The sequence below is a fragment of the Dromiciops gliroides genome, chromosome 6 (genome assembly GCF_019393635.1).
Source record: "Dromiciops gliroides isolate mDroGli1 chromosome 6, mDroGli1.pri, whole genome shotgun sequence".
In the NCBI taxonomy this organism is placed as follows: Eukaryota; Metazoa; Chordata; class Mammalia; order Microbiotheria; family Microbiotheriidae; genus Dromiciops; species Dromiciops gliroides.
The window spans coordinates 234,937,606-235,081,784 of NC_057866.1; the positions used below are offsets into that span (position 1 = coordinate 234,937,606).

General features: G+C 38.7%; 1 protein-coding gene across 1 annotated transcript; it reads left to right on the forward strand.

Moving 5' to 3' along the window:
- The first annotated feature begins 2,756 nt into the window (after positions 1-2,756).
- Positions 2,757-120,458, forward strand: MANBA (mannosidase beta). The gene is made up of 17 exons (XM_043972921.1): positions 2,757-3,122; positions 14,637-14,731; positions 16,475-16,580; positions 19,423-19,593; positions 21,254-21,377; positions 36,038-36,213; positions 37,649-37,759; positions 58,205-58,356; positions 62,913-63,030; positions 72,134-72,220; positions 78,124-78,291; positions 91,226-91,444; positions 95,506-95,670; positions 109,568-109,712; positions 116,619-116,761; positions 119,095-119,352; positions 120,085-120,458. Exons 1-17 carry the CDS (start codon positions 2,907-2,909, stop codon positions 120,307-120,309), a joined length of 2,679 nt encoding a protein of 892 aa, XP_043828856.1. The 5' UTR covers positions 2,757-2,906; the 3' UTR covers positions 120,310-120,458.
- Positions 120,459-144,179: the final 23,721 nt, after the last annotated feature.

Below are 144,179 nucleotides of genomic sequence, written 5' to 3' on the forward strand. Positions count from 1 at the left end.
TTTGATCAATTATACTTAAAGTCATATTACAGTTTTAAAGCTTAAAAAAATTTTGAACTCTAAGTTCATCTAATTGACAGTACTTAGGTCCATTTGGCAAAACTTATAAATGCATATTGCCTTTCCCCCTTATCTCCAATATTATTGTCATATTTTCTTTAAATGCTGAAATACATTTTGGAAACAGTCAAAAGTGTGCTTTTTATAAAATTTCAGATCTTTTTAAAAAAAAAACAACTTTTTTAAAAAGCCCATTTGTTTTTCTGTTTTCTCTGTATCTTTGAGAGGGCCAGTTAGTTTTGAGGTTTCACTTTAAACCCAGTAAATGGGCAAATGTAGCAAATGATGGAAATGATCAATACTGTAAGGATATTAAATACAAGGACACTACTACACTGTTGACGGAGCTATGAATTCATCCAGTATTCTGGAAGGCAATTTGGAATTTACAATAAAGAGACTAAAATGGCCATACCTTTTGAGAGCTGACTGCTAATGCATGCTATATACCCCAAGGGGCTCAGTGATTAAAAGGAAGGTCTTATATACACCAAAATGTTTATTTCCGAATTTTTTGTATTAGTAAAGAATTAGAAACAAAGTAGATGCCCTTTGACTGGGTAATGATTAAACAAATTGCCGTATGTGCTGTAATAAATGATGACAGAAGAATATGATTGAATTTGAAGAATATTGAAAAGCATGGAAAGAATTGTGACTTTTTGCACAGTGAAGTAAGCAGAACCAGGAAAATAATATTTTGCCTACAACAATGTAAATGTAAAGATCAACAACAAAAAAAATTGAAACTGAATGCTATGTAACTATTAATGATCAAACTTGGCCCCTAAGAGATGAGAATGCACCTCTCTTCGTAGTCAGGAGGGTTCAGAACACTATTTATAATGTCAATCTTGATTAATGTACTGGTTAGTTTGGTGAACTTCCCCCCCCACACACACACTTATTTTTTGTTATGAGGGCTCTTTGATTGGAGGAAAAAGGAAGGAAAATACTGGAAATGTAGTTAATATCAAAACAAAAGCTATCAATAAATTTTTTTTATTTATAAAAAAGTTGATAGTTCATTTAAAAGAAACTATCTGGTAGCATTTTAAGTTTACGTTTCCCCTATGGCTCTGCCCTTGAACTGAAAAATAAATATATTCAATGGAAAGAGTCCTTAGAACCGAGATTTTTTTTTAAATATGCCACATTGTCCCTATACTGAGTGCAGTTCTGTGTTGGTAAATGTTCAATAGTTGGTGGGGGTGGGGGAATATACCTCTCACACTTTTATGTTTAAAAGCACTATTTAGATTTTCTCTATTGCTTTCTCAGATCTACACTGTCAACAAAATGATAAAATCAAACCCTCATTTATAGGGTTTGCCAGTTTCCCATGTGTAAATAAATGTTCAGACAAAATTTAAGAATCGGCTCTGGTGAAACTGCTGGCTCCAACACTCCTGATTGTATAAAACAAAACTACTGTACAGGATGTAATTGAGCAAAAGCAAACAAAAAACTCGTGTCTCCTGTCTCCTCTCCTTTCAGAAAGGCTGGGTGTACCCTGTTTTATGTGGACATTTGAAAAGGGGGACTGGGAAGGGAGAAGAAGCAGGTTGGGGAAGACATCGTTGGGAAGCAGTTTAAGTACATTTTCTCTAGGAAGCCTTTTTTGCTCTTTCCAATTCCTATTGCCTTTACTCCCAAACTACTTTGGATCTAACTACCTTTAATTTATTCTCTTCCTTTTCATCCGGCATATACTTATATATGTTCACTCGTCATCTTCCTGACTTCAAATTTGGCCTCAGACACTTAATAGCTGTGTTACCCCACTGGACAAGCCCCTCATCTGTCAAATGAGCTGGAGAAGGATATAGCAAACACTTAAGTATCCTTGCCAAGAAAATCTTAAAAGGGCGAGGAAGAGGCAGACACGACTGAAAACGACTGACCGACAACAATACATGCTCGTACATTGATTGGCTGGAGTAACCAGATGCCCCTCACTGCTAGTCCCCCACCCCTGATTCTGTTATCTTTCTATTTTCCTGGATTTTTTTTTCTTGTTTCAGTCACTTTCCTCCGTGCCATCTTCCCCCCGCCCCATTTACCTCTACACCCCCTCCCCCTAAGAACAAACCCATTCCTTCAAATTGTCCACACTACCCCTGCCAGGATATTTCTAGCATTAGAAAGACAAAACTGCATCAACCAACACAGTTCTTTTTTTTTTTTTTAAATCCATAAAGGCAATAGACAGTGGAAACGTTTTTCCTCAATCGACACTCCTGGCACTTGTAGTGTTAGCCAAGCAGTCTTCAGGGGTTCTGTATTTTTACGTAAGGTCACAGTGCCAGGTCTGGAAGTCAGGAACACTCATTTTCCTGAGTTCAGATCTGGCCTCAGACACTAGTCGTGCGACCCTGGGCAAGTCACTTGACTCTGTTTGCCTCGGTTTCCTCATGGTAAAATGAGTTGGAGAAGTAAATGGCAAACCACTCCAGTATCATTGGCACAACTGAACTGATTTCAACATAAGTATTTTCCTTTGTCATCCTTTCTATTTTATTTTTGTGCATTTAAAAGCATAATTATGGAATAGAAGCCATAGACTTCTGCTTATTGGCGAAGAAGTCCAGGCCACAAAGGAGGTGCAGAACTCCCAGGCTGCTGTAGCGTGCAAAGTCTCCCGAGAATCGGCCCAGCAAAGCGCATGCGCCCTGCGCTCAAATGTGCCCCAGGCTTCCCTCTGCAGTGGGGCAAAAAAACTTTGAAAAGCGGTTATGTGGCCTCGGCTCAGCTGACCTCCGGGGGCGGGTCAGGAGGGTCCGTGGGGTTCACTTTCGCTCCAAACTGCCCAGCCGACTCTCTAATCTGCTGCAGGAGTGCACGGGATGCTGCTTGGGCCGCGGGCGATCTGCCAATGCCGCCTCCTTCTCCTTCTGCTGCTGCCGCTGGTGGCGGCCGCGCCGGGGCAGAGCCGACCGCAGTTCGCCGACTTCAGCTTGGCCGGTAGCTGGCTTCTTCGGAGCCAGGACGGTTCCGTGGCTCTGGAGGGGCAGGTCCCAGGCTGCGTGCACAGCGCCTTATTCGAGCACGGCCTGATCCAGGTACGGGGCGTTGCGCGCGTCCTGGGGGCTGCACCCAGGCAGGGGCCACGCCCGGGCTTCCCGCTCCTCGCCCCTTCTTCTTTTCCCCAGCTCTACGGAGAAAATACGGCCAGAACGGTGGCTTTAGCATCGGGTGGGCGTCCGAGTCGGTTCAGACCCACTTCCTGGCATTACACGGGGAGCTGAGGGAGGAGGGGGACTGAGGGGGAGGATCTGAAATTGACCGTGTCAATTTCTGACACCGCTGAGTGAAATTAGCAGATATTGACCACTGTAGCCCAGTGGGGGTGATTGGAGGAAAAGACAGGTATGGGGAGGGGGGGGGGGCTGGGCAAAGTGGATAATTAATTATTTGTGTAAATAATTACTCGTGTGTGTGTGTGTGTGTGTGTGTGTGTGTGTGTGTGTGTGTGTGTGTACCACCATCGCCAAACCTGCACTTGACTCTCTCCCTCCCAAAACGTGGATAACCCAGGTGAAAATAGTTTTGTTTTAAAATTAACTCAGTATAATTTATATTCTAGGCTCTTGTGGGTGATGATGATGGTTTAATAGGAACAGAAATAATATTACCAAGGAAATGATTGTAAAAACATTTTGTTAGTTTTTTTCCCCTCCACTTTGGGAATTTAAAGTGGTAAAGGATAGGTAGAAAAAAAACCCCAACAAACTTTTTTACCTGCTTCCCTGGGATTTAGGTGACTTTTCTTTTTCTTTAAAATGTTTATTTTTGATATCAAACTTAAAGTGAACGTTTCGGTATATAATGAAGAACAGAAAACGGTGTTAGCGTGAGAAAAAGAATGAAAGCAATGAATGGTGGGAATGATACAGAGCTGAGGTTTGGCTGGGCAAACTCTACAACAGGATAAAAGCACCCTAGAGAAAAGGACAGCGTAAAATGGAGCTGTTTCACCAGGGTATCAAGATAGGGAAGAGAGGAAAGTATAGCAAATGCAGGGACAATGGCTTGGGAAACCACAGAGGGGTGATGACAAAGAACAGGGTTTGAGGTTAACTGACATGTTTCAAAGTTACACCAAGATAGAAAATAATTGAGCAGAAATTTGAACCCTGATCCTTTTCTTTTCTTTTCTTTTTTTGGTGAGGCAATCAGGGTTAAGTGACTTGCCCAAGGTCACACAGCTAGTAAGTGTTCAATGTCTGAGGTCTGATTTGAACTCAGGTCCTCCTGAATCCAGGGCCAGTGCTCTACCCACTGAACCACCTAGCTGCCCCAAACCCAGGTCCTTTGAATCCAGATGCAGCACCCTCCACTCTCATATCACACTGCCTCTCCTTTATCAGGAAAGGCCTCAACCCTTGTGTAGATTATTCTCTTAAAGATTTTGTTGAGTTTGGAAAGTAAGCAATATGGGTGATATTTAATTGATAGGTCACTTTTTTTAAGTTATGAAAAGTTTTGTGGTTTTTTTTCACAAATACTTGGTATCCTTTTTTCTTTTAGATATATTGGGAATCAAGTTTTCTAATTCGGTGTTGATTTTTAATTTCAATTTAACAAACCTCTGGTTTGGATATAAACAGTTGATTCAGAAATCAGTTACATCTTACAACTTACATCAGTTGCTTGTTAGTTCCTTTCTCTTAAAATATAACACATTTTTTTCTCTTTTTTTTTGGTGGTGACTTTTTGGTGTTTGAGTGAATATTCAGCATCTTCCAACTTTTTCCTTGAAGAAGTTATTTCTGATATATAGGTGTGTAAGGCTTTTTAAGGCCTCTCTTGTCTTACTCCTGAATAATTTTTGTACAATGTACTAATATTTTTTTCTGTATTCTCTTTTGCATTTAAAGTCATCAAAAATTTAAGTACACAGTGAAGTTGTAATATATGTCCTTAGGAAAGTCAAGTATATGGACTTGGAGGATGGGGGAGAGGGGGAGAGAGAGAGAGAGAATTTTAAATCGTCTACTACCATTGTCTCCTATTCCACTCAGTGATCATCTGTTCTTGTTAGCTTTCCCAGTAACCTCAAAAGCCCCAGTTGTGCTCCCTTTGACCACCTTTGACCTTCTTTTCCCTCTTGGTGAATCAAGAAACAAGTGTTAGGTGGTGTAATCTTCCCCTACTGTAATCATACTCTGGTGTGAAGACTCTTCAGAGTTCATATAGGTGGTTGTTCAGTTATTTTCAGTCATATCTGACTCTTCATGACCCCGTTTGAGGTTTTCTTGTCAAAGATACTGGAGTGGTTTGCTATTTTCTTCTCCAGCTCATTTGACAGATGAGGAAACAGATAAACAAGGTCAAGTGACTTGCCCAGGGTCACACAGCTAGTGTCTGAGGCCAGATTTGAACTCAGAAAGATGACTTCAGGCCCAGTATTCTATCCACTGAGCCACTAGCTCCACAAGCTGCATATCTGTCTGTCTAGTAGCTATTCCATAATTCAGGTTTCTCTTTTAAAAAAAAAAGTTTAAATTTAAACATTATTAACTTAATTACACTAAACCCCCCCCAAACCCCCAACAACCCAGGAATTTAAAATAAAACCCCCCACAAAATTTGTTTAGAAAAATCTGTAAAACTATAAACTTCAAATTACTCCATAGTAGTAATACCACTACTAGTTCTGTATCCCTCAGAGATCATAAAAAAGGGATAAGGACCCACATGTACAAAAATATTTATAGCGGTTCTCTTTGTGGTGGCAAGGAATTAGAAATCGAGGGGATGCCCATTAGTTGGGGAATGGCTGAACAAGTTGTGGTATATGAATGTAATGGAATTCTATTGTGCTATAAGAAATGAGTAGGCAGATTTCAGAAAAACCTGGAAAGACTTAAGTGGATTGATGCTGAGTGAAGTGAGCAGAACCAGGAGAACATTGTACACAGTAACAGCAACACTGTGTGATGATCAGCAGTGATAGACTTAGCTCTTCTCAGCAAGATGGTTCCAAAGGACTCATGGTGCAAAAGGCTCTCCACATCCAGAAAAAAGAACTGTGGAATCTGAATGCAGATTGAACCATACTGTTTCTACTTTTTTTTTCTTTTTTGAGGGTTTTCCCTTTTCTTCTGATTCTTCTTTCACAACATGACTAGTGCAGAAATATGTTTAATGTGATTGTACGTATATAACCTATATCAGATTACTTTGTCTTGGGGAGGGGAGAGGGAAGGGAGGGAAGGAGGAAAATTTGGAATTCAAAATCTTATAAAAACAAATGCTGAGGGGCAGCTAGGTGGCACAGTGGATAAATCACTGGCCCTGGATTCAGGAGTACCTGAGTTCAAATCCGGCCTCAGACACTTGACACTTACTAGCTGTGTGACCCTGGGCAGGTCACTTAACCCCCATTGCCCTGCAAAAAAAAAAAAAAACAAAAAACAAATGCTGAAAATTATCTTTACGTGTAACTGGAAAATAATAAAATACTTTTATGATTCAAAAATTACTCCACAGTAACATTTTAAAAAAGATAAAGATGGTAGCTTTGACAAAACTATATTTTTTTGCTTCCATACCTCTGTGATTCTTTAAGTAATAGTGTCTGATAGTTACCTATCACTTAAAAGTATTATCCACATTCTATAGGCATAGAAACTGAGCCTCTGAGAATTTAGGTAAGTTGCTCATTATCAACATACAAATAATTTTTGTCAGGCAAGAATCACCTAGATCTTCTGACTACCCATTTTCTGCAACTAGGTAGTACTCTGGGTTGAGCCTGAGGCCTAGTGTCTAGAAGACCTGAGTTCAAATGCTGCCTCAGATTCTAGTGTGACCCTTTGTAAATCAGTTTATCTCTGTTTGATTCAGTTTCCTAATCTAGAAAATAGGGATAATAAAAACACCTACCTCCCAGGGTTATTGTGAGAATCAAATGAGATGCTGTTTATAAAGTGTTTACCACAGTGCCTGGCACATGGTATACTCTATATAAACATTAACTATTATTATTACTTATTCTGAGTATTTTTCTTTGAAATTTGTGACTTTTAATTAATTAATTAATTAATTTTTTTTTGCGGGGGCAATGGGGGTTAAGTGACTTGCCCAGGGTCACACAGCTAGTAAGTGTCAAGTGTTTGAGGCCGGATTTGAACTCAGGTCCTCCTGAATCCAGGGCTGGTGCTTTATCCACTGCGCCATCTAGCCGCCCCCTTTAATTAATTTTAATAACAGTCCATATATTCTATTCTGATTCTCCTTTTTTCATTATATATAACTTTATATAACTTTCTGTGTTTCTTAGTAATCTTTATATTTGTCATTTCTTGTTGTGTCTGAGATGAGGAAACTGAGGCAAATAGGGAAATAATTGACTTGCCCAGGTTCACAGAGCCAGTAAGTGTCGGAGGCCAGATTTAAACTCAGGAAGATGAGCCTTCCTCACTCCAGGCCTGACACTCTATCCACTGCAAGACCTGCCCCTGTCATTTTTTTGGGTGGGGGGCAGGACAGTGAGGATTAAGTGACTTGCCCCAGGGTCACACAGCTAGTAAGTGTCAAGTGTCTGAGGCCGGATTTGAACTCAAGTCCTCCTGAATCCAGATCTGGTGCTTTATCCACTGCGCCACCTAGCTGCCCATCCTGTCATTTCTTATAGTGTCATAATATTCTTTTACATTTTTGTACCACAATTTATTTAACCAATTCTTCATCATTGGTCAAAATGGGTTGCTTCCTTTTCTTTTTTTTTTTTTGGCCATTACAAATAATATCACTATTCCTGAACATCCAAGGCCTCCCTCTCTACTTAACCTCTTCTAGAACATCCTTAGGCAATAGTCCCAACAGATCACTGGCTCAAAGGTTATGAACAGTTCGGTGCCTGTAATCGTGTATTACTGCCGTGCTGCTTTCAAAAAAGATGGTACCGACTCAGTTACTCCAGCAGTGCTACGTGTCCCTGTTTCTCCACAGCCTAGGCAGCATTTATTTTATTGTGTTTTAACCATCCTTGCCAACATACTTAGCATGAGGTGGTACCTGAGAATTATTTTCATTTATATTTGTCTCCCATTAGAAAGTTGGAATAGTTTTTCAAGTGCTTATCAATGTGTATTGATAAGCCTTTTGAGGAGTGCCTGTTGATCTCTTTTGGCCATAAGAGAATGGATCTTACTCCATTATTTGTTCCAATTCCTTATAAATTTTGTACATCAGAGTATGATCAGAGATATTTATGGTAAATATTTTCCTCTCTTCTCAGAGTTTTGCTTTTGTTGTGTAAAAACTTTTATATCATCAAATCCATCTGTTTTGTCTCAGATAACTACATTTAATAGCTAAAAAGTTTCCTTTAAAGTTAACATATTCCACTAAATTTTTTATTTAGAAAGATTTAATTTATCATAATATATTTGATCCAATTTATCATAACATAAATACTATGTCCAATCCCATTTCTGTGTGACTATTCAATTTTCCCAGTGGTTCTCATCTAATAATGATTTCCTGCCTCTATCTGTTATGATTGCGGGTTCGTCAAATATTAGCCTGTTGTATGTAGTTGATTCAAAACCTTCATCATCTGTTTTGTTTCTTTGCTATATTTTTTAATCTTTTACCAGATCATTTTGATAATAACTACTTAAAAGTTTAATTTGAGAATGACTGTAAAGTTTTTTAATTGTTTCCCCCAATAATTCCCCTTTATATTCCTTCTCTATATGTTTTATCCCTTTATCTAATTTTTTGAAGTAGCCTATTGCATTTTTGTAGCAAATTTTTAATGCCACATTTTATATAAAATGTTACTACTCAAAATAAATCACAAAATAATGTGTGAAGTGCTTCTAGGAGGACAGATCCTGTAATTTATCATTTCGGCAATGTAGATTTTCACATGATGGCTTCTTACCAAACTCAGGAAGGATACCAGCCTCAACAATCAAGCAGTTAGACCATCAGAAAGTGTCCTTAGGTTCTGGTTGCCTTGTAGTCCATTGTTTTTGAATTGTATCAGCTATATCAGTTAATTTTTATACTATTGCTATCTTGACTGTTGACTGGCCCTTGTCATGAACATTGGGTAGAGCTCTGTCCAGTTATTTAATTATTCCTTTATTTTTGTTAAAATTGTTTCATAGTGTACCTAAACAGGTCTTGTGGAGTGTTTTAGTTGGCATGTCTGCCTACTGAATGTCTGACCATTTAATACAGTTTAGCATTATCATAAATGATGTTTCTCTTTCATTTTTCTCTTGGTTTCTGTGGTATACAGAAAGACCGATGGCTTTTGTGGGTTTATTTTACATTCTGGTATCTTGCTAAAGCAATTTATCATCTGATTTAAAAAAATAAATATAGCACAGTGGAACTAAATATGTAACATGAGACACATTTTCAAACATCCCCAAATGTGGGAATTTTTTTCCCCTCAACTATGCTTGTTGCAAATATTGCGTTTTTCTTTTCCTTTTTTATGTGAAGGAGGAGGAGGGGGGGTGGAGAGAGAGAGAGAGAGAGAGAGAATGCTTAATTTTTTAGAAATTTATTTAAAAATGAATATTGTATATCATTTTAGAGTGACATTTAACCCCTTATTTTTTAGTATTTATTCTTTCAATTCTTTTTCTTGTTTTATGTGAAATGGTAACAAATCAGAGTCTCATCAGTTGGTCCTTGAAGTAGGGAAGATCAAGAATTTCAAAAGGTAGTAGAAATAAGCAGGGAGTGCATTCCAGGTATGGGAAGACACCCTGTTCAAAGACATGCAGGATGGAATGCTGGATTTGCATCTAGAAAGTAGAGCTTGTGAAGGAGAGCTTTTTGAAATAAATCTGGATGGACAAACTGGAGCCAGATTGTGTAGCCCTTTAAATACCATGAGCTGAGTAGTTTGTATTTTTTATTTTTGTCATGTTTTAAAATTTTTTTCCATTTTTTTCATTTAATAAGCATTTCTTTTCTTTCCTTCCCACTATTGGTCCTTCCTTGTTTAAAAATCAGCCTCTTATACCCTTTGACCCAGCAATACCACTTTTGGGTCTTTTTCCCAAAGAAATCATGGAAAGGGGAAAGGGACCCACATGTACAAAAATATTTATAGCTGCTCTTTACGTGGTGGCAAGGAATTAGAAGTTATGGGGATGCCCATCAATTGGGGAATGGCTGGACAAGTTGTGGTATATGAATACAATGGAATACTATTGTGCTGTAAGAAATGATGAGCAGGAGGAGTTTAGAGAAACCTGGAGGGTCTTGTGTGAGCTGATGATGAGTGAGATGAGCAGAACCAGAAGAACATTGTACACAGTATCATCAACATTGAGTGTTGATCTACTGTGATGGACTATATTCTTCTCACCAATGCAATGGTACAGAAGAGTTCCAGGGAACTTGTGATGGAAGAGGATCTCCAAATCCAAGAAAAAAAAAACAACAAAAAACTGTGGAGTATAGATGCTGAATGAACCATACTATTTCTTTTGTTTTTGATGCTGTTGTTTTTTTCTATTTTGAAGTTTTTCATCATTGCTCTGATTTTTTCTCTTATAACATGACTAATGCAGAAATGTTTAATGTTATTATGTGTATATATTTATATATATAACCTACATCAGATTACCTGCTGTCTAGGGGAGGGGGGAGGGAGGGGAGGGAGGAAGAAAAATCTGAAATTGTAAAGCTTGTATAAACAAAAGTTGAGAACTATCTTTACATGTAATGGAAAAAAATAAGATACTTTATTAATTAAAAAAAATAAAAATCAGCCTCTTGTAACAAATGTGCATAAAAATCAAATTCCCACATCGCCCAGATCCACAAGTGTGTCTCTGTGTCTGGAGTGCATCCCCTCCCATCAAGAGGTGGTTAGGTAGCATGTAAGTCCCATGGAGACCTAATAAGAGTACTTATGTCTTTCAGAGTATTTTTTTCCCTTTAGAATGTTGTTATTTTGTAAATTGTTCTAGTTCAGCTTATGTCTAGAGCAGCATGGCTCATTGATCATTTAAAAAAATGCCTGGAGGGCTGTTAGTGTGAGCAAATCCAATAAGCCTTCCTGGGTGGTAGGGTCACATGATTTGAGGTTCCATAGGCTTCAAAATCTTGCTGGCTAGAGTGAATTATAGGACATTTAGGTGACACAGCAGACAGAGTGCTGGGCTCGGAGTCAGGAAGACTCATCTTCCTGAATTGAAATATGGCCTCACGGATTTCAGAGAAACCTGGAAGGACTTATGTGAACTGATGCTGAACGATATGAGCAGAACCAGGAGAACATTATACACAGTATCAATAACATTATGTGTTGATCAACTGTGATAGACTTGACTCTTCTCAGCAATACAATGGTCCAAGATAGTTCCAAAGGACTCATGATGGAAAATGCTCTCCAAATCCAGGAAAAAAAAAACAAACTATGGAATCTAGATGCAGATTGAAACATACTATTTCTATTTTTTGTTTTTTGTTTTGTTTTGTTTTTCCTTTTTGCTCTGATTCTTCTTTTACAGCATGACTAATGCAAAAATATGTTTAATGTGATTACATATATAACTTATATTGCTTCCTGTCTTGGGGAGGGAGGGAGAAAAATTTGAAACTAGAAATCTTATAAAAACAAATGTTGAAAACTGTTTCTACATGTAACTGGAAAATAATAAAATACTTTTATGAAAAAAAAGAAATATGGCCTCAGTCATTTACTTGCTTTATGACCCTGGGCAAGTCACTTAACCCTGTTTGTCTCAGTCCTTCATTTGTAAAATGATCTGGAGAAAACCCCAAATAGGATCACGAATAATCAGAAAGGACTGAACAGCAACAGACTGAATTATGCTCCTTGACCATACATCTTAAGATCACTGATTTCCTGTGAATGGATTATTCATCTTCACCTTTTTGTTGTTGGTCAATTGTCAGGGGTTCTGAACAATGATACCTGTGGACCTCTTTTCAATAGTTTTTAATTGCATAAAGTGCATAGAACCACAATGTCAGGTCAACAAGCATTTATTAAGCACCTATTATTAATGATAACTAGCAGTTATGTAGCACTTTCAGGTTTGCAAAGCACTTTACATTATTTCAACAACCCGGGGACACAAGGTTGTCTGAAGCTGGATTCAAACTTACTTTATTAACTCCAAGTTCAATGCTCTATCTACTAGGCTGTTTAGCTGCTTGCTATAAGCTGTGGGGGGTACAAAGAATGGCAAAAATAAAACAAACAAAAAAAACCCCTGTCCATGCTTTCAAGAAGCTCATGTTCAAATGGGGGAACAACAAGCAAACAATGATATATAAAGGAAATGAATTATACTGAAATATAGTTATAAAAATACTTTTTAAAAAAAAGGTTACTGCCTCCAGATTCAGAATATTAATCTGATTTTGATAATAGAATTGCTAGTCAGGTATGTCCAGGAAATGACAGTGAAAATAGACAAATAATACAAATACAAATAAAGAATTGTTATCAATTCTATTAAGTTTGAGTGCAAGTGAGATTTCTCCTACAGAATTAGTAGTAAAAAACTCATATCTAGTCAAGGATTCTACAGGTTAAGCAGGTCTAACTCAGCGCAAGTCAGGAGGGTGGAGTATGTTTTAAATGGAATCACTGAAGGGCTGCTGTAGTTATTGCTGTACCTTGTGTCATTTGGGTCCCAGCCTTTGACACAAAAGACCTCTATTTAATTGTTGTTTTTTTGGAGGGGGGCAGGGGGCAGTGACTCTCACAAAATGCATATTTATTGTGCTGCTTCTTTAAAGATTTCTTAATTTTTTTTAAAAATTGATTTTTTTTCTCCCTCCCATTTTACCCTTTCATTTGACAATTAAAAAAAAAGACAAAATCTTTACAAGAGATGTGCATAATGCAGAAAAACAAATTCCCATGTTGGCTGGGTCCAAAAAATATATCTCATTCTGCATTTGAAGCCTATCCCTTTCTGTCAGAAGGTGGGTGCTTTATCTCTTGTCTCCTGGACTTATGTCTTATTGCATTGTTCTGAATTCTTGAGTTTCTCAAAGTTGTTTTTCTTTATAATATCATATAAATTGTTCTTTTATTTTTTCTCATTTCACTCTATACTAATTCATAGAGGTCTTCCCATTTTCTTCTGAAACTGACAGGTTTTTGGGGGGGCCGTCATTTCTTGTGACACAACAATATTCCATTACATTTCTTTATCATAATTCCTTTAACTATGCCTCAACAGGACACTTTAGTTTCCAGTTTTTACCTACATCCCAAAGAGCCTTTTGTACATAGAGATCCTTTTCTTCTTTGATCTTTTTGGGGCATAGACCTCTCCCAATTGAACAAATATGTGTACCTTTCTGTATTTCTCTTGACTCCTTTGTTTTAATTTCAAAATGTCTATTTATTTCTGACCTTTTCATTAAGAATCTTTGGAAATATTTTATTTGATTAAAAGTCCATTTTTTTCCTGGTAGTTTTGCTTTCAAACTTTGTTTTTCCAAAGAGATTATTCTTGGTTGTAAACTTTTTTATTTTTTTAACCTTTTTAAATATTGTATTCCAAGATCTTCTTTCCTTTTAAAAGGTAGCTACCAAGTCTTTTTTGATTCTTACTGTGGCTTCTTGGTACTTGAACATTTTTTGGGGAGGGGGGAAGGGAGATGTTTCCTGTAGTATTATTTTTTTTTGCTTGAAAACTCGATTTTGATCATGACTTTCTTGGTAGTTTTAATTTTGGTGTTTATGAGATAAATGGTATATTCTTTCTATTTTCACTTTGGTTCTAGAGATCTGGACAGTTTTCACTTATGATTGCTTGAGACGTGGTAGTGAGGCTTTTTTTGGGGGTCATGATTTTCAGTAGTCCAATAATTTTTACATTATTTTTCCTTCACTTGTTTTCCAGGTTAAAAAAAATACTCTATTGCTAATACTCTATCCCCCCCGACCCAAATTTCTTTTCATTTTATTTATAATTTCTTTTTGTCTCATTGAATTGATTTCTGTCTGACCCACTCTAATTCTTTGGACATTTAGTTAGGTAAGGTTTTCCACCAACTGTTTTAAAGTAATAATTCTCCTCATTGTGCTTTCCTTCCTAGCTCTTCCATATTTTTTTTCCCTTCATTTCTTCCAGTCATTCTTATAATCCTTGTGGGGGCTTGTTGTGGGATGGCTCTCTTCTTCAGGGTTTACCCCAAGATATCTTTCAGTCCAAGGTATTTCCTTACAGTATTTGATGTTTTCCTTGGTTTGCTCATTTTGGTAGCTTCAGTGTGTGGGTTGGGGGTGGGGCATGTGCTTGGATCAAGTTCCTGAATTGACCACGGCAGACCATGCCTGGTCCTGAGTGTGGTAGTAGAGACTAGACCCTGCTTCTTTTTGTATCTCTCCAAACTAACTTCTGTGCATTTAAAAAAAAAGTTTCAATGGCCATTTTTGTTAGCTGTTTCCTTTTAAATATTTTGTTGGAGGGAGGGGTAAATAGTTTAAAATCTTTATCTCTAGGCTCTGTGTTCAGTTGTTAGAGATGACATAGCTTTTCCATTTTTTAAAAAAACAATGTCTATTAAGTAAATGCTATGACTTTTATTTGTACCTACAGGACCCTTACTATAGATTTAATGACCTGAATTACAGTTGGATCTCCTTGAATAACTGGACCTACAGCAAGGAATTTAGGATTCCCTTTGACTTCAAGTATGTAGTTTTCATTTCTTTAACTTCTAATAAAAATCTTTATAGGCTAACTATTGGAATAAAGTATGATTCAAAATTCATCTCTCATCAATCATTTTATAAAGTGTGCTGCTTGTCTTTCCCCATGTCCCCATGCCTGTTGAATCACATCATGAGACTTATGTGAAAACCAGGTTTATTACAAGAGAAATGAACATGCTTGTAGAACCCAAAGGGTTCCCAGTTCTTACAGGAGTTTACATTTTTATAATACCAGGAAAAAGGTAGGAGGGGATCCCAGGAATGGGTATGACACAACAAAGGTGGGGAAAAAAACACAACAATGCCCCCCCTCCCACCCGCAAGGGAGGAGGAAGATGATGGCAAAAGCCACATTCTTTTACCTTGGGAACTGCTAGACTATGAACACGGGAGGGTCTGCTTATTTGCAAAGGACTCCAGATGCATAAGCATTATCCCAGTCTTACAGTGTTGTCTCCAATGAACACAAAGAGAATACAGGTTGGGGTGCAACAACAAATTATGTCAGCTCAGGGGGAGTTTCATCTTTCAACACATTCAGGGTCTCCTGCATACTCTGGGTCCAGTGTTTCTGGAAAATATGGCAACATAAAAAGAAAGTTCAAGGGACTCTTTACTAGCTCAACACAGTTTATTTTGCATTTGGAAGTCTAGAAGTCAGATTTGTCTTCTGAAATATTGATTTTTATCATGTATTCCATGACCTGAGAATTGGAACAAGACTAGACTTTCCTATCTGGATTTTAAGATGCTTCTTAATGTTTTCCCTCTATATTATGATCTTTTCCATTATTCCTGAATATAAACCCTTCATTTCAGTTAACCCTGTCATTGACATAAATGCCATACTGGTTTCCATTTCCTTGACTTTCCTTTATATGACATTACTAGGCTTGAGGGCCAAGCTCACATCCAACCTTCTCATGAAGCCTCCCCAGCTGGTGCATGTTGACCGCTCTAGTCCATCTTCCTTTTATGAGCTTCTGTAGTACTTAGTCTGTACAATGCTGTGTAGCTCTTGATTGTTTTCTGCTTGATATTGTTCTTTCTTTGGTTCTTGTATATTCTTCTTAACATTTACTTTTTTTTGGATTAATAAGCATTTATCTTTTCTCCGTCATTGAGAGGGACAAAAAAAGAAAAACAAAGACCCTTATGGCAAATATATGAAGACAAGCAAAACAAATTCTCACCTTGGCCATGGCCAAAATTAAATGTTTCACCCCGAATTCCCTAATTAGATTGTAAATTCCTCTGGTATAGGGATTGTGTCCTCCATAGGGCTTACCAAAATTTTGAGCATGTAATGGTAACTCAAGAAAAACGTGATGGTTGAAGTTCATTAGTTTTCATAAAAATATTTATATTCTTCTTTATACCTTTGAAAGCTCACACATCTACTATCCCATTTATGTTTAGTCCTGTGAAGTAGGGAATTTCAAACACATAGAAATGATGTTCTTCTTTTTTATTTTATTTTATTCTTCTTAATGAAAATTAATATGTTCTACAAAATGGAAATTTCCATCAAAGAACTATGTATTAGAAATAAGCTGAAAAAACACATCAGAAATTCTCCTTGATTGCAACTTCCCAGTAATATCTGTCCTATAAAGTGATCATATACCTTTATTTCCATTAGCTAGTAAAGAAAGCTTTCTTGAAATATTACTATCAATGTTAAGATATATTATTTAAATTTTTTTTCTTTATTTTTCTTAGAAAATTGCAAAACGTAAATTTGATTTTTGAGGGAGTTGATACAGTTGCAGAGGTCTTGCTCAATAATGTCACTGTTGGGAAAACAGACAATATGTTCAACAGATATGTAAGTAAATAGTTTCCGGAAAACCTAACCCTTTTGCCTCTTTTCTTTTACATTGTATTTACTGATAAAGCACAGTAAAGTGACTTTAGAGATGTCAGAGCGTGAAATAAATTAATTAAAAAAGATATAAGTGCATTATTTGTGCTTTTAATTTACATTTTTAAACTTTAGGAGGGCAGATACCATCTTTTCTCTATTCTTGGATAAAGTCTGCCCCTAGTCTGTGCTATGGAAGCATGCACCTTTTTGGAGTCCAGTAAGTTTGAATTTTTGGTGCTGAATGTCTAAATGTTTTCAGAGTTTTCACATTCAAAAAGATTGGTTGATTTGGGTTTTGGATAAAGCTTGTAATTTAGATGTGTTTCTTTTCACACTTTCATTCTAGAATTGCATATAATCATAGTGGCGATATTTTTTGTTGACCCACCAGTAGCTTTTGCACAGAGCCTGGTGCGATGTAAGAACTGCTGATATGTTAGGAATATTAAAGACAGTCTTTTCTGAAGGACCAGGAAAGTTGATTTTTTTTTCTTTTTTGCGGGGCAGTTGGGGTTAAGTGACTTGCCCAGGGTCACACAGCTAGTAAGTGTTAAGTGTCTGAGGCCGAATTTGAACTCAGGTCCTCCTGAATCCAGGGCCGGTGCTCTATCCACTGCGGCACCTAGCTGCCCCTAGGAAAGTTGATTTTTATGGAAATTCTAGTAATTGTGGTAAGCAGTAGAAGTAGGATTGCTTCCTGTATCATACCTGGGGATGCCGTGAAGGAAATTTGCTCCTGAGGACACGGTAAACAGCAGCTTCTTGTAGAAAGGATTTTTAATGGTTCTATTGAAACCAAGGGTAGTGCTCCATGCATAGTGGAAATGATGGACAACAAGGAAAAGCCACTGGAGATCCCATGGCCAGAGCCCGTGACTCATATCAGCTGTCATGTGTCAATCACACACACATCATTTACAAGCATGGAGAAAAAAATGTTCAAGGAAAAGGCCAGGATTAAAAAGAAATTTTTAAAGCATTTCTAAATATGAAGTAGAACAAAAAGAAAACACATGAAACTGTAGATTTCTATTTCCTGTAGCTTGTTTTTCCTTTGAAGTATAGAATAAATTTGGCTGGTAACTTTCAAAGCTGTCCTGCTTGTTTGGGTTCTTTTCTCTACATTTACAAAAATGCTTGTAACGATTGGAATGATGCCACCTGCTGGAGACTTACTGTAGAAGAGTTCCGCCCATGAAGTGAAGGTCTTTGAGGGCAAGACCAGGAGTCTTTTCTTTGGCGTCAGGAAGTGACGTGGGCTAGTGGGAGGAAGAAGGAAGAGACTGGCGCTCACTCTCAGTCTCTTTCCTCTGGACTCTGGTGGAGAGCGGAGCTAGAAATGTGCTCTCCCTTTAATAGATAGGAATCTAGGCCTTTCTCTTTCTCTTTACCAAATTCTTATTCTCCTTAATAAATGCTTAAAAGTCTAACTCTTGCTAAAGCTTATAATTTATTGGCGACCACTCATAAGATATTTTAGACAGTTTAGCTGGAATTTTAGCCCTTAACATACTTCAGTGACATCCTTGATCCATTGCAAGAAAGAGGAACAAAGTACATTGCATCAGATGTGCTTAGTCAACCAAAACAAATTTCCACATCATCCATGTCCAAAAGATGGCTCATTCTGTACTTTGAATCAGTTACCCCTCTGCTGAGAGGTAGGTAACATGTTTCATTGCTCTTACCATTATCTCTGATGTTTTTCAGACTGAAAACATTGGTGTATAAATTATTCTCCTGGCTCTGCTCATTTCAGTATACATCACTTCATACAAGTCTTCAAGCTTTCTTTTGAGTCCATTCCTTTCATCACTTCTTATGCCACAATAGTATTCCATTACATTCATGCAATAATTTGTTCAGTCATTCCCCAATTGATGGCCACCCCCTTAATTTCCATTTTTTTGCCACTACAAAAAGTGTTGCTATAAATATTTTTCTTTGTAGGAATCCTTTTTCTTTTTCTTTGGTGTCTTTGAGGTCTAGACCTAGTAGTGGTATTGTTGAGTGAAAGGGTATGCACCGATTTAGTGTCTTTGGGAACATGGTTCCAAACTGCTTTCCAGAGTAGTTAAATCTATTGAATTAATGGGCCTCTCTTCCCATAGTCCTTCCAGTAGTTATAATTTTTCCTTTTTTGTCCTTCGCCAATCCTATGGGTACAAGATAGAATGTCAGTTGTTTTAATTTGAATTTTTCTAATTATTAGTGATTTTGAGTATTTTTTCATAAGTCTATTGATAGTTTGAATTTCTTTCTTTGGGAACTGAGTGTTCACATAAAAAGTAGAGTATCATAGAAAAAATACGTTGATTTTTTTTTTCCCTTCAATTTTGAGAATTAGATCTTTTTAAAAAATAGAAATTCATGTTTATATACCCATTCAAGACATTAGGATATGGAAACACATATGTATGGATTTTCTCTTCTGTCTTTTTTTTTTTTGGTAGAAGTTTCAAATTGTAGGGCTATTGACTGACTTTGAAAGATAAAGTCTTCAAACAGCAAATCTCAAACAGTCTTGTATCCCGTAAGTAGCCTGTCTTTGTGTGTGTGTGTATGTGTGTGTGTTAGTTACTATTTCTAGAACTATCATTCTAACAGGAGGACACAATTCATAAACCGTATTTGGGAAAAGAGTTAATTTAGGATAGAGGTATACAAGCAACTTGCATCATGGAGTAGATTTTTCTACAGAACACTTGAATAATTTTTCTTTTTCACAAATATCTGAATTTATTTAAATTTTGCAAACCAGTCTCAGTAGCACTGTGGTCACATATTTCTTTTTAATCCTCAGACCTTTGATATTACCAAGGAAATCAGGCAGCTCAACATCCTCGAGATTCATTTCCAATCAGCAGTTTTATACGCTGCTCAGCAAAGCCAGGCTCATATGGACTACCGGATACCACCCGAGTGCCCTGAACCTGTCCAGAAAGGAGAGTGCCACGTTAATTTTATTCGAAAGGTATAACCTCTTAGTCATTTGGGGTTTGGGCTTGGGGATAAAAATGAACATAATGGGGCAGCTATGTGGCGCAGTGGATAGAGCACCGGCCCTGGAGTCAGGAGGACCTGAGTTCAAATCTGGTCTCAAACACTTAACACTTACTAGCTGTGTGACCCTGGGCAAGTAACCTAACCCCAATTGCCTCACAAAAAAAAAAAAGAACATAAAACTGATTCTAAGAAATGAGTCCATTTCAGCTAATGCTCTTCTATTTTTCTCCCAGTTATGGAACACCAGACAATTTAAAGGAGAATAGAGTGGCCAAATTCCCAGGCCCATTGCTAAAAACTGTCAAATTTAGAGTGTTTTGTATGTTCTATATTATGATCTAAGACTGTGAAATTCATTTTTTTTAGGAAATAAGAAAAAGAAGGAAAATTTTTCTTTTCTTCTCTCTCCCCGCCTCCCACCTTTAAAATTTTTTTGCTAAACTGGAAGTACAGGGGCCACTCACAGGTCAGATCCCACAACTGATTGTCATGAAAGCTTTGATCTCCTATGTTTTTTTGTTTGTTTGTTTGTTTGTTTGTTTTTTAGTGAGGCAATTGGGGTTAAGTGACTTGCCCAGGGTCACACAGCTAGTAAGTGTTAAGTGTCTGAGGCCAGATTTGAACTCAGGTACTCCTGACTCCAGGGCTGGTGCTCTATCCACTGCACCACCTAGCTGTCCCTGATCTCCTATGTTTTTAACCTAGCCTGGGTCAGCTCTCTCTAGGCAATCAGACAGAAGTGAAGGACCTCACCATATTGATACCAGACTTAGCACAGACACCAGTTGATGTTAGCCCTACCATGCTCAAGTGAAAAGCCCTGATATTTTCTGTAGCAAGGACAATAGGTGTGCATCACCACGCCTGGCATGGAAAATCTCTTTTCTTATTATTCTTACAAGTACTGAGCTTTGTATTTGAACTTGAAATAGGAATCAGTATTGGTTCTGCTTGAACACTGAAAGGAAATTGATTTTGATAAAGGGAGGAATGGGGGAGTGAAACAGAATGAGCTTGGTCAAAATTGTTTTGTCACAGATATTGGTCTACCTACAATGTTAAAGGTCTTAGAATGCTTTAACTAGCACAATTCTATTGGGGTGGGGAGGGGCAAGTGGGAATGGGTAAGAACGTTTGACTTAATTCTGTTAAGAATTGTCCTATATGTTCATGCAGTTGTTTCCTTGTGATTATATTTAAACTGATAATTGGGAAGATTTGGTGGCTAATAGTTAACTAATATTTAGTAATGTAATGAGCTAAGAAAAAAAGAAATGCAAGATAGTCCAATGGGATTTGTATGTGATAGCATCTCTAGCAGTTTCCTATGGTGCTGCTGTATGTGGAAAGTAGATCTTTACAAAAAGGACCCTTTGGGGGCGGCTAGGTGGCGCAGTGGCTAAAGCACCGGCCCTGGATTCAGGAGGACCTGAGTTCAAATCCGGCCTCAGACACTTAACACTTACTAGCTGTGTGACCCTGGGCAAGTCACTTAACCCCCAATTGCCTCACTAAAAAAAAAAAAAGGTCCTCAAAAAAAAAAAAGGACCCTTTGGATGATTTTCATCAATTGAATTGTTTTTTGTTTCATCACTTAACATGTTTGTTGTTGTTTTTGGGGTTTATAGGAACAGTGTTCATTTAGCTGGGACTGGGGTCCTTCCTTTCCTACTCAAGGAATATGGAAAGATGTTAGAATTGTGACCTGTGATATTTGCCACTTGGATGACTTTACCTACACTCCTACTTATGGTAAGAGAGGATAACTTTTTGTTTAAAAGCAAATTTTTATGGATTTTTTGGCTTTTGCAAACTTCTCATGGTATCACTCTCCCACCCTAATCCCAGAGAGTTACTTCATATAACAATTTTTTTTTTAAAGAGGAAAAAATATCTGTAAAACTGATTAATAAATTGAAAATATATGCAGTGTTCTACACCTTCAAAGTCTGCAAAGGATTGTGTCTGGGATATCTTTTCATGTTTCTTCTTGGGGGCCATGCTTGTTCTTTGTAATTTTGTAGCTTCTACTTTTGATTGTTTTGTGGTTGATCTTTCCATGCTTCTTTGTATTCATCATAGTCTTCATTTCTTTCAACATAAGGTGATTCCCCCCCCCCCCTCCCCCGGGCAGTGAGGGTTAAGTGACTTGCCCAGGGTCACACAGCTAGTAAGTGTCAAGTGACTGAGGCCAGATTTCAACTCAGGTCCTCCTGAATCCAGGGCCAGTGCTTTATCCACTGCACTATCTAGCTGCCCCAAGGTGATTTCTTTTTGTTGCTGATGCTGGTTGAACTTCTGGCCTATAAAAAGTTTCTATGTTTATAGTTCTGGGAATTTGGAGTTTGTTTTTCTCTTTTAGAACTTATAACATAACTTTTTAAAATTGTGGAAACTATTCTTACATTGTATTTAAATGGAAAAAATTCTTAAGATCGAGCAGGAAAGAGACTACGACTAGCTATATAGGTCTGTGAGCCATCTACTTAGAGATGGTCATTTAACCCCTGGGAGCTGATGAGGTCACTGAGAGAATATTGAGAAAGAAGAGGGCTTGGGATTTATCTTAAGATACATTTGTATAGTTGGCTAGAGTTCTAACATTCATTTAACAAACACTGGCCATAATAATAGTCTGAGCAAAAACTTCTCCAATGTAGGCCTCCTTCTAAAGTGAGATATTTGGAAGAAAATCATATCTAGATATAGATTTATTCCATATATAGAATATTTTATATCTATATTTATTACATATAGATCTATAGGTACATACAGCTATATAACAAATCTATATATCTACATCTACATACATGTATAAGATTATATGTAGATATATAGGAATGGATTTCTTAGACGTAGATATCGCATACATCTTTATTATATAGATCTATAGATATATGCAGCTATGTGTATATAAGAAAATTTTTATCTACATGTATCTACATAGATTATATATTGATATGTAAGCACAGATTTATTCTATATATCTATATTTGGATTATATATAGATATATAAACAGATTTATTCTATAGATATAATCTATTATCTAGATGTACATTTATTATCTAGATCTATAGATACATAGATTTTCTTTTCTTTTCTTTTTTTTTTCTTTTGGTGAGGCAGTTGGGATTAAGTGACTTGCCCAGGGTCACACAGCTAGTAAGTGTCAAGTATTTGAGCCATATTTGAATTCAGGTCCTCCTGAATCCAGGGCCAGTGCTTTATCCACTGCACCACCTAGCTGCCCCCAATAGATTTTTCTTTTTGTAGATGTTTAGAATAAATCTATATATCTACAGCTATATACACATGTAGATATATAGATTTATTCTATAAATAGAATATATAGTGATCTAGATCTGTATGTATATTATAGATCTATACGATATATCTATACACATCAATATATCGATTATATGTAGCTGTATAGGTATGGATTTATATGTCTATAGATATATCTACATTTATTATATAGACCTATAGATATAGATATATAGAGCTCTGTATAATAAATCTATATCTATATATAATCTGTATGGCTTTATAAGTATATAGATGCGCATTGAAAAGTAACTATGAAAAATTATTATAAAAACAAATATAATAAACATTCATTAAGTTCCTGCAATGTGTGAGTCCTAAGCACTTGGGATACAATTAATAAATAAAAAGACAGCCCCTGCCTTCCAGGAGCTTATAATCTAAAGGGGGAGACAGTATATAAGGAGGTAGGAAAGGAGAGGAGCTCAGGGGGTACCTGAATACCCTAACCCCTGACCTTTTTGGGAAACACTAATTTTTTTATTATGCCTTTTTTCGGGGGGCGAAGCAATGAGGGTTAAGTGACTTGCCCAGTGTCACACAGCTAGTAAGTGTCAAGTGTCTGAGGTTGGATTTGAACTCAGGTCCTCCAGGGCTGGTGCTTTATCCAGTACACCACCTAGCTGCCCCTTATTATGCTTTTAATAACCAAGAAAAATGGACATTTGATATATAAGAAAAAATAGGAACGTTAATGAACTATAATATGCAATTATTTTGACACTTGGACATTAAATTTAATACATTAACCACGTCTTTCTGTCCTTTTCTGAACTTTGTTTTCTTATTTGTATTTAAAATGTTTTACTGTTGCTCTTATTTTTGCAGCTCCATCATTACCAAGTATTTCACATTTTTGCCCCTGTCTGCGTCCCTCTCCTGACATAGAAGCTCTTGCTTGTAACAAGCACAGTCAAGTCAAACAAAATAATACACTGGCTGTTCTTCTTCCCATTCTTTTTCTGGACCCTAATCTGTCATGTCTCCATGGGAGGCATGCTTCATAATTAGTCTTCTGGAACCATAATCATTCACTGCACTTATCAGAGTTCAGCAGTTTTTCAAATTGTTTTCCTTTAAATCATTGTGTAAAATTTCCCTCTGATTCTTCTCAACCCAGTCTGCATAAACTTAGACTTATCAGCTGAGGTTTCTTTGAATTGGTTGTAGTCATCATTTCTTATGGCACAATAATCTTTCATCACATCCATATGCCAGTTTGTTCAGTCATTTCCCAATTGATGAGCCTCACTTTGTTACCTGTTATTTTTCTCAAAGGTAAATGTAACAAAAAACGTCGGGAGATGCATAGCAGGGGATCTCTGGAAAGTGGGACAATTTGAGGATGGCAAACGACTGTGAGAAGTTGGAGTTTTCATGAATGACTAAAACAGATACAGCCTTTTCATTTCCCAGCCCCATCCCCCACTCTCCTGTTCACTTTACTCCTTGGACAACTAGGAGCAGTGAGCCCCTCCTTGGCCTCTAGGAACTTATGTTCTTTTGGGGAGACAGCATCTATACAAATGAGTGTATTTGAAATTTATACATGGCAATGGGGGTAGTACTAGTAACTTCGGGGGTTTGGAAAGGCTTCATGTAAGATGTCATTTGAGCTGAACTTTGTGGGAAACTAGGGATTCTTTTTTCTCTTTCTTTCTTTCTTTTTTTCTTCCTTCCTTTCACAATGAGGGTTAAGTGATTTGCCCAGGGTCACACAGCTAGTAAGTATCAAGTGTCTGAGGTTGGATTTGAACTCAGGTCCTCCTGAATTCAAAGCCAGTCCTTTATCCACTGTGCCACTTAGCTGCCCTTGAAACTAGGGATTCTAAAGGCAGTTAGGTGGCATAGTGGATAGAGTGCCAGGCCTAGAGCCAGGAAGACTTGAGTTCAAATCTAGTCTCAGACACTTACTAGCTGTGTTTCCCTGGCAAGTCACTTAACCTTGATAAGGCAATGGCAAACCACTCCAATATCTTTGCCAAGAAACCCCAACTGGGGTCACAAAGAGTTGGACACAAGTGAAATGACTGAACAACAACAACAACAACAACAACAGCAACAACAAAAGGGATTCTAAGAGGTAAGGAAGGAGTAGGGGATAGGCTGTGCAAGGCACATAGATGGGATATAAAATGTGTCATGTGAAGAGCAGCATGGAGGCCAGTGTGGCTGAACCATAGAGCTTGTGAGAAGATGTAAGAGAGGGCAAGATTGAAAAGGTGGGTTGGGATTCTGGAGAGCAGTTTGGAACCATGCCCAAAGGGCTATAAAACTGTGCATACCCTTTGGCCCAGCAGTGCCACTTTGGGGTTTGTGTCCCAAGGAGATCCTAGGAGGTGGGAGGACTCACATGTACAAAAATGTTTATAGCTGCTCTTTTTGTGGCAGCAGAGAGTTGGGGGTTGAGGGGATGCCCATTGATGGAGGAGTGGCCGGCCAAGTTGTGATGTATGAGTATGAATGTGGTGGAGTGCTGTTGTGCTATGGGAATTAATGAGCAGGTGGATTTTTGAAAAACCTGGAAAGACTTACATGAACTGATGCTGAAAAGTGAGCAGAACCAGGAGAACATTGTATACAGTAACAGCAACATTGAGTGATGATCAACTGTGAAAGCTCTTCTCAGCAGTGCAATGATCCATGGCAGTTCCAAAAGATTTATAATGGAAAATGCTCTCCACATCTAGAAAAAGAACTATGGAGTCTGAATGCAGAGATTATATATATATATATATATATATATATATATATATATATATATATATATATATATATATATACACACACACACACACACACACACACACACACACACACATACACACATACATACATATATATACAATTTTCACTTTGTTATTTTTTCTTTTTTATGGTTTCCCCTTTTGTTCTGATTCTTCTCTTACAATATGACTAATATGGAAATACATGATTGTGTGTATACAATATATCTATCTATATCTATATCATCTATACCTATAGCTGTCCATCTCTCTCTCTCTCTCTCTCTCTCTCTCTCTCTCTCTCTCTCTCTCTCAAACATATGTGATTGCTTGCCATCTTGGGGAGGAGGGGAAGGGAGAGAGGGAGAAAAATTTGGAACTCAAAAACTTACAGAAAGGAGAAGTTAGGGGGCAGCTAAGTGGCGCAGTGAATAAGCACTGGCCCTGGAGTCAGGAGAACCTGAGTTCAAATCCAGCCTCAGACACTTGACACTGTGTGAATCTGGGCAAGTCACTTAACCCTCATTGCCCTTCTAAAAAAAAAACCCAAACCAAAAAAAAAAATAATAAAAGGTTCCCTGTCTTGGGGGGCAGCTAGTTGGCGCAGTGGATAAAGTACTGGCCCTGGATTCAGGAGGACCTGAGTTCAAATATGGCCTCAGACACTTGGCACTTACTGGCTGTGTGACCCTGGGCAAATCATTTAACCTTCATTGCCCTGCCCCCCCAAAAAACCTTACAGAAATGTATGTTGAAAACAATCTTTACATGTAATTGAAAAATAAAATAAAATACTATTTCCTGCTCCCCCCCAAAAAAAAGAATAAAGAAGAGGTGGGTTGGAACCAAGGGCTTCATGAGGGCTTAAAATGCCAAACAGAAGGGTTTATATTACCTGGGGCAGGGGATACTTAGTACTTACGTGGAATAGTACTTAGCACAGCACCTATACACACTAAGTGCTTAATACATGTTTCCTGATTGATGGAGCCACTAGGGATTCATTGACCCCAGAGTTTGTTGAAGATGTTAGTTGCGGTAAGAACTTGTCTTTAGGGGCAGCTAGGTGGTACAGTGGATAGAGCACCAGCCCTGAATTCAGGAGCACCTGAGTTCAAATCCGGCCTCAGACACTTGACACTTGCTAGCTGTGTGACCCTGGGCAAGTCACTTGATCCCAATTACCTCACCCAAAAAAAAAGAACTTGTCTTTAGAAATGATACTTTGGCCTTTACGTGAAGGATGGATTTGAGAGGAGAAACCCTTTTGGTGACTTCCGCAATCTAGGCAGGAGGTGATAAGAGCCTCGGCTAGATTAGTGACTGTGTGAATGGAGTGAAAAAGGTGGATACAAGAGATGTAGAGTTGGAATCCAGACTCCAGGGTTGCAAAACTTGGTGACCGGAATGCTGGTGGTATTCTTTTTTTTTTGGTGGGGTCATGAGGGTTAAGTGACTTTCCCAGGGTCACACAGCTAGCAAGTGTCAAGTGTCTGAGGCCGGATTTGAACTCAGGTACTCCTGAATCCAGGGCTTTATCCACTGTACCACCTAGCTGCCCCCTGGTGGTGTTCTTGATAGTGGAATTAGGAAGAGGGTTGGGTCTGGGAGAAAAGATAATATGTTCTATTTTGGATCTGTGAGCATAAGGTGCTTATGGATTATTCAGTTTAACATGTCCAAGAGGCAGTTGGTGATAGGTTGGGGGCTAGAGTTCAGAAGAGACTGGGACTGGCTATGCATAGGTCTGGAAGCCATCTATTTAGAGATGATAATTGAATCCATAGGAACTAATGAGGTCACTGAGTATAAAGAGAGAAGAGAGCCCAGCATAGAGTCAAGGGGTATGTTAACAGGGTGAAAGATACAAGGGATGATCTACAAAAGAGTGAGGAGTAGTCAGAGAGGAAGGAGAACCAAGGGAGAAATTATGTCATGAAAACCTAGGAGGGAGACAGTAACTAGGAGGACAGGTAAGTCACTTGTGTGAAAGGCTGCAGAGAAGTCAAGGCCCAGCATTCTGTCTGCTGCACCATGCAGAGTGGTTTCAGTGGGAACGGAAGCCAGGTTTGCAAAGTGGTGAGGAATGAGTGAGTGGCTAGTGAAGAAATAGAAAGAGTGAGGATAATCTACTTTCTAGAAGATGGAGGATGAAGAGAGAGAGAGCTGGAATGATCACTTGAGGGCTGGTAAGGGCTGCAGGATTTGACTGTTCTAGCCTGGATGAAATGTTGAGTAGGTTTGTAGGCAGAGGTGAGGAAATCAATCAAGGCTGAGATTTGGAGATTCAGGAGAGGGTGAGGATGCTAAGTAGAAGAAGATGCTGAGGGGCAGCTAGGTGGCACAGTGGATAGAGTAGCGGCCCTGGATTCAGGAGTACCTGAGTTCAAATCCGATCTCAGACACTTGACAACTTACTAGCTGTGTGACCCTGGGCAAGTCACTTAACCCCAATTGCCTCAAAAAAAAAAAAAGAAGAAGAAGAAGATGCTGAAGGAAACACAAACACGGTTCTCACTTACAAGGAACTTTCGCTGTGAACCTTTCACGGACAAACATAAAGCAAATTGGAATAAGATGAGTGCCTAAGAGGAGGATCAGGTGCTATGAGATGAGATAGATGAAGGGGGAGAGGGCTTCATGGAGGAGGTGGCTGTTGAGTTGGGTCTTGAGAATGGAGGTATGGTGGGGGAAGGCATTGAAGGATGGAGGGAAAGGGGAAAGCAAGACAGAAGCATGGGTTGTGGGAAAGTGTAGATGTTTGCAGAGGGGGGTGAGTATTGCAGTTTGGACAGAACTTGTGTGACGAGGGGTTAGGAATGTGAGGGAAAACTGGAAAGAGGAACTTGAATGCCGCACTAAGGACTAGTTAGGACTTTCTCCATTAGATAATGAATTGAAGAGGTTTGAGTAAAGAAAATACAATGTTAATGAATGCAGTGTTATTCTGTTACATTCATTTGGGTTCATGTGGTGGCACAGTGTGGGATTCAAGTCAAGAAAACCCAAATTCAAATCCTGCCTCAGACATGTTGGCTGTATGAGCTTGGGCAAGTCACTTCTCTGCATCTGTTTTTCTTATCTGTTGTCGTGAGAATCAAATGAATTAACCATGTAAAGTGCTTTGCAAACCTTTGCACTACATAAATGTGAGCTATTGCATTAATTCCACAGTCACTGATGTTGCTCTATATTAAAAAAAATAGGCTTTAGGATCATCAGGGAATCCTGTGGTTGAAAGCAGAAGACATGCTCATTAAGTAGTGTGTGGGCTTACTCTTCTGGGTTCTTCAGGATCCTCAAGTATCACTACTTTGTGAAGGACAGGATTCACAGAATCTTGTTAGGGTGTTGGGGGTCACTCTTCTGGCCTTTGCAGTCTTCTTCCTGCTTCAGCTGCTACAGTAAGAGCCACTTCTGTGTTTTAGTCTTCAAATTCAAGTCTTCAGAAAGAAGCACGTTTAGACCATGAGATATACGTCCTTTACCATAATTATCTCCATTTTATAGATAATATTCAGCTGCTATACTCTTTCACAATGCTTTCTTGTTACTTGAAGTATTTGTTTTTTTAAGTGAGGCAATTGGGGTTAAGTGACTTGCCAAGGGTCACACAGCTAGTAAGTGTCAAATGTCTGAGGCTGGATTTGAACTCAGGTACTCCTGACTCCAGGGCCCGTGCTCTATCCACTGCGCCACCTAGCTGCCCCTACTTGAAGTATTAATCAGCAAAGAAAACACCTTGCTTCCCCACTGTCTTTAATAGAAATTCATGTATTTTGTAGTTGATATAACTCTGTAGTCTGTTGTTTTTCTGCATCTGTAAAACAAAACACACACACAAATTAGTGAAGGTTTATATCCCAAAGTTCATTATTTCTTCCCCCTATGTATTTGTTCATCTGTAAGCATCAGAAGTCAAAGTACTTCATTGATTTTTGAGGGCTCTGACCTAGGATGTCATTGGTATCATGAACTTGAAATGAGGAAACTCCCAGTAATTCAGATTGGCACATGCTTTGCAAGAGCCTGAGGCTCTTTGTGGTTGACTTGCCCAGGATCACACAACTTATATCAGAGGCAGGACTTGAATTCAGATCTCCCTGACTTTGAGGCCAACTCTCTATCTTTGATACCATACTGCTTCCCTACTTCATTTATTCTTTTTTAAAAATTAAATTTTTATCAGTATCCTCTGTATTTATATCACCTGCATCTCCCAATATATCTATTCCACTCCTTCCCTCTCTTCTGGAGAGCTGTATCTTGTAACAATGAATAAAAAGTTTAAAAAACAAACAAACCTAATACATTGGAAAAAGTCCAACATTATCTTGATTGTTCTATACTCTTAGTCATCTGTTTCTTCAAAAAAGGGAGGGAGTGGGAGGTACCCTTTCATATTCTTTGAGCCCACACTTGGTCATTTAGAATTTCACAGCATTGATTGATTGATTTATTTTTACTGTTGTTTCTATTTACAGTACAATTATTATTTGTCTTGTTTTCCTGGTCCTACTTTGTTTGCTTTGTATCAGTTTGTAGAAACCTTTCCATGTATCTTTGTGTTATATTTGTCATTTCTCATAGAACAATTACATTCATGTGCCACACCTTTTTTATCCATTCTCTAATCATTGGGTATCTACTTTGTTTCCAATTCTTTGTTGCTATAAAAAGTGTTGTTTGTATGTATGGATGTATGTCTATATCTATATATCTGTCTTTAGTGTGTGTGTGTGTGTGTGAGAGAGAGAGAGAGAGAGAGAGAGAGAGAGAGAGAGAGAGAGAGATTGAGATTTTTGGAGTATTTGTTTAGCAGTGAGTCAAAGAGCTATTTTCCAAAAGAGCTATGAAAGGCTGAATAGTTTTCATTTAAAAAACAAACATCATGACCTTTGCTATTCAAGTAACATATTTGAGTTTATTGTGGAAAATGGTATAAGATGTAGGTCTAAACCTAATTTCTGCCAGACTACTTTCTATTTTTCTCAGCAATTCTTGTCAAATAGGGTGTTCTTTCCTAGATAATTTATTTTTTTTGGAAGTTTGTTGTCCACTGAGTTATTGTGTTCAGCTGTTTTTGATTGTTTCTAGTCTAGTCTATTCTGTTAATCTTTCTTATAAATTTTTAAACAAGTGCAAAATAGTATTGATGAAAATTGCTTTAAAATATAGTTTTATATCTGGAAGCTCTATTCCCTTTTAATATTACCTTTTTTCATTGTTTCCCTTTAGACTTTTTGTTTCTCCAAATGAACTGTATCATTGTATCATTTCCTTTGAATTAATTGGCCTTATTTAATTAATTGTTTTTAACATAAAAAAGTCTGTCTCTCCCCTCTATTCAGGGTCCATTACCAAAGCTGAGGAAGGCTAGTGATCCAAATTTATTAGGCAGTTGCCCTGAATTTCTTAATAAATCAAAATACTCAGAAGCTCTAACCTTTATTTCCTTAGTCATTTCATCTTCCACATGCTTCCCCCTTTTCCCCCATTACTACAGGTGTGAGGTTGTACTTCAGAGTTATTTTAATTTTTATTTCTTTAATCATTAGTGATTTAGAGCATTTTTCATATGATTATAAATAATTTTGATTTTTTCTTCTGAAAACCACCTCTTCATGTAAATTTGATTCAATTCTGTGTATATTTGAGAAATGAAGCCTTTATCAGAGAAACTTGCTATAAACTTTTCCCTGTAGTATCCTGCTTTCTGTCTAATCTTGGCTGCATTGGTTTTGTTTGCGTAACCCCTTTTAAATTTAATGTAACCAAAATTATCAATTTTTCATCCTGTATTACTCGCTTGTTTGGTCATAAATTCTTCCCTTATCCATAAATCTGACCAGTAAATTATACCGTCTTTTATTTCTATATCATGTACCCATTTTGATCTTATCTTGGTATACAGTATGAGATATTGTTTCCGAAACATTTTAAATACAAGTCAACCCACTGGTCATGTCTAGTAATGTATTATCTCATCTTGCACCTGTTGTTTCTCATCTCTTTGCTGAGGAGTGAGAGGCCAGCATTATATTTCCACTTGTAATCATATCTGCTACTGAGAAAAAAGCAGAAAATGAGAACTCTGTGAAACTGTGATTCTCCATCACATACAGCTGTTTTAATATTTCAGCTTTATCACGGTAGTTCAATATTGCTTGTCTGTGTCCTCTTCTGCATTTTTGAGCTCTCTTCTGTTTAATGATTCCTTGATGTTCTTTTCTTACATGTCTTTGTCACTCACAATCCGCCTTCCTGCCCCCCCCCCCCAAAAAGCTCTTCCTTGTAACAACCAAGTATTGACAAAGCAGGACATTGACTGTCTGCCTCATTTTGTACTTGTAGCTCATCACCTTGGTGCCAAGAGGGAGAAGTATAGTTAAACAGTAGTTTTCTTGATTTACAATTGGTCATTGTGTTGACCATGGTTTTTAAGTTTGTCACCCATGTTTTTCTTTGCAATGTGATGGTCCTATTCTTGTATATAGTTTTCCTGGTTCTTCATGGTTTATTCTTTATTATTTGGTTCAAGTCCTTCCAGGTTTCTTTGAATCTTTCCCTTTTGGGGCAGCTAGGTGGCGCAGTAGATAAAGCACCAGCCCTGGATTCAGGAGTACCTGAGTTCAAATCCGCCCTCAGACACTTGACACTTACTAGCTGTGTGACCCTGGGCAAGTCACTTAACCCCCATTACAAAAAAAAAAAAATCTATCCCTTTTGTCATTTCTTAGAGTGCAATAATACTTTGTTATATTTATATACCATAATTTGTTTAGTCATTTTTCAATTGATCGGCACCACTTTTTTCTACAATAAAACATTCTCTCTTAAATATTTCATTCTGTTTTTTAAAAATCTCTTTGGAATATAAGTATTGTAATGATATTACTGGGTCAAAAGACACATCATGCACAATTTAGTGACTTTTTTGGTTATAATTCCCAGTTGTCCTCCATAAGGGCTGGACCAATTCACAGCTCCACTAACAGTGTGTTAATGTGCTTGTTTCCCTGTAAGTACCTCAAAAATTTGTCATGTGCCTATTTTGTTTTTGTTTTTGTTTTTTTGGTTGTCTTTGCCAATCCTATGGATCTGAGGTAGAACTTCAGAGAGGTTTTTATTCTATGCATTTTTCTAATAATTAGTAATTTGGGGCATTTTCATATGGTTATTGATAACCTGGATTTATTCCTTTGAGAATTATTCATGTCCTTTGACCATTTTATTATTGGAGAATGGCTATAATTAAATTATGTAATTATATAACTCAAGTACTTCTTTATAGATTTCAGAGAACTGTGTTAAATTTTCTGGGGGGATGCAATAACTTTCAGCTTTGTGTAATCATAGTTTTCCATTTTGTCTGATTCTCTTTATCCCTTTTTTTGGTCAGAAACACTTTCCCTAAACACAGTTGTGATGGGTATTTCCTTCTTAGTCCATTTAAATTGTTTATGATTTGGACATTTATATCTAAGACTACAATTTAGAACTTATCTCAGTAAATGTTGTGATATTTGGTATGACTAGTATCTTGAAGGTCTTTTCCAGTTCTGATATTTTGTAGTTGTTTCTCCTTTACCTTATTTCCCTCTAAAGCAAAAGTTAAAAAAAAAAAAACATTACTTGTGGTAGAACTTGGGTTTTCTTGAAACTGAGCATTGGATGAGTAAGTGATTTCCAGCATTAGTTGAATAAAAATGTCAGTCCAAGATCAAGTTGTGCAAAGAATATTGCCTCTGAGAAAGTACAATCTGAGTGAATTACTTGTTGAGGGGAAAAAAACAAGTGGGTTTTTTGTAGTTAGCAGACTAATAAATTAGTCGTCCCAGTTTGCTGTTTGAAGTCCCATTTCCCTTCCCCCTCCCAAAAGCTAAGAAGAAATTGTGGTGTGTTTGTTTTCCCCCCCTTTTTTCACCTCTCCAACTGAATAAATGCACTGTATAATGTTTTAAGGATAAAAATGGCAGCCAGCACCCTCTAGAGTATTCTGAAGTTTCCAAAAATAATCCCATGTCTGAGCTAAAGCTAACTTAACTGAAGTTTCCATGGAAAACCTTTGTAGGAGGAGGGCAGATTTGGTCATTCCAGGTTAATTGCTTTTTGGCTCCTTCTCCTTCTGAATCACTACCTGGCTGCAGGAACCTGGGTATGGATATCTGTGTCCTTTTTTTCAAGCCTCTTTGAGTCAGCTTGAGAAGAAATTAAGCATTTGACAATAAGCCAGAAACTAACCCTTGAGCCATATTTGATATTATAACCAGTATACTAAGTATCAGGTTTTGTTGGGGGTTTTTTTATACTGTACTTTGCATTGGGCTTCGTCATTTTCAAAGTACATTGTACCCTCTCAAGAACCTTGAAGAACCTAGGACTAGAACCCAGATTAGTGCTTTCCCCTCCATCCCAGGCTTAGCCTTTTTGTAGGGTGATCTGCCCTTTTCAGTTTACCCCAAACCTTTATTAGCCCCTGCTCTGTGCAAGATGCTCTGCTAAATGATGGGTATGCAAAGCTGAAAAATGAAAAAATTCTTCCTTGTGATCAGAACACCTTCACAATATACACTAGGTTGGTTTATCCTTAAAGAGGTAATAAAACTAGCCTAAAGATTAATTGGCGCAGGGGATTCAGTTTTAACCTTTTGACTTAACTTCCTGGCATGCGAAGGCATAGGTTGTGGGTCTTCCAATTTGATTAACCCAGTATGATCTGAGTCAACACTCCTTCCTGACTAGCATGTTACCATAAAAAATGTGGAGATAAGTAGAGCAGTTTCCAGCTGAACCAGTGCTACATCCCTGCTTTATAACCTTTCCATGCGGGTTTTTTTTGGGGGGTCGGGGCAATGAGGGTTAAGTGACTTGCCCAGGGTTACACAGCTAGTAAGTGTCAAGTGTCTGAGGCTGAATTTGAACTCAGGTCCTCCTGAATCCAGGGCTGGTGCTCTATCCACTGCGCCACCTAGCTGCCCCCATGCTGTTGTTAAATAAGCTTGTTTTCTTAAGTGTTATGGAATCTGCGAGTTTCCCATTTTGTTGCTGTAACCAGCCCAAGATACCAGACTGGTCTAAGGAAGGCCTGAGTGAGTAGATTTTTTTATCTGTACAGTTTATAGAATGTCAAGTGGTTCATTCTTATTTTCCATCTTTAGGTGGAAGTGAATGTGATATTTTCAGTGTTCCAGTTGTTAAACTTTTGAGGAAATTGAAATATGATGACAACCAGAATTGTGTTAAATATTTCCTTATGATTTAATGGTAAAGGTGTTCTTCTCTCTCCTCATGGAGTGGAATGTATGATGCTGTTTCTCTGAAGACTGGGGTAGCAGATTCCAAGTTCTGGAAGATAATAACGGAATAGCTCACATTCATGTAGGAACAGCTAGGTGGCCAGTGGATGGAATGCTGGGCTCGAGTCAGAAATCTGATTTCAACTAATTGTGTGACTCTGGGCAAATCACTTAACTTCTTTTTGCCTTGATTTCCTCATCTATAAAATGGTGATAAGAATAGTAACTACCTCCCAAAGTTGTTATGAGGAGCAAATAAAATAATCATTATAAAACCAAGATTCAGAGTTTTTTTTCCCTGCCTTCCAAGTTCACCAGTGTACTCACTATGCAACACTACCAAGTGATTAAGACTCCTAGATTTGAGGTCATGCTTAGTTAAATTGGGGGTTTGTTGCCAGTGTAGGTCGCCCTAACTATATAGATGGTCTGCTAAGGGGCTTCAGAGTCCATCAATCTGGGGAGTAAATGAATGGATGAAATTCTGTATCATTGAATTATGAAAGTATTTATGTGTACTATCATTTTTTTTTTTTTAGTGAGGCAGTTGAGGTTAAGTGACTTGCCCAGGGTCACACAGCTAGTAAGTGTTAAGTGTCTGAGGCTGGATTTGAACTCAGGTACTCCTGACTCCAGGGCCAGTGCTCTATACACTGCACCACCTAGCTGCCCCTGTGTACTATCATTTTAAAGTTATATTTTATTTTTTCAATCAAAAAAAATTATTTTTCTCTCTCCCATCCTTATTAAAAATGAAAGCAAATCTCTTTTAATAAATTGCATCGTCAGACATAAACAAATGCCCCTTACCAGGCATGTCTAAAATGTTGTGTGTCATTCTGTACCCTGAGCCCATCATATCTCTATCAGGAAGTAGGTATCATGCTCCATCATTAGTCCCCTGGAATTTCCCTTTGTCCTTGCACTGATCAGAGTTAACAAAATATTTATGGATATCTATGGGGTCCCAAACAGTTCTGCTTTCTCAGTGAGTCTAAATGAGCCTAGAGATAATACTAACTCTTTTCCACATTCTCATTTCTGTCTCTCTTTTTATTTCAGTGAGCAGTACCAGAGAGTGGAATCTTAATATAGAGGCTTATTTTGATGTAGTTAGCTCAAAACCATTTGGTGGCCAAGTAACAGTGAGCATTCCAGGTTTGCAAACCAACCAGATATTTGACATTGAACTTTATCCTGGGAAAAGCATGATCCCATTGCTTCTGAACATCAACAAGGTGAGAAGCTGATTCTTGCTAAGAAGCATATGGGATGAAAACTAACTCCTTTTCATTTTCAAAGGACAAGACACAAGAGGCTATATGAGTCACTCTGTCTCCCTTTCTTTACTCCTTTGCATTTTTAAAATTCACACTTATAAAATTAACCCACATTGTGTATGCTGGAGAACATTTTCTGCCCAAATCCATTTTGGTATGTTTCCTTTCCCCTTCATTTTTAGCTTCTGTATAAACTATATCTTTTCTGTAGCTATCAGAACTGGAGAATAGCTTAGGATCCCAACAGAATTTACTAGGACCTCAAAGGCTCATAAAACATGGAGAAAGTGTGACTCAGTATCTTTGGCCTTTAAGAAGACAAGAGAGAGGTATTGCATCTTTAGCATTTGGAAATCACTAGAGAATGTTTTAGGTATTATTAAAAATAAAGATTAGTTATTACTTTTTGTACCAATTAACATTTTCTGGCTCCAAGTGCAAACATTCTAAGCTTTTCATGGACTGAGTTAGAGTGGCCTGACCCCTTCCCCTGGATGCTGTTTGTATAGAATCAGCACAATCCTGTAACAAAAAAGAAGGGGCTATCACTGGAGGACCAAGAAACAGGTTAGAGCTACCTTGTAGCAGGGAGAAATCTGTCTGAATAGTCTTGGTGTCTGTTAGAAGGCAAGAGGAGACGGGAAGGCTACTTAGTTCATTATCTTCCATGTAGTAGGAGATGCCTGAAGAATGTTCAGGTCTGATTGAATCAAATTGAAAAAGCTAAGTATCAGACAATTTTGAGGCTCTAAATCCCTGGGAGTATGTGCCTCTATTAATTTACCAGTATGAACTAATTTGTCCTCTCACTCACTGGGGATGGTTAATACCTGTAAATTACATTCAGAATTTTTACCTTAGCCATAGGTTAATAATAAGTTCAGCTAAAATAGAAATTTTAGACAAAATTGATTGTACTATCTGATTAGAAAGATGAGTGCTAAAGGGGAAAGACTACGGAGGAGGGGAAAATGCATAGTATCAGAGACATGAAGCACCAATGTGGTTTTCTGAATTTCTGTACCAATGCTTTTTTTCTTTCCTTTTCTTTTCTTTGTTATTTAGCGTCCTGTACTCTCTTCTTTCCTACTGAAATTATAGCACATTGATTGAGGTGTTGTTTTTAGCTTAATTTCTGTTTTCCTGATCTTGTTAGCGAGATACAGTGCTCTCCAGACATGGTGTTTTTGTTATTCTACTTTTGTTTCTGGGACCCAAAGTTTCTAGACTCAAAATTTGAATTCGTGGTTCATTTTCTTTCCCTCTAACCTGGTGGTATGAGCTGTGATGTAGTGAATGAAGAAAGCTGGAAACATATTACAGTTGTTTTTAATTATTTGCTGGACATGTGCCATAGGTTACTTACTTAAGATGACTTTATCCATTTCTTAAGAACGTTACAGTGGAGACTTGGTGGCCTAATGGACACGGAAACCAAACTGGATATAATATGACAGTAACTTTTAAACTGGAAGGAGGCTATCTCATTGAAAAACTAACTAAGGTGAGTAAGCACTTTTGATTCATTTAGTCTTTTTTATTTTAATTTTTAAATTTACGAATCAATGAGATAACATGTTAAGTTATATACATATATATGCATATATATGTGTATGTATATATACACATATATTTGTGTATGTGTGTGTAGATAGATAGATAGGTGGGGCAACGGGGGTTAAGTGACTTGCCCAGGGTCACACAGCTAGTAAGTGTCAAGTGTCTGAGGCCGCATTTGAACTCAGGGCCCCCTGAATCCAGGGCTGGTGCTTTATCCACTGAACCACCTAACTGCCCCCGTGCTTATATTATATTGCTACAGCCACCATCATTATTATTGCTGCAGCTGCTGTTGTTATTATAGAGTCATTCTGAAAGCAGGCAAACGTTCCAGGTACAATATTTCTCTTGCTTGCTTAAATTTCAGCACTGCCAGAGAACTGGGCTCTGTTTTTTACTTGGAAGGAGCCCTTAAAACATTAATACCCCTTCTCCACCTCTTCCACTGCACCCCTCTCTCCCCCTTTGGCTAGTGGTATTTAAGAAAATAGTGGAATACTTTGTAAACAGTAAAAGCAGCATATAAACATTTTTGCTTTTGATGTAACAGTATATCACATTACAGAGTGCATGTTAAAAAGCCTGCTGGGAGTTTGGTAACATTTAGAAACACTATTGATGTAAAGCTCTATTTGGTTTAGTTTGCTAGTTCCTTCTTAGGTTTTCTTTTACATAAAAAAATTAAACCTGGAAAATGTTCTGGGTATACCTAAAGGAGCTTTTCATTCTTCCCACAAAGGTATTTTTGTCCAGGTCCCAGCACTCTGATATGGTGGCAGTGAGCCTCAGAAAAACATGGCTCATGACATCATTTCAGATAAATAACTTCCCTAAATCAGATACAGTGAAAGTCAGACTTAACAGAGTCAGGCCCTCACAAGTCCCTGGAACACTTTATTATTATGTCGAGAGATAGGGCTAATAATTGCAAATAATGCCTACATGTGGGGCAACTAGATGGCGCAATGGTAAAGTACCGGCCCTGGATTCAGGAGTACCTGAGTTCAAATCCGGCCTCAGACACTTAACACTTACTAGCTGTGTGACCCTGGGCAAGTCACTTAACCCCAATTGCCTCACTAAAAAAAAAAAATAAATAATGCCTACATGTTTCATGTGTTTTTTCAGCTATTGATGCATTTAAATCTAATAGTCATATTTAAACAATGTTTAAATATTGAGCTCTGCCCAAATTAAGGCTTGCTGTGCCATCAACTGTGTTTCCATTTGTTTTTCTTCTGTGGCCCCAGGTGTCTTGAATATACATTTCTCTAATCCCTAGTTTATTCATTTCCACATATAGGCATGTTGGTTAGGGAAAACTATATTACTCAATATTCACATATTCTCTTGCTGCTCTTCTTTTGTCACATTCCCATATTTCATGTGGCTCGTGGGAGAATCCCACACGAGCATTTTCTTCTCCGCTGGACTAACCAACAGGAATTCAGTTAGAGTCAGTAAACATCGAGTGCCTACTTATGTGCCAACCATTGTGCTAAGTGTTGGGGATACAAAGAAAAAATGGAATGGACAAAGACTAGACATAAAATGAAGTTGAAAAGGGGTTGGACGAAAGAGGGCTTGAGGGCGTGATGAAGTTTTGAAACCTGGGTGGGAAATGATCTGAAGAGGTATGAGTTACAGAGTTGATTTCATCTTTCAGGATAATGAGTTTCTGGAGATCATGAAGGGCAGGACAGCAGCTGGGTGGGAAATGATGAGGTGAATGACTTGGGCATCTTCCCCTGCCACAGGTAGGGGATCAGGGAGGAGCTCCCCACTATCCACCTTCCACCAGAGTGAAGGGAGTGGCCTCAGAGACCAGGGGTGCTGAGGAGGGGTGAGTTTCAGAGTTGATTTCATCTTGCAGAATGATGAGTTTCTGGAGATCATAAAGTCATGACCTTGAAGAGTAGCCAGGTGGGAACTGAAGCTGATTGACCTGTGTTGCCCTGAAGTAGATATTTCATAGGCATAGCATAGACTTGTCAAAAAAGATAATGAAACATGATGTTTGAAAAGACCCCTTGAGTGCTTGTCAGCCTCTGGGAAAACCATACGAATTCAACTCTTCAACAGTACAGAGAAACCTTTCATCTACCCCTGGTTAATGCCTAGCCTTCAACACCCAACCAGTGTAAAAGCTATCTTCCTCCAGAGACAATAAACTAGAATTTGAGAAGACCATACAGGGATTTTCAACTGAGGACTGTCTGAGAGAAAGACAATCAGCTTGGAAATAAAAAGTGCTTCTTAAGCAGCTTAGCATCTTTCCAACACTGCATGGATGGTGATTATCTTTTATGAAATTATAATCCCATCTTTGTAGTAATGATAACTTCCCCACATTAAGTTAGAACAACATTTTTGTTTTATTCTTACCGAAAGCTGACAAGTGAGTTCTCTCATTGCCTTATTTCTTTCTGTTGATCACTATCGATTTAAAACAAAAAAGACTTAAAAAATAATTCTGAGCTGAAATACCAAAAAAGAGCATTTCCACACACAACAGAATAAAAAGCAGATGCTCTATGAAGCTTCAGTTTCATACGACTTGCTTTTTTAATACGTGTGTAATCAATTGTGTCATTTTCAAAACTGTCCTGCTTGTCTCTGTGCTCATTTAAAAATATTTCAGTGAACCATCTTTTGGTTTTTGGTGTCACTATTGCTTCCACAATTAAAAATTAAGAGAAAGGGAGGAGAAAAAACACACCCTAGTAATAAGTACATTCAACCAAAATGAATCTATTCACTGGGCATGTCTAAAGATGGATATCTTTCTGCACCTTGTGACCATCACCTCTCTGTCAGGAGGTGGGTAACATTCTTCATCCTAGGGCCCCTGGAGTCTTTTAAAGTTCTTTCTCTCTATAATCGTTTTTATTGTATAAATTGTTCTGGTTCTTCTCATCTCTCTGTCAAGTCATACTATCCAAGAATCTGAAATTGTCTCCGTTTCTTATCATATAATAATACTCCTTTGCATTCATACCCCACAGCTTTTTGGACATTGCTTGTGTCTAAGATGCCATCTAAGGCGTCTCATAAAGCTTTTTTGCTTTTCTTTCTTCCCCTGCCCGCCCTCCTTTTTACTCTCTCCTTCAGGATCACAAAGTTTTTTTCCTTGTAAGTGACTCTCTCGGGTATTATCTTTCCTCTTTTGGGGGGTGGGGTGGGGCAATGAGGGCTAAGTTACTTACCCAGGGTCACACAGCTAGTAAGTGTCAAGTTCTGAGGCCGGATTTGAACTCAAGTCTTCCTGAATCCACCTAGCTGCCCCCTATCTTTCCTCTTAACCTTCCCACCTATCCTAGCCTTTGCTTTTTTCCCTGTTGGGCTTGATGTCTTTCTACATCAAATTGGGCATACTCATTTCATATGAGTAAGGTTCATCTGATGCCCATACCTCTCACTCCTTCTTCCATGTTGTATACTCTTGTTCTCACACACTCCAATTATGATAAATAACAAGTTCTCTACTCCTTTCTTCCTCCTGTCTGCTTTGGTGGATTTTTCTTCTTACCCTCTCTTATCTTTCCCTTCTTAAAACTCTCAGAAAGAGAACCAGTCCACTCCCAGGTCTTTTGTTTTTCTTATTTAACTCTTTCAATATCCTGAAGACATTATGTTCTTTCTTTTTGAGGCCCTAATAACTGCATTTGGGATTGATTTGAAGGCGAGGCCACAATTTGTGATAATTCATGTTAATGAAGTGAGATAATTTTGTTGTTGTTCAGTTGTTTCATCAAGTCTGACTCTTCATGACCCCATGGATAATAGCATGCCAAACCTTTCTGTCCTCTACTATCTCTTGAAGTCTGTCCGAGTTCATGTTCATCATTTCCATGACACTATCTATCCATTTCATCTTCTGCTCTCCCCCTTTCCTTTTGCCTTCAATCTTTTCCTGTCATCAGTGTGGTGTTTAAAATTATATGGGGTTGCCCTATTTCTGTTCCAAGTTTTAAGGAAACATAGCTGGGGTTTCTAATATATAGCTACTTAGAAATTGGAGGTTAGTGCACTAGTTTGGGGCATTAAGCATTTATTAAAGCATATTAAATATTAGTAAAGAGATAACACATTGCTTAGAAAGTTAAGAAGGCCTACCCTATGAAAGAGGGGAGAGAGAAAAATCTGTGTCCTGCCTCCTTGAACGTTAAAAGCCAAGAAAGTGTGTAAGAGACCATAAGCTTCCTGTGGTCAGGAGCAGAGGCGGCCCTTACACACACTTCTCAAAGCTAATTGGCTAGCATCATTCAAATATATTGTTTTTCTGGACTTGAGGATGGTTCAGTGCTGTACATGCTGATGTCAGAGCACAGAGGGCAGACCCTCTGAGGGGAAAAGCTTTCAGGTAAGTGTGGTTTTGAGTGAGGTAACTTCCTGTAGGTAGTCAGCAAGGTCATTCTGCATTTCCCTTGAAATTCTCCTGACTGTGGGCTGGCCTTTAGAAAGGTCAGACAAGGCTCTCTGGGTTAGGCTCTTGAGCGGGGGCCTCTGGGAGTTCCAAAACCCATTATTTTCTCACACCAGAGGCCTGTCTTCTCATTATGTGGCAAAAGTATTTAAGCTTCATCTTCAGTATTTGACCTTCCAGTGAACAGTCTGAATCAATTTCTTTAAGTATTGACTGATTTGATCTCCTTACTCTCCAAGGAACTCTCAAAAATCTTCTCCAGCTCCATAATTCAAAACCATCAATTCTGCAGCTCTTGGCTTTCCTTGTAGTTCAAATCTCACAGTCATACATTGCCACCAGAAAAACCATAGATTTGAATATATAGACCTTTGTTGGCAAGGTGATGTCGCTGATTTTTAGTATACTGTCCAGATAGGTTTTCTTCCAAGGAACAAGTCTTTTAATTTCATGGCTGTAGTTACTATCTGCATCTTTGAACCTAAGAATAGAAAATTTGACACTGCCTCCATTTCTTCTCTTTCTATTTGTGAGGAATTGATGCAACCAGGTGCTAAGCTTTTGTTTTGTTTTGTTTTTGATGTTAAGCTTCAGGCCAGGTTTTGCATTCTTTTACCCTCGTCAAGGCTTCACTTTCTCTTCACCTTTTCTGTCTTCAGTGGTACTGTCTGTATATCTGAGATTGTTGATATTTCTCCCAGCAACCTTAATTCTGGCTTTCAATTTGTGCAGCCTGGCATTTCCCATGATGTAATCTGCATATAAGTTAAATAAGGTGACAGCCTTGTCATACACCTTTTCCAATCAGTTGTTCCATGTTTAGTTATAACTTGCTTCTTGATCCATATACAGGTTCCTTAGGAGACAAGTAAGACTTGTCTGGTACTCCGATCTCTTTGAAGACTTGTCACATATTGTGATCCACACAAGTCAAAGGCCTTAGCATAGTCAGTAGTAAATGTTTTTCTCTCTTGCTTTTTCCATAATCCAGTGAATGTTGGCAATTTGGTTCTTTTGCCTCTGAAAACCAGTATCCTTTTCTGGTAATTCTTAATTCACATATTGCTGAAGCCTTGCTTGCAGAATCTTAAGCATGACCTTTCTGCCATGTGAACTGAATGCAGTTATTCTGGTAATTTGAACATTTTTTGGTAATGCCTTTCTTTAGGATTGGGACATAAGCTGATCTTTTCCAATCCAGTGGCCACTGTTGATTTTCCAAATTTGCTAGCATATCGAGTGCAGCACTTTAGCAGGATCATATTTTGGGGTTTAAAATAGCTCAGTTGGAATTCCCTCACCTCCACTAAGTCTTACTGTTAACAATAATTCCTATGGCCCACTTGACTTCATTCTCCAAGATGTTTGGCTCTAGATCAGTAAACATACCATTGTGATTATTGGTGATGTTAATATCTTTCTTGTATAGTTCTCTTGAGTATTTTTGCCACCTCTTTTGTTGTGTGTGTGGGGCAATGAGGGTTAAGTGACTTGCCCAGGGTCACACAGCTAGTAAGTGTGTCAAGTGTTTGAAGCCGGATTTGAACTCAGGTCCTCCTGACTCCAGGACCAGTGCTTTATCCACTGTGCCACCTAGCTGCCCTCTCTTGCCACCTGTTCTAAATCTCTTCTGCTTCTGTTAAATCCCTACCATTTTTGTTTTTTATCATGTCCATTTTTGAGATATCTCTAATTTTCCTGAAGAGGTCTCGTCTTTCCCATTCTGTTGTTCTCTTCTATTTTTTTGCATTGCTTATTTATCTCTCCCTGCTGTTCTCTGGAATTCTGCATTCAGCTGGGTATATCTTTCCCTTGCTTCTTTCCCTTTCCACTGAAAATGTCTTAATGCCTGATTCCTCCTGCAAACAGTAAAGTCTTATTAAATGTTTTTGACCCAGAATAGTATGTAATTTTGAAAAAGCTACAAGTAGTGCTGCCATCCTTTCCCTCCAAGCCTAGCCTAGGCTATTATTGTTTCTTTTCTATTCATCAAAGACTCTTAGAATACCAGAGCTGGAAGGAACCCGAGGGAGCACCTCCTCTAATGGCCTCATTATATAGATGAGGAAACAGACTGAAAGAGGCCCAGTCTTTAGGCTCAGGGCCTAAGAGGGAAACTTTCTGTGTGGTGGAGTGATGCAGTTTATCTCTTTTGTATTAGATGCTAAGGGAGCTGTTCTTCAGATGTGATCATCTTAAAATTTTGAAGATATAATAGGGGGAGGAAGGAATATCTTTTTATATGCATTAGAGTAAGATTTTCTTTATCTATTTTGTGGAAAGAAAAAACACAAATAATCCATTCTATTAGGTTTACCACAAATAACAAATTTTATTTTAGTGTAAGCAACACTGAGTTTGGAGTCCACGGGTTCAAATTCCAGCTTTGCCTGGATGGCCTTGGGCAAATCACCCAACTTCCTTTGGGCCCCAGTTTAGTCCACTGCAATTTGAGGAAGTTGGACTCTATCCTTTGCAGTTAACAAGTGTATTCAATGTCAGTTAAAATGATGGGAATATATAATACAACTATCCTAAGCCAGAAGTAGTAAAAAAAAAATTCTGTTTTTTCTTTGATGTGTGTGTGTGTGTGTGTGTGTGTGTGTGTGTGTTTACTTTAAGGTCATCTTGTGGTGCAGTAGATAGAGTACTGGATCTGGAATCAGGAAGACCTGAGTTCAAATCTAGACTCAGACACTGTGTTACCTTGGGCAAGTCAAATTAACTGCTGTTTGCCTCAGTTTACTCAGGTATAAAATGGGGATAATAATAGCACCTGCCTCCCAGGATTATTGTGAGGATCAAATGAGATAATATTTGTAAAAGTACTTAGTACTGTTCCTGGCACATATAAAGTATTATATTTTACTATATGTTATATATTATACATAACATATGTGTGTATATACATATATATGTATAATGTTTGTATATATATGTACACACACATGTAAATTGCTAACTAAATTCTCGTTCCCTCCTCTTTATCCCCATTGAAATCAATGCTTCCCGCATAGCAGAAATCAAAAAAAGGGAATACAATTTATATTGCTTTCTTCTTCTATTCTGAGCCTTTCCTGTGTTCATCTGAATACCCTAAAAAAAACTTCAGAGTCAGGGAAAATGGGAATAAAATATCCTGGTGTATTTCTGCCTTTCTGTTCTAATAATGGATCTTGAGAATAGGTCAGAGATTAAAGAAATTCTCTAAATGCTTAATTTAGCATCTACACAGTGCTTTCATGAAGGTGAGCAAGCAGGAACAGGAATTCTGGTTTAAATGGGAGCTCAGTGGTGGTGGGGCCTTGGATAAAGCCAGTGGTGAATAAGTGAGTCACATTACCTTATATGTTTCCCCAATAAAGTATTTTTTTTTGTAGTGACATAGTTTGATTTTTGAGTCCATCTGAATACTAAAACCCTTTGATGTATTATATGGCAGAGAAAGGGAAGTTAGATGTAGGCTTTGTATTCCTCAAATATATATATATGTGTATATATATATATATATATATATATATGCATACACATACACACACACACATATACATTTGTGTATGTATGTATGTATCTCTCTTTCTCTCTCTCTCTCATCTATCTACACACTTGTTGGCTCTTCCATTAGAGTGTAAGCTCTTCCTGGGTAGGGATTATTGCATTCATTATGAATTCTCAGGGCCTGGCACAGTGACAGACTCACAAGAGATGCTAAGGAAATGCTTGCTGATTGAATCATTGCTGTTTAGGAATGAACTTAGAAGGTGGGATTGTGGTCATAGATCTATGGTAACATTCAGCAGGAAATTTTTTTGAAGTTTGAAGTTGAAATGAGGAGAGCCCTCAGTGTTGGTCAGGCAGGCAAGTTTTCAAATAGAAAATAACTCTTTTAAGAAACCAGTCACATGGTTTTGCTTTTTGAAGTATCTCATTACAAGCAGTTGAGAAACAGCCTTTCGTTGATGAATTCATTACATCCTGACTTTACATCACCCATCTGGTCTGATGAAGTGAGGGTACCAGGAAGAGAAATCCAAGAAGTGTACTGTATTTACTTGTCAGGCAAGATTCCCCTTCAGCCCTTCTGTAAAGATACTTATAACCCCTGCTTGAACGATGCATTCAGCTGACCAGGTCTGCACTCTTCACTAAGCAATTCTGTTTAAAAGAAATAAAGTAAAACTTAATGGAGCTAGTAGAAGGCCTGTCAGTCTTATATGGATCTTAAAATGCCAGCCCCAAAGAAGAAAAACAACAATACTATTGGAAAACGTAAAACATCCAAGTTGGTGTTCCTGCATATTTAGACACTTTATCAGCTCATCTGGCAACCAGTCTCTGTATTTTATTACCTGCAGGCTCAAACGTGCAGGTTTTGTTTGGACTGTTTAAAGAAAAACAACTTTGGCTTCTTAGAAAAACATTATCTTCAGTATGGAGCCTGCTTGGGCCCTGCTTCTGACCCTTTGCTGAGCTCTTTTCACTGCACATTATTTTATGCTAAGTAAAGTACCTGCTGTAGGAGATGACTTTGATGTTACCTTTCTTGAATACTAGGGGAGACTAGGAGGGCCAGATGATAATCAAGGTCAACTAAGTTTTATCTTATCTGTGTGCCCAGAGGGGAGGAATAGGTAACTGGGATAACTTCTCCCCAGAAGCCCTGTCTGGGGGCCTCTTAGGGACTTAGACCAGTGAGATAAAATTCTTGTTTTGGAGGGTGGAATACGGGTATTGGCTGCCTTTCTTAAAACTTTGCAAAGCAAAAGGTATTTTTCGGAGCTGAGGGGTGTATGTGTGTGTGTGTGTGTGTGTGCGCGCACGTGCGCACGTGCATAGAAGTATGTGTGTTTGGTCTGTGAATTGAGTTGTTTTTTCCACTATATACATGTGGTGGTGTTTTACTGACTCAAGTTCTCGGAATCAGATGAATCCCCTTTTATTGCTCCATTTTTCCAGAACAGGCAGCCAAGTTTGGAGTTGGGGCTTTCTGGTTAGTCATTCAGTCAGAAAATATTTATTTATCACTTACTAGGTGCCAGGCATGGTGAAAAGTACCAAGGGATACAAAGAAAGGCAAAAATAGCTCTTAACCTTACTTTCTAATGGAGAAAACCACATGCAGATAACTAGGTAATCTCAAGGGAGAAGGCCGCAGCAACTGGGGGAGCTGTGAAAAGCCTCCTCTAAAAGGTGATGTTTAGGCTGAATCTTGAGGGAAATCAGAGATGCTCGGAGGCAGAGGTGAGGAGGGAAAGTATGCTAGGTGCCATGTCAGGCACGGCAAAGGCATTGAATTGGGGGGATAGATTTTTGTCTAATAAGTAGGTTAGTGTAGAAAGTCTGGACAGTTGGCAAGGGGGAGGAGTAGCGTTTAAGACAAATGGAGAGAGAGAGGAAGAGGCTGGGTTGTGAAGCACTTTAAGTATCCAACAGGGCATTTTTTTTTTAAAGTGAGGTAATGAGGGTTAAGTGACTTGCCCAAGGTCACACAGCTAATAAGTGTCTGAGGCCGGATTTGAACTCAGGTCCTCCTGACTCCAGGGCCGGTGCTCTGTCCACTGCGCCACCTCCAACAGAGCATTTTAGATTTGATTGGAAAGCAATAGGGATCTCCTGGAGTTTCTTGAGTTGGGAGGGTGATGATATCTTTGACATGCACTTTAAGAAATTCACTTTGGTGGCGGAGTAGAGGATGGATTGGAGTGGGTACTGAATTGAAGCACGAAGACTAATTTGAGAAGAATCTTATAATAGTGTAAATGAGATGATGAAGGCATGTGACAGGATAGCATCTGTGCATGGAGAAAAGAGCATGTATGTAAGAGGAATGGCAAGTGCAAGTCAGGAGCCAAGAAAGATGCAAAAGTTGTAAGCCTTATCAACCTGAGTGACTGGGAGGAGGGTGGAGCCATTGACAGTCAAAGGGAAGTTAGGAAGGGAGAGGGTTGGGGGGAAAGATACTGAATTTTGTTCTATATTTTACATTTTTATTTGATTTTCGAATTAAGCATTTAATGTTCTCTACCTTTCATCCCACCTAATAGGAAAATAAAAGAGGGAGAGAGAATTAAATTCTTCTAATAAATATGCATAATCAAGCAAAAAAAATTCTAGCTTCATCAGGAGTTCAGTAATATAGATCATCAGTCCTCTGGAATCATGGTTGATCATTGCATTGATCATAATTCTTAAGGCTTTTACAATTATTTGTCTTTACAGTATGGTCGAAATTGTTTTCTTGGTTCTGTTCACTTTTTCAGTTCATTAATTTCTCCATAGGTTTCTCTGAAATGTTGCGTAATTTCATATGGAGCAATCACATTCTATTACTTTTATATACCATAATTTGAGCAGTCATTCCCAAATTGATGAGTACCCCCTTAGTTTCCCATTCTTTGCAACTACAAAAAGGACTGCTATATATGTCCCTACATCTGACTCCTTTCTCTCTTTCTTTGATCTCTTTGGGCTACCTAGTAATGGTGAAGACTATACCCAGTTTAGTGACTTTTGGGGCCTGGTTCCTAATTATTTTTGAGAATTATGAGGCCAATTCACAGCTCCATTAATAGTACATAAATGTGTCTATTTTCCTTCATCCCCTCCAACATTTTTCATTTTTCATTTTTTGTTATCTTTGCCAGTCTGATGGGTATGAAAGATTTAGAGCATTTTTTCATATGGCTATTGGTAACTTGGGTTCCTTCCTTTGAAAACTGCTTATTCATATTCTTTGATCCATTTTTCAACTATGGAATAGCTCTTATTATAAACTTGAATTAATCCATTTTATATATATATATAAACACACACACGCACACATACACACATATATATGTATATGAAATGATACTTTTTTTGCGGGACAATGAGGGTTAAGTGACTTGCCCAGGGTCACACAGCTAGTAAGTGTCAAGTGGCTAAGGCCAGATTTGAACTCAGGTCCTCCTGAATCCAGGACCGGTGTTTTATCTACTGTGCCACCTAGCGGCCCCTGAAATGATGCTTTTATCAGAGAATCTTTCTGCAAAAATTATCTCCTTAAATTACCTGTTTCCCTTCTAATTTTTGCCACATTTGGTTTTGTTTGTGTAAAAAAATTTTAATTTCCTGATATCAAAATTGTTAATTTTATCTTCTGGGATATGCTATATCTCTTATTTATTTAATTTAAGATGTGACTTTTTTTCAAGCCATTAGAAGCTGATTCTCTTTTAGACAGGTTGAGTTTGAGACATCTTATGGGACATTTAGTTCAAAATGCCCAAAAGAAATTTGGGGCTTTGAGACTGGAACTCAAGAGAGAGATGAGGGCTGGATAAATAATAGGTCTGGAAATCATTGGCATAGCGATGATAAATGAATTCATGAGAGCTGATGAGACAGTAGAGAGGGGAAAAAGAGAAGATAACCTAAGGCAGCCTTGGGTGATACAGTTAGTGGTTTTGCCATGGATGAAAAGCCTGCAAAGGTTACTGAGAAGGAATAGACAGATAGGTAGCAGGAGAGCCAAGAGTGTCATGAGTGTCATGACAGTGTTGACAGAGTATCCAGGAGGAAGAGGTGATTGACAATGTCATAGGTTACTGAGGGGTCACAAAGGATGAGGACTTCACCCCACTTTGGCTTCTGTTGGTGCTGTTCCGTGGTCTTAGCCGTCAGATCTCCCACTTCTTTGGTTCCCAGGGCCTTCTTTGTCTGACCCCTTGGAGAAGACCCCACTTCTCAGCCAAGGTGGGGCTTTCTTTTGTATAGGCCTGGGCTACTTTTCCCCACCCTGCTCCTACCTCCTATGAGGTGGGTCTCTTTGGTCTTCACAGATACAACATAGCCCCAAAGGAGAAGACTTTGAATAGTCTAATCACGTGCCTTCCTCATGTCCTTCATTCCAAATACTGCCTGGAGTCATTCTTCAATAGTTAGCATTCTCCTATCCCTGGGTGCTAAAGGACAAGCCTCACTCCCCAGCCCCCTCTGCCTTCTCTCTCACTTCCATACACCTCAATGCTGCTCCTCTAATGCTCAACTTCAGATCTACCTGCCACTCTCCTTGTGCCTTCTGAAATTTGTTGTTCACTTGTCTTTCAGGCCTGTTCAACTCCTTTTGGTTTTCTTGGCAAAGATACCTTAGTGGGGGGCAGCTAGGTGGCGCAGTGGATAGAGCACTGGTCCTGTATTCAGGAGGACTTGAGTTCAAATCTAGCATCAGACACTTGACACTTACTAGCTGTGTGACCCTGGGCAAGTCACTTAACCCTTATTGCCCAGCAAAAAAAAAAAAAAGATACCAAAGTGGTTTGCCATTTCCTTCTTCAGCTTATTTTACCAGTGAGGAAACTGAGGCAAACAGGGTTAAGTGACTTGCTAGGGTCATACAGCTGGTAAGTGTCTGAGGCCAGATTGGAACTCAGGGAGATGAATCTTCTTGTCTTCAGGCTGTCACTCTATCCACTTTGCCACTGAGCTGTCCTGCCTTCTGGAATATTCACCTTATAATTAGCAAACTTCCTTTTATCTTAAATCTCTTCTGTTCTCCTTTTATCTAATACTGACTGAGACCTGCTTCCTACTAATGACATTGCTTCCTTAACCATCCTTTCCAGTACTAGCTATACATTCACTTAAAACTCACTGGTTGCTATGAGGAAGTTGGGATCCTCCTTGTTTCTCATTGCTACTTTCAGATTTTCTCTCTACCACTTGACTCTCTCTTATCTGTTGAGGTTCATGGTATACAGATTTCTTACCCTGGTCCAGATCCTGGTTGGCTATTATCTTTTGATCCTCAGAACATCATCTTTCCTTCCTCATTGAGTTCAGTGCCCGGTTTACAATATTTTTTCCAATCCAACTTCTGGCCTTATACTAAGATTTCCACATGCATATTGATATTTCCTCAAACTTCCCAGGTCCTCATTAGACTAGGTAGTACAGTTAATAGAGCATCAGCTGTGGGTTCAAATAGATGTATGACCCTGGGCAAATCACTTAGCCTCTGTTTTCCTGTTTCCTCATCTGCAAAATGGGAATAATAATAGCACTTACCTTCCAGGGTTGTTGTGAGGATCAAATAAGATGTTTGTCAAAGTGTTTAGCACATTTCCTGGCACATAGTAAGTACTATCTAAATGCTTGCTATAATGATGCTGATGATCTGACTCCTTCACTCTACCTCAGCTACATAGAGAGATGATTATACCCATAATCTTGCCATCATTCACAAGTGTTCTACTTTTGTGTTCATTAACTCTTTTTTTTTTTTAAGTGAGGCAGTTGAGGTTAAGTGACTTGCCCAGGGTCACACAGCTAGTAAGTGTTAAGTGTCTGAGGCTGGATTTGAACTCAGGTACTCCTGACTCCAGGGCCGGTGCTCTACCCACTGTGCCACCTGGCTGCCCCTCATTAACTCTTAAATCCTTTTATTTTATCATGATATTTCATCATTCCATATTTCCCTATGTCTTTCAACTCCAAGCATTATACTTTGTCCTCATTGTGATCTCTATTCCCTCTTCCCTTTTGCTTTTTTCCTCAGACTGTCACCCTCTCATTGGCTACCTGTGACATACTCTTCTCCTCCCTAACTCACCCTCTTGTTGGATGGCTTCAACTCCACACTGTTCTCAGGCTGGATTCCTTGACCCTTTGTCCTGCCATCGATCACTGCTTGCCATGCCCACATATGGATTACTCCTGTTCTGCGTCTTTTATTTCTGTTTGTGTGCTGCTTAATGGAGCTGGAGAAAATCAGGGAACTATGTTGTATCCACCATAGAATTGTATTTAATCTCAACAGGGCCCCCACTGCTTACAAGGCAAGCCATTTACTACTCCCTAAATGACTTACTATCTCACTCTCTGCAGTGACTATTTTAGACCTTATCTCCTCTGATCAAGCCTGCCTTAGCTCTCTCTCCCTCCAGCTTCTCTTGCTGTGGACCTTTTTGTAGAAAAAAATGAAACTGTGCACCAAGAGCTCCTCTCCTCATCTCATATTCTTCTGAAATTGTACTTTATCTTTTCCTTTACTCCAATAACTGATTAAGAGTTCACCCTTCTCCTTGTCACGCTCAGTCTTGCTACCTTTGATCCCATCCTCCTCATGTTTTCATGAGCATAATGGCCATAGTCTCATCCTCTCTTGTTTTCAAATCTCTCCCTATTTACCTGTTGCCTACAAATATTCCTATCCCCTCCCCCAACCATCCTTTAAAAAACCCTCTCATTTGCTTCTACTATCCCTTCATCTCTCCTGCCTTCTCTGTTCCAACTCCTTGAGAAATTTGTCCACATACAATATGCCTTTACTTTCTCTTCTCTCCATCTCTTCTAGACCCTCCGTGATCTGGCTTCTGACCTTATCATTCAACTGAAACAGCTCTCTTTGAAGTTACCAATGATTTATTAATTGATAAATCTAATGACCTTTTTTCTTTAATAGTTAGGAGAGGGGCAGCTAGATGGCGCAGTGGATAGAGCACCGGCCCTGGAGTCAGGAGTACCTGAGTTCAAATCCGGCCTCAGACACTTAACACTTACTAGCTGTGTGACCCTGGGCAAGTCACTTAACCCCAATTGCCTCACTAAAAAAAAAAAAAATAGGAGAGTGTAGAAATGGAATATATGCAAGTTCCCTTTAGAAAAATTCGGTGTGACTTTCTTTCCTTGGCTAAACATGATTAACTCACCGGTCAGGAGTGGTTGAAGATTATATTTAGGTTCAAATGATCATGAATTTTAAGCTGGAAAAGATGTTTGAAGCCATCTAGTTCAGCCCCTGAGACTAAGGACCAGAGAGAGGCTTGCCCAAGGCCACAAAGTCCCGTCCTGACTTCTCCCTATGGATCATGTCTCTAGCGTGCGATGTTCTTCACCATCTAGAATAATGTAAAAATCATTTCAAATGTAATCTTGAAGCTTGAGCATTACAAGAGAAAAGTTGAACTGATTACCCCCTTGGGTAGAAGACCAAAGAACCATGAAATGCTTTGTTTATAGTTTTGCTTTTGATTATAAAAAAATTTTCATTCTGCTCACATTGCTGCTCACCTTGAACAAATCTCCAATAGAGAAGATGGCATAAAGATGTCTCTCCATGGTTAATTTAACATTTTTTCCTATCATAGTATCCATCCCAGATGGGGAAACAGAGACCTAGGAAGGAAGGGGTGGAAGAGTGATGACTGGCCCAAGGTCACACAGGTGGTCATTATCAAAGGTGGAAATTGAATCCAGGTCTTTGAACTCCAGAGCCCATGAGTTCTCTCTTTAGGCAGGCCATTCTACTGCATCAGCCTGCCCAAAGAGAGAACTCATGGACTGTATCAACAATTTGACCGTTTTATTTTTATTTTTATTTTTTTGAGGTGACAAAGGCTTTATTTTCTTCTCATGAGAAGGAGGCACCCTAGTGTGCGGCTAGTGGGTGCCCAGAAAGGGGGCTCGCAGGCCCTGTTTTATACCCTAGTCCCTAACGCGAATGGACCTTCCCCTTTTTCATCACTGGTCGGGGTTACAATCTACGTGGAAAAACTAGCTAATTGGAACGCAGTATTCCCACCCCTCTTCCTTGTATGGGCATAACTCAGGAGTGGACCTTATACTTCCTTATATAGACAGAACTCTGGAGAGGACCTAATTGAGACCAGGGCTCCTTGAACCATGTGACCTTGCTAACCTGAGGGGGAGGAGGGGATCTGAGACCTTTGTCCTACAAACAGGTCAGGGGAGTATGACCAACTTGTTATATCCACATTGAGAGGAGACAATTACCCATTTCTCACAATCCCTCCTCTTTATTTTTGACTATTTGGCTCCTCTCATTCCATTTATTGAATATTTCCTCTGCCTTTTGGTCTAAATCTGTGAATCCTATGCTATCTAGGCAGATTAGAGCATCAGATGACCCTTTCTTTCTTGATTTAGACTCAGATTTGAAGAAATGCTCAGATGCCATGGTAAAGGGGGTGACCAGCCACACCAACCCACAAGTCCCAGCCCAGTTAGGGGGTAAGGTTGATCTTCCACCACAATACCACCATAGGTCAGCTCAGGGGAGGATCAGGGATGAAAAATCTACCGAGTTATTCTCGGTTACTTCCCATGTTTGGACACAACTCATATTACCCAAGACCAGAAAACCTCTCACCCATCTGGAGAGACAGGCAGGATGGTTTCCTGGGACTCCAACAAAAGTGGGTATGATCTTTTCTGCTGTCCTTTTTATCACAGGGAAGAGTAGCTCCAAATCCCTGCAACTCTCACCCTTTGCCAACCCATTTTGGTATAATTGAAGGACACACCAGAACCCCTCCAGGCTAATCTGGACTTTGAGTATGGGCAGCTGGTCTTCCCAAAGCACTGACCCATTCCATCTGAGCATTTGAATCTCCAAACCCAGTCTCTGTCTCCACTGTCTGTCTCACATCCTTAACTTCACTGGCCTGTTGGGTTTCCTAATTTCCCTTCTGGACTTAGAGAAGTTATTTCTGGAGTCTTAAAAGGATAGGGGGATGTAGGATCCATGAGATTTTCAAAGGATATTCCTATTCTTCCTACGGGATCAGTTCTTCCTTCAGATGCCCATATACCAAATCCTTTTTGCTCCTCCACTACTTGTTTGCCTGAGCAGCTCCCACTACCCCAAAATGTTACCTCCCTTCCCCTTTTTTGTACCAGGCTTAGTATATCATACATTAAAGTCTTTTTAAACTTCACCCTCGGTCAATCAGATTCCTTATTAACAGTCCACTGCTCATGTTTTGGCTCTGGTTTTTCTTCTGGAAAAGATGCCCCTTTTACTTGAGAGTAGTGAGTCCAGTTTTGCTCCTCAGTCCTCACTGCAATGTCAGTGAAAAGTAACACCAGGAATGGCCCTTCCCAATCAGGCTCCAACTTGTTTCTCTTTCAGGCTCTTATCAATACCCAGTCTCCAGGCTTAAATTGGTGAGCTGGAAACTCGAGGAGTCTAGGCCAGAAGTCCCTTCTGTCAGAGTAAAGAAACAGAGGCAGAGAGGCCAGAAATATCTGAGAAACATGCTTTTCATTTCTATTATTGGGAACTGTTTCCCTTCCCAAGTAAGGATCACATATACATTTAAGGCTTGGCATACCCAATTTTCATTAGACCCAAATTTAGGCAAAAGGACTGAACCTCCCTTGAGGGGAACCCCAGCCCATATTAGGCAACAATATAATATTTTATCTTTCTTGCATTTTCCTTTATACTTCTCAAGTTTATCCCAAATATCTAATTTGTCTCCCAAAGGGCTGTCTTTGGGAATTTTAGGGAGGTGTACTTTCTTCCTTTTCTGTGTCACTAGACTTGGCATTCCTCATCTTTAATGAACCCTTTGAATTCTTGGGGACCACCCCTGCCTGGTACACTACTTGGCATCTCCTGGTACATTGCTTGGCACACCTGGTGCTTACAGACTCCAATCGCCTGGCACACTGCTTGGCCTGGTTGGCACACCTGGCACCTATGGACTTTAACCGCCTGGTACACTGGTTGACATGCCTGGCACCTTGGCACCCCAGGTACCTACGGACTTTAACCACCTGGCACCCTGGTTGGCATGCCTGGCACCTTGGCACCCCAGGTACCTACGGACTTTAACCACCTGGCACCCTGGTTGGCATGCCTGGCACCTTGGCACCCCAGGTACCTACGGACTTTAACCACCTGGCACCCTGGTTGGCATGCTTGGCACCTTGGCACCCTAGGTACCTATGGACTTTAACCGCCTGGCACCCTGGTTGGCACACCTGGCACCTTGGCATACACGGAACTGCCTGGCACCATGGCACACCCAAAACCAAGAGAATCCAGGAACCCCAGGATCCTACATCAGGAGTGAAAAGCTGTTCCAGTGAGAGATGCCAAGAATGCCCCATGCTGTTAAAAACTTCCCTAAGCCACCTGCAAAGGAGTCCATAAAGTGATCATCTTTACCCTTCTAATTTAATATAAGACAATTAAAGAATCTAATACCATTGATACCAGTTGCCATGGCCAAATTCAACATTGTGTTTATCATGCCACCTGGGATGATCATGGGGGTTACCATAAAAGAACAAAAGTTGCCAAGTCTCATGGAATACAGTACAGTCTTCTCTCCCAGTGGATAGGTGGCACCTTGTTTGCTCAGATCTGATAACTCAGAAGAAAGGCAATTAATGTAAAAGAATGAATATCTAAAAGCTTCAGGGAAGGCTTTCAGTTAACCAATAAACTCAAACAGTATTTAAATTAACCCTTAGCAAAATCACAAAACCAATTTACAATAGCATGCAACAACTGCTAAATATTACCGTAATTTCCATCTGTCGACAGTTTACCAATTAAAACATGGAATCAGTTTTCTCAGGATTTTAAAGTAGAATTCTCAAACTTTTTTTTTTTAACTTTTTCTTTTCTAAGAAAAGGCACTGAATTCACACTCCCCTTTCCCAAGCAAATGAATTGCCTGGGGCTAATCCATCTTTGTTAATCCTAGACTCTAGTAGGACCCAGAGGCCTCCCTCACCTTTCCCAAGCAAACCCTTTTGTTTTTCTAATGGCCCTAGTTTACCGGATAAGTTCCCTGGGGCAAATTAAAAGAACCCCCTCCTCACAAAACCTAACCAAAGGTCTGACACTCTGAGTAAACTCCAGGACCACCACCCTTCACTCCAGTCTCCTCCACCCCCAGGGAAGACAAGATTAGGTGTGGCTGCTTTCCTTGTGGCGTGAGGGGGAGAGTGAGATGACCTGAGGGATCTGGAGCTGCCTCTCACCCAAATTCCCTCAGCTACCACCAGTGGGGGATGGCCCTCCCCCAACAAGATACCCCTACAATCAGATGATGACCCCATCGGACCGAGCCATGCCTCCGTACCATGCTCTCTTCTCATGTAATGAAATTCAGGGACCTCTCTCCTGGCTTTCCCGCCCAAAGAAAACATTATACTAAACCCCGATAACATTTTGCTCTATCCTCACAATCCTGGGAGGTAAACTTTCATTCATAAATTCACCCAATACCCCTGCAAAAGACCTATAGCAGTGACTCCCGACCATGAGCCTAACAAACCAGAGGGCTGGCTTTTCCTTCCTCACCACGGCAATCCCTGTTTTGATAAATTCTTACCAGCTTGGTGAGCCTGCTCCACCCTGCGTTTGCGATGTCTCTGCTGAGTTCCTTGAACTCAGGAGTTGGGGGTGGCCCCCTCCGGGCTCCGGCTCCGACCATCGCAGGTGAAGGGCGCTGGGAGTGCTGGAACCCGGAGGGCCCCGCTGCTCCTTACATCTCGGTGGGACCTCCAATTGTGAGGGAAAAATTCATCCTCTTCTCAATAATTCTCAGGAACTCAGCAGCGAGGTGACAAAGGCTTTATTTTCTTCTCATGAGAAGGAGGCACCCTAGTGTGCAGCTAGTGGGTGCCCCCCCCCCGTTTTATTTTTAATTTAAATTTTTTTCAAGAGGAATACTTTCATAGAATTATTCATTTAGAGCTGAAAGCTTCTTAGAGGTTATATAAATCATCTCATTTTACAAATGAGAAACGGAGACTTAGAGATGTGAGATGACTTGTACAAGGTCACAAAGGTTCTGAGCCCTGATATTAGTTTGATCCTTGATTTCTAAGTCCTGCTGCTGTTTGAGACCACAGCCTCCCCAGCACAATGTCCTTTAGTCAGCCTAATCTGCTAATATTTCTGGGGAAGGGAGGGTCGCAGGATGCCTGCAAGGACTTTGGGCAGACCCCAAATATCAGAAGAGCTGGAACTTGAACCCCAGATCCTTGGACTCCAAATCCAGAATTCTTTCCACCCTATCACATTGCCTTGAAATGCCCCTCGTTAGCAGGAATGTTAAAATTTATTCGCATGTGTTAGTTATTGGCCATTGAGGTGTGGGTTTTCTTTTTTGCTTGTAAGCATTGATTCCACGAATTCTCACTTTTTGCTTTTCATGATAGGTTTATTTTCGGACAGTAGAACTTATAGAGGCTCCAATAGCAGGGTCCTTCGGCTTAAGTTTCTACTTCAAAATTAATGGACTTCCCATATTTATCAAAGGATCTAACTGGATTCCAGCAGACTCCTTCCAGGATAGAGTCACCTCGGACTTGTAAGTTAGAATTCACAGTCCTTTGTTCATTTCTCAAAGTGTTATGTAGTCTTTAAGAGTCAGTCATACTCTGCTAGGGTAACACTACAAGGAACTGATGCTTTGGAACATAATAAACTCTAGCCTGTAGGCGGTATCACATTTAATCCATCACAGATAGGTGACAACATAGCAGTTTTGTTTGCCAGAGAAGATTCCATAATTTGCTTACATATTTAGCTACTTTGGAGAACAGTGCCCTCTGGGCTAATCCACATTTTGAAAAACTGGTTCCTGAATAATGAATTGTCTGTGCTCCTTGCTATTTAAAAAAATGATTAAAAAACAAAGCAAAACACACTAACCTTGGAATATGCCTTGCCTCTATTTTCTGTATGAGGCTTACTTGTCTCCTACTTTGATCTTGAAGATGAAAATTAGATTAATTTAAAATTTTTTTAATTGGTGGAAAAAGTTGGAGATAACTTGTCTTGAGTTCAACAGCTTTTTTTTTCCCAATATGGACTTAGAAACATTTCACTGAACATATGTAACAGATTCTCTTCAAAATCTCTATTATATTAAAATGAACATTTTCCTTACAGTATTGAGAAAGTTTTTCCTAGATTTTGAAGTTTACCATGACTTTGAAATGCAACATATTATTTGGTATTTTGTGTTAAAAGTATGGCTGGTACCCTCATGCTTGATATTTGTCAAATGATTCACAGTAACTTCCTTTATTTTTATTAAAATATAATTCTGTTTCGTAATTTATTTGTATTTATATTTTACAATTTCCCTAGAAGGTCAAGCTCTTAAGGCACAGGATCTGGGGTCAGGAATTTTTTTTGGATATAGATTATTTAAAAAAAATTTTTTTTTAGACAGATGTTTTTGACTTGATTTCTTTGTATGTGGGACCCATGGATGGAACGGGGTCCTAGTTCATCCTTTCCGTCCCCACCCTTACCCCCAATTCTGTGCCTTTCTTTTTTCTTTTTTTTTTGGTGGGGCAATGAGGGTTAAGTGACTTGCCCAGGGTCACACAGCTAGTAAGTGTCAAGTGTCTGAGACCGGATTTGAACTCAGGTCTTCCTGAATCCAGGGCCGTGCTTTATCCACTGCACCACCTAGCTGCCCCTTTTTTCTTATTTTAAAAATTCTTAACAAACGTCAACTAGAGAACATGGTTGCTTATACCCAATAGAACAGAAAGGGTTGTTATGTGAAGCTGAGAATGTCTGTTACGTACAACTTGCATTCCTTTAAAAAGGTATAATAAATTCAACATGTTACTTTCAAAGCTGTTCTGCTTGCTGTGTGATTTCTTCTGGCATTCTTTCTGTGTAATTCAAAAACATGTTTTAATGACCCTCTTTTCTTTCTTTTCTTTTCCTTTTTTCTCTTTAGGTCACAGCCATATGCTAGCTTCCCTCTTCCTTCCCACCTCCCAGATTGAGGAAAAACAAAACAAAACAAAACCTTTTAATAATTATATGTAGTCAAGCAAAACAAAAGTCCACATTGGCTATGTCCAAAAATGAGTGTCTTATTCAGCAACATGAGTCCATTCCCTCTCTGTCAGGAGGTGGGTAGCATGTTTCATCATTAGTCTCTTGGGATCCTACTTGGTCATTGCATCGATCAATTTCTAAGTCTTTTATAGTCATTTATCTTTATAGTATTGTTATGCAAATGATTTTCTTGATTCTGCTCACTTTAGTCTAAATCAGTTCATATTAGTCTTCCCAGGTTTCTTTGAAATGATCCCTTTTGTTATTTTTTTTCTTTTTTTTGCGGGGCAGTGAGGGTTAAGTGACTTGCTAATAAGTGTCAAGTGTCTGAGGCCGGATTTGAATTCAGGTCCTCCTGAATCCAGGGCTGGTGCTTTATCTACTGAACCACTTAGCTGTCCCCGTTATTTCTTATATTGCAATAATTTTCCATTATATTCATATGCTATATCTTTTTTATTCAGTCCTCGGTTGATGGGAACCCATAGGTTTCCAGATCTTTGCTATAATAGAGCTGCTATGATTGAATGAATGATTGAATGAATGAAATATTTATTAAGCACTTACTATATGCAAAGCATTGGAGATAGAAATAGAAAAGCAAGACTCTCCCAGCTCTCAAGGCACTCATATTTTATAAGTTACGAATATTTTTAAATTAATGACACCGCTTCCTCTTTTTTTGATTTCTTTGGGGTATGGACCTAGTAGTGGTATCGCTGGGTCAAAAGGTATGCATAGTTTAGTGACTTTTTGTGCATGACATTGCTTTTCAGAATGTCTGGACCATTCATAGCTCCAACAATAGTGCAAAAGTGTACCTGTTTTTGTTTTGTTTTGTTTTGCAGGGCAGTGAGGGTTAAGTGACTTGCCCAGGGTCACACAGCTAGTTAAGTGTCAAGTGTCTGAGACCGGATTTGAACTCAGGTACTCCTGAATCCAGGGCCAGTGCTTTATCCACTACACCACCTAGCTGCCCCCTGTTTTTGTAGCCTCTCCAACAACTGTCATTTTTTTGGTCATCTTTGCCAACCATATTTGTTCCTGAAGTGTAAAATGAGTTGTTTTAATTTGATTTTTAATTATTAATAATTTAGAGCATCTTTTCATATATATATATATATATATATATTTGAAAACTACTTATTCATATCCTTTCACCATTTATCTGTTGAAGAGTGGCTTTTGTCCTTAGAATTTTGAATTAGCTTCTCATAGGGCCTATACATGAGATCTTTATCAGACAAACTTTCTGCAAAGTTTATTTTTTTTCTTCCTCAATAATTTGTTTTTCCTCGAGTCAGCTTTTAATCAAGGTGTCTTGATCCATTACTGAGCTATCTCTTGTCGGTTTATGGGAGATATTCCTAAAATAACTGGATGGGCCTCTTTCTTAGTTTGATTGTTCATATGATAGGTTAGAAGAAAACAAGTAGAGACGAATTAAAGAGAGAAGCTTTAGGAGGAGGAGGAATAAAGAGCTTGGTGCTCATGTCAGAGTTTTGGTTTCAACTGCTAATTTTTACTACACTTCTTTTCAATTGATGTTTCAACACACTGAGAGTACTTTTCCCCCCTCCCATAGCCAAGCCCCTTCCTATCCTGGTCTACCCAGAACCCATCTGGGTGCTTGACTGCTCATAAGACTTAGATGAGATGGGACTTATCAGCTGTTTTCCATCCAGTGAGATGAAGGACCTGTAGGCCTTATGATCTTTCTTACCCCTATCCCTTGGGGATCCCCAGCACTGTCATCTATCCCACTGATGTAGCTAAGGATTCTTGGACCTTGCCATGCTCCCCACAGCTATACCCTTAGGACTTCCTTTACGTAAACCCTGAAGCTGAGCTTTCTTTTATTTGTTGCCTCTCCTAATTAGTGTGTAATTTCCTGAAGAACAGTAATCATCTCTTTTTTTCTGTTTTCATCCATAAAACCTAGCAAAGTGTCTGGTACATAGTAAGCCCTTAATAACTACTTTGCATTCATTCGTTATAAGCATAAGACTTCTTTGTAGTGCAGGTATAAAAGTATTCTATGCCTAATGCCAATATTTGCATTTTTATCTGTTTTTATTTTATTAGGGAGGTTACTTGAAGCCTAGAGTTATTCATTCACCTTACAGTGTTCTTATTTTCATATCATGAGATATTTGGTTTTTATTCCAGTCTTCAGCAATGTAAATTGTGTCCATCAGTGGAATACCCAGTTATTCTTCAATTTCTTTTCTTTTAAAAATGTTATAAGTGCTTAAAAAATCCATTTCTATCACTTGCTAATGAAGTCATAGAAAGCACAGTTAAACCACAGAAAAGCAAAACATTGGCTCTGTCACTGTTTGCCTCATTTTCCACATAAATTACAGTATCTCTCTGAGAGTTACTGTGTCTCTGAAGTCATTATTGGGACCTGCATGGATACCTTATTGTGGTCATTGTGCAATCTGTTCCCTTGCTGCTTTCTCTTTATTTTACTCAGCATCAGTTTATACAAATATTCCCATGTTTCTCTGAATTATTTACTCATTTTTAATGAGACAGTGATATTACATTAGATTCATATACCATATTTTGGTTCATATCACTCTTTAATCAGAAGGTATCCACTTATTTCCAGTTATTTTTGCTATCGCAAAAAGTATTACAATGAATATTTTGGTTTATTGAGACTTTTCCCACTGTCGCTGACTTCCTTGGGATATATGTCTCATATTGCTATCTCTGGATCAAAGATCAGGTACAGTTTTGTGACTTCTACTATCATTCCATATTGTTTTGTAGAAGTTATACCTATTCACAGCTCTACCAACAATGTATGAGTATTCTCTTTTCACAGCCCCTCCATGTAACCTTTTCCTTATTTTTTCTGTGAAACCTGAGTTGTTTTAGCTTTCATCCTTATTATAGTGTTTTTGTTTTCTTTTTTTTTAATAGATTAACTTTCAAATAATTTAGGACTTCATTAATTTGTTGTGCTTTTTCTATTTTTTTCTTATTGTATATTATGTTTTGTATTTGTAGGTTTCAGAAGCTTTTATATTTAACTCTGTTCTTCCATAGATTACGACTTCTTTTGCAATCTGCTGTGGATGCTAACATGAATACTCTGCGAGTTTGGGGAGGGGGTATTTATGAGCAAGATGAATTCTATGAAATCTGTGATGAACTGGGACTAATGGTAAATACATACTTTGTTCTTTTGTGTTTTATTTGACCAATTTTCTATTCATAAGATATTTGCATGTTGCCAATTTGACACAATTTTCTCTTTGATGCTGTGATTTAATTTAGTCATTTTTGTAAAGTTCTTATATTTAAATGTGATCAGAAAATGGTGTATACTATAAGAAAAGTATTTAAGACATCACTCAATCCCAAAGTATTTATTGGCAGTGACTGAGGAGAGCTATTGGGAGGAGAGGAAGAGTTTTGACCCCCTGGCCTCCTGGGAACCCTGGAGAATGGGGAATGCCTTTTAAGTATTGTTTTTCCTCAAAGTCAGGGCAAACATTTGAGTTGTTTGAACAATAAAAAGTGTAATTGAGAGTAGCAAGGAGTAGTGGGAATGAAATTCAGTAAACATTTCTTTAACTCCAGTTCTGTGTGAGGCTTTCCAGCAATATCAGATCGTGGATAGAGAACCGGCCCCAGAGTCCTTCAAATCCTGCCTCAGATACTTAGTGACTGACTGTGTGATCCAGAGGAGATCACTTCCCTTCCGGACAGACTTCTAAGGCTCTAGTAGATCAGAGAACAGCTGTCTATTTGTGTTGGCATGATGAAACCTTATACCAATGAAATCAGACAAAAAAAAAAAAGGAAAGAAGAAAGAAAAGAAAAAGCAACACTGACTGCTGGTGGGAACACAACAACAGAAATGAAACTGGCTCTTCATGGCATCTACAATCAAATAAGGTAGCCATGGCATGTCCAGAAACAAGGATGAACTAACCTCAAGTGGTACAAACACAGGTGGTCTCCAGAATGTTGTAAGAAAATCTGGAAGCTCACTTTGAGCTGAGAAAGTCAGGAAAGCTTTTTTTTTTTAAACCTCTATTTTAAAAATAAATGTATATTGATATATTTTGCATTTAAATTACCTCTACTTCCTCCTTTATCCCTCTTCCCTTTGTCTTTCCTCTTCCAGAGAGCTATCCTATTTAACACTTTTCTTTTGTTAAAGAAAAAAGGCAGAAGAGGGGGAAAATGATTGTAAACAATTAATGATGAAAAAAGAATCTGTTATTCTATGCAGTGTTCCACACCCATTGACCTCCCCCCTCTCCAGAGGAAATGGAAGAGGTGTCTTCTCATATCTTTTATTTGCAAGGAAACCTTGATGGAAAAAGTAATGTCTGAGCTGGAGGGAAGGATCATGACAGGTGGAGTTGAGGAGGGGGTGTGTTTTAGGTGAAGAAGACATGTCCAAATGAGTGCATGGGGTAGGGGTGAATACATTACAGGTTGGTCATCAGCCAGTAGGCAGAGGGCCTCTAACATTTTTTGATTAGAATATGACATGGTTTAAATGCCCATACTTAGTAGCTCTCTCAAGGACAGCTTGGAGAGGAGAGATATTGGAAGCAAAGAGACCAGTTAGACAACTATTAGAATCCATTCATTGATTCAGCTGACATATTATGCACCTGGCTCTGTGCTACAGGCTTAGGTTACAGTCCTTGTCCTCCAAGGGATTACATTTTGTCAGGGAAAGTAACAGGTTCACGTAAGTAAATGCAAAGTAGTTAAAAGGAAATTTAAGAAAGTAAGGAAGCACAGGAGAAATCAAGAAAGGCTCACGATCTAAGCTTTGAAGGAAGTAAGGAATTTTCACAAGTGGCTGCGGGGAGGGAGTACATGCCTAGCATGGGGGAGGTAGCTTGTGCACAGAGGATCTTGGGAGATGAAATGACACAGATGAAGAGCAGAGACCAGTTTGGATGGAATGTGAGGTGTGTGGAGGGCTATCATTATGTTCTAATTCTGGAAAGGTAGACTGGAGCTAGAAAAGCCCGGGGCCGGTCAAATTGGAAATGTCCAGTAGGCAGTTGTTGATGAAGGACTAGCATGGAGAAGAGATGCTAAGGTTAGAGTTACAGATCTGTGTATCACCTGCATAATGCTGCTAGTTGAGCTATGGGAATTGATGAAATGAGGCCTGAACTAGTGTGTGAATGGAGTGAAGGGGATTATGTCGGGGCGATTGAGGAGGAAAAATCCACCGAACTTGGCAATTGATTGTCCGTGGGAAATGGGGAGGCAAGACAGGTTTGGGGACTAAGACTTAGTATGAGTTCCTCATGGAACATTGGGGTGTAGATATCCAACAGACATTTGGAAATATGGGGTCTGGGAGAACCTGGGCTTGAAAGTATCCCTGTGGGTGGTAACTGAAATCATGACAATAGTCAAGGGAGGAGAGTATACAAAGCAGAGAAAAGTGGAATAAAGTTTAGAATTTAGGGCAGGGGTTCTTTTTGAATATGATTTGATAGTAGTGCTTCCACATAATTGGTTTCCTTTGTCATCCTATACATTTTGTTTTATGCATTTTAAAACATAATTCTGACGAGGGGGTCCATAGACTCCACCAGACTGCCAAAGGGGTCCATGACATAAAAAAAGGTTAAGAACCCTTGGTATGGGGGACATCCTTGTGCATAAAAGAGGAAAAGTACCAAATTATCTCTAAATGCTTAAACATCTTAAAGTATTGAGTATTCCATATGAATACACATTAAGTTCTTGTGCTTAGTTTTTAAATTAAAGAACTTGATAAAGACCTTTATTTTTTGACTTTTTTTTTTTTTTGCAGGGCAGTGGGGGTTAAGTGACTTGCCCAGGGTCACACAGCTAGTGAGTGTCAAGTGTCTGAGGTCGGATTTGAACTCAGGTCTTCCTGAATCCAGGGCTGGTGCTTTATCCACTCTGCTGTCTAGCTGCTCCCCAAGACCTTTATTTTTTCAAAAGCGTGATGAGAGATCAAAGGAGCTTATCTCTTTCAGTTAATTCAACAAACAAAAACTGTCCATTGAGTTTCTGGCACAGAGTAAGATTATGTACTAGAGATAGGAAGTAAAAAATGAAATTGTCTCTGCCCTAGGGGAGCTTGTATTTCCTCTAATCATGCCTGTAGGAAGCATGATTGTTCAGATCTTTCATAAGCCACAGCCGAGGTTTCTTCCATTGTTCACACAACGGTGACAAATATCTTTTTTTTTTAATTTTTGGTGAGGCGATTGGGGTTAAGTGACTTGCCTAGGGTCACACAGCTAGTAAGTGTTAAGTGTCTGAGGCTGGATTTGAACTCAGATCCTCCTGACTCCAGGGCTGGTGCTCTATCCACTGGGCCACCTAGCTGCCCCGGTGACAAATATCTTAACTGAAGGCACCATATCCATTAGGGAAAAAAAGAAATGCATGAGTATTGGCTTGGCAAGCCAAACCTATAAAAGGGTAGCAAATATAAAGGATTTAATTATCTTTATGTGTCATATTCACATGGGCTGGGCTTAATTATAATGTTCTTTTTAACATAGACATATATGAAAAGGATGAAGCAATAAAGCCAACCATTCATTAAGCAGTTGTATGCAGAGTACTGTGCTAGGTTTGTGGGGAAGAGACAAAGTTTAGATAGGAGGTAGTCCTGGCCTTCAAGAAATTTACCTTCCAGGGCAGCTAGGTGGCGCAGTGGATAAAGCACTGGCCTTGAATTCAGTAGGACCTGAGTTAAAATTCGGCCTCAGACACTTGACACTTACTAGCTGTGTGACCCTGGGCAAGTCACTTAACCCCCATTTCCCCGCTCCCCCCCACAAAATAATAATTTTACCTTGCAGTAGTGATAAGGATACTAACAGGTAGGTACAGTTTACACTGATCATGTAATACTGTGTAATAAGGAATGAAATGATTAAACACTATGTGCAATATGAGGAAGAAAGGCTATTTACCAAGTTGGGCTTGGGGCTTTTTGGAGGAAATGGCATTTGAATTGGGCTTTAAAAATTTGAGTAGACTGGTAAGGAGAAGGAGGGGAGGATATTCTATCAGTCAATCAACAAACAGGGACAGACTCAGTGCCATACTATGCTGGGTGCTAGAGATAAGATGAGAAAAATGAAACTGTTCCTCCCTTCAGGGAGTTTATATGCTATTAGGGGAGGTGACAGGTACGTTTTTACATAGATACAAAATACAAAGTAAAGCAGTTGGAGATTTCCAAGGGAAGCCGGAGATTCTAGGAGGTGTAGAGGTCAGAAGAGAGGGCATTTCAGTTGTGAGGGGGCAGATGATGCTGAGATAGAGGGGCATGTGAAGAAGGACCCGATCAGTCTGGTTAGATTCCAGGGTACAGGAAGGGCAGTAATCTATAACAGTGTTGGAAAGGTCAGTTGGGAAGGTCAGTTGGGAAGGGCTTTAAAAGCGAGAGAAGTTTACATTTGGTCCTAAAGGCAATAGAAGGCCTTTGGAGTTTTGAATAGGGGGGAGGTAATAAGCGTTTATTAAGTGCCTAGAGAGTGACAAGGTTAGACCTGAACTTTAGGGAAAAAAAAACTTTGCTGGGGCTGGAGTGGGGAAGGACTTATGACCAAGGATACTAGCTAGTCAACAGAGAATGAAGAAATGACTGGAGGATTGGCGCATTGCATATTTGAGGCAGCCTTGTTGGCTCATAGAGGAGTAAGGAGGGAAAATCATCAACTTGATCATTGTTTAGTAAAGTTGTTATTGAGCCAAAGTGGAAATCATTGGGTTAAATGAGCCTGGGGATAGAGTGTGGGAAAATATCAAGGAGTTGGGGGACCAGAAGTCACAGTAAGGTCCAAGACTTGATCTGATGTGAATGAGGGAAAGCTGAGGTGGAGGTTTGGGCAGAAAATGGACTTTCAAGAGTTCTAGGGGAAGCTAGGTGGCACAGTGGATAGAGCACTGGCCCTGGAGTCCAGAGGACCTAAGTTCAAATCTGGCCTCAGACACTTGACACTTACTAACTGTGTGACCCTGGGCTTAACCCCAATTGCTTCACAAAAAAAAAAAAAAAAAAAAAAAAGAGTTCCAGATCTTAGAGGAGGTGTAAGTGCCACAGTTGGTGAGGTCTGAGATGTGAGTGTAGCAGTGTCTGAATTGAAGAGCATAAAAGAAAGAGATTGTTGGAAGAGAGGATGTTGAGTAGTTTTCTGGGGAGTTTGTAAAACAAATATTTTGAAGTCCTGAAGCTCAGTGGCAACACGTGGTAGAAAAGACCACAGCCCAGGTGCTAAAGGCGTTGGAAGAGATATGAGATTGATGATATCAGTAGAAGACAGCAAATGGCTTAGGGAGAGGTGGCACATGCTAGTTGCATAGGATTTGAAACATAAAATGTCATTGAGGGGTGAAGTTGAAGGAATAGCAGGAAAGAAGGATCTTCACCCCTCCTCCTGAACCTTTGAATGAGGTGAAATGAGGAAATAAGCATCTTCTCAGAGAGGGTTAGGAGAGATTTGGTATCCTCAGGGGAGAGCAAATGAACTGATATATTTGTTTTTTACCCAGCAACTTTAAAGATATCCAAAAGGGCAGAATTAATGAAAGAATTTTGTAGTGAACATTAATAATATTTGATACCATTAAATTTGTTGGACCACATTTATTCATTGGGATTTTTTAAATCTCTAAAGCCATTTTCCATTTGCATGGGACTTGACTGAGAGTCTGTTTTGTTTTGCTTTTAGCTATAGTAGAACAGTCATAAAAATATAAAATATTCAAGTAGACATGGACTTGCATATTTTGTTTAACATATGACTTTAATTTTGCTTTGTCTTTGTGCATCAAAAACTTCTCCCATTTTAAGCAAAGAAATGAAATAACTTTTTCTTCTGCAACACTTAGACCCTTAATATTTCAGAGAGGTCATGTTTCTCCAGGTCAGCTTTGTTATGAGAGTGGAAGATGAGGACGCAAAGAGAAGACGGAGCTCTCTTCTTTTCCATCTACTACTTGCTTTCCCGAATCCTTCTTTTCCTGTTCCTTGTTCTTCTTTATTACTTTCATCTTCCTTTCCTCCCTATTTTTGGGATTCCTGCCTCAGTTTCAAGCAATTATAGATTTAGTTTTTAATCATTAAGTTGTTCCTTAATGAGCTCCTAATGGGCAAGGACTGTAATTGATTTCTTTTTCAACTTGTAAAATAATAACTTCCACAAAGTCCAACTTATTGTCCTGGAGGGAGGGAGCAGGAAAAAAAAATTAGGGACTACTAGGCAGAGTACTATAGAGTAGGATGCATATTGCCCAACAAAGAAGAAACATGGAAAAGAATACACAAAATAAAAACATCAGAAATTCTAGGTTTCTTCCATTAGCCCAGAAAATGAAGGCACTGCAAGGAGTCAGAGCAATTCAAAGAACAAAATAAACCATTCAGCATAAATCAGAAACTTTACTAACGAGACCCAAGAAATAAAAAAAGACAGAAGTGAGAGATAACCCCCAAACAAGCATGTGTGGGATTTCTGGTCATCTATATAGTCTAAAGAAGTCTGTTGGACAAAAATGCAAGTTGGAGAAGACAAACTTGGAACCATTAACCTCGTGTCCAGCTCTTCATGACCCCATTTAGGGTTTTCTTGGCAAAGAAACAGGAGTGCTTTGCCATTTCCTTCTCCAGCTCATTTGACAGATGAGAAAACTGAGGCAGACAGGACTAAATTACTTGCCCAGGATCACACAGCTAGTAAATGTCTGATGTTGGATTTGAACTCAGGTATTCCTTACTCCAGGTCTAGTGCTCTATCCACTGTGCCCCTTAACTGTCCACCATTCACCTAATGGGCAACAAAGAATTTGTCAAGGGAAGTGACAAACTTGAGCTTTCCTACAAAACTGGGAAACAATAGAAAACCCATAATTATTGACTCACCTGTTTCAAAGCAGTGATGCTTGAATTACTGGCAAAACTCTAGCTTGCTCTTAAATGCAAGCCTAATACTACCCTTTCGTAACAGAAGGCATGGCATATCTACTACCAGAAGATAACACCAGTGACTCCTTAAGTATAGGACATATTTTTTGTACTTTTTGCAAGGCAGATACACCTTATCACTTAAAAATAATTCCATAAACATATTAAAAGAAAACAATATACTAGTTGAAGAACAAAAAAGGGTACGTTGAAAGGAGCCTTTGAACAAGCTGCCTATGAAAGCACTGTAACATTATAATATCTTTGTTGATTATTGCATAGCCTTTGATTTAGTTCCTCACTCATGTTTTATTCATGTACTATAAATATAGAAGACAGACTGAAGTATAGTAGAAATGTTAAGAGTATTTGTTATTCACATGGGAAATTATTCTCTATATCATTTCACTAAGTCAGTAATGTCAAGACCAATTGATATGAAACCTGGAATTTCTCAGGAAGACAGTTTTCAGCCTATTTTGATTCTACTTAGGCTTAAATTCATTATCATCTCTCCCAAGTAAAACTAAGTATGGCTTCTAAGTTAAGGGGAGAATCAAACCAAAACATTTTATTGATTATTTCATGCTCACGGATGATATAAAATTAAATTGTTCCAATGAAAACTACATTAAACAGCTCTCTTGTCTCATAGGATCTTTCTTGAATGATGTCTAAATGTCATGTTGATTTAATAACTATAATAGTCTTTTAATGTATGCCAAGGAAGGATATGTGACTGAAAGCTTTGAACTTGAATCCAGCAAACACAGTGAACAAATAGATGAAGGTGATATCTGCAAATACCTTAGTCTACTCTAGGCAAGATGTATCAAGCATAAAGAGGAGACAGAGACCAAATATGTTAAAAACAAAATTTAAAAATCTAAACAGGGGCAGCTAGGTGGCGCAGTGGATAGAGCACTGTCCCTGGATTCAGGGGTACCTGAGTTCAAATCTGGCCTCAGACACTTACTAGCTGTGTGACCCTGGGCAAGTCACTTAACCCCAATTGCCTCACTAAAAAAAAAAAATCTAAGTAGAATGTGAAAAACATGTTTAAAGCAGTTAAATCCTATGCAACACCAGTGTTAGTATATATTGTAAAATGAACCATAACAAAAGTATCAACAAAAACCTGTATGGACAATGTCAACAAAACAGTTCAAGGTGGCTACAGAAAGATTAATACTTCCTTGACAGAAAGGAAGAAGATTTATAGGTCTTCTTAGAGCACACAGAAATAAATACTTTTGGAACAAGCAGACCTCACTTCAAAAAGCAATAGTAAGAACTGATAAGAGGTAGACTCCATTGGATTTGCTGAATGTAACTGAAAGTGGTTTATTTCCCAGGAGAACCAAAGAAACACAGTAGCTGGACAGGAGCTGTCCAAGAAGTGCTGGGGTGGCCTGAAACATATTGAAACAGTCTAGTTTTCCTATGGGGAGGGATTGGAGATAATGGTCAGAATATATATGTATGTATGTGTGTGTATGTATGTGTATGTATGTGTATATGTATGTATATATGTGTGTATATGTGTGTATACATGTATGTGTGTATATATGTATGTATGTGTGTATATATGCATGTATGTGTGTATATATGTATGTATGTGTGTATGTATATGTATGTATGTATGTGTGTGTGTATATATATGTATGTATGTATATATAGGATAGTTAACAAACTTTCCTCAGGCTATTTTAACTAAACTTCAACAAAATATGAAAAGAATGGAATTTTAAAATTCCCAATTGTATAATATTTAAAAATTTTCTAAACATTTCACATCTTATTTGAGCATCATAAGTCTGAAATATGTGCTTATTATATCCATTTTACTAATGAGGAAACTAAGGTTCAGAGAAATTAATTGACTTATACCCACAGTTTATAAATGTTTGAAGTTGGATTTGAACCCAGGTCTTACTGATTCTTCTTTTTTTTTTTTTTTTGGTGAGACAATTGGGGTTAAGTGACTTGCCCGAGGTCACACAGCTAGTATGTGTCAAGTGTCTGAGGCTGGATTTGAACTCGGGGCCTCCTGACTCCAGGGCTGGTGCTCTATCCACTGTGCCACCTAGCTGCCCCAGGTCTTACTGATTCTAAAGTCAGCCTATCAGTTATAATCCAGCAGGTGCTCAAAACATTTTTCACTAAATTTGACATATGCGTATCTTCAAGTTAACTCAACTTTGCAATTTGTTTGAACTACATCTCCCAAAGTGTTAAAAATTTCCTTGTAATAAGATTATTAACTGAATGATTTCTTTTTTAGACATTATTTACCAATTCTCTCTCTCTCTCCCCCTTTGCCTTGTAGATATGGCAGGACTTTATGTTTGCTTGTGCTCTTTATCCTACTGACCAGGCCTTTGTTGATTCAGTGAGAGCAGAAGTTGTTCATCAGGTATGACTGAAAAACTTTTTATGTTTGTCTTGATGTGCCAGGTTCTTTTATTTATTTATTTTTTTTAATTATTATTATTTTTTTTTAGTGAGGCAATTGGGGTTAAGTGACTTGCCCAGGGTCACACAGCTAGTAAGTGTTAAGTGTCTGAGGCCGGATTTGAACTCAGGTACTCCTGAATCCAGGGCCGGTGCTCTATCCACTGAGCCACCTAGCTGCCCCCTGCCAGGTTCTTTTAAAAAGAGTTTTATTGATACCTTTCTTATATACTATAACCACAGTCCTTTCCTAATATAATCATTTTTCCCACCAAAGTCACTTGTTTTTTTGGGGGTTTTTTTTGGGGGGGTTGTTTTTCGTGAGGCAGTTGGGGTTAAGTGACTTGCCGAGGGTCACACAGCTAGTAAGTGTTAAGTGTCTGAGGCTGGATTTGAACTCAGGTACTTCTGAATCCAGGGCTGGTGCTTTATCCACTGCGCCACCTAGCTGCCTCTACCAAAGTCACTTGTAACAGAGAAAAAGAAATAAAACCAACATATAAATCATTTGTGTCTGATGGCACATACAGCATTTCTAATCCATAGGCCACCATCTCTCCACCAAAAGTAAGAAAATATATTTCATCTTCTATTCTCTGGGAATAAGATTGGTCACTACAATCAATATGAACTTGACTGCCTTTTAACAGTATTTTTCTTTGCATTTTGTAGTCTTTCATATTGCTCCCCAGTTCTACTTTCTTTATTCTTCATTATTTCATATAAATCTCTCCAAGTTTCCCTGAATTCCTGAGTCTTATGGTGCAATAATTTTCTATCACATCCATATACCACTATTTGTCTAGCCATAACCAGTAGACCTCTACTACATTTCCTATTTTTTACTACCTCAAAAAAATGTTGCATGTAATATTTTAGGCCAACATTTCTCTCTTTGACCTCCTTAAGGAATATGACCTATGGTGGGATTGCCTTTTTTCATTTTCCTTTTGTTCTTTTCTCTTTAAATGTCAACTCTTATTTTTAAAAAAATTAAGCTATTTAATTTAAAATTTTAAAAAGCTCTATGAATGTAATGGAATACTATTGTGTTATAAGAAATGATGAGCAGGGGGATTTCAGAGAAACCTGGAAGGATTTGCATGAACTGATGATGAGTGAGATGAGCAGAACCGGGAGAACATTGTACACAGTGTCAACAATGTTATGTATTGATCAACTGTGATAGACTTGATTCTTCTCAGCAATACAATGGTCCAAGATAGTTCCAAAGGACTCATGATGGAAAATGCTCTCCAAATCCAGAAGAAAAAGAATTGTGGAATCTAGATGCAGATCCAACCATACTATTTCTATTGTTTTGTTGTTGTTTTTCTTTTTTGAGGTTTTTCCTTTTTGCTCTGATTCTTCTCTCATAGCATGACTAATGCAGAAATATGTTTAATGTGATTGTACATATATAACCTATGCCAGATTACTTGCTGTCTTGGGGAAGGGGGAAGGAGGGACAGAGGGAGGGAAAAAATTTGAAACTAGAAATCTTATAAAAACAAATGTTGAAAACTATCTCTAAATATAACTGGAAAATAATAAAATATTTATATGGAAAAAACAAGATAAAAAATAAGCTCTATTTAAACTAATTCTATAGACTACTAATTCTAAATTTTGACTTTTCTGAGAATAATTGAATAATTGATAGCTTTTGCCATACTCCCATTTTCTCCTCCTGTAAGATGTATTGTTAAAAGAGAAAAGATAATATAGAGTTCATGTTAATTTAAGGATTATTATGTGATGGGATGGACTGGGAATTGCCTTTTTGATTGTTTTTTTTTTTTTTTTTAGTGAGGCAATTGGGGTTAAGTGACTTGCCCAGGGTCACACAGCTAGTAAGTGTTAAGTGTCTGAGGCCGGATTTGAACTCAGGTACTCCTGACTCCAAGGCCAGTGCTCTATCCACTGCGCCACCTAGCTCCCCCTTGATTGGTTTTTAATCTGTACTTCTCTGAATAGAGAACTCCCTTTGAGAAAAATCCCTCCTCAGTGCATGACAGCAACTTCTTTTTAACTTATATTTTTAGAGTATGGCCTGGACACCGAAGGGTTAGCCCATTTGCCCAAGTCCAACAACCCTTATGTTTTAGGGATAGCTCTTAAACTCTGGCTTTCCTAATTCTGCGATCGGTTCTCTACCTACTATGCCACTTGTTCAGTTGTTTTTCAGTTGTGTCCAAAAGAAATAGTAGGGTTCAATCAGAATCCATATTCCACAGTTCTTTTTTTTTTCTGGATTTGGAGAGCCTTTTCCATCATGAGTCCTTTAGAACTTTCTTGTACCGTTGTATTGGCAAGAAGAATATAGTCTATCACAATTGATCAATACATAATGTTGATGATACTGTGTACAATGTTCTGGTTCTGCTCACCTCACTCATCATCAGTTCATGCAAGTCCTTTTAGATTTCTCTGAACTCCTCCTGCTCATCCTTTCTTACAGCACAATAGAATTCCATTACATTCATATACCACAACTTGTTCAGCCATTCTCCAATTGATGGGCAGCCCCTCAATTTCCAATTCCTTGCCACCACAAAAGAGTAGCAGTTTATATTCATTCTTAAGGGGTAATAGGGAACCACTGGAGATTAATGAGTTGGGTGTGACATGGTCAGACGTACACTTTAGGATAATCCCTTTGGCAACTATTTATGTGATAGAAGAATTGGAGGGAGGACAAATTTGAGCCAAGGAGACCAATTAGATGGCTCTTGCAGCGAGAGATGATGAGGGCTTGAAGTATGGTGGTAGCAACAGATTAGATATGTGGGGGCATGAAAGTGAGGGGTCAAAGATGATATTGAGTAACAAGTAGAATGGTGGTGTCCTCAACAGTAAATAATTTAGATAATAAAAATAATTGTAAAGACAAAACATTTTGAAAGATAACTCTGAACAACGGAGTGCTCAGCTATGATACTAGAGGATTAACAATGAAATGTGTCTTCCAGCTCTGGAAGAAGAGAGGTGATGGATTTAGGTGGAAATCAAATCATATATGGTTTTTGGACTTGGCCAATGTGAGAATCCATTTTTCTTGACTCTATATTCCATGTATATCTGTTATAACGATACATGTTTATAACAGGTGTTTTCTCTTTCTCATTGGTACAAGTTTGGGGGGAGGTGGGAGACAGAGGTCAGGTTTTAATTAAATAAAATATAATTTTAAAATCGATTTTTAAAAAAGATGGTATAGAGAGAAAATAGAAGAGGCCTTAGGTATACCGTGTTTAGTGAATGTAACTTATTTATGGAGATATATCAGAGAAGACCGAGAAAGAGGAGTCAGACAGGTGGGAAATGCACCAAGAGAGCAATGTCATGAAAACTCCAAGAGGAAAGAATATTCAGGAGGATTTGATGATTACTGGTGTCAAATGTTGCAGAGAGATCAGGAAGGATGAAGATTAAAGGCCATTAAATTTCATTGGTAATTTTTGGACAGAAAGTTTCAATTGGAGGTTTAGAAGATAAGGAGAAGAGAGGAAGTGGAGACACCTAACAAATTATTATTTTTTTTTTAAAAAGGAGTATAGCTGAAAGGAATGATGCAGGATAATAGCATGCGATGGTAGGATGTAGTGAGAGTTCATTTTAAGAATAGGGGAGACATGGAAATATTTATATATAGTTTAGGAAGAACAGTGAGGATTAGACAAAGAGGATGATAGTAGAAACAGCTGGAAAAAACAGAAGGGACCGGGATTGAATGATTGAAAAGGGTTGGTTATAAACAAGAGATAGAGTATATTATAAAATGCAGAGTGGATGATTTTGATTACATTAAATTAAAAAATTTTTGTACAAACAGAAGCAATGCATCCAAAATTAGAAGGGAGGCAGAAAGCTGGGAAACAATTTTTGAGGCCAGTACTTCTGATAAAGGCCTCATCTCTAAAATATATAGGGAACTAAATCAAATTTATAAGAACCCAAGTCATTCCCCAATTGAGAAATGGTCAAAGGATATGAACAGGCAGTGTTCTGATGAAGAAACCAAAGCTATCTATTCCCATATGAAAAAATGCTCTAAATCTCTAATCATTAGAGAGATGCAAATTAAAACAACTCTGAGGTAACACCTGACACCTATCAGATTGGCTAAAATGACAAAAAAGGAAAATAATAAATGTTGGAGAAGCTGTGGGAAAATTGGAACACTAATGCATTGTTGGTGGAGCTGTGAACTGATCCAACCATTCTGGAGAGCAATTTGGAATTATGCCCAAAGGGCGATAAAGCTGTGCATACCCTTTGACCCAGCAATACCACTTTTGGGTCTTTTTCCCAAAGAGATCATGGAAGGGGGAAAGGGACCCACATGTACAAAAATGGAAGTTGAGGGGGTGCCCATCAATTGGGGAATGGCTAGACAAGTTGTGGTATATGAATACAATGGAATACTATTGTGCTGTAAGAAATGATGAGCAGTAGGAGTTCAGAGAAACCTGGAGGGTCTTGCGTGAGCTGATGATGAGTGAGATGAGCAGAACCAGAAGAACATTGTACACAGTAACATCAACATTGAGTGTTGACCTACTGTGATGGACTGTTTTCTTCTCACCAATGCAATGGTACAGAAGAGTTCCAGGGAACTTGTGATGGAAGAGGATCTCCAAATCCAGGAAAAAAAAAAAAAGAACTGCAGAGTATAGATGCTAAATGAACCATACTATTTCTTTTGTTTTTGATGCTGTTGTTTTTTTTTCTATTTTGAGGTTTTCCATCATAACTCTGATTTTTTTCTCTTATAACATGACTAATGCAGAAATAGGATTAATGTTATTATGTGTGTGTGTATATATATATATATATATATATGTATATATATAAAACCTATATCAGATTACCTGCTGTCTAGGGGAGGGGGGAGGGAGGGAGAAAAATCTGAAATTATAAAGCTTGTATAAACAAAGGTTGAGAACTATCTTTACATGTAATGGAAAAAAATAAAATACTTTATTAATTAAAAAAATAAAAAAGAAAAGGGTTGGTTATGGCATCAGAGTATGGAGCAAGGGAGGAGGTAGTGTGAAATAATATCAGAAGACTGGGTTAAGTAGATGGAAAGAAGAGGAAGCTCTCAGCTAATGCCCCCAGTGTTTTCTAGGAAGTATGAGACAAGCTTTTGGGAGGCAGGGGTTGCTGTGTGAGGTTTGATGAAGCTGGAAGAGGTTTGGAACAGAAGCTATGGAAAATAAGATAGAGAATCGATTTGGGAAACAGGATTCCCTAGCTGTATTAAGTACCCCAATGAGATTAGCTGACACAGATTCATAGTGGACTCATCAGCATGGTTTCATGATGCCTTCCAGCTCTCTTCTGCAACACAGTCTGTCACTAAATCCATCCTTCTGGTCTTTGCAGCTTGAGCTAACACTTCTAAGGGGCACCTGCCTCCTCACCTTAATGGTGGTATCTGAAGTGTGTTGTTCAGTTAGGGACATGCATTTATTGGGCAGCCCATTGCGTTAGTCCATCAGGATGCAGACCTGGGATAGGAACAGTGACCTGGGCCAAGAACTTAATGGGAATAGGAGCCAGCCAGTCGGATTATATTATGTCCCGTGCTCTATTTCTGCCCTCTCTGCAGAAACTGTACTGTATCAGGAAGGCTGGGTAGTGTTTTCAGCAATCCCAAACTCCTCTGACACATTCAAGCCCACCTTTCTAACAGCAGTATTTTTCTGGTGATGCTACATGGCTGTAAATCCATGATCACTAAAGAAATAAAATTTCAGGTGGAAACACAGAGTTGTTTAAAAAAAAAAAAGGAAGCTTCACTTTTTTTGTCTTATGCACTTGGAAAAAAGTAATCTTTTTTTTCTTCTTAAATTTCAGATCAGAAGATTGAAATCTCATCCATCCATCATCATATGGAGTGGTAACAATGAAAATGAAGCTGCTTTGGCAGAGAACTGGTTTTCTGTGCCATCCAGTAAACTCCAAATCTACATGAGAGACTATGTGACATTGTATGTGAAAAATATCAGAGAAATTGTCCTGGCAGTAAGTGGATTTTGGAATGAATTTGTAAATGAATCAATGCAGCTAATGTCTCTTTAGCAAGACAACTTTCTTTTTCCCCCCGAGACTTTCCTTTGCCTTCACTGCTGCCACCTTATGTGTGTAGGACTTTAGGGAGGTCAGTACAGAGCTTCAGGCCATTATTGTGGGTTGGAGGGAGAGAGGTAACTTAGTGTTATCATTAACTGGTTCTGGTCAACTTGGCTAAGTCACAACTTTTGAAGGCCTTATGTTTCTTATCTAAAAAATGGGAGGGGCAGCTAGGTGTCGCATTGGATAAAGCACTGGCCCTGGATTCAGGAGTACCTGAGTTCAAATCCAACCTCAGACACTTGACACTTACTAGCTGTGTGACTCTGGGCAAGTCACTTAACTCCCATTGCCCTGCAAAAAAAAAAAAAAGATGGGAGATTGGATGGGATAACATCTAACATTCCTTCCAGCTGTAACATTCTTTGCTTTTAAATATGGACATTGACATCAGTCTATTTTCCACTACAATGGAAGGTTGCATTACATGACCAGAAATATAATGAGAAAGATGAATAATAAAACCTGACACTTAGATGCCATTGTAAAGTTTGTAAAGACCTTTACATTATCCATGATCTGGCTTGAGCTTCACAACAACCCAGTATGGTAGGTGTAAGTACATTTCACCCCTATTTTTCTGAAGCTCTCTCACCTTCTGTATCCAATCCATTGCCAAGGCCTGGCAAATTCACCTTTGCAAGGTCTCTCAAATATGCCTGTTTCTTTCCACACTGCCGCCATACTGGTGCAGGCCTTGGTTACTTCACGTCTGGATTAAGTAGCCTACTGGTGGGTCTGCCTGCCTCAAGTCTCTCCCCACTCCAGTCCATCCGCCACTCGACTTCTAAAGTGATTTTCCTCATACTCATTTCTGACCGTCCTCCCAACTCTGCCCTTCACCTACTACCCCTCTTATGCACACTCTCAGTAAACTCTAGTGACTTCTTATCACCTCCAGTATCAAATACAAGATGCTCTGTTTGGCATTCAAAACCCTTCATAATCTATCCCACTCCTACCTTTCCAGTCTTACACCTTACTCCTCAACAAGAACTCTTTGATCACATGACACTAGCCTCCTGGCTGTTCTTGGTTCCAGGCATTTCCCTGGATTTCCCCCATGCCTAGAATGCTCTTCTTCCTCCACTCTGATTACTAACCTCTCTGGTTTCCCTTAAATTCCCACTAAAATCCCAGGTTCTATAGAAAGCCTTCCCCAACCCCTCTTAATTCCAGTACCTTCCCACTATTAATTATTTTCTGTTTATCTTCTATATACATTGATTGTAGGCACTTTGAGGGCAGGTGCTGTTTTCTTTTTGTATCCCCAGCACTTAGCACAGTGCTTGGCACATAGTGGGTCATTAATGAATGTTTATTGATTGATTATTGATTAAAAAGAGAAAACTTGGACAAATAGGATGGTTTTGAAACTATGTGTTGTATTTATTATAGTTTTAAAGAAAAAGCATGTGATAGAAATCAGCAATTTAATATTCATTTCTCTTTTCCTTTTCCACTTTGTATAGGATCACCCTTGCTGGTATTTGTCAAGTTCAGAATATAAAAAAATTAAAAAACAAAAGAGAACAAATCAATAAATTAGTTACAACTAAAAAACTTAGAAAAGCAGCAAATCAATAAAACTTGAGCCAAACATAAAAGTAGAAATTCTAAATCAGAGAGAAACATAATTCAGAGCAAACAAGCACAATACCTAAGAGCTGTTTTTAATTTTTTAATTCTAATTTTTTATTTTTTGGCGGGGCAATGAGGGTTAAGTGACTTGCCCATGGTTACACAGCTAGTAAGAGGAACTGTTTTTTCAAAAACAAATTAATGAATTTAATTAATCTGATTAATGTAATTTTAAATCTAGTTAAACTCATCTGATTTTAAAAAGAAAACCAAGTTGTTAACATAAAAAATTAAAAATGAGAATTGACTACAAACAAATGAACAGGAAATAAAGGAAATTAATAGAAATTATTTTACCCAGTTATAGGCTCAACAAAACTGATACCTTAAATGACATGGATTAATATTCACCAATATGAAATATTCAGATTTAACAGAATAGAAATGAAGAATTTAAAATAATGTAATCTCCGATAAATTCAACAAGGAACTCCCATAGGGAAAAAAAGGCCAGGACAAGATGCCTTTACAAATGAATTCTATCAAACATTGCACAAAAATCAGTTCCAATGTTACATAAATTATTTAGGACAGAAAAGGGTAAGAAGGGATTTCTAGGAGGAGCAGCAATTTGTTTTATATAGACAGGACTGGCCTTTTAAAGGGTGGTGAGGTCATGTGGCTTCCTTGCCTGCAGAGGCATAAAAAAATTCAGATTATGAGGAGTTACTGCCCAGGTTTTTATAAAGTGTTTCTCTTGCCCTGTGGGACATGCCTTTTTAACATAGGATGGCTGGTTGCCATGGTGAATGCAGAGGATTATGGGAATAGCTGTTTTATCTGAATTATTATCTTTTTAACCTTAGGAATTATATATATATACATATATATAATATTTTTTATCCCTTTCTATTAATGAAGTCATTTTGATTGCATTTTATAGTTCACAAGTGTCTCATTACATTCTAACATTAACCCTGAATCTTTGGACTGGCCTATGTTCGGCCTGGCCAAGAATGTTTGGCATGGTGGGCAATGGAGAGAGGGTTTTCAATGATTCTGTGGTAAATTTGTTGTTCAAATGGAAAAGGAGTTTCACAGAAGAATGGGAGCCCCGTGTGGTTGCATAACCAGAGATTGGACATTGCTGCAGTGTTGTCTAGGGTATGTGGGAAGCCATCTCATGGCTTCTTGCTTGCTTACCTTGAGAAGAAAATAGAAAAAATAAAGTTAAGTACTCATGGTGTTTATTGATGACTTCAAAAAAGAAAAATGAAGATAATTTGTTCCTGTGTATTGGGCAATTAGGGCAGCAGAGTAGTGCAGTGAATAGAGTGTCAGGCTTGGAGTCAGAAAGACATTCCTTAGTTCAAATCTGGCCTCAGACACTTACTAGCTGTGTGACCGTGAGCAAGTCACTTAACCCTGTTTACCTCAGTTTTCTCATTTGTAAAATGAGCTGAAGAAGGAAATGGCAAACCACTCTAGTATCTTTGCCAAGGAAGCCCCAAATAGCATCACAAAGAGTCAGACATGGTTGAAACAAATAAACAACATTTAGGCAGTTAGAGGCAGAGATGAATGAGCTTTTGATGTTTAAGGACCATTTCTTTTTATTTTTATTCATTTATTTTTTTAGTGAGGCATGTGGGGTTAAGTGACTTGCCCAGGGTCACACAGCTAGTAAGTATTAAGTGTCTGAGGTTGGATTTGAACTCAGGTACTCCTGAATCCAGGGCTGGTGCTCTAACCACTGCGCCACCTAGCTGCCCCTGTTTAAGGAGCATTTCTTAAGGGCAAGGATGGGGGGAGGAAGCTTATGGTTCTAGTAATAGCACAGGTGAAAAGGGCCAAGGTGTAAAGAGCTCCAGATGAAATGTCAGTCAGCTAGCCATTTAAAAATGCCTACTCTGGGCCAGGCACTGTGCTAAGGGAATATAAAGAGAAGCTAAAGAGCCATCTTTTGTCTCCCTGCTATCCTGGGTCTTTAATGTATGATCTCTGACCCAAAGCTTTCATTGGACATTGTGAGATGAGGGCTGGCAGGAGTAATAGGGATTGGGAATCTGTTCTAGTGGTAAGGAAGCCTCCAGTTTTTTCGTAAGTACCACCATCATACTATAAAATTCTAGGAGCTCCACTTTCCATTGGTCAGTCAGAGGGTGGACAGGCTTTTACCACCAGAGAATGAGGGTAGTTGCAGGAGAAATGTAAACAGCAAGCGAATGCATCATTCAAACAGTGGCTACTAAAGTTGTCTAATGGGAGCAACTCTGACAGTTGCAAAGTTCCATCTACTCAGAGAGTTAGCAGAGAACTTGAAAAATGGCCTAGATCAATAAGAAAATCTAAATGGAGACTCCCTTTTCCTCTTTTGGGGGGTTTCTAAAAAGGAGAGTTGGCATTCTTGACCCCACAGCCATTATTAGATTGATTCCCTAGGTAGCAGATTCCCTGGAGTGCAGCAAGGGGAGGGGATGAAATTGAACTGAATTTGAGAACTCTCTGCTCCCTATGCCTGCTTTGGATACAGTTAGATCCCACTTTTGGGGCAGAGAATCATTCTTTGAGTGTGGGCCTTGTCCTCTAGACCACCATAAAGATCTGGGCACCTAAAACTTTTGAAGTTTGTTCATTAGATTGGGTCAACCCAACCAACTCTCTGGGTAAATACAGTTGTCTGCAGAAATAGCTACTCTGGGGATAGAGAAAGGAAGCATGTTGCTGGGTTTAAGGGTGATGACATTCATTCCTTTAAGAAGCTTTAGACATGTATTCCTGAGCATGAGGTGGAGATGATTAATGATCAGTCTATGGGAGTTATAGGAAAATTGTGTTGTGACATCTGGGACTAGGGAAGGTCCTTTTGTCCTACCATTACTTTACCCTTGTTCTTCAAAGTCATCCAGGTTTCTAGATTTGAGAGACTCTTGGGATGAATCCGTCTGGGTTAAGGTCCAAGGTTTCTCTAAGGCTCAGGTTGTTAGAATTGCCAGAGTGCAGACATTCTGTTTTCTATATGCCTGAGTTAAGTGTAGTCTGGAAGACCACTGAAGAGAAGAGTGTCCTTCCTCGGGTAGAGGTGAGTGGAAGACCTCTTATGTGGGTATTCTTTGTATTGAATAATCAGAAGGAATGTATTGTGAGTTCTAAGAAATAAGTACCTGTGTGGATCTTTATGGTATATTTTCTATAAATTATAAATAGGGCTAAACAGTATTCGTTCCTGGGCATGTGTGTGGAAGTTATTTCTTTCTTAGTAATGGAAGTGAAAAAGGCTGGAGCAGTATAAATTCTCCTTATAATTACTTGGTATTGCTGATGAAGATGGCAGAAGATATCTAGTGATTTAGACTAAATTATGGGAGCAGAATAAAGTTGTGATGGTGATTTTTTGGGCCATTCCTTACCTTATCAGCCTGCTAGACCAGGTACCCTAACCCTGGTCTAATTTCATGGAGTTTTTTTATTTTAACAATGCATTTTTCTCTCTTCCTTTGGCTAAGACAAGTTAGGAATAGTTTGGTGTTACCTGGGAAGGAGCTCAGTATATATTCACCATCTTATAACCACTTAGGGTTATTTGAACTTTCCATTATATTGTTATAGTTTGGTGGGGAGTGACCTGAAAGAGGTCCTACTTCCTAAGAGCACTGATTTTGATCACGACATTAATTATATAATATTGATTTAGCCAACCGAGCCTACAATAGCAGAGGAGTTAGATAGTATGGTAGTTCATGAGAGACAAAGAATGGGAAATAGACTCTATGAAAATTCATGATCAAGTCTGCTTAGTTAAATTGGGTAGTTTGTAATAAGTTACTGGTACTCCGCCATTGTCTAAAAGGAAGCGCACATTTTTGGGGAATCATGGGGAAAAGGTGGCATATTTAGTACCTAGAGGAGTCCAAATCCCATACAGATATTTCAGGAAAACTCTAAAAATGTACTAGAAGGAATAATTATAAAGAAAACAAAAGGGAAACTGCTATAAGTTCCTCCATCCAGTCTTGGACTATACAAAAAGATTGCCAGACTCCTGTGGAAGCTATGAATAGAGACAAGACTGGCCAGGCAGAAGCCAAAGCATGGTGTAGGAATGCATTAATCTCAAAAAGAAAATGGTGTGCTGAGGAGGAAAGGTCAGGAAAAGAGAAGTGAGGGAGAGTTTTAAGATGGAAGACAGAATAGGTGAAGTTGTAGTTATAAGCAAAACAAACTCCAACATTGGAGGATCAGAGGGTCATTAAAAGGAAAGAGAATAAAAAACTATGATAATGGCAGGTCAAGGGGAAAGAGAAGAGAGGGAACAGAATGGAAATAGATTGCTTTAATTATAGGTCACTAAGATTAAGCATACTCCTCTTTTACTGCCTTTTTTTTTATTAAGAAGAGGGTCAGGGGAAAAGAGAAGAAAAAGTACAAGAAGACAGGGTAGAGGAAAATGTGTAATTGACCATAATAACTATGAAGACAAATGGGATGACCTCATATAAATGGAAGGGGATAGCAGAATAGATTAGAAAGTAGAATCTAATAGTGTGTTGTTTACAAGAAACATGCTTGAAACAAAAAGATTCACACAGTTAAAATTAGGCATGAGAATAAAATCTCTTATGATTTAGGTGAACCTTTGAAAAAAGGAAACAATTATAATTTCAGAGAAAGAATTAGTCAAAGTAGTCAAAAATAGGTAAATAGGGACACTATGTTATATTTAAGGACTCCATAGATAATGAACTACTATTAATCAATCAATCAATCTATCAATCTATCAATCTATCTATCTATCTATCTATCTATCTATCTATCTATCTATCTATCTATCTATCTATCTATATCTATATCTATCCTGAACAGCATGTCATCTAAATACTTAATACAAATCATAGGGAGAAATAAAAAAAGTACAGGAGAGACTTCGGTCTACCCCTTTCAGACCTAGACAAAGTTAATAAAAAATAAACAAGAAAGTAGAGTAGAATGTTAGAAAAATTAGAAAAGATAAATCTCTGGTAATTAATGAATGAGATAAGAAAGGAGTTTACATATTTTTCATCTGTTTATGGCACCTTTACAAAGATTGACTATGTGTTGGGTCACACACACACATACACACACATACACACGTTGCAAACAAATGAAGGAAAGTAGAACTATTAAACATGCCCATTATTGACCACAGTGTAATAACAATTATGCTCAATAAAGAGCCTTTGAAGAATGGAATAAAAATTCTTTGGACAATAAATAATTTAATCCTAAAGATCTGTGGGTCACAGACCATATAATATAAACAGTGGAAAATTTCAACAAAGAAAATAATGAAACAATGTATCACAACTTTAGGAAACCAGTCTTTAGGGGATAATAAACATCTCTAAATGCTTCTATCAACAAAAGAGAGAAGGAACAGATCCACGAACTTGGAATGCAATTAAAGATTTAAAAAAGGAAAACATCAACAACAACAACCCCTCCCTCCCAACAAAACACCAAAGTGGGAGTTCACAAAAATCAAAGAGATGAACAAAAGTAAATGCAAAACAACCTACTAATCAATAAATAAAACCTGGAACTCTTTTCTTGGAGGAAATGAATAAAATAGATGCATAATTATTGAGTTTATTTTTAAAGTAAGCAAATTGAATCAAAGAGGAAAAGGAAAATTTAAGTAAGAACATATGAAAATAAATAACAAATGGAGAAGAATGAAAATAAAGTTAGAAATTATTTTTCTCTATTAAATGCCAAGAAAACTGATAAATGAAATAGATGATTATTTACTACTACTACTACTACTACTACCACTACCACCAGCAGCAGCAGCAGCAGATGAAAAATATATAAACTCCTTTCTGGTCTCATTCAGTACTACCACTACCACTACTACTACTATTACTACTACTACTAATAAGATTCCCAGTTTAACAGAAGAATTGGATTATTTAAATAAATAATTTAGAAAAAAGAAATTGTAAGCCATAATGAACTCAAACAAATAAAAAAAAAAAACCAAACCCTAGGACCAAATGAATTTACAAGTGAATTCTTTCAAACATTTAGAGAACAATTCAAATATTACATACCATGTTTGCAAAAAAAATGGGAAAAGAAGAGATACTTCCAAGTTATTTCTGTGGTAAAAACATGTTCTTGATATCTGAATCAGGGAAAATACAAAGAGAAAGAAAAATGCAAATCAGGGATTCTTAAAATCAATATCTCTCTCTCTCTCTCTCTCTCTCTGACTTTTTGATGATTTGGTTAAGCCTGTGAAACCCCTTCTCAGGAAAAAAAAAAACCCCACAAAGCTTTAGAATAGCTGAGTGAAGTGGTAAATTTTAGGGGCTAGTGAAAAGAAAGACCTAATTTATTTTCCTGTCTAAGTTCATAAACCCTTTGCATCTATTTATGGACCCATTTGATGGTCTGTGCACCCCGGGTTAAGAACCTTTTTTATAGACCAATGTCCTTGATGAATATCAATATAAAAATATTAAAACATTAGTAGAGTGGTGCAACAATATATTTTAAAGATTGTATGATGTGAGCAGGTTTATATGGTTTAGTTCCATATAAAGCCAATGCTAAAATAATTGACTATTAAGGGAAAATATAATTTTAAATCACTTGATATATCAATGCTAAGAGATCCTTTGACAAAATCCAATACCCATTTCTATTAAAAACAAAGTAGTCAACAGGTATAGATGGATCTTTCCTTAATATAGTAAATAATATCTATTTAAAATCCAGAGTAAACATTTTATGTAAAGCAGAAAGACTATTCTGATTGGATCAGGGGCAAATCAATGATGTCCATTATCACCACTACTGTTTCCCTAATCATTAGCAATTTGGGACATTTTTTCATATAGTTGCTTGATAGCTTACCTCTCTTCATTTGAAAACTACCTGTTTATATCTTTTGACCATATACTGGTAATTGGCTCTTGTTCTTATAAATTTCAATCAGTTTCTTATTCAGGTTCTACCAAAAATATTAGGACAGTTTTGAGCTATTAAAGTTGTAGAAGAGATTCCTGTTTCAGGTTTGGTTGAACTACATGATCTCTTGGGTCCCTTCTAACTCTGAGATGCATATATGTGTGTATATGTATATATGTATATTTATATGCATATATATATATATATATATATATATATATATATATATATATATATATAAATGTGTATACACACACACATGCACCTATATTGTGTGTGTGTATGTGTGTGAGCGTGTGAAATAAGAAAGGTGTTTTCAAGTTAGGTTCTAGAAAACTTGTTGTGATCTTAACTTCATAATATTTCCATATAATGGGAATATAACTCCTTTTCCCTAGGGGACAGTATGAGGGTTAATTAATTATCATATGATTGCAAAGAACTTTTTTTTTTTACTGTATTCTAAATAAATGTTACTTTCCTCTTGTAGTCACTGTTTTGATACCAATGCATGAGAGTAAATGACTTCCCTTTGCTACTGTAAAGTGGGGATAATAATGTGTATCTCACAAAGACTTACTAGCCACCTTTGGATGTTATGACTTGTAATCAGTGCTTGTAGGAGTGCTTGTAGTTTACAGAGTGATTTGAAGAGAAATGGTGCTAAATTAAATACTGTATGGGTAGTTACTGTTGTTTCTAAAGTCCTGGGTTTTAAAAGTAAGAAGACGGACTCATTTGATCAGTTCTATTACTTACTTATCAATCCTTAGAGTTAATTTCCTATTACATAGCATGTTTCTTTTGTGTAATCTTTCTCGGGACCACATCATATTGTCATCCCAGATGATCCATTATAAACATGGAACTTTATATGGCATTATTAAATGTCAATCTGAGAGCCAGTGGAATTGGGGGTGGAGTTAGTTGTTTGGTTTCATCATAGAATGAGCAGGTGCTCCTGGCTGGAATGAGCACTTTTCATTTAACAACATTTTTTAAAGTGCTGCTCTGTACCAGGTACTGTTTTAGGCACTGGGGATACAAAGAAAATAAGGCAGCAGCCTTTGCTTGGCCTGGCACATAGTAAACATTTATTAAATGCTTGTTGACTGTTTGCCTTCAAGGAGCTTACATTTCTACAAGGAAGAAACAACACATACATAAATAGGCCAATACAAAATGTATGCTATATGTTTTTTATGTGTATCCAGTCTCCACACATACAAAAGTACATGCACATATATACATATATGTACACATGTACATATAAGATAATAAACACACACATATGTATGTACATATACATCCATACACACACACACACACACACGCACACACACACACACACACACACACACACACACTTATACTTGAGCTGAGGTTTGATAGATAGTAGGTATTCCAAGAGGTGGAAGCGAAGAGGAGGCACATTCCAGGCATGGGTAATAAGGGGAAATGAAAGTCATGGGCAGGGAAACGTTGAGTAGGCTGTTTTGGCTGGAACATAATGCATGAGGGGGAGTATTGTGAAATCAACCTGGAGAGAGAGTCTGGAGCCAGATTATAAAGGGCCTTAAATGCCAGGCAGAGGAGTTTGTATGTTGTTCTGACGAGCTACTGAAGCTTTTTGGGTAGGGCAGTGCCTGCGTTTAGGAACAGCAGATTGCCAGCTGTGTAGACGTTGAATTTGAGAGAGTAGAACCTGGAGCCAAGGAAACCAATTAAAAGATTATTGTCGGGGCAGCTAGGTGGCGTAGTGGATAAAGCACTGGCTTTGGATTCAGGAGGACCTGAGTTCAAATCCAGCCTCAGACACTTGACACTTAACTAGCTGTGTGACCCTGCACGAGTCACTTAACCCCCATTGCCCTATAAAACAAAAACAAAAACAAAAGCAAAAAAAAAAAAGATTATTGTTCAAGTCTAGAGAGAAGTGATGAGGTCTTGAAATAAGGTAGCAACAGCATGAGTGGAAGGAAAGAAGGGGGATGATTCCTAGGGATGTGGAGGTAGAATTGACATGTCTTGGCAACTAATTAAATATAGGGGATGGAGGAAAGAAAGAGTGAAGAACCTGTCATGACTCCAAGGATAAACCTGGAGCAGTAGAAGTATGGTGATATTCTCAGTAGAAATGGGTAACCTAGGTAACTCAGGAAGACTGTGATTTGGGTTCCATTTTGAGCTCCTTAATTTAAAGTGGCTAAAGAACGCCCAATTGGAAGTGTCCTGTGCACACTAGGGAATGTTGAACAAGGACTCAGGAGATAGAGGAGGACTAGATATGTAGATCTGGGAGTTATTTCCATGGAGATAACTGAATCTGTAGGGTATATTTGATCATAGATTACAAGGAATGAAGGGAAATGAACAAACTTGTGGGAATTGCTGTGCATTGTTTTGGACATTTTTTCTTTTTTTTCCTTCTTTTTAAAAAAATGGGGCAATGAGGGTTAAGTGACTTGCCCAGGGTCACACAGCTAGTAAATGTCAAGTGTCTGAGGCCGGATTTGAACTCAGGTCCTGAATCCAGGGCCAGTCCTTTATCTACTATGCCACCTAGCTGCCCCACCTGAACATTTTAATATTATATGAAAACCATTGATCAGTAAGTATTAAGTGTCAGGGAATTTGCTAAGGGCCAGGGACTAAAAGACAATAGTGAGTCAGTCCCTGTCCTCCAGCTACATACATTTTACTTCTGTGAAGAGGAGGGGTTTAGAAATCAGATATAGAGCAGCAGGAAGAGTGTCTTATTTTAAAATCAATTGCTTGCCATTCTAAGTAATAAACATTTTTATTTATAGTTTTGAGTTCCAATTTTTTCTCCGTTCTTCCCTCCTTCCCCTCCCCCTTCCCTGATGCAGTAAGCAATGAGATATGGCTTATACAGGTACGATTATGTAAAACATTACCATATTAGTCATTTTGTACAAGAAAACTTGAATAAAAGAAAAAAATTAAAGAAAGTAAAAAATAGCATACTTAAAATAGTCTGTGTTCCATTAATATCAGTTATTTCTTTGGAGGTGGATAGTATGTTTCATCAATAATCCTTTGGGATCGGGGGCAGCTAGGTGGTGCAGTGGATAAAGCACTGGCCTTGAATTCAGTAGGACCTGAGTTCAAATCCAGCCTCAGACACTTGACACTTACTAGCTGTGTGACCCTGGGCAAGTCACTTAACCCTCATTGTCCTGCTTGCCCACCCCCACCCCCCAAATCCTTTGGAATTGTCTTAGATCATTGTATTGTTGAGAATAGTTGTCATTCAAAGTTCATCGACAAACAACATTGCTTTCTCTATGCACAATGTTCTCTTGGTTCTGCTCACTTCACTCTACATCATTTCATACAAGTCTTTTCAGGTCTTTCTGAATCATCCTGCTTGTCATTTCTTTCTTTCTTTCTTTCTTTTTCTTTTTTTTTTTGGTGAGGCAATTGGGGTTAAGTGACTTGCCCAGCGTCACACAGCTAGTAACTGCTTATCATTTCTTATAGCACAATAATATTTCATCACCATCATATACCATAGTTGGTTAGCCATTTCCCAACTGAGGGGCTTCCCTTTGATTTCCAAATCTTAGCCACCACAAAATGAACTGCTATAAGTATTTTTGTACAAATAGATCTTTTTCTCTTTTTGGTAATATCTTTGGGATATAAATCTAGCAGTGGTATTGCTGGATCAAAGGGTATACACATATATTTGCATTTTTCTGATCAATAGTATTCTAGAGCATTTTTTTCATATGACTATAGATAGCTTTGATTTCTTTGTCTGAAAACTGCCTGTTCATATTGTTTGACCATTTATCAAGTGGGGGAATAACTTGTATTTTTATAAATTTGACTCAGGTCTCTATATAATTGAGAAATGAGGCCTTTATCAGAGATACTTGTTCCAAAACTTCTTTCCCAGTTTTCTGCTTCCTTCCTTTTTTTCTTTCTTTTTCTTTCTGCTTTTTTTTTTTAAGTGAGACAATTGGGGTTAAGTGACTTGCCCAGGGTCACAGAGCTAGTAAGTGTTAAGTGTCTGAGGCCGAATTTGAACTCAGGTCCTCCTGACTCCAGGGCCAGTGCTCTGTCCATGGCACCACCTAGCTGCCTCTTTGCTTCCTTTCTAATCTTGGTTACATTAGTTTTGTTTGTCACATCAATTGCTTACCATTCTAGATAGAGGACATTTTAATTTAATTTAAGGTAGGAAGCTGATTTGGGGTTTTTATTTTCCAAATGAAAGTTTTACTCTTTAAAACCTTATTTGATTTGATTTATTTCAATATAGGAGGACCGGACTCGTCCTTATATCACATCCAGCCCCACAAATGGAGCAGAATCCATAGCAGAAGGCTGGCTTTCCCGTCAACCCTATGACACTCATTTTGGTGATGTGCATTTTTATAACTACAAAAGTGACTGCTGGAACTGGAAGACATTTCCTAAAGCTCGACTTGTTTCTGAATATGGATATCAATCATGGCCCTCCTTCAGTACCTTGGAAAAGGTAAACCTGGGTTTCATTTTTCTCCTTCATCAGGGAGTCAGAGTGGTAGGACATGGAGCACATTTGCAAGGGACATCTGACTTCTAGATGGTGGCCAGCAAGTGACATAACATGTTCATTTTCCTACTTAGAGTAAGTATTAGGGAAAGAAATCAAAGAAGAAATAATTTTTAAAAATATTATTTTGTAAGGCAAATCTCCCCTAAATAATATTCTTTGGATTCATTCCATAAGCATTTATTAAAGACTACTATAGGTTTTACTTATTTTTGCTGTCCATTGTTTTCCTTTTACCTATTATGATTAAATATGTTGATATCTGAGGAGCCATTGATTGCTCAAGTCAGACTTACCACATCACAGAAATTATTCACATTGACCACTTATTATAAATATTTTCTTTCTTTTCTATTTGGTTGTGCCAATAAAAGAAATAGAGGATCTGGATAGCTTGACTCAGTAAAAATAAGGTGTGTGGGCTAATTGAATGTTTTTTTTCTTTTTTTTGGTGAGGCATTTGGGGTTAAGTGACTTGCCCAGGGTCACACAGCTAGTAAGTGTTAAGTGTCTGAGGCCAGATTTTGAACTCAGGTCCTCCTGAGTCCAAAGCCAGTGCTCTATCCACTGTGTCACCTAGCTGTCCCTAATTGAATGTTTCTTATGTTTCTATTTCTATTTCTCATCAGATTCTTTCAATTCTGCTTTAGACATCATGGCTGGTTGGTGCCTGTTATTTCCTGTATAGATTTAACTCTTTCTGGCTCCAAGATTGTTTCAGAATTGTAGGATAAAAGCTATATAGCTAGGAGAAATATTTTTTTTTTGGTGGGGCAATGAAGGTTAAAGTGACTTGCCCAGGGTCACACAGCTAGTAAGTGTCAAGTGTCTGAGGCCAGAATTGAACTCAGGTCCTCCTGAATCCAGACCCAGTGCTCTATCTACTATGCCACCTAGCTGCTCCCAGCTAGGAGGAATCTTAAAGGCCATCTAGTCCACCCACCTTCATTTTACAGAGAAGCAATCTGAAGACCAGAAAGGGTAAGTCACCTGCCCAAGTTCACACTCATATTAAATGTCAAAGGAGACCTCAGAAGCAGTGTCCTTTTCTTTGAACCACATGTGTAGATGCCTGATGTTACTTTGTTTATATAAACAGGGACAGGGATAAGGGCAAACACTGAACCTATGAGCTCACTGATACAGAGAGCATGTGTAACTAGCCCTATACTAACCACCACTGCTGTTCACAATCCTGTGGAAAGATATGGTTGTGTTTTTTGTAGTTATATGTCCAAAATCTCTCAGATGTTCTGAGAAACAAACACACCAAATCTCCACCCTTCAACTATACAGTTAACCTTTTCCATTCTCTGTTTGGGTTCAAAGGCTAGCTCTCTAAATAATAATAATAATAATAATAACAATAATAATTAATATTGATAATAATAATATAGTTATCAATGGGCATTACCTCAGAAAGTACTTTAAAATGCAAAGTATTTCTCATTAACTCATTAGTTTTGATCTTCCAGTACAATAAAAACAAGGAAACTTCTTTTCCTATAAGCTTTTTCTTCTCTTTGAATCTCAAAGTCTAGACAAACCATCATTGTTGCTGGCCCTGTAACTTATTAATTGTAACAAATGATGGAAAGACAGATAAGTGTTTCAGCAGTGTATTAGAAGTGAGAATTGTCACAGCTAGAGTCACTTCAAAAGCAGGGAAAAGAAGCTGTCCCCTAGACTTTTCTCCCAATGGTTATAGGTGCCAACACTTCCAAAATACTGGAAGTATGGTCCATAAATTCCCCTGTAACGATTGGAATGACGCCACCTGCTGGAGACTTGCTGTAGGAAAGCTCCAACATGAGGAGAGGGCCTCTGAGGGCAGGACCATGCATCTTTCTTTGGCGTCGGGAAGTGACGTTGGCTTGTGGGAGGAAGAAGGGGGAGGCTGGCGCTCTGTCTCACTCTCTTTCCTGTGGACTCTGGCGGAGAGCAGAGCTAGGAATGCTCTCTTCCTTTAATAGATAGAGGAATCAGGCCTTTCTCTCTCTCTTTACAAAATTCTTATTCTCCTTAATAAATGCTTAAAAGCCTAACTCTTGCTAAAGCTTATAGTTTATTGGCGACCACTCATTAGATATTTTAGACAGACTAGCTAGAGTTTTAGCCCTTACACCCCTTTCACAAAATCACTGGATTTGAAGAGCTTTTAGCAGCCATCCGATAATACATGAAATGGCACACCAGCCATCATGCAAATAACATACCCAACACCACCTTTTCAGGCCAGCCTTTCCACTTTTGGACAATGCTGATTCTTAGAAAGTTTTTTTTTCTTCTTCTTGTAATCAGACCCAAGTTGGCCTGTTTACACCCATTCTGGCCCTCTGGGGTGGAGAGGAATGATTCCCCCCTCCCCTCCCCATGCTACCCCCCGTGTCAGCTTTTCATATATATATATATATATATATATGAAATATATATATATAAATATTTCATATATATATATATTTTCTCATATATATATATATAATGAGAAAATAATTATTAATAGTGAATTTCTTGGGGACCTAGAGATCCAGTTTTAGTCCCTTTCTTCCCCCAACTCCAATTCTTTCCCAGAATCTTGTTTGGGGCAAGCCCAAGGGAACAAAAGAAATGGAGATAGATTCTTTTGTCTAGCTCATTGAAGGACTGATTTAATTGAAGGATTATAACACACCTAGACTTTGCCCTTTGCCCTTTGGTGAGAGTCTTTTGCCCACTTCCCCTTTATGTCATCTGTAGAGCTCATTTAATTTGGACCACCCTTAGGTCATGTCAACCAATGGAATTGAATAATGAGGTGGAGAAGGAAATGGCAAAATTACTCCAGAATCTTTGCCAAGACAATCCCAAGTGGGGTCACAAAGAGTTGGATACAACTGAAACAACTGAACAACAGCAGCAGTTTCCAAAGTCTCTGTGAGGGGGGTCTAGAAGGACTGGCATTTAAGAGTATCTTGAATTGATGAGCCTTGTCAGTTGGCACAGTGTATTTTTTTTTTTATCCATAAGGCAAAGAAAATGGACATAAGAAGAAAAATTTTTTTCAAGATAAAATTGTATCTGCCTCTAATTAGTTGTATTTAAAGTACATTTACATAGAGAGGAGAAATCAAAACTCTTGTTGTGGGTCTTACCTAGGGCTTTGTCCTGCACCCTAGTCTTTTCTCTCTCTGTAGACATTATCCTAGGGAGTCTCATCAGCTCCAGTGGGTTCTAGTGTCATTGCTGTGCAAACCTTGTCCAGATCTATACAGCCAGCCCTGATCCCTGATTTTCTGTTGCAAACTACAGTCATGTTTTATCAACTGCCTGCTGGGTAATTCTTCCTAGATACCATTTATGCATTTCCCATTCAACATGTCCAAAGTAGAATCCATTATCTTCTCTAAACCTGTCCCTCTTTCAAACTGACCTCTTTCTGTTGAAGATAACATCTCTGCCGCATCTCCCAGTTATTTGCGATTTCAAGAGTAAATTTTTAAAAAATTAGTGAAAAGAAAGAGTTATGGAACAGATGAGCAAATTCAGTGACTTTAGATTTTTATAGTGGAATTTTGTCTTTGTTCCAGATTTTGTGACCAATTTCACCTGTATGTTGATTCCCATTCATCATGACACTCCTTTGGCCTAAACAAAGTAATATTTCGAAAAGTACAGTAAATTATTAAACAGCCAGGAAGTTTTAGCAGGTTTTGGCAAAACATTGCTTTGGACAGAAGCACTTTTCCAGCATCCTGCAAAGGGGGATTGGGGCCCATGAACCTGCTTTCACTGATACTAGTTTTTAGTATCCAAAAATGGCAACTTGCTTTGGGCTTGTCCATTACCGATAAGGACACGGGATGGGAAAATTCAAAGCATTTGTGAAAATGTCACTACAGAGAGCACATATAAGCATCTTTTGCAGTGTCTAGGGTGTTTTAGAAAAAGTCATTATCCTCAATATGTAGAAAAGTATATTTTGTTGCCATGGCTTGATTTTTATCTCTTTCTTTGTTTCTAAAAAGGTCTCCTCTCCTGAAGATTGGTCTTACAATAGCAGTTTTTCATTGCACCGACAGCATCATAAAAATGGTAATACTGAGATGCTTGAACAAGCTGCCATTCATTTCAAGCTTCCTCAAAACTCGGATCCACTGATTTTGTTCAAAGATACACTCTACCTCACTCAGGTGAGGCTTTTCTATTCTCTTGCAATTGAATGATGAGGAAATGGAGGAATATTTGATAACCAATTTCTTTTTGTTTATGGGTAAAGTATATTCACTTCCATTCAAATGATTATTGATACCTCAGAATAATTGGGGAGTGGCAAAAAATCTGTACTGGACAGTAAGAATTTTTTTTTTTAGAAGCTTTTGCCCTGCTTCTGCTCACACAGGGAGAATTGGCTGTAGCAACCTGACAGGTCTTGAAGAATATTTTCTCCAGTTTGCTATGTCTGAGATGAAAATTCAGAGTGGTTTAATTTTCATTTCTCTTTTGGGTGATTGGGATCAATCTTTCATGTGGTAGTTAATAGTTTCCAGTTCTTCTTTTAAGAACTATTTGTTCATATCTTTTGATTCCTTATCAATTGAGGAATAGCATTCATTCTTATCTATTAACATTAATTTTCTAGATATCTTGGATATCAGACCCTTATTAGAGATCTTGATGCAAAGATTTTTTCCCCAGTGGCCACTGGCATTTTTATCCTAATTACATTGGTTTTATAAATATAAAAACTTTTCAGTTTTACATAATTGAAATGATCTGTTATTTTCTTTTGTGTTTATTTCTGTCTTCTATTTTAGTTCTAAATTTTCCCCTTGATATAATTATGAAAGGAATGAAATTTATTTGTGTTTTTATTTTGCTAATGGCTTTTCAAACTTTAATATTTAGGTTGTGTATCCATCCTTTAATATTCATGTTGGTGTGAGATATTCATTCCATACCATATTCTATAATATACTTACTGCCCAAGGGTTGAGCTCCTTCTATCAATTTCAGTGTTATGACCTTTAAAGATCTTACCTTATTCTCTTTTCATTTTTTTTCCTGTTCCATCTCCTGTAGAGACATCATTTCATGGGGGAAGCAGTGTCAGAAGGAAGCATCCATAGCCTAATAGGAATTAGCCTGTTTTCCAAATCACATGGCCTGGGCCTTTCCTTTTCCTTCCCTCCCGATTTGATCAGTCTTTGTATTTGATCAGTCTTTGTCCCAAAGGCCATGCCATTTGGCCTTTGGCACTGTACTCTCCCTCCGCCCCCAGAAGATTGGATGCTGCCTACCATTAGAAATTTATTATCCCTTTTCTTGGAGTGGAAATCTGCCCAGGATAGTATAACAGTCTCACACAGAAAGTATCCTCCCACTACACAAATTTTTACCAAACTAAGCCCATCCTGGTGCCCATCACTTACTTCAAACTCATACTTCCTCTTTGTTAAGAATGCTCTTCAAGCCATTGCCCAGTTGATAAATGATCAAAGGTTATAAACAGGTATTTTTCAGAAGAAGAAATCAAAGCTAGCAATAGTCATGTGAAAAATGCTCAAAATCGATATTGATTAGATATGCAGATTAAAACAACTCAAAGGGACTACCTCTCACTTATTAGATTGACTAACATGACAGAAAAGGAAAATGACAGATTCTGGAAGGGATGTGCAAAAATCGGGACACTAATGGTGGAGTTTGTGAACTGATCCAACCATTCTGGAAAACAGCTTGGGACTATGCCTTTAAAGCAATAAAACTGCATATCCTTTAACCCAAGAATATCACTACTAGATCTATATCCTAAAGAGATCAAATAAAAGGGAAAAGGACCCATATGCACAAAAATATTTATAGCAGCTATTTTTATGGCAGCAAAGAATTGGATATTGAGAGGACGCCTATCAATTAGGAAATGGCTAAACAAGTTGTTTTATATGATAGAATACTATTGTGATAGAATACTATTGCACTATACAAAATGATGAAGGAGATGATTTCAGAAAAACCTGGGAAGAACTATATGTACTTATTGAAAGTGAAGCAAGCAGAACCAGGAGATCATAGTATTCAGTAACAACAACATTGTTTGATGACCAGCTATGAAAGGCTTATCTACTCTGATCAATAAAACAGTTCCAAAGCACTCATAATGAAAAATGCCGTCTACCTCCCTAGGAGAGAACTAATAAATTGTGAGTTCAGTTTGGAAATATTACATGAAAAATTCCTACTTTAGCTATTCCCATCAATAAAAAACTAAAACCAAAAACATTGATTCACTGTGACAGAGTATATGGTGGGGCAGTATGGACAACATAGTTTATGCTACCTCAGTTCAACTCTTCCACCTTTGCTTCTCCTGAGTTAGTTCCCCAGAAATCTTAGGTCCTTTTTATCCCATCATGCTCCCCCTCTTTCCCTTGTTTTATTCTAAACATCAGTCTTTTTTTCCCCCTCCTAACCTTTAAACATGAGCTAATTAATTTCATTACTTACCCTTTTCTTGATAATTATACTTATCTTTGCTTGAGTTTCAGGTATTTGCAAATTAAATAACACAAAGTGCTTCTCTGTATTAATTTCATTTACTGTTTGTATATAGTCCTTAACAGGGAAATGTCTATTTTTTACATTTGTTCTTTTCTTGGTGTGAGCCTTGTTAGATGTTTTTCAGGCTATTTTCTTCCCATCATTTCACAGAGCTGTTAGAACTGTGTGTGTTACTTTATTCTGATATAACAGTTACACAGAGGAGGTAGCTTTTATTTATGGAAGGGAGGAAGGGGAAAGACCCAGGCCATGTGATTTGGAGAACAGGCTAATCCTATTAGGCCATGGCTGTTTCTGACATTGCTTCCCCCATGAAATGGTGTCGTTAAAGGAGGTGGAAAAGGAAAAAAATAAAAGCAGGATAAGGTAAGATCTTTAAAGGTCATAACACTGAAATTGATAGAGGAAGAAGCTTAATATAAATTACTCACCATGATCAGTCAAGGGTCGGCAGAATCAATTGTTCTTTTCTGAATTTATTAGCATTGGTTCCAACATAATTAGAAACCTGACTTACAAATGGAATTATTTACAGTGGGTGGTTACTTTCCAGAAAATTGGCAATATAATAATATCAAATGTCAGCTATGAATTAGAATCAGTAATGGTACTTTGGAACTCTATTTACTAGGTTTACTCTGAACTGTTTGGGATGAAGAAGATACCATGAGTACTTTAAAAATCAGTTCTTTAATTAGTTGGGTGACATAAAATGGAAGTTTGTTAAGGGCTAAAATTCTAGCTAGTCTGTCTAAAATATCTAATGAGTGGTCGCCAATAAATTATAAGCTTTAGCAAGAGTTAGACTTTTGAGCATTTATTAAGGAGAATAAGAATTTGGTAAAGAGAGAGAAAAAGGCCTAGATTCCTATCTATTAAAGGGAGAGCACATTTCTAGCTCCCTTCTCCGCCAGAGTCCAGAGGAAAGAGAGTGAGACCGCGCGCCAGTCTCTTCCTTCCTCCTCCCACTCGTCCGCGTCACTTCCTGATGCCTGGTCTTGCCCTCAAAGACCTTCGCTTCATGGGCAGAACTCCTCTACAGTAAGTATCCAGCAGGTGGCGTTATTCCAATCGTTACAGTCCCCCCTGTTGTTCCTCAAGAAACAAAACGTTTCCTTGACGGAACAGTAAAAACAATATGATAACTATTGCTAACTAATAATATGTGAACAACAATATAGAAAAGGAAGAGAGGAAAGTTTTGTCCAGAGGAGCGATTTTTTGTCCTCATGAACCGACGCTTTGACATTAGTCTTGCAAAGGGAGGGCCTCTGCAGAGAATACATATTACAGATGGTGTATATTATAACAGAAAGAGAAAAAAAAAACCAACAAAAACAAATCAAAACTGTTCATTTAAAGTCTCTGAAAGTCTTTTCTCAGATGTCCTCTAGGTGTAGTCATGGAATGGAAGTCTTTTCAGGGGTTGATGTGTGGATGCTGGTAATCAGCCAGGAAAATTTCCTACAAAATTGAGCTTAACACAACTTTAAAATAGCTTTGTCAATAATCAAATCAAACAATGAAAGTTCTCAAAAACATGTCTAAGGGAATTCAGAATCTTAGTTGTTACACATGAAACATATAATAAAACAAAAATTAAACCATTCTTTAAAATTATAATATTACTATAGTCCCCCCTTTTGGAGGGTAATTGAGAAGACAATTGCTGCAATATTAATTTTTTAAAAATAATTTTTATCTTTGTTTCATCACCTTTTGCATCATCTGCCTAATTATCCTCATGCCATTATGAGAAATTACAAATCTAAAATAATTGGTAACAGATGTCAAGGCCAAATTCAACACTGTTATTTATCATGACATCTGAGATAATTATGGGGGTTACCATAAAAGAACAGAGAAATGATGGGATATGAGCATTCCCACACTTGAGCAATATATACTGTCCATGCAGTATGCCAGGCTTAAAATAAGTGGATGGAATATATGTCCATGCCACCAAACATATTGGAGGAAACTGAGTCAGACTTAATCAGATGCATGGGATTGAGATGTCCATGGCATCAGGCATATAGGAGGGAGCATAGAAGCCAGGTGTAGAAGTGAGATGGGTGGGATGAATACTTCCAGCCATCTGTACAATATTGTGGGGAAAAATAAAATAAAATATTAAACCAAGAGAATCCAACCTCAACATTAGTCAAAAGCCGTTCCCTCGGCCATACCTTGACTTCATGCATGTCTCCCCTCATGTGACAGTTCAGTGTCTGCTCTTGCATATATTTCTCTTGTGATTGGATGGCATCTTGGCCAACTGGCATCTGATAACTCAGAATAAAGGCAATTAATGTCTTAAATGATAAATTCCCATAATCCAAGTCTCATATGGATTTAAAAATTGAGGATAATAAATGATTGCAAAAAATGTGAATACATCTTGACTCAGAACACAATATATAATTATGCAACAATTTCAAATAATACCCCTTTTTTTTAACTTAGTATACAATTACTTTTTTGAAAAATCTGAACATATTTAAATACAAGTTAAAGCACAACACAATCTCAAAGAAAACTTTTACAAATGTTCCCCTCTTTTTTTTTTTTTTTTGGAATATGCTTATCAAAAATAATACTTCTAGAATCAATTTACACTTGCCATGGCAAACAATTTGCCAGGGAAATGCTTTAAAGAGTTTGATCAAATAATCAGTTGAGAAAAAATAACAAAAACAAACAACTCAGAATATGGGAGCACAATACTCCTAGAATTAACATTGTATAATAAAATCAAAACCATCTTGCAATGTTTCAAAATTAGATAGACAAATGAATAGAAGAAAATACACATGGAACAATAAAATACAGTGAAATTCAAACTAAGGAAATCTAAATGAATATGAACTTAATATCAATAAGAGTATTATAAAATATAAACTTGATCACATGACTATAAAAAGCTTTTACAAATATTCTCCTTGTTTTAGAAACTAAGTATAAGACACAATCTCAAAAGCATGAAAATCTCTATGAAAATAAACCCATACCATTAATTTCAAAATGTATATATAATAGCACAGAAATCCTATGTAACCTCTGAACTGATACTATTACTCTGAGTGAATTCAGAACACTTTTGATTCCGATATCTAAAATCCCCAATACTCATATCAATACCTTGCTGCTTACTTCTACATTTCTGTAAAATATGTACCCTTCCATGGCAAAAGAAGCGGAGTCTTGAACTATGGTGATGATTGTCATTCTTATTCAGCTTAAGTTTTTCTTCTTTAACCCCTCTATATTGTCTGTCGGGCTTTTCACCATACAAACGCTTTATAAGATTACTAATTAAAGACAAAAGCAGGTTAGCAAAATTATGAACAAATCGAGCATATCTGGAATTTAAAGGGTTTTCTAAAGTTGTCTCAAAAGCACAGCCAGGCCGGGGAAGGGCTGAGCCTGAAGCTGCAAATGCAGGTAGAGAAAGTTGAGCATGCGCATTAGATCTTTGGACTTCCCAGGCAGGGGAAGCAATGGGCTTGGCCATGGGAGGAGTAGAGGGTGGGGTTTGGAGAGGAGGGGAGGGACCAGAGCAATTAGAATCAGACTTGATTTTGAACTCAGGCCTGGATTCCTCTTCCCCCACTTTGCCTCCAGGTGCTAGGGGATTAAAAGCTTCTAGAGGGTGGGTCATTGCCTCCAGGCATGCAAAATTAGAGCAACAATTAGTGTTAGAATTGGGAAAAGCTGCAGGAATCTCTTCAGGTTTCTCTGAAAAAGCATGGTTGGGAGAGGGAGAGATATTTCCTTGTGTGAGTAAGTTGCTGGCTCTTTTAACAAAAATAAAAAGAAAAATAGAAAATCCACAAAAACAAAGCATTAACATGATCTTATCTCCCATTTGTCTGGTTAAACAGACTAAAATCAAAAATAGGGTAATTAGGGAGTTTAAAAGGTCCATTCGAAAAAATTTAAAGGGAAAACACAGCCAGTGCGCCAGTACTTAGCAGTTTAAAGGGTAGGGGAAATTTCTTACCCAACCGGAAGATCAGAAGTGAGGTTCAGCTTTCCTCTTCGTGGTCAGCCATCTGTTAAGGGCTAAAATTCTAGCTAGTCTGTCTAAAATATCTAATGAGTGGTCGCCAATAAATTATAAGCTTTAGCAAGAGTTAGACTTTTGAGCATTTATTAAGGAGAATAAGAATTTGGTAAAGAGAGAGAAAAAGGCCTAGATTCCTATCTATTAAAGGGAGAGCACATTTCTAGCTCCCTTCTCCGCCAGAGTCCAGAGGAAAGAGAGTGAGACCGCGCGCCAGTCTCTTCCTTCCTCCTCCCACTCGTCCGCGTCACTTCCTGATGCCTGGTCTTGCCCTCAAAGACCTTCGCTTCATGGGCAGAACTCCTCTACAGTAAGTATCCAGCAGGTGGCGTTATTCCAATCGTTACAAGTTGATACCTATTTTTCTCTTTCTTTTTTTGTTTTGTTTTGTTTTGTTTTTGGTAAGGCAATTGGGGTTAAGTGACTTGCCCAGGGTCACACAGCTAGTAAGTGTCAAGTGTCTGAGGCCAGATTTGAACTCAGGTCCTCCTGACTCCAGGGTTGGTGCTCTATCCACTGTGCCACCTAGCTGCCCCTTATTTTTCTCTTTCTAATGGAATTTTGAATCTATCTTTTATCTGTATACCAAAAATGAAATCCTCCCCTAGCTCATTTTCAGTTTTAAGCATTTGTTTTTTTTCCCTTTTAATAGAATTTTATTTTCCAAAATATATGTAAAAACAAATTTTAACATCAATTTTTTTAAAAAAATTGTTCCAACTTCTCTTCCTCCTCCATTCCCACTCCCCACCCACTAGAACTCAAGCATTTCAAAATAAGTTATACATGAGTAGTCATGGAAAACATTACCACATTAGCTAGGTTGTGAGAGAAAACAGTCAAAAAACTCAAGCATTTGTTTTTATAAGATTTCTAGTTTCAAATTTTTCTCCCTCCCTCCCCTTCCTCCCCCCTCCCCAAGACAACAAGCAATCTGATATAAGTTATATTTGTACAATCTCATTAATCATATTTCTTCATTGGTCATGCTGTGAAAGAAGAATAAGAACTAAAGGGAAAAACCTCAAAAAACAAAAACAAAAAAGGTAGAAATATTATGATTCAAGCTGTATCTAGATTCCACACCCTAGCTCACTTTCATGGATTTTGGTGGGCATCACCTTGTAGCTACAGTTACTGTCCTCCTCAAGATACCATGAGATGGGGCAGCTAGGTGGCGAAGTGGATAAAGCACCATCCCTGGATTCAGGAGGACCTGAGTTAAAATCTGGCCTCAGATACTTGACACTTACTAGCTCTGTGACCCTGGGCAAGTCACTTAACCCTCATTGCCCCGCCAAAAAGAAAAAAAAAATACTATAAGACCTTTAGCTACAAAATGAAGATCATATGGTCTTAGATATAGACCTGGAAAAGGTCAGAGGTCACCATGTTTATACTTTTCTCTTCACAAATGAGTGGTCCAGAGAGGTTAAGAACAGGTAGAAAGGGAGGGCAGCTAGGTGGTGTAGTGGAAAAAGCACTGGCCCTGGATTTAGGAGGACCTGAGTTCAAATCCGGTCTCAGACACTTGACATTTAACTAGCTGTGTGACCCTGGGTAAGTCACTTAACCCTCATTGCCCTGCAAAAAACTCCAAACAAACCCAAAAAAACAAAACCCCAAAATAATAATAATAATAATAAAAGAACAGGTAGAAGGTAGCAGAGCTGAGATTGGAAAGCAGGTTGACTCCAAATCCAGCATTCTTTCAACTGCACCATTCTCCAGTAAATAAAAGCATTTTGCAATCCTTAAAAGGATTAGAAATACGAATTGTTACCTTGTCCTTGGTACATTTGTCTTTCTGTGATAAAGACTACAGGCAGCTTGGTCCTGTGGGAAGTGTGGTAGATTTGGGATCTGAGGACCTAGGTTTGATTCCCAGCTCTCCCAGCTCCTAATTGTGTGACCTTGGATAACTGTAATTTCTCTGGGTCTCATCTGTAAAATAGGAGGGTTTGCTTTGACTGAAACAAATGAACAACAAAAACACTGCAAAAATTTTTCCTACACTAAACCCCTCCCAGTCCATCTCTCCCACTTCATGCTCATGCCTCCTCTCCTATAAGAACAAAGAACAACATAGACCTTTTTAATCTTTGCAAAACTCTTTATGTAGGTTCTTATTCAAATATTGCAACAACTTTTAGCAATAGATAGATACTTTAGCTTCCCCCTTTCCCCTTTTCAATTGAGGAAGTGAAGAGACTTAAGGGCCCCGCCCATTGGTCCCACATCTAGTAATTGTAAGAGGGGGGATTTGAACCCAGTTGTTTCTTATTCCAAGTTCAGTATTCCAGCTACCCCACTGTGCTGTATCCCCTAGAGGAGGCGTTTCTATATTTTTATTCAGTTTTATTTTAATTTTAGTTATATATCCTCATGCTTCCACTTCCTTCTCCCCTCCATTGAGAAAACAAGAAAAACTGAATTCATTACAAACATGTATAGTTAGGCAAAACCAAGTCCAATGTTAGCCATGTCAAAATTTGCCTTAATCTGCCTCTTGAGTCTATCTGGAGGTGAGTAGAGCATTTCATCTTGAGTCCCTTGGAACTATGGTTGGTCATTGTGTTGCTCAGAGTTCCTAACCCTTCCAGAGGTGTTTGTCTTTATAGTATTGTTGTGATTGAATACATTATTTTCCTGATTCTGCTGACTTCACTCTGCATCAGTCCATGAAAGTCTTAGAAGAAACTTTTCTACAGTCTGCCTAGGTGGCTAGAATTAGAGTAGCTGGCTCCCCCACCAACTCTAAAAATCTAGATTCTCTCTTACAATATCCTTCAGCCTAAACTTGGAGGGTAGCATAGCTCAGTTCATGTACGAATTGGAGTCTTCAATCTTCACTGAAGTTTTTAACTATCAGAGAGCCTTTAAGCACCTTTTTCACTTTAAGGTTCATACCTCTATCAGTATCAACCTATTTACAAAAAAGAAACATCAAGTTCATAAAATTATATAGAATTATAAAACTTGAAAGTTGAATGGAAATTTCAAGGTCATGCAGTAACGACCCTCTCCAAACCATCAGTTGTGCCTATGTTGCCAACAGACACTTACCCAACCTCCATTTTGAAGACCTCTACTTATATTTAAAACCTTTCATTTTATGTAATTAGTATTGTCCATTTTATATTCTGTAATTCTATCTCTTGTTTGGTCATGAAATCTTCCCCTATCCAGAGATCCAAAAGGTAACTCCTCCAATTTATATGTGATTTGACCTTTTATATCTAGGTCATATATACATTTGTAACTTATTTCAGCATATAGTGTATTGGTGTTGGTCAAAACTTAATTTCAGCCAGACTGCTGCCTTGTTTTCCCAACAGTTTTTTTTGAGGGGGCGGGGCAATGAGGGTTAAGTGACTTGCCTAGGGTCACACAGCTAGTAAGTGTCAAGTGTCTGATGCCAGATTTGATTCAGATCCTCCTGAATCCAGGGCTGGTGCTTTATCCATTGCGCCACTTAGCTGCCCCCCAACAGTTGTTTTTTTTTTTTTGTCAGATAGTGAGTCCTTTGCTCAAGGGTCTTTGGGTTTATTGAGTACTAGATTGCTAAATTCTATTGCTTCTATTAAGTTGTATATGTAATTTATTCCATTGATTAACTTCTCTGCTTTTTAACCAGTACCAACTAGTTTTGATGATTACTGTTTTTTTAAAGATCTGGTTACTGATTGAGCCCCTTGCCTAATTTTTTTTCATTTTTTCTCTTAAGATTCTTGATCTTTTTGTCCCCACCCCCCAGATAAATTTTGACTATTTTTTCTGACTCTATAAAGTACTCCTTTGTTAGTTTGACTGGTATGACACTAAGTAAGTAATTTAATTTAGATAGAATTATCATTTTTGTTAAATTGGGTTGGCCCCAATGCATTATACCCTTAAAGCAAGGACAAAATCATAAATATGTATTCAGAAAAGCAAAGGTGTGTCATTAATCAATCAAATTATTATTATTATTTATATTTTTAATTGGCTTCTTATGTCCTTACATAGAAATGTAATATCTCATGGGAAAAATTTTTTTATTTTATTTACTTATTTGTTAGTTTGTTAATTTTATTTATTTGTTTGTTTGTAACAAGCTCAGAGCTCTGGATTGGGCAAAGGGGTAGGAGAAGGGACACATACAAGCATAAAAGTTTATTAAAAATTAACCTATGTCTTTTTTTGGTACTAATGACGAAAGTGAAAGTACAGGGGAATGCATGATAAAGATTATTAAAGGGAAAGTATTTAAAATTTTTTTTAAAAAATTGATTTGGCCCCCTGATGAGCAATTACTATTTCTACAATTATTAATTCCAGTTATTGTAAATTAAACTGTCATCCAAGGTATCCCATTCTGCTGTGGTTAGCTTTGATTGTTAGCAAGTTTTTCCTGATGTTGGGCGCAAATATGTTTCACTGTAGCCTCCACTTCAGACAAGCAACATAAATATCATCTTTCTTTCATATGACAGAGTCAAGTATTTAAAGACTGACCCTGTCTTCTCATAAACTAAACACCCCTAGTTTCTTTAGCTGATTGAATTAAATTAAGTGGAAATTGTCATGTTTTTTAGGTCCTTATTTCTAGTCTCTTCACCATCTCGGTCGCTCTCCTCTGGTGGCACTGCAGTATTTACGTGTACTTCCTGAGTTGGGTGTTGCCTGTGGACTGTCACTTCCTTTGCTCTGGACATGTGACTCATCTTACTACATTCTGGGATTTCATTCGCTTTTGACGACTCCTTGTCATCTTTGACCTGTACACTCAGTCATGTTCATGTGAATTGCCTTTTCACTCTGTCTTCTTATCTTCTGATCCTGTATTTTATTTTGTTTAATCAAAATACGGGACTTTCATTTATCTGTCTTAAATTTCATCTTGTACCACCTAACTTCTTTGGGACAGACACAAGAAAATATCATATAGCCTCCCATGGTTTAAAAATTTTTTATTTCGGTTTCTTCAAGTTCATTGTCACTGTATCATAATTTTCCTCCCTTCTCCACCCTCACTCTTCAGGCTTTAATAAAAGGGGAATTTCTTAAGATTGGGCATCTGAAGCCCCAGGTTTCAGCTCTCACTAGATGTGTCCAGTCTCCACACCTCTGAAGCCTGTTAGCCATATCCAAGAAGTGCCCTTTGGTGATCTCAGCTATTTGTATAAAGTTCTCTGTTGTAAGCATTTGTTGTCTAATTTTTATCCAGAGAGTGGCTTTCTCATTATAATATGGTTGCTATAGTGATAGCAATTGCCCTTTGAATTATTTCAACATACTTTTCCAACAGAATCAATATGCGTTTGTGTATTATGCCTGTAATGAATTTATAGGCACCTGCTGGCCCTCGTGGATGTAACTTAACATCACATTGCTCTTTTAACCAGAATAGTGTGCTTCAATGTGAGAGGCTGGGCGTGTTATCATCTATCTGTGAGCTGCAGAAAGATTTGCTCCTCTGCCCTCAGACCCTCCCTCCTGAGCTTGATCAGGCATGAATTTCTTGATCAAACTAGGTTAGACTAGCTCCAGTCTTTTTGTAGCCTCAGCTTTTAGCACAGGGTCTGACACATAGTAGGTGCTTAATAAATGTTTATTGATTGATCATGCCAGGTGACTGAGGCAGAGGTTCTTAGGCCATTTATCTTCCTTTTCCATTTTCCATATTTTTAATGTGAAGAGACTGTACATAAAATATCCATATGCCTCTGACCTAGTCTAGTTCTTTTGGGTGATACAACTGAGATTCTCTCTCTCTTTTTTTTTCCTGGAAGGATGTCTCATTTCCCAGTGTTTGGCCACTCTGTGTTTGACTTCTCTCTACCTTATGAGTCAATGCAGGAAAGTTTGAGACCCAGCCTGGCCATTTCACTGACTCTTGACTTGGTTCATATAGTCTGAGAATGAGGATTTTACTGCTAATAGAGACCTCAGGCATGGGTTCTAGCTCTTTAGAGTGTAGGCTATGATGTTCAATTCAAGAAGCATTTATTAATCTCCTTCTGTGTGCAAGCAACTGCCCTAGGGACTGGTGCTATAAAGACAAATGTGAAACAATCTCTTATCTCAGGCAGCTTACAGTCTACAGGAGGTTATATGTCACATACACAAAGAAGTAGTTCTTGGCCACTCCCAGGATCATAAATTTAGAGCAGAAGGGATTGTTTAATGTAAACCCAGCTACAGATCTCTCTCTCTCTCTCTCTCTCTCTCTCTCTCTCTCTCTCTCTCTCTCTTTCTCTCTCTCTCTCTCTCTCTCTCTCTCTCTCTCTTTTTCTCTCTCTCTTTCTCTCTCTCTCTCTCTCTCTCCCTCTCCCTCTCCCTCTCCCTCTCTTCCTCCCTTTGCCTTTCCCTCTCCTTCTTTTCCCTCCTCTTCCTCCTCTCTCCCTCCCCCTCTCCCCATTCCCCCTCTCTTAACTTGGCAATTATGAACTGAGCATCATCATAGGATGCAGTATGGTATAGGGGAAAAGATCTGGAATCAGGTAAGTTCAAATCCTTTCTGAGCCTCAGTTTCCTTATCTGTAAAACAGGGCCAGGTAACACCTGACGGTGCTTCTCCTCTTCCACATAAACTCCAAAGAGCTTGCTGTTACCTCTAGGGTCAAATAAATCTGTTCGGCATTGAAAACATCTTACCTCTTGGCCCCACCTTTCTTCCTTATCACACATTACTCTCCTTCACAAACACTGCAGTACAGATATGTGCTCGTCTTTATTCTATGTTCCCTCTCTTTGCCTTTGCCCTAAATTGTTGGCCAAGCCTGGAATGCAAGATCTCCTTCCCTCGGCTTCTTACAATGCTGAGATCTCTTGAAGTCCCAGCTCATGCATAACCTTCTATGTGAGACCTTTCCTCCATCTTAGAGATTATCTCAGCCTCTCCACCCCCAGGTTATATGTATCTATGTGTATCTATCTATGTATGTGCATGTTGTTTCCCTGGACAAGATTGTAAACTTTGTATCCCCATTGGCTGCCCTGTACATGATTAATTTATTATATTTAAAGGCTTAATAAGTGATGGATACTTTGTAGTACCTTGCAGGATAGTATTGTTTGAATCAAATGAGATGCTTTATTTAAAACACTGTGTAGGTTGTAAAGTATAGTATAAATATCACCGATTATTTTTGTAATTGTTTCCTTAATGATACCTGAGGGTTTGCTTTTTTTATTCTTTTTTTTTCAATTAACAGAAATTTGTATTCTCTCCTTCCCTATCTTCCTCTCACCCCCTCCCTCAAATTGGGGTGGGGAAGAAAGACAAATGAAACTCTAATCACAAATATGCATAGTCTGGCAAACAAAATTTACATAGGCAAGAATTGACTTTTCCTAATTCCTTCGGGGTGGAACATGTGACTATGAGATTGGCATAATTCCATGGTGCCTCTTACACAGGTACTAAATTCAGTGAATAAAATAGCAATGTGTAGCTTTTGTCCCTTCTCTTAAATCAGGTGATGCAGGCCCAGTGTGTCAAGACAGAAACAGAGTTTTACCGACGAAGCCAGAGCGAAATAGTCAATGGTGAGGGCCACACCATGGGGGCCCTTTATTGGCAGCTGAATGACATCTGGCAGGCCCCTTCCTGGGCTTCTCTGGGTGAGTCTCTCAACTGCTATCATTGTAAGAACTCTTGTGGCTGTATGGGTATGATAGAATGATATGTAAGAGGAGAGATGGAGATCCCAAAGAGAGAGGTGGATTGAGAAAACAAAGTACCTGAGAGGGAGAAAAGTGGCTTCACCCGCATGCCAAGATGAGACACTTCTGCAGTACAGTACTTGGGTTCTCAGAAGGACACAAAGCCCCAAGAAAACCTATCAAGGACATGTACATCTCATGTGTCAGTCCGGTCCTTGCATGCCCAGCACCCAGAGCAGGCCCTGCCTGGCACATAGTTGGCAGCTAAGGCATGGTGTAGCACTAACAAAAGTCATGTCAACAGAAGGCTAAGAGGAATCAATTTAGGTTTGAACATTTGCTTATCTCATAATTGTTGGTGGAGATTTTATTTTAGAGGGCTCTGAGGGAAGAGAGCCCTTCAGTTTCCTGTGTTTCAGATCATTGAGTTTGGTGGAGCTATCATTTCAAGCAAGAATTCCCAAGCCTTCAATGCCTGCTTCACCCGGGTCTCCTAAAGTCATCTTCACTCTAGCATCCATTACCTCCATTAGGACACAGGGAAACTAGAGTCTTGAGCTGGAAGGGGCCTCAGAGAACATCTGGTCCAGCCTGTTCATTTTATAGATAAAGGAGGTTGTGTGACTTGCCTGAGGTCACTCCATTGGACTATGTCTTGAAGCTTTAGGATTATCAGAATCACTTCCCAGCCAGGGTCACCTTTGGATTATTTTCAGTGAGGGAGAATCTTTATCTTTTGAGGAAGAATTTGAATTTTGGGGAAAGCTAAAGGTTATTCTCAGAATCACATGCTATTAAATTGGGAAGAGACCTTAAGGATCACCTGTCCCCACTGTAAAGGAACAAGGCTCAGACAGAGTGACTTGGCTGAAATACACAGTTTAGTTAGGGATGGAGTTAGACTAGAAACCTGGTCTCTTGAATTCCAGTGCAGTGCTCTTTCCACTATATTATTGGGAATCATAGATGATGATTCTCGGGGTGGAGGTCCCCAAAATTGTAATGATAGAGTTTCAAGTGTCTCTTGGACACAGCTACTAGATGGACAAGACATCAGATCGGCCTTTTCTAGCTCTCCCTTTGTGGTTCTGGAAACTTGGGTTATTCCTGGCCCAGGAGGGCAAGACCTCATAACGCTGCCTGAATTCTGCATCAGGCAAGGCAGGCATTGGGTATAGCAGTGATTGCCACACACAAGCAAGATGGAGCAGTTAGGATGGAGCATAGTGGCACAGGAACCATTGACTTTCTCTTTCTTCCTCTCTTCTTTCTAAAGTTTATTTCCCCCCCTCAAAATCCCCTCTCAGAAGCATCACCACATTATATCCCGGAGTCTTCTGGGAAATGTTGTCTCAAGAATTTCCGTATAATAATAAATTTTAACGTTAATAGGTACATTAGAGGCAGCTAGATAGAGCAGTTGAATTCAGACACGTAACCTCTGTTTGCCTCAGTTTCCTCTTCTGTAAAATGAGGATTGTAACAGCAACTGCCTCCCAGGGTTGTCGTGAGAATAAAACGAGATAACATAGAAATCTCTTTGCAGACACTATATAAATGATCACTAAATCATCATCCAAAATAAAGTTCTTGGTGAGGTCCAAGTGATACGGTCATTGCATACCAAGGGAGACCAGACAGTTGGGGCCATCAGCTCCCGTCAGTGTCATTTCCGATTCTTTTCTCCTTTGTTCCAGTCTTGGAGGAAGATATGGTCTTTCTCCTTCCCAAGGCCTACTGCGCTGCTTTTGCACTTGACTCTGTCTCCAGAAGCTTTTCCTCTTTGCTTAGAAATCTTCAGCTCTTTATGGGCTCCGCTGCTGCTCACCGACATATCCACGTCTCTCCCGTCCTTTACAAAAACAACCGCCCTCAAAACCCTTCACTTGGCCCTGCTGTGCCCTCAAGCTGATATCCTTTGTCTCTTCCCTCTTACCATGGAACTTCTAGAAAAAAATCCATCTACACTCGTTGCCTTCATTTTCTCAGATTCCACCCCTCAACCTCTTTGCAATCTGGGCTTCCAATGAACGGGAGCAAAAGCATTCATTGAGCCAATCGAAGCATAATCTTTTTCACTTTCTTTGTTTCTCCTGTTCACCCCCCACCCATGGCTAATAGGAAATATGTTTTGCATGATTTCACATGTATAATTGATATCAAATTTCTTGCCTTCTCTGTAGATTGTGGAGGGATAGGTTTAAGGGAAGAAGAAGTTTTGGAATTCAAAAAAATTTTTTTTAAGTTTAAAAAAAAAACCACGTTCATTAAGCTCTTATTTGTGCCAAGTACTGTGCTAAGCCCTGAGGATACAAAGAGAAAAACTGAAACAGTCCCTGCCCTGAAGGAGCTTACATTCTAATAGGCTTAGAAAACACAGGGGAGTCGAAACCAGTGGAGCGTTGGAACCTCTCCAGTTTATTGAAAACACTCCCAATTCCTCTTTTTGACATCTCTGTAGTTTTTGGCACTGTTGATCACCAGCTCCCTGGGGTTTCATGACATTACTCTCCCTCTATTCTCCTTCGTGTCCAATCTTCTCTATCTCTTTTGCTGAATTATCATCCGTGTCACAACCCCTGTGTAGTGGATGTAAGTCCAGGCTCTGTGCTGGGCCTTCTTGTATCTCTTTTGGTGTCTCTCAATAGCTCCTATAAATCCACTTATCACCTTTACATAACAGACTCCCAACTCCTGAGCTAAAATTCAACCTTTCCTGCTGCATCCAAAATGGAACTCATTAAATTCCCTCCGAAACCCACCCTTCTTAACTTCCCCATTTTTGTCATCCTTCACAACTTCTTCCTCATCTCCCATGCCCAGGCAGCTGCCAAGCCTTGATTCTGCCTTCACAGCATTTCTCACATCTGTACTCTCCTCTCTCCACACATGGCCCCCAGCCTAATCCAGACCCTCGTCACGTTTCGCCTGGGCTGCTGCAGTAGCCTCCCCATATGGGGAGCTCCACAGAGCTGAAGGATTGATGTCCTTAAAGCACAGGTCTGGTCGTGTCACTCTTCTGATCAAGAAGCTTCCGTGGGGGCAGCTAGGTGGCGCAGTGGATAAAGCACCGGCCCTGGATTCAGGAGGACCTGAGTTCAAATTCGGCCTCAGACACTTGACACTTACTAGCTGTGTGACTCTGGGCAGGTCACTTAACCCCCACTACCTCGCCCCCCCCCCCCAAAAAAAGAAGACGCTTCAGTGGATCTTTAAATAAAAACTAGTCTTCCCTCCCCTGACCCTGGATAGTCACAATGATCTCTTTTAAGACACATAAATAGGAATTTATGTTGAAATTAAAGTTTTCAAGAGTAAAACAATAACAACTATAATTTTTAAAATTATAGGATAGCACATTTATGCAAAATCCTTTCCAGTACATTTGGCAGAATAAGTTTATTTTTCTGTAGCTCATATACCATGAAAGCCTTTTATGGTTATACCTCTCAATACATTGCTATCAAGAAAAATATAACTCACATTTATCTATGAGAGGACAGCAAATCCCTCAACCCTCTGCTTTGCAAAAAAAAAAAATAGGGGAAAGGGAAGTGAGGGTAGGGAATAATTAAATACAGATGTGAACTATCTAAGGGGTCACAGTGGTATTCAACCACTAACTTTGTCTGAATCAATTTAAACATGAGTAAATGAAGAAAAGTAACAGATCAAAGATTTTAAATAAAGTGGCAAGCCTGTTAATTTAGATCATGCTGCTAAATGCCTTCCTTCTTATTATTTTACTCCACTGGAGTGAAAACTTGAAAAGAATATACTTTACAAGCAGATTTATTTTAATTAGTTTTATATTCCCTTAATATATCACACTCTAGCATGAGATTGTATATATTAGCACTGATTCTGTAGCATTATTTACTCTTCTCTGTATTTAACCATTTATAAAACTTAATAGGCTCCTGAAAACATCCCAAACCCTGCTGGCGGCAGGTTTGAACTTCCTTTAAGAAAAATTGGTGAGAAGAATGAATGGCCAAGCCATCTCTGCATGAATTTGTGGCATCACACATCGAATAGGTTAGGAAACCTACTGAAACTTAGATTTGGTAAATTGTCACTTTAGTCAAGAAAAGTACTGAAAGAAGTATGCCTATGCCGCTTCACTACATTAAAACGTGGTATTTTGTTTTATCAGGTTCCTTACATTACTCATCATCCTTAGAACCACTTTGGCTTAAATTCTCAACCACATCAACCCCATTCCAGCCTGGTGGAAGTTCTTCTTTGTCATCTGTTTTGTCTCCTGGCTCCCATTCTCTCATGGTTGAAAGCTGGCCTCTTTAAAAAAATCTCCGCCCCCCCCCCCTTACATCAGGGAAGAGCTGTATTATGAGTATGTACTGAGATGATATTATTTATTGATGTTATAAAATTAACAGTTTTATGAGTCTACATGATCTGGTCTTTATAGTTTCATCAAATTCACTGTGTGTGTGTGTGATTAACATTTTCAAGATTAAGTCCAACTTTTTGCAATAGTTTAGCAGCTTTGAAGCTGACTATTTAATACTGTTGTTTGTTTTTTTTTTAAAGCATCCATAGATGGATGGATGCACATCTTTTACTTTAATTATGTATGATTACTTGCTAATGTTCCTATATCCTTTCATGATCTTAAAAAAGGAATAGTTTTTTAAAAATTATATATATGATTGGAGTTGTTTATGGATATCTTTCCCTCCAAGAAACTCGTATTAAGGCTTAGGGAATCACCATTTTCACCAGTCTAATATTGAAACTAAAGATTTAATTATTTGAAATGTCCATCTTCTAACTCCATCTCTTGGTCCTCATTGGAACTCAGTCCTCTAGCAGTGAGGTCTTCCTCCCTCTGGAAGTTGTGGGTTGGGAGAGAGGAGGAGGCAGTTGTGGTGGGGACTGGGGACATACTCTATGTTTTGATCCCCCACCTCACCTCAGCCACCTCAACTCCTTGCCTCCCAATATCCCATTATCCTAATTGTTGTCCTGCTGTGCAAGTGGCTTCCGTCTCTATTCTAACCTTCACATAGTTGCCAGAGAGTTTTTTCATGAAGCTTAGATCTGACCTTCTATTACCTCTAGGATCAAATACAAATTCCTCTCTTTGGCATTTGAATCTCTTCACAACCTGGCCTCTTCTTATCTTTGGAGTCTTTTTACACATTTCATCTCTCCATGCACTCTGAATTCCTGCCATATTGGTGTGCCCAGTATTCCTAATACCTTATGTCCCATCTCTGTACCGTTGCACTGACTCCCATACCTGAATGCATTTCTTCCTCACTTCAGCCCCTAGTTTCCTTTATGACTCAACTCATACCCTTCCTCTTCCCATCTTTCATTGTTCCTTTTATTATTTCTTATAGCACAGTAGTATTCTATTATATTTATATACCATAATTTGTTTAGCCAATCTCTAATTGATGAGCATCCCTTTGTATTCCAGTTCCTCACCATCACAAAAAAGAAATATCACAAATATTTTTGTACACATGGATCCTTTTCCTCATTCTTTGAGCTCTTTGGGAAATATACCTACTAGTGGCATTGCTGTGTCAGAGGGTTTAATAAATGGTTTAGTAAATTTGGGGACCTAGTTCCCGTTGGCCAAGCCAACTCACAGCCCCACCAACAGTGAATTAATGTGTCTGTTTTCCCACAACTTTTCCACATTTGCCATTTTCCCTTTTAGCCAGATTGTAACCCCAACCCTCCCCAAACTATCTTCATTTTGTATGTGTTTCTATTTCTGTATGTTTGCGTTGTCTCCTGCTTGCTTCTTTTTTGTTTGTTTTTTGGTGAGGCAACTGGGGTTAAGTGACTTGCCCAGGGTCACACAGCTAGTAAGTGTTAAGTGTCTGAGGTCGGATTTGAACTCAGGTACTCCTGACTCCAGGGCTGGTGCTCTATCCACTGCACCACCTAGCCGCCCTCGACCCCCCCCCCCCTTGCTTCTTGAAGGCAAAGGCTATTAGACTTGTCTCTGCATCCTCAGTGCTCAGCACAGTGTCTAGTACATAGTAGGCATATCCTCGTTGAATTGTGTTGAGTGGGAATCAGGAATGACTTCATGTGAAGAAGGAGGAGACAATGAAGAGAGAAGAAATGACTGGGTGATGATGAGTTGACTCAGACTGAGAATGGGTACGCTTGAATCTATAACAGAAGCCCCTATTCTTCTGAAGTCTCGTCCTTAGGACGTGGGAAATACTATCAGTGGCCTGAAAATTCAGGGCACTTCTTTGTGTCCTTGACACTTAGCACAGTGCTGGGCACAATCATGCTTACTTAATAAATGCATGTTGACTGACTGCTCCACAGTTCCAAGCTGGAGAGGCAGTGAGCGCAGTCTCTACTCCCAAAGGGAGATATATTCTTGTTTTCTCAATGTGGAATTCTGAATTTTCCTCCTAATTCTACAGAGAGGGAGGGTAATCCGTAATCCACAACTTTGTTACTCCTTGTTATCTTCCGTCTCTGGGACTCAGTTCCCTCATCTGTAAAGTGAGAGTTAGGCTATGTGATCTCCCTTCCAGATCCCATTGGTACAGAACTATACATCTATTCTCAAGTGGGTTAAATATTAGCCTGGAAATCTAACCGCCACATTTACCACGATTGCCATTAGAAACTGTATTACAGGTTCCAAACATGAGAATTATAAGCAATTTTTGGTTAACTGGAACATTGACCCTATTTGCAGTTTGGTACTATGTAAGGAATCTAGTGAAAACCTAAAAAAAAAATCTGTCTTTTGTTTTGAGCTTCTCATTTGTATCACGTCTCCCATTTGGGTGAGCAAATACCCTAGGACTTACTGCAGCCCCTTTTTTCTTACTCCTTTTCCTTTTTCCTTTTCAGAGTATGGAGGCAAATGGAAAATGCTTCATTACTTTGCTCAGCATTTCTTCTCCCCACTGTTGCCAATTGGCTTCGAAGATGATGGCATATTTTATATCTATGGTGTCTCAGACCTCCACTTGGACTATGAGATGATGCTTACTGTGAGTTCCTTAACTTCTTGGTTCTTTAGCTTCTAGAGAAAGGATGGAAGGTAACAAGAAATAAATGTCTCTCCTATTGACCTTGTCCAGTTTATGGTCTACCAAAAGGTCTTCAGAGGCCCTTCTCAATATTGCTCTGGTCTGGCCAGAGAGTGGAGAAGGAAATGGCACCATCACACAGTAAATGATGAATAAATGTTGAGTTTAATAGACTTGAATTGTCAAAGGATGCGTAGGCCTTATAACTGGCACTGCCTTTGTCCAGGCCCTTACATCATCACCTTGTAAGAGCTAGAAATGAATTCCTTGTCTTCTTGTTTCAAAATTTGCTCTTCATTTGGGATAGCCCATAAATCTAGTGTCCTGTTTGAGAGGGACTTCTTCACCTCTTGGCTCATTTCCAGAAGAAATGTGACTGATATAGCCTATGCCTGTGCCTCTCATGATCCAAAATCCCCAGCTCTGGGCTCTTCCTCAGGTTTTCTTTGATGATTCTCTTCAGTGCCCCGAGGGTTATCTTAACAGAGACTGATTCTTCTGACATTACAATGTTAAACTGACTTAGCTTATTACTCCTGCATGAGAGATGATGGACTCCGGACATAGAATGAGACATATTTTTTTTTCTAACATGGCAATTTGCTTTGCTTGAGTATACATGTTTGTAACAAGGATTTTGTTTTTCTTGCTTTCTCAATGGAGGTGGGAAGGGTGGGAAATGTAGGAAGGAGAGAATGCATACCTGAAAATTAAAAAATGAATTATATAGGTCACTCAGTTACAACAGATAAAATTTCCACCAAGGAATGAGTTATTCTCTAATAGTTTGTTCCAACCTAGATGGGGATTAAATGGATGGAAGGGTGAAAAGGTGCGGAGTTCTTACTGTCTCATCTTTGGATCTGGGAGAATAATCACTAACTTTCAGTGATTTCAGGCCTGATTTTCCAGTTTGAGGCTCTCTCAGGCCCTTTGTCTCCTTTGTTCTTTCTTCCTGCCCCCCACCTTTTGGGCATTTCACCATTTACAAAAGAGAGAGCAAGGGAAAGACAGCATCAGCCTATTTTCTGCCTTAGTGGCTCTGACCCAAGATCAGGCTGGAGAAGAGGTAGAAACTTGTAGCTAAAAATAAAGGCAGTCTGTTTCACCTGCCTGTGTAATCCCTGGTCCCCCATTAGCATGGATAATTGGCAGTTTACAGTATTGTAAAAGCTAGTGAGAAGAGGCCACTGAGTATAGGCATCTGCTCTGGGCTCCTTCCTTTACAGCAGGAGTGCTATGGGGGCCATAGGTCCTGACTCAGCTGCTTATTGATACAGTGCCCTTGTTGGGACTTTTTATTTGGTGGAGATGTCTTCTGGGGCAGACCTGTCCTTATTGACATCTCTCTTGGTTAAGAGCTGGTGCTTTCATTATATCCTGACTCTTCCCTCATCCCTTGAATAAGCCAAAGTGCTTTGTAGGACACGATGTAGATGTCATCAGGAAACCAACTTATTTTAAATATTAAATGTTAAGAGAAGCAGCATAGGGTAGTAGACAGAGAACTGGCTTGGGAGTCAGGATGATCGGAGTTCAAACTCACCTTTGACATTTTTTGCTTGTGTGGTCCTGGGTAAATTGCTTAATCTCTCTGGGTGTCAGTTTCTTCATCTTTAAAATGAAGGCATTGGATACCTGTGAGATCCCTTTTAGCTTTGTATGTATGTATGATACCACCTTTCACACATGCTGGCCGTATGACCCTGGGCAAATCACTTAACTCCTCAGTGCTCTAAGGTAACTCTCCTAAGACCTTGCCATTGGCAGAGCATTTTCAGGTTTGCATTGTTAAAGGGGATTTTCCTTTTGGGATCTCCTTTCTCAAGGAGATCATGGATCTGTATCCCCAAAAATCTAAATAAACAAAAGCCAGATAGAATGGCTTCAGAGTCATTTTGTCCCCCCTTTTTCTTTATACTTAGGTGGGTCAAGAGCATGTTTCTCTACTAAGAATCTTACGAGGGTCGTGACTATATTTGTTTGTCATTTGAATATGCTTATGTAGACCTGTTAGTCCATTTTTTGGCAGCATGGAGAAATGATAAGATTGTTGGACTCAGTGTCAGGAAAAATCTTGGTTCTCATCCCACATCTAACACTTAGATATAACAATAGGGAAGTCCTCTGAGCCTCAGTTTCTTTTCCTGTAAAGTGAGAATGATTGTGCCTACATCACAGAGATGGAAGTAAAAAGCATGAGAGTGCTTTTAAACCTTAAGAACCTATAGAAATGTGTTATTTAACCTATGTTGTTCCTAAACATAACTAATGACAGAAGGTGTCTTTTTCAGGTGAGGGTGCACCAGTGGAGTTCTCTGGAGCCTGTGTGCTCTCGTAGGACTGAACACTTGGTGGTAAAGGCAGGACAGGCAGCCCCTCTCTACAAGGAGCCAGTGGAGGAACTGCTGAAAAGGTGTGGCCCGTGCACAAGACAAAGCTGTGTCATCTCGTTTGACCTGACAGCTGGTGGCGAGCTCTCAAGCCCCACTAACTATCACTTCCTGTCCTCTTTGAAGGATGCTGTGGGGCTAGAGAAGGCACAGATCACTGTGAGTACCCACTGTCTTATAGTTCCTGAAGGGATATTGACAACTTCCAAGAAAAGCTACAACAGGGCTACAACCAAGGGGTGGCAAGTAGGGCTTTGCCTCAGGGTACCTGGATGGGGGAGGGTGTACTTCCTTGGCCCAGGGAAAGAGAAGAGAAGAAGACTCCAGGTCTCTTTTGGCTCAGTTTGGGAATAAGGAACAGGTAGGGACAGGGTCCTCTGATAAAAGATGACAATCCTGTAAAACCTGGGGAGAAGTGTATGAGGGCTCATGGACCACTTTCTACCACTGAGACAGAGCCTTTCAGGGACCGTTTTAGGTGGGTGGGTGGCACAATGGATAGAGCACTGGGGCTGAAGTCAGGAAGACCTGAGTCCAGATCTGTTCTAAGACACTTAGTAATGTGATGCTGGGTAAGTCACTTAACCTCTGTTTGCCTCCATTTCCTCATCTGTAAAATGGGGATAATATTGGCACCTAAGGTTGTTATAAGAATCATATGAGATAATAATTGTAAAACATTTAGAACAGTGCCTGGCAAGTAGTAAGCTAGATACCATGTGTTTCTCTAAATGTCTGAAATAAAAAGTGCATGAATGTATGACAAGTGACTGTCCAGTGGTAATCAACCAGAAGTCCTCTAGCTTTGACCTATGGTAGTACAGTAGTTATCACACCATGGGCACGCACATAGTCTAGGGTACCTCATCTTATTTATATTCTTTCCTCCAGGCCAAGATAACCCAGCAAGGGAACGCGTACCATTTTGAACTCAGAACCACGGCTGTTGCTCCTTTTGTTTGGCTGGATGTAGGGAGTATTCCGGGGAGATTTAGTGACAATGGTTTTCTCTTGACAGAGAAGAGAAAAACGATAGTTTTCTACCCGTGGAAGTCCACCAGCACTCCTGAACTTGAAAAATCTCTTCACTTGATTTCACTGGCAGACATTTACTGAAGAAATCCCAGTTTTTTTCAGTGACCACATCAAAAATAAAACCCCCAAATCACATGATTATATGTGTACTGGAAAAACTTTTGAAAAATACAACCCTTATTTATATTGAAAGCACTGGATAGCATGAGAATAAAAGGACCTTTCCTTAATATGATTGTGATGCGTAATACTTCCTAGGGCCCTAGCCCTAGGTTGGACTGTTTTTGTTTTCCCCAGGCCCGACCTAATGCAGGCATTGAAACTTTTCTTGATAATCTAGCACTTGAAACAAAAGCTTTAGGTGTAAATAGAGCTTCCTGATCAACAAGGTATAAACGATCCAGGTTCAAGGAGTTTTGGATGGTCACCTGGGTGAGCTTCTCTGATTGAGAGCCATCATGGATCATGCAGAAGCAGGAAAGCTGAGCTCAGCCACATGAGTGAGGGAGACGAAACTGTCTACCCAGCCCCTGAATATGATGGGGGGAAGTCCCTTTGAGGTCTCTAGAGACAGAGCTTTTGAGGGTGGCCTATGGACTAGAAGACACTAGGTGTTAGTATAGGATGATTTTCAGTATCAATCTTTGCACTGAGCCTGGCTTCACTGGAGACAGCAATGACCTTTAGCTACTTTACTCCTTGACCTATGCTAAGGCTTTGTGACTATAAGAAGTGTTACCTTGTGGCCCTGATATTCCTGGTTTTGCTTTTCTTCATCATTATTCACTATTTGCTAGATAAGATGGTTTACTTAAGAGCTTCAGCTAAAAAATTGACTGAGATAATCTGTAAAGTATATTGTAATTGAAATTTAACAAAAAGGCAAACTGAGCCATGTTTTCTCCAAGCAAGATGTCATTTTATTAACAGGGGAATCAATAGCTGTCTCAATTTCTGGCCAAAGTCCCATAATTGGAACTGCAACTCATTTTTATAAGCATAGAACAAAGAACAGTACAAGGTAGGTGATATCTTGGGGTTGAGGACAGCAGAACTGGTTACATAGCTGAAGTGTGGGGAATGACAGGATTGGTTGGAAGTTTGGTAACGAGAGGCCAGCAATAACCCCCTCCTTCCCTCTTATGACTAAGATGTGTTCACTGTTTGAGTCTGGCTGCAAGGTTTAGAAATAATGGACCAGACTTTTTAGACAGCAAACCAGACATCCTTGGTGATATAAAGACCAGACTCCCTTATGACAAGCCACATCCCCTAAGGTTAGCCAAATTCTTTGAGATAAGAATAGAACAGTGATTAGCAAGAGAACTGGATTTCTAAATTCACCCATTACAGTCCAGCTGAATTCTGAACTAAGTTCATAGAGACCTATGACTTAAGCAATTACAGGACAAAATCAATTAACTGCAAATAGGATAGATAAGAAAATCATACAGAATCAGTCGTGATCATTTCAAGTAGCAGGATACAAAATAAGCCTACAACAATCATCAACTTGTCTGCAGATGAAGAGGGAGAAAAATAAATCTCATCCAAAATAAGTTCAAAATATATAAAACATTTGGGAGTCCACCTACCAAGACATACTTAGTACTTCCAGGAATACAGTAACAAGAAACTCTATAGAAATAAAGGAAAACAAATAATGATATTAATTGTATTCTGTTGGTTTGCTAATATAAAAAATTTTTATACTATTTAATTTATAGATTTAGTGCCATACCAGTAAAACTATTAAACATTAATCTCTAATTCTAAAATAATATTTTTGAAGGAATCAAAAAATTAAGAATATCAAGGAAAATAATGGGAAAAAAGGGAGACGTGAAGGGAGTTTCACTGTAACAGATTTCAAACTGGATAGCAGTAATCACCAAAACTATTTGGTTAAAAGAGTTGATTGATGGAATAGATTAGTTAAATAAGATTGCAAAACAATCATGCTTGGTGGATTAGTACTTAATGAATTAAATGACACCAACTGCTGCCATAAAGACTCACTGTTAGACTGCTATGAAAAGTGAAATTTAAAACATCTTTCACCATATACCAGAATAAGCTAGAAATAGATAGATGGCCTAATTTTAAAAGGCCATATAAACAAATTAGAGAAGAATTGGGCATTGGGCCAATTTCCTGGTCTCATGCATTACAATATTAGAACTAAACTATGAGGAAGCCCTTCTGCACCCACAATGATTGGCAGAGTTGGTAGAATGCTCTTAGTACTTTTTAAAGAAAAGAACTAGCCCATCCTATACGGCAAAGGACTATAGTAGACATTTCTCCTACTTTAAGAAGAGAAGAAGGTACTTTTTGGAATTATGGATAATGGGGAGAATTCTTAACTAAATAAAAAATAGATGTGATCATGGAAAATAAAATGGATAATTTTGATTATATAAAATTGAAAAACTATTGCACAAAAAAATCAAAGCAGAATTAGAAGGGTAAGTTATTTGGAAAAGTACTCAGAGCAAATCTCTGATAAAGGTCTGATAGTCAAAATATATAGGATTCCTGCCCCCCCAATAGGATTTTTAAAATAGTTTTAAAATAATTTTAAAAATAAAGCATTTATATTTTATTTTTCAAATTATATGTAAAGACAATTTTTAACATTCATTTTTACAAAATTTTAAGTTCCAAATTTTTCTTTCTCCTCTCCTCTCTTCCTAAAATGGTAAACAATTTGATATAGGTTATATATGTACAATAATTTAAGACATATTTCCATATTAGTCATAGTTGTGAAAGAAGAAACAGACAAAAGGAAAAAACAAAATCATGAAAAAAATAAAGTGAAAATAGTATGCTGTAATCTGCATTCAGAGTACATCAGTTCTTTTTCTGGATGTAAATAGCGTTTTCTAACATAAGTCCTTTGTAATTGTCTTGGATCATTGTATTGCTAAGAAGAACTAAGTCATTCATAGTACTGTGTCCAGTGTTCTCCTGGTTCTACTCATTTCACTTTGCTTCAGTTCACGTAAGTCCAAGTTTTTCTGAAATCTGCCTGCTCATTATTCCTTATTGCACAATAGTATTCCATTACATTCATGTACCACAGCTTGTTCAACCATTACCCAACTGATGGGCATCCCCTCAATTTTCAATTTTTTGCCACCACAAAAAGAATGGCTTATAAATATTTTTAAACATGTGAGTCTTTTTCCTTTTTTTATGATCTCTTTGGGATATAGACCTAGATATGATATTGCTGGATCAAAAGGTATGCACAATTTGTTTGCCCTTTGGGCATAGTTCCAAATTGCTTTGCAGAATGGTCAGATCATTTCACAACTCCATCAAATCATTAGTGTCCCAATTTTTCCATATCCTTTCCAACATTTTTCATTCTCCTTTTCTATCATATTAGCCCATCTGATAGGTGTGAGGTGTTACCCCAGAGTTATTTTAATTTGCATTTCTCTAATTAATTGTGATCTTGAGCATTTCTTCATATGACTATATATAGCTTTGATTTCTTCTTCTGAAAACTGCCTTGTTCATATCCTTTGACCATTTATCAATTGGGGAGTGGCTTGTATTCTTATAAACTTTACTTCGTTCTCTAAATATTTGTGAAATGAGATCTTTATCAGAGATACTTGCTGTAAAGATTGTGTCCCAGCTTTCATTGTAAAGCATTTTTTTTTTCTACTGCACAACTCTCTCTCAGCCTCCCTTCTTCCAAGGAAAAAGAAAAAAAAAACCCTTATAACAACAACAAAAGTACAGTCAAGCAAACCAAATTCCCCCATTGGCCATGTTCAAAAATTCATTTCTCTCTCTCTGTCAGAAAGTGCTTAGCATTCATCATTGCTTTTCTGGAGTGTTGGTTGATTTTTTTATTAGAATTCATAATTCTTAAAATTGTTCACTTTTTAAATATTGATCTTAGAGTTTAAATTGTTTTCTGAGTTCCACTCACCGCATTCTGCGTGAGTTCATAAAGTGTTCGCAGTGATCTCTAAAACTATACCATTCATCATTTCTTATACCACAGTACTATTCTATTATTAAATCATTCATATACCATAATTTGTTCATTTCCTTATTGATAGATATCTCCTTAGTTGTAGTTTTTGGTGTTTTTTAAACACAAAAAAGAACTATTACTAATATTTTAGTACATATTCAATGTTTTTCCTCTTTCTTTGGTCTTTTAGGGCTATAGACCTAGTAATGTTATTTCTGGATCAAAGGGTAAGCACAATTTAGCAAATTTTGAGGCATAGTTCCAAATTGCTTTCAAGAATGGCTAGACAGAAGGGCAGCTAGTATGTTTCATCAATAATCCTTTGGGATTGGGGGCAGCCAGGTGGCACAGGGGATAAAGCACCGGCCCTGGATTTAGGAGGACCTGAGTTCAAATGCGGCCTCAGACACTTGACACTTACTTATTAGCTGTGTGACCCTGGGCAAGTCACTTAACCCTCATTGCCCTGCAAAAAACAACAACAACAAAAGAATGGCTAGACCAGAAGCAGTACATTGATGTGTCTGTTTTCCTGTAGCACCTCCAACATTTGTTATTTTCCCTTTTTTATCAACTTTGCCGGTCTTAAGGGTGTGAAGTAGAGCCTCACAGTCGTTTTAATTTGCATTTCTCTAATTTTTTAGTGATTTGAAGCATTTTTTAAAATATGACTATATATAGCTTTGGAGAAGAAAATGGCAAACCATTCTTGTATCTTTGCCAAGAAAACCCCAGAAGGGGTCATGACGTCTGACAGGACTAAAATGACTGAATAACAACATAGCTTGGATTTCTTCCTTGAGAACTGCCTAATGATACCTTTGACCATTTATCATTAGGCAAATGGCTCTTATTATAAATTTGAATAAGTTCTTTATATACCTACATTTCTGTATATATATATACACATATATAATATATATGTAATTGACTCAGATATATAAGAACAACAGTCATTTCATAATAGATAAATGGTCAAAGTTTATGAATCATTTTCAAAAGGAATGCTGTTCACCATATGAAAAAATATATAGTAAATCACTAATAACAAGAGGGATGCATATTTTAACAATTCTGAGGTTCAGATTAGTAAAGGTGACAAAAGAGAATAATTATAATTGTTGGAGGGATGGTGGCTAAATAGCACGCAAATGCACTATCAGAAGAGCCATGTGCTTTAAGAATGGATGAATATGGCAGATTCAGAGAAACTTAGGAAGTTACTTGATCTGATGCAGAATAAAGGAAATAGAGTAAGAGTTTACTCAATAACATATATCAGTATCATGGGAATCAGTTTAGGCTCTAGAATTTTTTTTTTTTTTTTTGGTAAAGCAATTGGGGTTAAGTGACTTGCCTAGGGTCACAAAACTAGCAAGTGTTAAGTATCTGAGGTCAGATTTGAACTCAGGTCCTCCTGACTTCAGGGCTGGTGCTCTATCCACTGCACCACCTAGCTGCCCCCCAAAGAACTGTGGATTCTGTTTTGTTTTGTTTTGTTGCGAGGCAATGAGGGCTCAGGGTCACACAGCTAGTAAGTGTGAAGTGTCTGAGGCCGGATTTGAACTCAGGTCCTCTTGGATCCAGGGCTGGTGCTTTATCCACTGTGCCACCTAGCTGCCCTCAGGCTCTGGAATTCTGGTCAATTATTGACCAATCATAACACCAGAATACTGATCCTGAGGCATGCTTCCCACCTCTTGGCAGATAGGTGATGGATTAGAGGGGCAGAATCAGACACACATTTTTAGATATAGCAAATGTGTTAATTTGTTTTTTTTTTTTTTTTGACTTGTTATAAGAGAGACCTTCAGGGTGAGGAGTAAGGAATAAAAGGAAATAACATCAATGAAACATTGAAAAAACCTACATAGAAGAGAACAGAAAAAAGTTCAGGAGACACAGATAAATAGGACAGCTTTGGTACTACCATGTTTAATATACACTTAAAAAGCAAATTGTACATAAATTCAAAATTTCATATGCAATCTTTTTTTGTTTATATATTAAAATGTGTTTTTTAAGTATTTAAGTTAATTTTTTTTAAGTGAGGCAATTGGGGTTAAGTGACTTGCCCAGGGTCACACAGCTAGTAAGTGTTAAGTGTCTGAGGCCAGATTTGAACTCAGGTACTCCTGACTCCAGGGCCGGTGCTCTATATACTGCGCCACCTAGCTGCCCCATTTAAGTTAATTTTTAAAAGTCCAATACTACTTAACTTCCCCTTGCCCCCCCCCCCCCCACAATTTTTATGAATATCACTGCTGCTAGCCTTGGCTTCTTTTTAAAGGAGATGACATTATGCTATTTTCTGTGATTCATAACATGCATTGTTCTGCTTTGTGGTTTTGTATTTCTGGAAAGATTTCCAAGATAAGTACACACTCAAAGCAGGAAGAGAGGCCAAACAACGATATCTTTATCTACTCTGGTTGCAAAGCCTGTGTTTGAAAAGTTGAAATGATAGAGACCAGTTTTCTTGAACAACAATCTACCGTTACAGAAGTAGTCATCAAAATGGAAACGTTTTCATTCATAGCTATGCAAATCTTATTTTGGGTAGACTTTGTTACTGTAGATGTCTCTCACAAGCTGTGTTTCCACAAAGAGAATGAAGGTGGACTAGAGTTCAAAAGTAGCTACTGAAATTGAAGGATGTTTCTAAACTATTCCTAAGGCGTTATATACATAAAATGGAAGCACCAATGAGGAAAAAAGTCCATTGGGTACTCTCTTGTTCCCTGCCTCCCCCATCCTCTGCTAAATTTACCAATGTGAGAGGATGAATTAAAATAAGAAATAATTATATTTGGGGTCTATAAAATTTGGAATTTGAAATGAGTTTATAAAGCAGTGAGTCTTAGGGGCATCCGATGGGTCCTCCATGGAGAATGGGGGTATTATCTTTGTCTCCTTGGTGAGAATGCAGGGGATGGCTTCTGATTGGGTTTCAGAGATGAGATACCTGGCTCAGAGGAACTACCCTTCTCTGTCAAATCACACTTGAGAACAAATGAGAGGGCTTTGCATGTAAACTATTTTGCATACCTTAAAACACTATATAAATTCTTTTTTTTTAGTGAGGCAATTGGGGTTAAGTGACTTGCCCAGGGTCACAGAGCTAGTAAGTGTTAAATGTCTGAGGCTGGATTTGAACTCAGGTACTCCTGACTCCAGGGCCGGTGCTCTAAACACTGTGTCATCTAGCTGCCCCCACTATATAAATTCTAATGGTTATTATAGAAAAGAGTCAACAGCCTTTTCTCTAGAACATAGGCCCACTCTGATAAATGAATTCTGATTTGTTCTTGAAGAGGGGGAAGAAATAAAAAAAAAAGGAAAAGTGTGTGTGGGGGGGGGCGGTGAGAGGACAACAATCTGACTGTGGTCTGGGGATGCTATAGGCTCTTTTACAGACTAGCAGAATCCAACTGGGATCTAGTCTCAAGGGTCCCAGATGACAAATTGTCTTGGTAATAGCCCCTGTCACTTGATCAGAAACCCTCTCCTATTTTTTTTTTTTTTGCTGGGCAATGAGGGTTAAAGTGACTTGCCCAGGGTCACACAGCTAGTAAGTGTCAAGTGTCTGAGGCTGGATTTGAACTCAGGTCCTCCTGAACCCAGGGCCGGTACTTTATCCACTGTGCCACCTAGCTATCCCCCCACCCCCATCTTTTCAACAAAACAACATTTCCCTACAGATTCCCCAAAGGCTTACTTCCTTATAAACTCATGAAACAAATTAGAGAACCTATCAAATTGGTCAGGGAATACGCTTCCCTTTCATAAAATTAAGTGAATTTTAAACTATTGTTAACTGCACTGAGCTTAGGTGATATGATCTGAACCTGTAATGCTAGAAATCTTGAAGACCACATTCCTGGAAGTTGCCAGCATGAGAAGTCATCAAAAGTGATTTGTGGAAGAGAATAGAGGCCTGTTTAGTCATTTGGTTTGGGGTGGTGGTGGTTGTAAGGGAATATTAGCATGGTTATCCATGGATGGCTTCCTGGAAGCCATTCTATTTAGGTATTATACTGAGTTTGGGGAGCTTATATTCATCAGGTGGATAAAATGGGCAAGATTGTATTTGAATTAGGTTCAGAAGGATATAGGTCAAGGAAAATAGTGAAGTAAGATGAACACCAGACGGGCTATCAGGAGACATATTCTGGTCCTTCCTGTATCATTAATTCACTTAGTGTCTCTGGTCTCTTCACTGAATCTCTCTTGTTTTGTTTGTTCATATCTAAAATGATTGGATTGACCCTTCCATCTCTGTAATTTTATGTGCCTAATAATAATTCTTAATGTAGCACTTTTAAAGTTTACAAAGTGGGGGGCAGCTAGATGGTGCAATGGATAGAGCACTGGTCCTGGATTCAGGAGGACCTGAGTTCAAATTAGGCCTCAGACATTTGACACTTACTAGCTGTGTGACCCTGGGCAAGTCATTTAACCCTCATTATCCTGCCAAAAAAGAAAGAATGATAAAAATTGTCTTAATAAAGTGCTTTCTCATTGTGGGGGTGGGGGAAAGGATGGGAGAGGGAATTGTGAACTCAAAAAATTTTTTTAAAACATATTAAAATTGTTTTTAAATGTAATTGGTGAAAAAATAAAATCTTAAATTTAAAAAAATAAAGAAAAGTTTACAAAAAAGCTTTCCTTTAAATGTTTACAAAGTCTAGTTCTAAGGAACATATAGTGCCAGTATTAGAGAATAGGGACTGGACCTCTGATGTCATTGGTGAAGGGAGCTTCCCTCTCCCAGTGGGGAAGGAGACCTTCTCTAAAACTTTTAGTCCTAGGGACAGCTAGGTGTAGAGCACTGGCCCTGGAGTCAGGAGTACCTGGGTTCAAATCCGGCCTCAGACACTTAACATTTACTAGCTGTGTGACCCTGGGCAAGTCCCTTAACCCCAATTGCCTCACTTAAAAAAACAAAAAACAAAAAGCAACCTTTTAGTCCTAGAGAGTTACCTAAAGCTCTAAGAGGTTAAGGGACTTGCCCAGGGCCACACAGCGAACTCCTGTCAGGTAGTTTTAAACTACGGTCCAGTTGCCAGTGCTGTTATCCTCTTTTTCCATATAAATAAACTGAGTCTCAGTGGTTGAAAATTACCCAGGATCTCAAGGTTAGTGAATAGTGACACTAGGAATATGAACCTAAATTGGTTCATAACTGTGAAGTCCATAGGTTTTTTTAGTTTGTTTGTTTTTTTTAAGAGTTCAGCACTCACAAAGGTTTTGCCCCAGTAGGCTGGAGCACAAGATGTTTGCCATAGAGCAACTTTTCTTATCTCTGCTTTTTGGCCTACTTCCTTTCAATCCATCATTGCTGCCTTTGCAAAAGGGTGACATTTGAATGCTTTATAATTAGATTTAATTACCATGGATCTATGAAACTTGGCATAAGGCATCCTGAGCAGATGACTAGAGAAAGGGAACAGATGAAAATATTTAAAAGAACAGTGTAGAGCAGTAGTCTCCAAATTTTTAGATTGTACATCCTTATCCGTAAAAACATTTTGTGCATATATCCCTAGTATACATTTATTTATTATGTTATAGACTTGCATTACTGTACTAATCATTATTTATATTAGAAAACCTGAAAACGGAAGTTTAAAAAGGATGAGATAAAGGAAAAATAACATTTGATCCTAGAATCCACAGGGAGCCACTGGAATTTTTTGAGTAGGGAAGTGACATGGTCAGACCTGCACTTGAGGAAAATCACTTTGGTAGCTGTGTCAAGTATAGGTTGGAGAAAGGAGAAATTGGATGCAGAGAGATCATTTAGGCAGCTACTGCAGTAGTCCAGATGAAAGGTAATGAACATCTCAACCAGAGTAGTGGCTATGTGAGTAAAGAGAAGGTAACAAATACAAGATATGTTGTGGAAGCAGAAACAAGATTTGGTACCTGATTGGATTTGTGGAATTAAGGAAAGTAAGGAGTCTAGGATAACACCAAAATCGAGAATGCGGGTAAGTTGGTACTCAATATGTAACGTGGATTTCAAAACTGAATTGTTTTGCCTGCTACTACTTGGAAGTAATTCTGGACTGGTGGAGTGAATGATGACCAGATGCCACCTGAAAGGGGGGCGGGGTAATTTCCTGGAGAGCTTTAGAGAGAAGATACATTCTTCATTCCTGCTTTGAGAGAGGACATACATAATTCCAGATTCACTTGGGGTTCAATGCCAGACATATGGAGACATGGACAGACTTTGGAATGCAGAAATGTAGAGGAAAGCCTGCTCATCAAAATGTTCCTGATTTTCAGCTTACTTCTTTAGACATTTTGTGGCATTTCCTTTGGGTGAAATCAGTGCCTTTCTCTTGGTTGAGCTGAGATAGCTGGCTCCTCGTGGGAAAGCTAATTCAATCTGTATTTTTCTGTAATATTCTAATTGGAATAGCTGGATATACCTTTTTTGTGGGGCAATGGGGGGTTAAGTGGCTTGCCCAGGGTCACACAGCTAGTGTCAAGTGTCTGAGGTCAAATTTGAACTCAGGTTCTCCTGAATTCAGGGCTGGTGCTTTATCCCCTGCACCACCTAGCTGCCCCTTGGAATATTCTAATCTGGATATACTCACTATTTACCATTTGTGGTGGTCTTTTGTGTAACCAGCATTTAATGGGAATGAATAAAGTCTATAGATATGAGCTTGGGGTTACCTCTCCCTTTCCCTTTAAGGATTAGCAACCAGCAAAGCTAGAATCTTTGTTGCTTTGAGTTTTAAAAAAGTCATGTCCCTAGATCAAAAATATTTAGTGGGGCAGATAATTGTAAGTACGCTTCTTTCTCAGAACAGAGAGGCAATCTTCATGGCCCCTTCTATTACTACTTTCCGAGCAGGAATCAAAGTCTCCCTTGGAGAGGACTGGGCAAGATTCCAGAGATATCTATCAGTGTCTCCCTTTGAGATGCATTTAGACAAGCCAGGTGGACATAAAAAACCTACATGAGTGGCACACACTTTTCAAATATAAATAGGGAAGTTTGGAGGAGAGATGGGTTTGCCAAGAAAGGTAATTAGTTCAATTTTGAACATGTTGGGTTTGAGATGCCTATAGTAATCCAGTTCTAAATGTCAGGGGCATTTTGTGATGAGGTACTGAAGTTCAGTAGAGAAATTAGAACTGAATCTATTTATCTGGGAGTCATCTGCATAGATGATAATTAAACCCATGAGAGCTGATGGAGTAACTAAGAGGCAGAATATCACGAAAGAAGACAAAGGGGCCCTGGACAGAACCTTGGAGAGCATTTGAGGTTAAGGGGGTGTGATATGAATGATGATTCAGCAAAGATGACCGAGGAATGGTCAGGAGGAAAACCAAGAGATAGTAGTGTCACCAAACCCAGAGAAGGGAGAGTAAGTATGGACCTTTAGGGTCCAAGCCATTGGTAGCTGAGACACAGACTTATAGCAGTAATGCCACATTTGGATGTGAACTTGATGGTCCAATGCTATATAGAAACTATGTTAAACCTGAGTCCACTCAGCACAGAAACTGAGAGAGAGTAGAGTGAGAATGTACCCCTGAGGTGTTGGGGAAAATATTTGTTGTATCTTTTTAGAAGAGAACAGTTTCAACTGAAGATAAGGAGCAGGTTGAGAACTTTGGAGGCTAGGAGCATGGTGACAGGGTGGTACCCCCCCCCCAGAAAGAAGGAAATTCAGAAGTGGGGTAGATTTGGGGGGGGGCGGTGAAGATAATGTTACAATCCACCCATGCCTGCTCATCCTGGTCTTCTTTTCCAGGAAAAATGAAAAGTGTGTATATTTTGAGGGAAAGGGAGGGCTTACTTACCAGACATTGCCTTAGTGAGCAGTGGGGAATGGAATGTAGGCATTCTGTGGATGGTGGTGTAAGTTTCTTTGAATAACTGTTGTGGATGTCATGTTCTGCCTTAAGTGACCCATCCTGGTATAGCCATAGAAAGCCAGCTATGAGTGGGAGTAGAGTGGGAGAGTCTTGAAATAGATGGGGTATTGGAAACAAGCCTGAGGTTGGCTATGGGGGGAAGCAGGTATATGAGGGATTGCAACCCAACTTCTTACTCACTGTTTAGTTGATCACCACCTACCCCTTGGAGTCAAGCTACAGTCCCCTTGGTACATTTCCATGGCCCTCACTTTGGAGACCACTGGTCTGGGACTGAAAATGAGTATTAAAGAATGGCTTTGGCAAGGCAAGAATCAAAAAAGGATAGAGTTCAAAATAACAAAGAAAAGGAACCCTTTCCTGGGAGAGAAATAGAAGGCTCTGGGCTTCTTGGTCTTCTGAACCTGAATAGTTTCTGGTTTGGATACTTCTGTGGAAGCATACACAGTCCATCCTGCTCCCCCCTTTAGCAATATTAAGGAAGCATTTAAAATCATTCTAGTCTGAAGCCTTTGATCTAACCTGAAAGAGAAATCTAATCTGTGCTTCTTCAACTATAAATTCTAAAGCTATGCCCTGTTCTTTCAGAAATGAGCAGTATGGACTTCCCCATTGAAATAATAAAGGCAGAGACAGCACAAAGGCCAGACTCCCTTGATCAATTGGCCCAAGAGTAGTGTGCTCTCTTTCCCTAAGCCTTTAAGATAATAAGTTAATAATGATATCAGGAGATGTCTAGAGTTTACCTCTGACCAGCTGGAAAGGAAAAAAACTTTGAAGGGAGTAGTCAAGAAGAACTGAATGGCTTTAGGAAAATGATTCTCCAAGGGTAGGCCAAAAGTTAAAGAAATATTGTTCTGTTATTAAAACAGAATGTAGGGGCAGCTAGGTGGCGCAGTGGATAGAGCACCAGCCCTGGATTCAGGAGTACCTGAGTTCAAATGTGGCCTCAGACACTTAACACTTAGTAGCTGTGTGACCCTGGGCAAGTCACTTAACCCCAATTGCCTCACTAAAAAAAAAAAATTAAAAAACCCCAACCAACCAAACAAAAAAAAAAACCCAGAATGTTATATTACCTAAACTCTGTACCTCTGCATAATCTTGACTGCAAATTATTCCCTGTTCAAGAATCCTGTAAATTGGGACTTCAAAATAATATGTTGGAGAGATGTCTGAGGTCATGAGGGTCTTGGACACATCTCAGAGTAATGCTTGAATTTAAAGTAATGAAAGATAGGGGCAGCTAGGTGGCACAGTGGATAAAGCACCAGCCCTGAATTCAGGAGGACCTGAGTTCAATTCTGGCCTCAGACACTTGACACTTACTAGCTGTGTGACTCTGGACAAGTCACTTAATCCTCATTGCCCCAGAAAAATAAAACTAATGATAGATTAATAAAAACATATTTCTGGCAGTCATGCCTACAACACAGAATATGGATTTTTTCTTATGCCTACTTTCAAAATTGAAAAGTTGATTGGAAAAAGGTCTGACTCTTTTCTCTTTGGGAAAGAAGAGTGATGAATGATAATAGAATGTAAGGTCCTTGAGGTCAGGGACTGTTTTGCTTAAGTCTTTGTGTGTCCAATACCTAGCCCAGCATAGGTGCTAACTGAAAGTTTATTGATTGATCAATTGATGAAGAATTCTCTTTTGGAGATTCATTCTCAGAGAGTGTATATGTATGTCTTAGAGAGAGGGGGTGAGAAAAGGTTTAAGAAAGTGAGAGAACAAGCAAATAGCACTAGTCTAGGAGCTTTAGAAATGGGATGTTAGAGTCTAAAGGAAAGATTTACTCCTGGCTTGCATTTGCCACTCAAGTATAATTTCTTTGTCATTCAAGCTCAGTGCTTGGCTAAGCAAGAAGTAAGGCGACCTTTAAAAAACAATTTATGGGGGCAGCTAGGTGGCGCAGTGGATAAAGCACTGGCCTCGGATTCAGAAGGTCCTGAGTTCTAATCCAGCCTCAGACACTTGACACTTAACTAGCTGTGTGACCCTGGGCAAGTCACTTAACCCTCATTGCCCTGCAAAAAAACCCAACCAAACAAACAAACTTATTGGGGGAAGCTAGGTGGTGCAGTAGATAGAGCACTGGTCTTGGATTCAGGAGGACCTGAGTTCAAATCCAGCCTCAGACACTTGACACTTATTAGCTGTGTGACCCTGGGCAAGTCACTTAACCCTCATTGCCCCGCCAAATATAAAAAACAAACAAACAAAAAAACAACAACTTATTTTTGTTGGTATCTTTGTAAAACAGTGAAGTTCCCACTTATAAGGAATACAAGGGTATCGTGTAGTGCCCACATGTAATCACACAGGCCATTGCTTTTCAGGGAACTACAGGATCTCTTCACTGTGGAGCCCTCTCACCCACTTCTGGGCTCCTATGGGAACCAGATCAGATTCCCACATTCCCCATGGGTAGTTTATCACCTCCTTCCTTCTCCCCATCCCACTGGAGGAAAAAGAGAAAAAAATCCTCCTAACAAATATGCATAGTCAATTAAAACAAATTCCCTCATTGGCTGTATGAAAAAATATATTATGCCTCCTTCTGTACCTCTGATCTGTCACCTGTCTGTAAGAAGGTAGACAGAATGTTTCATCCTCCATCCTCTGGGATCCTGCATGGTCATTGAATTATTTTTACAACTTTCAAAATTAGTTGTTTTTATATTATTATTATTATATCAGTTGTTCTCTTGGTTTTGCTCATTTCATTCTTTTTGGGGGCGGGCAGGGCAATGGGGGTTAAGTGACTTGTCCAGGGTCACACAGCTATTAAGTGTCAAATGTCTGAGACTGGATTTGAACTAAGGTCCTTCTGAATCCAGGGCTGGTGCTCTATCTACTGTGCCATGTAGCTTCTTCATCAGTTTATAAAGTCTTTGAAATTGTTTTTATAATATTGATGTTATGGTATAAATTGTTCTTCAAATTCTGCTTCTTCATTCTGTAACAGTTCATATAAGTCTTTCCATGTCTTTTTGAAATTTTCTATTTCCTCAGTTCTTATATGATACTCATCAACTTATTTAGCCTTTCCTCAATTGATGGGACTCTTTTCAGTTTCTACTTTTTTTTTTTGCTACCACAAAGAAAGCTGCTATCCATCTTTTTGCACATGTGGGACCTTTTCTTATTTCTTTGATCTTTTTTGGATATAATGGTAGCATACCTAAAATATGATTGATTATTCCACTGATTCATATCATATTTTTATCATCAGAGTCTGCCATTGCTCAACTTCCATCTTTGTTCCCAAATCCCTGAACTGTCACATCAAATTTCAGGCTCCCATTTAGTATCATCTGCAGTACTCTAAGATCCAGTCTGTTAGTCTAATCATTCTTGCTACCTGACCCATTCAGGGTATTTTTGTTTGGTTTTGTTTTTCTGTTTTTAAGACTGGGTATCACCATCTCACACAGGCTGTAAGAGTAGAGGTTATTCATGGCCCATTCCAACCAATTGATCAGCTTTGACCTACCCTATTCCCAACCTGAGCATTAATTTTTCCCTTCTTGGGCAACCTGAAGGCTCCTTGCTCCCAGAGACTCACCATGTTGATGTCAAACTTAATGCAGACACCCAATTAATATATATAGATATATATATGTGTGTGTGTGTGTGTGTATATATCTATCTCTCTCTATATATATATCCCAATACATCCCAGAATTCTTGAGCACATCTGCTAGCCTCAGCCTCCCCAGTAGCTAAGATGACATGCATGAGTCCCTGTACCCATCCAGAGTGTTTTCACATAAGAATATTCTTCCATTTTTTCCCTGCCACTCTAGGGTAGCCCATTCATTTAACAAAAACTGATTAAAAATGCAATGCCCTCGCTAGGTGGCGCAGTGGATAAAGCACCAGCCCTAAATTCAGGAGGACCTGAGTTCAAATCTGGCCTCAGACACTTGACACTTACTAGCTGTGTGACCCTGAGCAAGTCACTTAACCCTCATTGCCCTGCAAAAAAAAAAAATTAAATTAAAAAAAATGCAATGCCCTCAAGCTCCATTAGGGGCCTTTCTTGATTCCTCTCAACTGGTAGTATTTCTCTACCCCTAAATTACCTTGTATGTACTCTGTGTTTATTTGTAAGCATGTGCATAGACACACACATATATATTATATGTGCTTATGCACACATCTACACACATATATACATGTATGTATATTGTTTCTCCTGATAGAAGGTAAGGGGCTATTTTATTTTTGCCTTTCTATACCCACTGTCTATACCCACTACCAGTGCCTGGGAGATAGTTAGCATATAAATGTTTATGGATTAAAGGATTGCTCCTAGATTTAAGAAGACACTGTAGAGGATGAAAAGATGAATGCTGTGGTTCCTGCTTTCTAAGAATAATGATATTCCAAGGTCTTATATGAAAATGCCATAAGAAACATTCAGAGGGGGGCAGCTAGGTGGCACAGTGGATAAAGCACTGGCCCTGCATTCATGAGTACCTGAGTTCAAATTCGGCCTCAGACACTTGACACGTACTAGCTGTGTGACCCTGGGCAAGTCACTTAACCCCCATTGCCCCACAGAAACAAAACAAATAAAAAGAAAAGAAAAGAAAAGAAACATTCAGAGGAAAGAAAGAACCTTTTCCTTCTTTTGGAAGTTGCTATTAAAAAACAACAACAAAAAACCCAAAAAACTCCCACAGGACATAGCAGGGCTGGACTGAGTTTCTATTTGGTGGGGATTTCAGTAAAGTCCCACTGGCTACTTTTTGCAGAAGCTACATACATCCCAGCTCTCCATAAATTTCTATGGTAAGAATTAGGGTCCTTCTGAACTATGCGTGAAGTTTCAGTTTTGGTTGTCAGTGAGGGGGACAGAATTAGCAAAGCAGGACAAGGAAGTGAGGAAAAGACAGACAGATGGATAATCAGGAAAAGCTGGGAGAGGGGGCATGAAGGGGGAATTCTGGGAATTTGGAGAAGAGGGGGCTAATTCCTTTATGGTAAAATAGACTCTGTCCGTAACTCTTGGTCTTCCTCTGGTCATTCAGGACCTAGTGTAGTGCTCCCATGGGGAGAGGGCTCAGGAAAGGTTGTGACTTAATAATTGTCTGACTTAATAATGACGACAGCCCTCTATCCTTCTTATTTAAAGTTTGCAAAGGGTTTTGCATGTGTAATCTCATTTGATCCTTGACTTGATTTGCTGATGGAACTGGCTCACACTGGGTCACCAGTTCTAGGGGATGATCCCTGGTGTTTCCCTTTTCTTCTCCCGGCTACAACTGCCTGCACTCTTATCTAAGAGCCCCCAGTTTCCATAACAGGCTCCTGGGTATCTCTTTACTTTCCTATTAAAAAAATTCTCTTGAAATGTAGAGGGATTCAGAGAGTTAGTAGAAGGAGCATGGGCTGGGTTTTCATCCCAGGCTCTGCTACCCTGCCCTGCATGACTTTGGGCAAGTCACTAAAGCTCTGAGAGCCTCAGTTTGCTTATATTTGCCCTGCCTCCCTCCCAGGGTTGTTGTGAAGAAAGTGATTATAAACTAGGAAGTGCCCCATAAGTGGATACTCTTGAAATTCAGCTCTATGTACCAAGGAGCAGAACTCAAATCTTTGGTTTTCACCCTCACCCCCACCCCCTTCAGCCACATATTGATTTTCCCATCTTGCTAATACTCCCACGTAGGCCACAGCTCGCAGAATGTGAGAGTTGGAAGGGACCTTGAGTGGCTATCTCATTCAACCCTCCATAATCGAAAGGAATCCTCTTTGTAATAAACCCTATGCATACTCACTTAAAGACAGACATTCAAGTAGGAGGAACCCAGCACCTCCCAAGGACGGGCATTCTACTTTGGGGCAGCTCTAATCATTAGGAGGGATTGACTGGCATCAAGTCTCCAGTGGCCTCTTGGCCACTTCTGGTGGCCATCATTCCTGGTCCTGCCCTTTGGGACCAAACAGAATGGGTTGATGTCCTTACTCACATGACAGTCCTTCAAATACCTGAAGACAGGGGCTATCATTGCCTTGTGCATTCTTTTCTCCAGGCTAAACATTCCAGGTACCTAATTACAAATGCCATAGACTCAAGGCCTTCACTGTCCTGATTGCCCTTCTCTGGACATTCCCCAGCTCATCAACGTTTTTCTTAAACTCTGTGTATAGAATTGAACACAGTGCCCCAGATCAGGGCTGAGGAGGGCAGAGTACAGTGGGACAATCTCTTTGCTATTCTTAGGAAGTTGCTGTTATTCAGTCATTTTCAGTCATATCTGACTCTTTGTGAACTCATTTGGGGTGTTGTTGGTGTGCCATTTCCTTCTTTGGTTCATTTTACAGACGAGGAAACCGAGGGAAACAGGGTTAAATGACTTGTCTAGGGTCATACTAGTAAGTGTCTGAGGCCAGATTTGAACTCAAGAAGGTGCATCTTCCTGACTCCAGGTCTAGCACAGCATCACCTAGCTGCTCTCCTAGGAAGTTATGCCCAAGATCATATTAGTTTTTTTGGATGTTGCATCACACTGCTGATTATTATTCAGGGTGCAATTCACCAAAACCCTCCAATTTGGGGGAACGACTGCTGTCTAAACATATCTCCCCTTACGTGATTCTTGTGTACCTTAATGCAAAACTTTGCAATTATCCTTTGTAAGGGGATAAAATTCTAGCTATACTATCTAAAATCTAATGAGTGGTCGCCAATAAATTATAAGCTTTAGCAAGAGTATTTAAGTGTTTAAATATTTATTAAAGAGCATTAGGATCAGAGAGAAAGGTAAAAATGTAACTATTTCTAACTATTTCTAAGAGACCCGCCATGGCGAGGTCAGGAACCAAAAGAAAGAGAGAAAACCCTCCGCCAGCGTCCGCTTCCTACTTCATGTTCTCCTCCCAGAAATGGGAGGCTCCTCAAGTTGATTGGCTGGTAGTTTTGATACACAGCACCCACGAGCAAACATCACTTCCTGATGCCAAGGACCTGACCATATGGCTTGCCCTCAGACGCCTTCTCCTCATGGTGGAGCTTTCCTACAGTATCTCTCCAGCAGGTGGCGACATTCCAATTGTTACAACCTTTTGAATTTCAGCTGGGAGGCTTAGTGCATAGAGTGTTAGATTTTGGAGCCAGAAAGACCCAAATTCAAATCCTGCCTGATACTTTCTAGCCATGTGATCCTGGACTAATTAGTTTAATCTCTCTTAGCCTCAGTTTCCTCATCTGTAAAATGGAGATAATAATAGCAACTAGCTCACAAAATTGTAAGAATCACATGCAATATGTACAGGTGCTTTGCAAACCTTAAAGAATAATATAAATGCTAGCTATTATTATTTTCTCTTTTTTTTGGTGGGGTAATGAGGGTTAAGTGACTTGCCCAGGGTCACACAGCTAGTAAGTGTCAAGTGTCTGAGGGTAGATTTGAACTCATCTCCTCCTGCATCCAGGACCAATGCTTTATCCATTGTGCCACCTAGCTGCCCTTGCTAGCTATTATTATTATATTCAGATTAATCTTCTAACCTGTCAAGATCATTTTAGATATACTGTGCTAATTATCCTTTCCACTTTCATATCATCTTCAAATTTGATGAACGTAACATTTATCTATGCCTCTATCTAAGTCATTGTTAAAAATGCTTACAGAGCCAAGCACAGATCCCTGGGGTTCTCCACTGGAGACCTCCCATTGTGTTGACATTGATTCATTACTACTACTCTTTGAGTCTGGCCATCCAACCATTTCTGAATCTCTCTGACTGTAATCATTACATTGCTCCATCTTCTTCACAAGAATAAAAGGAAATACTTTATCAAAAGCTTTGCAAAAATCTAGATGAACTGTATCCACAGCAATCCCTTTATCTATTACTATAATAATTCCGTTAAAAAGGAAACAAGTATAGTCTGGCATGACCTGTTCTTGATGAAATCATAGTTGCCCTTCGTAATTATTGTTTCCTTTTATAGTCACATGTTCACTAACCATGTCTTTAAGGCTCTATTCCAGAAATTTCCCAGGAATTGAAGTCAAACTCATTGTCTTATAGTCTGCAAACTATTTTTTTTTTCATATTTGAACATTGGTACATTTGTCCTTCTCTCATCTTGCAGAGCCTCTCTTATTTTTCACAATCTGTCAGCAGGGTTATCAGGGTTCCCAACTTTGATTCCCTTAAGCACTGGACTGCAGATCAGAAAAGAAAATCTTGGATTCTGGTCCTAACTCTGTCACTAACTACCTTTTTATCAGTGAGCAAATTATTTACTCTCCTTGGTCCTCAGTTTCCACAACTGTTAATTGGGGTTTGAACTAGGAGACCATTCCAGCTCTATAATACTAGCACTGATTTTTCTGGAACTTGGTTACCTCTGATCAGTCTGTGGGCTGCTGGGGAGATTGCCTTTATCCTCCTACCCTTTCTAGCCCCCTGGCAGAAACTGGAGATGGGAATCTATCCACTAGGTCCTGCCAGTTCCTTGCAATTAGGCTACCTCATTTTCCAACATTGGGCTAGGGCCCAAGGCTCTGGCTGTTCTTGAGGTGTAACACACTTCCCTCCCCACCCAAGGCACTCAATTTGTAATGATAGTATCGTAGACTGTTTAAAGATTAGGAACTTGAAGGATATATAGGTTGTATGAGGCCATACAGTAAGAGCCTTAATTGTTGTTGTTTGTCCTTTGTCATCGGGGTGATGTCATGACACCCACTGAATAGGATTTAAGTGAAGCAGGGCTGCGCAAGGTCAACAACCTCACTCTCTCCTCCAGAGCCATCTGGGTCCAGTGGCAAGATATATATCGGGATGACTAGAGAAGACAGTTGGGTTAAGTGACTTGCCCAGGGTCACATAGCTAGTGTTTGAGGTGAGATTTGAACTCAAATCCTCCCAACTTCAGAGCCAGTGCTTTATCCACTGTGCCACCTAGTGGCCCACAGTAAGAACCAGGGCAAACAGGAAGATAGTTTTCTACTGGAACCATCTTGCTTTCTCCCATAGTCCTTGGTCTGAAGACTCTTTTAAGAATAGTTTTGATTTTCCATCTCCTAACTTTAATTTCTAATCCTAAAAAACTTCTTTGGATTTACTAGTGGTGTTCATGATAATGGGTGAATATTGCAGAGAAGGGAAAAAAAAGAGTGAGAAAAACTCAAGTCCAGATCTTGCTTCCTGCTAAATCCTGGCTCTGTGACCTTGGGTTAAGTCATTTAACCTCTCAGTTTCAGAGCAGGGGTGGGCGGGTGATCTTCTTTAGTAGAGGGAGTTTCCTCACTGGGAGTCACCAACGTCCCATATTATGGCAAAAGGGAGCACATGTATGACAATGATGTCATGTGGTAAGCAAGGTGCCAGTGGAACTTTTTAGTCTTGGCTTGATCATTTTAGGCATCGGCAGGCCTAATGTAATGGACATGCTGCTAATAAGCAGAAAGCTTCCCCTGCCCCCGCAACATACAACAGTAAAGAAAATGGAGCAGTAAGACTTCTGTGTAGTCCAAAACCCAGAGAGCTTATCTCTATGCAACTGAAAGGGTAGACACCGTAGCCAGCCATCTACTAGGTGGGAATTTTAGCACCTTCTATTCAGATCCTATATCCTTTATCTCCATGCCTTGGTTCATTTTGTATCTTGGCAGGCTGTAGTAATTGCATAAAAAATAAATCTTTTTTTTCTTCCCCTGTTTAAAGAACTATAGATAGCCTAATACTAAGAAGCAAAGGAGGGGGCAGCTGGATCACGCAATGGATAAAGCACTGGCCCTGAATTCAGGAGGACCTGAGTTCAAATCTGGCCTCAGACACAACACCTACTAGCTGTGTGACCCTGGGCAAGTCACTTAACCCTCATTGCCTTGAAAAGAAAAAAAGACAAACAATGCAGACGATAAAGATGATCTAGGGGTTGGGGTTGGAGTACCTAGGTACCTGAAAATATCTGAATGAATGGACTTAATTTAGGAAAACCAGGTGCCAAAATGGGTCTGTGAACTTGCTTCTCAATGAGTATTTTGATAACTGCGTTTCAATTGGTTTCCTTTATAATCCTATGCATTTTATCTTAGAAATTTAGAAACATGAATTCAGGGAAGGGTCTAGCCAGAAGCTTCCATAGGCTCCTATTCATAAGACTGCTAAAGAGGGCAAGAGGATCATGATACCTCTTTCCGCTCCCCCCTTCCCCCCCAAAGAAAAAAAGGGTGAAGAATTCAAGGCTTAAAAGAATGTTGATTCAGATAAAACTGAAAAAAAGCTGGTTTTACAGAGGGGGTTATACCTATAAGAGAAGAGAAACCCCAAAAGGTAATCAAAGTCCCAGGAAGTGATTTTACTGGTTTGTTTTTGTTTTTGTTTCTGTTTTTGTTTTTGTATCGATCCAAAGGATCTTCAATGAAAGGAACTTCAGTGAAAGAGCTGCATTCATTGTGGCTTTACCGCCATCTGCTGGTCCCATATGAAAATGTCTCTGTCCCATAGAGGTGCAGAAGAGAGATTTGGTAGGTAACATCAGTAACCTGACTCTTTAAGAGTAAGTACAAGAATGAGGGAGTTTCTGGAACAGAGGGAAAGGGCTTTGGATTTAGACTTCTTTAGGAAAGTTAGGGAAAATGGTCTTGAACTTCATACTTAGACCCTCTGATGTTATGCCAATTCTTCCTTTAAGATTAGAACTTTCCAAAATGGAAAACATAGACCATGGTGGTGCTGGGGGATGAAAAACAATAGCTAAAATTATTGGATGTTTTAGTACATAAATAAATCTACTTTTTGAAATGGAAAAATTTCAAGGGGCAGCTACGTAGCGCAGTGGATAGAGCACCGGCCCTGGATTCAGGAGGACCTGAGTTCAAATGTGATCTCAGACACTTAACACTTACTAGCTGTGTGACCCTGGGCAAGTCACTTAACCCCAATTGCCTCACCAAAAAAAAAAAAAAAGAAATGGAAAAATTTAAAATAAAAGTTAATATAAAAGCAACACTAAACAGATGATTTGGACCAAGTGAATGTATCACAGAAATTATTTAATATGTCATGCGAAAAGTATAACTTGTTATTTTTTTTGTGGGGCAATGAGGGTTAAGTGACTTTTGCCCAGAGCCACACAGCTAGTAAGTGTCAAGTGTCTGAGGTCGGATTTGAACTCAGGTCGTCCTGAATCCAGGGCTGGTGCTCTATCCACTGCACCACCTAGCTGCCCCTAGCTTGTTATTTTGAAGTACCACAATAGCAGTTGTATTTCTCAGTGGCATTCCTTTTGATAATCTAGCTCCCCCGCCAAAATCTTAAAACCAAAAAACCTTGCAACTCTTCAGTAGCTTTCAACAATTAAAATCCAATCCATTTTTCTGAAATTTTTGTCTTTTTTTTTTTTTTTTTTTGCGCGCGGGACAATGAGGGTTAAGTGACTTGCCCACGGTCACACAGCTAGTGTCAAGTGTTGGAGGCCGGAATCAAACTCAGGTCCTCCTGAATTCAGGGCTGGTTCTTTATCCACTGCACCACCTAGCTGCCCCCAATTTTTGTCTTTTTTAAAAAGTTGAAATAATATCCTTTCTTGATGTATAAATAAGCAACCAGCTTATAGAGAAAACCCACTGGAGAAGTTGAAACTGGTACAAGCAAAGAGCGTTTAAGTAATGGGGGAATTGCCTGTGTCTGAAGACCTTTGTAATCAATTGAGGAATTTGAATCTTCCTAATTTACATTACAAATGAGTTAAGCAACAGATGTAGTTATAGATGCTAATGTGATTATATCTGTATAAGTTGAAACTGGTAGGGCAGTTATTCATTGGCAAACTTACAGATGGCAATGTGCCCTCAGGATAAATTGTCAATATAATTACTGCATTTTTAGAAATGTAAATGACACAATTGTATTGGAATCATCACCTATGGAGCTCAGTGCTCAAATGAAATATAGGTCTACCATATTTGATACTGCATCAAACACTAGTTTGAAATTCTCCTTGTGTAAGTTGAACACATTGCTTTATATACAATCACCTGTATCAAAGAATAAGAATAAGAGCTACATCCA

Coding starts and splice junctions, on each gene's coding strand:
- MANBA (XM_043972921.1), top strand. CDS start 2,907: ATGCTGCTTGGGCCGCGGGCGATCTGCCAATGCCGCCTCCTTCTCCTT. Junction 21,378..36,037: donor TACCTACACTCCTACTTATG/GTAAGAGAGGAT, acceptor TTTTTATTTCAG/TGAGCAGTACCAGAGAGTGG. Junction 91,445..95,505: donor CCTTCAGTACCTTGGAAAAG/GTAAACCTGGGT, acceptor GTTTCTAAAAAG/GTCTCCTCTCCTGAAGATTG.